The sequence below is a fragment of the Hyla sarda genome, chromosome 1 (genome assembly GCF_029499605.1).
Source record: "Hyla sarda isolate aHylSar1 chromosome 1, aHylSar1.hap1, whole genome shotgun sequence".
NCBI lineage: Eukaryota > Metazoa > Chordata > Amphibia > Anura > Hylidae > Hyla > Hyla sarda.
In genome coordinates, this window is record NC_079189.1 from 506,905,897 (window position 1) to 507,050,075 (window position 144,179).

A 144,179-nucleotide genomic window follows, 5' to 3' on the forward strand; every position below is an offset into this window, starting at 1 on the left:
TGGCTACATCTGGTATAAAATTAACACTAGATTCTCAATTATGGACATTTATCAACGGATTTAGTCAGGTTTTCTTTACTATAATTGTCGCAAAATTGTCGCAACTGCGACTACTCAATTTTTCGTGCAACATTTTGACTGGAAAGCGAGAAAAGCAAGTTTTCCAAAAATTAACTACGTAGTAATAATTTTAAAATGGACTAAGGGTAGTCAGGTATTTATTAACTGCGACAGTCGCAACTGCGCAAAAAAAAGTCGCAACAGGGTTAAAAATTGACTAAATTTACTCCTGCTCAAACATGGAGCAGAAAAAGCTACTACCAAAGTAAAAAAGGAAAAATTGCTTACGTGAAAGAAAATTATCAACAGGCTGAAACCAGTTGATAAATAAGTCACACATAAGCAAAACAAAAGTAGGGAAAAAATTACTAAAAAAAAAGAATACATGAGCAAACATTGATAAATGTCCCTCAATATGAACATCGTACCAGCAGTCAGACACGGTAGTAGTGTGATGGTTTGGAGCAGCTTTGTTTTTGCAGAACCTGGACAACTTGTCATAACTGGTAGAACCATGAATTCTGCTCTAGATCAATAAATCCTGAAGAATGTCTGTCTGTCAGTTTATGACCTAAAACACAGTTATGCACCAGGACAATGGGTTGAAGGAAACAAAAGTAAGTCTATCCCTAAAGGGCTCAGAAGAAGCAAAATTAAAGGGGTACTCCGGCGCTTAGACATCTTATGCCCTATCCAAAGGATAGGGGATAAGATGCCTGATCGCGGGGGTCCCGCCGCTGGGGACCTCCGTGATCTTGCACACCGCACCCCATTAAAATCAGTCCCAGGAGCGTGTTCGCTCTGGGTCTGATTACTGTCGATCACGGGGACGGAGCATTGTGACATCACGGCTCTGCCCCCATGTGATGTCATGCTCCGCCCCCTCAACGCAAGCCTTTGGGGGGGGGGGCGTGAAAGCGTTTTTGCCTTTGTGTGGAAATTGCATTTTTGGCCCCTTTGGCGTTTTTTTTTTTAGGAATTTAGTTGGGTACCACAAAAAAAACAAACAAAAAAAAGGATGCAGTAGGGATGGAAAAAATTGTATTTCGTGAAATTTTTATTATTTTACAATGACATTTTTATAAATTTTTAAACGGGGACTAATTAATGTGGGCGGGCAGGGACCTAAAAATGTAGCGGGCAATATAAAAAATTTATAAAAGGGCCATTTAATTGTAAAAATAATATATTTTTTTATAATAGATTTTGTGAAACTTTTTATTAATAATGTATTTTAATAAAGTGTTTAATAAAGTGTGTGTTTTTTTTACTTTATTTTTTACATTTTTAAGGTAGTACTACTACTCTCAGCATGGAACAGATTGCAGTACCTGTACTAATAGACAGATCTCCCTGGGTGTCACACCAATCACCACTCTCGGCGGGAAATATAATCAGTGATGTGAATTTCTATTCACATCATTGGCCGGCCATGTAGTGCAGAGATGCGGAGCGCAGAAGAAAGCCGCTCCGCATCTCAGATGGATGAAGGACGATCGCAGCGGGTGTCAGGAGTGGCACGCTTTGCGATCTGTCTATTAATGCAGGTACTACAGCTCCCAGCATGGAGCAGAGTGTCCATGATGGGAGCAGTAGTACCGGCAGTTAAGGACAGATCACAGCTGGTGTCCTGACTCCTGACACCCTCTGCGAACGTCTTGTAAAAGCTATAGAAGCACTTCTCTGGTCCCCTGCCCACACTGTACTCTGTGATGTTATCTTCACACCACAAATTGGTAAATGCAACTGAGAGTTGTGATTGGCTGAAACTATCTGGCCAATCACAGCTCTCAGCGGGAAATACTGAGAGAACTTCACATCACAGAGTACAGTGCAGGGGAGTGGAGAAATGCGGCCATGCCACTCGCTTCTATAGATTATATAGGAGGATAGTAACGGGTGTCAGAAGTGACAACCGGGGCGATCTGTCCATACGACTCCCAGCATGGACCAGTCTGTTCTATGCTGGAAGTAGTAATAGTAATTAAAAAATTTAAAAAGTAAAGAATTAAAGTAAAGAAAAAAAACACACACTTTATTAAACACATAATTAACCTCTTCAGGACATAGGGCGTATGGATACGCCATGCATTCTGAGTCCTTAAGGACCGAGGGCGTATCCATACGCCCGTGGGAAAACCGGTCCCCACCGCTAGCCGGTTGGGGACCGGAGCCGGATGCCTGCTGAAATCGTTCAGCAGGCATTCCGGCATATCGCCCAAGGGGTTCATTATGCCCCCCCATGTCGGCGATGGCCGCAGATCGCTGTACAATTCAGTCCAGCGATCTGCGGCGATTCCGGGTCAATCGGGTCTCAAGTGACCAGGTGACCCAGAATTACTGGCTGATCAGGGCCGTCTCTGACGGCCCCGAACAGCCAGAGCCTGCAGGGGTGAGGTGGCACTGGTGCCACCTCACGATCGCCCTGATTCGTCGGCCGTATTACCGGCCTACCAATCAGGGCGCCTGCTGCGGGTGTCACTCCCGCAACCCGCTCCGCCGCTCTTCCGGAGGACGTGAGCGGGTGCGGGACGTGCACCCCGGGTGCTGGGGACCCCGATCCCCAGCGTTAATGTTGGGATCGGGGGCCCTAGGAGCAGCGGCGGTGGCGGCGACGACGAGGGACTGACCTGCGCGGCGTGGATCTTTGGAGGTGAGTGACAGCCTCCTGCTGTTGCTTAGCAACAGCTCCCAGCATGCAAAAAGGGCATGCTGGGAGCTGTAGTTATGCAACAGCAGTAGGCAGACCACCACAACTCCCAGCATTCCCTTATGGGCATGCTGGGACTTATGGTTTTGCAACAGCTGGAGGTAAATTTTTTCTATAGAAAAGTGTACCTTCAGCTGTTGTATAACTACAACTCCCAGCTTGCACAAACAGCTAAAGTGCATGCTGGGAGTTGTAGTGGTGCATCTGCTGGTAGCATAACTACAACTCCCAGCATGCCCGTTGGCTGTCGGTGACTGCTGAGAGTTGTAGTTTTGCAACAGCTGAAGGCACACTGGTTGTGAAACTCAGAGTTTTTTTTACCTAACTCAGTGTTTCACGACCGGTGTGCCTCTAGCTGTTGCAAACTCCAACTCCCAGCAGTCACCTTACACCATAAACCGTACATGCTGGGAGTTGTAGTTTTGCAACAGCTGGAGGCACACTGGTTTTGAAACACTGAGTAAGGTCACAAACTCAGTGATACATAACCAGTGTGCCTACAGCTGTTGCAAAACTAAAACTCTCAGCATGTACAGTCTGTCAGCACATGCTGGGAGTTGTAGTTTTGCAACAGCTGGATGTCCCCCCCCCCCCCATGTGAATGTACAGGGTACACTCACATGGGTGGAGGTTTACAGCAAGTATCTGGCTGCAAGTTTGAGCTGCGGCAAATTTTCTGCCGCAGCTCAAACTGCCAGCGAGAAACTACTGTGAACCCCCGCCCGTGCGACTGTACCCTAAAAACACTACACTACACTACACTAACAAAAAATTAAATAAAAAGTAAAAAACACTACATATACACATACCCCTACACAGCCCCCCTCCCCAATAAAAATGAAAGCGTCTGGTACGCCACTGTTTCCAAAACGGAGCCTCCAGCTGTTGCAAAACAACAACTCCCAGTGTTGTCGGACAGCCGTTGACTGTCCAGGCATGCTGAGAGTTTTGCAACAGCTGGAGGCACCCTGTTTGGGAATCACTGGCGTAGAATACCCCCATGTCCACCCCTATGCAATCCCTAATTTAGGCCTCAAATGCGCATGGCGCTCTTACTTTGGAGCCCTGTCGTATTTCAAGGCAACAGTTAAGGGTCACATATGGGGTATCGCCGTACTCGGGAGAAATTGTGTTACAAATTTTGGGGAGTATTTTCTGCTTTTCCCCTTTTTAAAAATGTAAAATTTTTGGGAAAACAAGCATTTTAGGTAAAAGTTTTTTTTTTTTTTTTTTACATATGCAAAAGTCGTGAAACACCTGTGGGGTATAAAGGTTCACTTAACCCCTTGTTACGTTCCCCGAGGGGTCTAGTTTCCAAAATGGCATGCCATGTGGGTTTTTTTTTTGCTGTCCTGGCTCCATAGGGGCTTCCTAAATGCGGCATGCCCCCAGAGCAAAATTTGCTTTCAAAAAGCCAAATGTGACTACTCCTCTTCTGAGACCTTTAGTGCGCCAGCAGAGCACTTTTCACCTCCATATGGGGTGTTTTCTGAATCGGGAGAAATTGGGCTTCAAATTTTTAGGGGTATTTTCTGCTATTACCCTTTTTAAAAATGTTAAATTTTTGGGAAAACAAGCATTTTAGGTAAAAATTATTTTTTTTTTAAACATTTGCAAAAGTCGTGAAACACCTGTGGGGTATAAAGGCTCACTTTATCGCATGTTACATTCCCCAAGGGGTCTAGTTTCCAAAATGGTATGCCATGTGGGGGGTTTAGCTGTTCTGGTACCATAAGGGCTTCCTAAATGCAACATGCCCCCCAAAAACCATTTCAGAAAAACGTACTCTCCAAAATCCCCATGTCGCTCCTTCCATTCTGAGCCCTCTATTGCGCCCGCCGAACACTTATCATAGACATATGAGGTATGTGCTTACTCGAGAGGGCTACAAATACAAGTAAAAATTTTCTCCTTTTACCCCTTGTAAAAATTAAAAAATTGGGTCTACAAGAAAATGCGAGTGTAAAAAATGAAGATTGTGAATTTTCTCCTTCACTTTGCTGCTATTCGTGTAAAACACCTAAAGGGTTAAAACGCTGACTGAATGTCATTTTGAATACTTTGGAGGGTGTAGTTTTTATAATGGGGTCATTTATGGGGTATTTCTATTATGAAGACCCTTCAAATCAACTTCAAACCTGAACTGGTCCCTGAAAAATATCGAGTTTGAAAATTTTGTGAAAAATTGGAAAATTGCCGCTGAACTTTGAAGCCCTCTGGTGTCTTACAAAAGTAAAAACTCATCAATTTTATGATGCAAACATAAAGTAGACATATTGTATATGTGAACCAAAAAAAAATGTATTCGGAATATCCATTTTCCTTACAAGCAGAAAGCTTCAAAGTTAGAAAAATGCTACATTTTCAAATTTTTCAGGAAATTTTCGGATTTTTCACCAAGAAAGGATGCAAGTATCGACAAAAATTTACCACTATGTTAAAGAAGAATATGTCACGAAAAAACAATCTCGGAATCAGAATGATAACTAAAAGAATTCCAGAGTTATTAATGTCTAAAGTGACAGTGGTCAGAATTGCAAAAAATGCTTTGGTCCTAAGGCCAAAATGGGCTTGGTCCTGAAGGGATTAAAACACATTACTAATAAAAAGTTTCACAAAATTAATTATAAAAAATATATATTATTTTTAAAATTAAATGGCCCCTTTATAGATTTTTAATATTACCGGCTACAATTTTTAAGTCCCTGCCGTCCCACATAAATTGGTCCCTGTTTAAAAATTAATAAAAATTTGTTCTAAATTATAAATTTCGTTGAATACAATTTTTTCCATCCCCACTGTATCTTTTAATTAAAAAAGGTATCTCCAGTCGAAAAAAGAATAAAAACTGCCTGCACAAACGCCAAAGTTAAAACCCACATGACGGTTGTTTTGGCTTTTTTTCACTCCCATAGACTTCTATGGGAGAAAAACATCACAATTTCAGTGGAAAAAAAAAAAACAGCATAGTCTCAACATGCTGCGATTCTGAAAAACTGCCAAGGAGCAGGAAAATTCCAAAAAGGAGTGAAAAAACACCAAAAGGATAAAAAGAAAACACCAAACTGAAAAACGCCTAGTGGAAAAGGCATTTTGCGTTTTCCTATTGACTTGCACCAAACATTTGGCTGCAGCGTTTTATCACTGAAAAAACGCCATGGGGCTGATTTGGCATTTTTATTGGCATTTTTGCAAAATAAAAAATAAAAAACAAGTGGAAACTTAGCCTTATTGTCTGAGCTTGAAGTGCCTTATCTGAGTAAATCGAGGAAAAAAAAGAAGGGTGTCATCACCTCAGCAAATGCACAGGACAGGTTGACTTATTTGGTGTAACAGAATTGGACAGGACCAGCTTGTGCCTTTCTCAGGTCCATCAGAAATCACATACCGGCATCCTAAACAGCACAGATTTGTATATTTCCATGTACCACAAATGCACGTGTGTTTGTTAAGGACGTCGGTGAGTGATTTCTGGTGGAGCTAATGAAGGTGCAAGCTAGCAGGTTAGTAGACACCAAAGGAGTTGTGACTTGGTATTTTATCGTTTTCGCTACTATCCAAAAATGTGCCCCTGTTTTTCTGTTTTGTCTCCACTATCTGTATCAGGATGTAGGGTTAACTTAAAGGCCACCACACAGGTTTTTATTTTCAGAAGCCAAGTAATGGAGGCCTGCAAATAACAAAAGTGAAATAAATGTACTCAGATTATAGAGAGAGATCCAACTGCAGTGTGCGTTTTACAGCATGTGATTGTCCTCTCTGAATGGACATTCACATATGCTATCATAAAGAACAGCAGGGGGCACCAGTTGGACATAGAGGTAGAATATCTCCAGAGGAAGACATATTTTAAAAGGTTTCGAAGGTGAGACGTATTGATGTTTTATAGTGAAATAAATTAAGGGCACGTATTTCTGGGGCAAGCTGTTTCACTTGGATCAAGCCCTTGGGGTAGCCTCGCACAAGCTTTTCACAAGGCATTATGTGACTTTTTGTCCAATCCTCCGGACAGAAGGGATTCAAGGCTACAATGAATACAGTGGTCCCTCAACAGACCATCGTTTGTTGAAACCATCGCATGTTGAGGGATCCGTGCAATGTAAAGTATAGGACAGTGGTCTACAACCTGCGGACCTTCAGATGTTGAAAAACTACAACACCCAGCATGCCCGGACAGCCGTTGGCTGTCCGGGCATGCTGGGCGTTGCAGTTTTGCAAAATCTGGAGGTCCGCAGGTTGAAGACCACTGTTAGAGGAAGTTGTACAGTACTCACCTGTCCCCGCCGCTCCGGACCTTCAGCGCTCGTCACCGCTGCCCGGGATGTCGCCGTCCATCGCTGTCGCTGCGTCCCCGAGGTGTCCCCGACTCTCCGGCAAGGCCTCTGCTTCCCCGGCATCCGCACGCTCCATCGCCACCATCACGTTGTTTCACACGCCGCTCCTATTGGATGACGGGACGGTGTGCGCAGCGACGTGATGACGTTGATGGAGAGCACCGACAATGCATGGGATCCCGAAGAGGACGCGCCGGAGCCCGGAGGACAGGTAAGAGACATCACCGAAGCTCACGGGGCCCCGTAGACGGCTATCCCGTGGCAGCTGAAGCAGTCTGCGCTGCCGAATAGCCGTTTATGCGGTGGCCCCGACATAAAAAAGCATTGTATGTTGATGCTGCCTTCAATATGCAATGGCCTCTGAGAGGCCATCGCATGTTGAAATGATCGTATGTTGGGGCCATCGTAGGTCGAGGGGTCACTGTACTGTATTCATACAGGTATGCATGGACAACAACATCTTGGTATTCTTGCTTGGTCATGTATTTTTTATTTAGTCCACAAATGTTATATGCTATAGGATTCGGGTCCCTGTTACTGTAATGGCCATGACAATACTTTAACTTTTATTTCATTTTCTAGCTGATGTTTTGAGAGTTGCTTTAGAATTTCTAGCATTTCTTGTTTCCTCATAATGCTCCTATTTTGTGAACTGCACTAGTGCCTTTTCCAGCAAGACAGCCCGAAAACCATTTGGAGTTTTACAAAGAACTTCATAGAACTCTTGACTGGTAGAAGTGTGGGTAAGTATAACTTTTGACTGGGTAAATGTACACTTTAAAGGGGTATTCCGGTGGAAAACAAATGTTTTTTAATCAACTGGGGCCAGAAAGTTAAGCAGATTTGTAAATTACTTCTATTGAAAATTCTTCATCCTTTCAGTACTTATCAGCTGCTTTATACTACAGAGGAAGTTGTATAGTTCTCAGTCTGACCAAAGTGCTCTCTGCTGCCACCTCTGTCCATGTCAGGAACTGTCCAGAGTAGGAGCAAATCCCTATAGCAAATCTCTTCTGCTCTGGACGGTTCCTTACATGGACAGGGGTGGCAGCAAAGAGCACTGTGGTCCGACTGGAAATAACTACACAATTTTCTCTTTAGTATACAGCAACTGAAAAGTACTGGAAGAATTACGATTTTTAAATAGAAGTAATTTACAAATCTGCTTAACTTTCTGGCACCAGTTCATTTGAAATTCACCCCCCACCACCCACCCCCACCCTTTCCTAGAGTACCCCTTTAATTTTAGGCAATTTCACATATGCTCTAAGAAAAACAAGGCAACAGGTTTCCTGTACATACTGGCTGCTTCCTTCCTAAACTTTTAAAGGGGTTTTTCCATGAAGAATATTATTAGTTAGCTAATATTGATACTAATATGTTAAATTATTACTCTCTGGTAAAATAAACCTTTATTTAACATAAGTGTAAACAAAATAGACATTCAGGATTCAAAGCTCAATTTAACCATAAATAAAATAGTATTTTATTTTTTATTGGACAACCCCTTTAAATATATAAGTGGTGTGGCAGGGCTCAGTATACAGAGGGAAGGCATCCTTGCAGTGCCATGGGCAGGACTTTAGGAGTAGCTCAGTGGCATATTATTCTTGCTCTTGACTAATCCAGAGTATGCTAGATTACCTTCCATTTATACAATTGTAAGTTCCCTATTTTTCCAGTAATGTGCACCAAATGAATGCAGAATATTACACAGACAGAGATGTAAGCAGGCTTTCTTCAATCGCCAGTCAGATTTCTCATAAACTCTTTATCATCATAATGTATTCTCCAGTGAATTGCTCCTGATGTGACCTTGTTATTTCACATTACATACAGTGTCATTATCATATTTCTCTTTACAAAAATAATTGGAGACATTGATTTATAATGTGTGCTCCCAGTAAATCCTGAATCTCTAATTAATCAGAATTATTCAATGTAAACTGTTGATAGCAAAGATACATGGTCTATTTATTCTACTGTTTGCTGCTTAGCATTATTATATACCGTATTTATCGGGGTATACCATGCACCGGCCTATAACATGCACCCTGGCTATCGGCGCCGCTGCCCCATTGACTCCCCCATCCCCGGTTTTATAATTACCTGTTGCCGGGGTCGGGTCCGCGCTGCTTCTGGCTCTGGTGTGGCGACTCCTACGTCGTTGCTATGCGCTGCGAGGCGCAATGACGAGTGACGTCTTCAACGCGACGTCACTCGTCATTGCGCAGCGCATAGCAACGACGCAGGAGACGCCACACCGGAGGCAAAAGCAGCGCGGACCCGACCCCAGCAACAGGTAATTATAAAACCGGGGATGGGGGAGTCAATGGGGCAGCGGCGCCGATAGTCAGGGGGAGAGAAGTGGCAGCAGCAGGGCTCTAGACCCCAGGAAAGGCAGGGGGAGAGAAGCGGGCAGTGAAGGCCTCTCTCCCCCTGCCTTTCCTGGGGGCTTCTGCGGGGTCAGCAAAACCGGGGATGGGGGAGGCAATGGGGCAGCGGCGCCGGCAGTCTCTGGACCCCAGGATAGACTGGGGCAGAGAATCGGGCAGCGACGGCAGGTCTCTGGACCTGCAAAAGCCGCTGCAGTTCATTGATTTAAAGCGCCCGCTTTAAATCATTGAACTGCAGCGGCTTATCGGCGTATAACATGCAGATAGACTTTAGGCAAAACATTTTAGTCTAAAAAATGCCTGTTATACGACGATAAATATGGTAGATTTGACCTGCTTCCTATTTTTGTAAAAATAATGATTACAACACATCCCAACAATTTTATGTAGACTGTCTATATATTTGTTATGAACATTATGGTAATAAACATATACATAGATGTACTAATTTGCATATTAATAAGCATGTCCTAGTATTTATCTACTTCATATAATATAAAATTTTACAGAAAATGTCCAAAAGAAAAAAAAAAACAGTCTGCGCTCACCATGTATGGAGTATAAAATTCGGACTTTATTGCAGCAATGTCCATGTACAAATGTATAGATATCTCCCGGGTACAGGGAGGGAAGGCAGCTCACAGCTGGGAGCAGGAGCGCATCAGTAGAACGACAGCACAGTTTTGCCTCAGCAACACATCTTCCGGTTCTTTGGAACCAGAAGATGTGTAGTTGAAGCAAAACCGTGCTGTCGTTCTACTGATACGCTCCTTCTCCCACCTGTGAGCTGCCTTCCCTCCCTGTACCCGGGTGATGCAGTTAATTGTACATGGACATTGCTGAAATAAAGTCAAAATTTTATACTCCATACATGATCAGTGCAGACAGGTTTTCTTCTTCTTTTGTACATTTTCTGTTTAATTGCTGGTTCTACTAGTGTCTGGCACCCCATGTATTTTTTTCACCGGGTTTCTTATGGTCTGTGCTGAATCAAGGCTGCTATACACAGTATTGTAGTGCCCATCCCCCTTTACTCTTTTTCATTTGGACGTAATATATAATTTAGCCTTTACAAAGTAGCTTTTTCCAGAAAGGAAAAGAGCTGGCTCTGTAGGCGCACGCCCCCTCCCATAGACATGAATGGAGGGGACATGGTGTGACGTCATGAGGGGGCATTGTGTGATGTCACGACCCCCGCGCTGCCGGAATAAAATGTCTGCGGGCGGAATACCCCTTTAAAGAGCCTTGAAATTTTTTACCAAACCAGACTCACATCTAAAAGTAAAGGGCATTCTTGCATCTCAATAATACAGAACAAAGTACTGGTTGGCTGGTGGGTCTAACTTGGGGATATGCCTCTTTAGAGAGAGTGTAAAGCTGGCATAGTGAGTCTTATGAGCCATAATAGAAAGCTGTAGAAAGCTGTTTCCTGGTTCATGCCCCTCGCTGACTCTTTTCCTTATGGAGAATAACTATGGGATGCCATATTATGGTGCTAGGGGGATTGAGTGCCAATAGCACTGTAGTGCAGAAAGAAATAGATTTTGTGTGCTGCTTTACAAGCTCTGTATATGTCTCTACAGTGTACATGGGGCCATATCATATAATATATATATAAGGACATGTAGCATTGCACTCCACCCTACACCCTAGGATCTGGGATCTAGTCAATGACAGTACGTTAAGGTCCAAATCTCAAAGGCTGAAATCTTATCTGAGTTACAAGCAGTGAGAAGTACAGCAATACTATATGCAGAAGAAACGGGGTTTGAGGCACAAAAAACAGTAACAGGGGACTATCGCTGGCAGCCACCTGTTTAATTCTGACACCATCAGGCAGCCTGGAACGCCAGCACAGCAGCAGATATTAGCACAAGCGGAAGGGGGTGTCATGGAGGGATTAAAAGAGGATGCTATTGTATTTAATTTATCAGCAGTCCCTCTCCCTACTAATGTTGTTGCTGTCTAAAGGACTCCATTTTGGTGGAGGAATTTGATTTCACCTCTCTTCAAGTAGATTTATTTAAAGCCATCCAAAAAATAAATTTACACAGGTTTTTTTTTTCTGTTAACCCCAGTCGGGCAGAGGATGTTGCTGAGTATGATACACCATGCACTACAGGACCCATGGGGTTCTGTCCAGTTAAGAATCTGATGGAGAGAGATAGAGAATGTATCTTTACCTTAGCAGATCTCCCAGCAGAAGAACCTGGAATTATTGCTGAAACTCCTAGCAACAAGTTTACTGGTGGGAGACCTTCTACCTTCAATCCACCTTTGTTGGTAGGAAGCCCCCTGGATCTTTTTCACAAAACAATGGTAGTAATTTGTCCTGTCACAACAAGGAGGTAATAGAGTGGCTAGCAAACCATGATGATTTAGTTGTATGAAGAGCTGATAAGGGGTATTGTAGTGGTGTGGTCGAAAGAACAATATATGACTGAAGATTATCGTAATTTCCATGATACTGTAACGTATGCATTGTTAAAGAAGGATTCTACCTTTAAGATCATGGACCAATTATGGACTTTCTTGAGAAGAAATGTGGAGTCTGGTGCAATCAATATGACGCTGGCTAAACGCCTAATGCCTCTCCATCCCACAAAGCCTAAATTATATTTATTTTCTAAAGTCCATAAGGCCGTGGCACCCCCTCCCGGCCGCCCTATTGTGGCCGAGAGGGGTAGTGTCACAGAATTTTTGTCCAAATATGTAGACTGGTCCCTTAGGCCCTTGCTCCTAGCAATGCTTTTCTATTTGAAGGATACCAGGGATATATTACTCTTTCTCCAATGGGAGGAGTTTTATTCCCTCACTTCAGTAGACTTCGAGAGCCTGTACATCCCACATGATGGGGGTGTGCAGGCTCTCCGGTCAGTCCTTCAATCCCCTGGCAAAACATTGATCTTTGTGGAATTTACATGTGATGCCCTTCTATTCATTCTGACACATGACACCTCTTGTTTTGAATCGCAAAACATATGACTGGTATTGACGGGCCGAGTGGGTGGTAAACTCTGTGCTGAGGCTATTTCCAGAGCTTCTGTGCGGAAGCCTATGGCTTGAACTTCAGTTTGGATTTCAGCGAGGTCCGCTCAAATTGGTTTCAGCGCCTGAGTAAGGGCTTTCTTCATGAATGTTTTCAGAAAAGCAGGGGTGAGAGCCAAGGCTGCCGCACCCTCAGACTCGCTGTCTTGGCCTTCTTCTTCCTCAGAGTTATAGTGCAAAGCTGGGTCAGGCACCATCTTGGATGAGCTGGCCGGTAGTCACCAGGTTGGTAGCGACCGATTTTGTCTATTACCAGTGAAATGTAGCACTACAGGGGTGCGTGGCAGGAGAGCTCAGTCTCGCAAAGCCATTCCAGTCCGTGGCCAGGCTCTGCCCCCGAAGCTGCATTATTTATGCATTTATTTATGCACAGGATTACTAATATGGTGTTAGAATTATGGCACCTAGTAAAAAAAACAAAAAAAGCTGTAACATGAATCTATGTCAGCAGGCCATGTAGGTAAATAGTTTTTTGTTGTTTAAAACACATTCCATAAAAAAAAGTGCTGTTGCTATTAAAGCAATCTTTTTTCCGAACACCATAAAAATATGATTCTTGTAGGATTTTGTGCTATCTCCTTAGAAATAGAATATTAATTCATAATTTAACTGCTCACTTTTGGAAAGCATGTGTCCTGTATTATCTATGGGCATGAAATCTTAAGAAAGATTACAATTATTTGTTTGTGACATTTTCCCCACACTATTAATGAGCCAAAGAAATTGAAATGCAAGGCCTGTTATATTGCTTTAAAAGGTTTAAGGTGAGGATGAAGCTTAAGTAATTGACTGTGTAGACACAGATAAAATGTGCGCACATTTCAGAATGAAACGGTATCCATGGCAACTAGTTTTCACATTTTCTTTAACAAAAGACAAAGCGGAAATGTAGAATTGTATTTCTGATAACCATGACTTTCAGAGAAAAAAGTCTATCTCCGTTATCCTTTAGCTACCAAACATATGTAGAAAAGCAGATTATTACTTCATTGAGCTGTAAAATATAATGGAATATTATTTCACTATGGCATTGATTATCCATAGCTGTTAGCAGTAAAAATAGTCCCTGATTTGCCTCATGATAACAACACTGTCTCTTCTTCTGTACATTATGTATATACTAGGGCTGCATTGATACAATCAGCGGCATGTATATAAACCACGATTGTATGAATTATTGTTGGTTTTATGATAATAAAAAAACCTACAGCTCTCCACAGGTAATATACAACATGACGAGCTGCATGGTAAAAGGTGTAGTCTGTCTTAGCTAAGACCAGTCCAAATGTCCAAGGGTGTAGCTGTAGGTTATGTAGAGAGAGAAGTGCTAAACCAATTTGTGAAAATACCAGTATTATAAATACCACGTGGTAGATTGGGACTCTATTACAATGTTTATACACCTTTGGCATATATCTAATGTAAATAAGGGGTCCTTACTAAAAGCTCTTTTTTTGGCCAAAGCAGAGACATGCTATGAAAAGCAACTATGTCTCTTAAAGGGGTACTCAAAGGATAGGGAATAAAATTTCTAATCGCAGGAGTCCTGCCGCTGGGGACCCCCGCAATCTGTCTTGCCGCACCTACCTGTCTTAGTTGCACGAAGCGATGATCGCTCCTTGTCTGAAGCCTTACGACCACGGAGTCAGAGTATTATGATTTCACAACCCCGCCCCCTTGTGATTTCATGCCCCGCCCCCTCAATGCAAACCTATGGGAGGGCAAAGTTTTTTTTTTTTTCCACAGGAGTGCCCCTTTAAAAAGGAAATGATCTCCCAGACATGAACATTGTGTATGAGTCTGCATACATATAGTCACTGCTATTTTCTTTATGCTCCTCCTTCTAGACCTGTCCTCATACCTCATCAACCAATCATCATGTTTCTCCTACTCACTTCTCAACTCCTTGCCTCACCATATTTTTGTTTGTATGCCTTAGGGCACTGTCCTGGGATCCATACTGTTTCCAGCTATTCTTTAGGCCCATGGCTTTCACTACACTTTTGCAATGATGACACTCATATTTACCCCTCTGATGTTTCCTTTGCAGAATTGCATACTGTCTGTTAGCTAAATCCTCCTTCTCCTCCCAATTTTTAAAACTCAACATGGAGAAAAGCATAATTCCCTTTGGCCTTTAAAACTACCTAAATAACCAGTGGCAACTACACTGTTACACTCCGCGCTCCGGCCTCAAGCACCGGCTGGGAGCGCAGAGTCCCTGTATCCCCCGTCTTTTACCACGTCCTGCTGCCGTATCCTCTCCTGTCTCTCAGTTCCGGTGCGTGCATCCCCATCTCCTAGGGCGAGCGCGCATCGGAGCTCTGAAATTTAAAGGGCCAGTACTCACATAATTAATGTTGCACCTGATACCATATTATAAAGTCCCTGCACCTCCCACACTTCCCTGCCGGATCTTCAGTGCCTATTGCCTGAGAGAAAGCGTTCCCTATTGCCTGTTTTGCCATACCCATGTACCCAGACCTTCCCGCTACGTTTCTTGACTACGAACCTTTGCCACCTGCCTTGACCTTCTGCTACGTTGACTATGCTACAGCCTCCTCCTTCGGTACCTCGTCTTGCCCAGTTACCTGTGTGGTCGAGCCGTGTCGGTCGTAGCGACCTGGGTGTTGCCTGTCGCAGCAAGCCCCTCCTGCCTTGCGGTGGGCTCGGGTGAAGACCAGCAGCACCTTAGACTCCGCTCCCTGATATGGTCCGTGTCATCAGCCACACAGGTGGAGGATCCACTTCCAAGCTTCGTGACAGCCTACATCCCGGTACGTGACATACTGCTTAATAAGAGGCTGTCTCCTTCCCTTTCTACTGTAGATTTTAACTTATAAGCCCTTTTGAGCCCTTGTTTTATATTAAATACTTACACCCCTTTTCACATGTACAGCACCCTGGAGTTAATGGTGTTTAATTAATTATTTTAATTCTTTATTCATTTCCTATAATACCGCCAGCATATAGAACTGTACAAAGCTTGTCACTACTCATATCCCCAATGGGGCTCACAGTCTTAATTACAAATTTACCTATCAGCATAAGGAAACTTGAGTAACTGGAAGAAACTCATGCAACATGAGGAGAACATACAAACTCCTTGCAACTGTGATAAGCAGTAAGCATTAAATTCTCAATTGATTATTTACTTCTCAAGCAATACATATTCATTTAGCCTGATATTATTTATGCAAAGTTTATGTGGCAGCTAAATAATAAAAAGCCTGCCGTGTGTGTTCATATTATGCCAAGACAAACAGATTATTGTCAATATTGCCAAGAACTGTGCTTTGAACATATGATCCTGTGAACATATTTGATCAAAGACTGGTTTAAGTGCATTCTTATATTAAATCACTGTATGACAAAAAGATATAAAGTCTCTCACATAAGTGGGTACACTCCTTAAATTTTTTATATATATTTTATATATCTTTTTTGTGACAACACTAAAGAAATGACACTCTGCTACAATGTAAAGTAGTGAGTGCACAGACTGTATAACATATGTAAAATTTATAATATTGTGTCCCCTCAAAATAACTCCACACACAGCCACTAATGTCTAAACCTTGACAAATAAAGTAAGTAAACCCTCGCTTGTGTTAAAAGTGTTACAAGGTGTCAGGTGTGAATGGGGAGGAGGTGTCTTATATTTGGTGTTATGGCTCTCATACTCTCTAATACTGGTCACTGAGGAAAAAATAAATAAATAAAGAATTTTTGCTCTACATAAAGATAACCTAAAGAAGATTGTCAAGACCCTGAAGCTAAGCTTTAGCATGTTGGGCAAAACCATTTAGCAGTTTCACAGGACAAGTTCCACTCAGAACAGGTCTCGCCATGCTCGACCAAAGAAGTTGGGTGTACGTGCTCAGCATCATATTCAGAGTTTGTTTTAGGAAATACATGTATCAGTGCTTCCAGCATTGCTGCAGAGGTTTGGGGTCAGCCTGTCAGTGCTCAGACCATACGCCGCACACTGCATCAAATTGTTATGCATGGCTGCCACCCCAGAAGGAAGCCTCTTCTAAAGATAAGCCCCCAAACAGATTCCTAAAGACAAGCAGACTAAGGGCATTGATTACTGGAACCATGTGGTCTGGTCCAATTAAACTAAGATAAACTTATTTGGTTCAGATGGTGTCAAGCGTGTAGGGTGGCAACCAGGTGAGAAGTACATAGACAAGTGTGTTTTGCCTACATTCAAGAATGGTGGTGGGAGTGTCATGGTCTGGGGCTGCATGAGTGTAGCTGGCACTGTGGAGCTACAGTTCAAAGGAAACCATGAATGCCAACATGTACTGTGACAAACTGAAGCAGAACATGATCCCCCTTCCTTTGGAGACTGGGCTGCCAGACAATGTTAGCATGATAATGACCCCAAACACACCTCCAAGTTGACCATCGCCATGTTAAGAAGCTGAGGGTAAAGATGCTGGACCATCCAAAATGTTTCAAAACCTAAACCCTATTAACCCCTTAAGGACATGGCACATTTTGACCTTAACCTCTTAAGGACTCAGCCCATTTTGGCCTTAAGGACTCAGACAATTAAATTTTTACGTTTTCATTTTTTCCTCCTCGCCTTCTAAAAATCATAACTCTTTTATATTTTCATCCACAGACTATTATGAGGGCTTGTTTTTTGCGCGACCAGTTGTCCTTTGTAATGACATAACTCATTATATCATAAAATGTATGGCGCAACCAAAAAACACTATTTTTGTGGGGAAATTAAAACGAAAAACGCAATTTAGCTAATTTTGGAAGGTTTCGTTTTCACGCCGTACAATTTATGGTAAAAATGACGTGTGTTATTTATTATGAGGGTCAATACAATTAAAATGATACCCAATATTACATACTTTTCTATTATTGTTGCGCTTAAAAAAAATCACAAACTTTTTAACCAAATTAGTATGTTTATAATCCCTTTATTTTGATGACCTCTAACTTTTTTATTTTTCCGTATAAGCGGCGGTATGGGGGCTAATTTTTTGCGCCATGATCTTTACTTTTTTTTGATACCACATTTGCATATAAAAAACTTTTAATTAATTTTTTATAATTTTTTTTTAATAAAATGTATTAAAAAAGTAGGAATTTTGGACTTTTTTTTTTTCGTTCACGCCGTTCACCGTACAGGATCATTAACATTTTATTTTAATAGTTCGGACATTTACGCATGTGGCGATACCAAATATGTCTATAAAAAAAAATGTTTTACGCTTTTTGGGGGTAAAATAGGAAAAAATGGACGTTTTACTTTTTTATTGGGGGAGGGGATTTTTCACTTTTTTTTTACTTTTACTTTTACATTTTTTTAATTTTTTTTTTACATTTGAATAGTCCCCATAGGGGACTATTCATAGCAATACCATGATTGCTAATACTGATCTGTTCTATGTATAGGACATAGAACAGATCAGTGTTTTCGGTCATCTTCTGCTCTGGTCTGCTCGATCACAGACCAGAGCAGGAGACGCCGGGAGCCGGACGGAGGAAGGAGAGGGGACCTCCGTGCGGCATTCTGAATGATCAGATCCCTGCAGCAGCGCTGCGGGCGATCCGATCATTCATTCAAATCACGCACTGCCGCAGATGCCGGGATCTGTATTGATCCCGGCACCTGAGGGGTTAATGGCGGACGCCCGCGAGATCGCGGGCGTTGGCCATTGCCGGTGGGTCCCTGGCTGCGATCAGCAGCTGGGATCAGCCGCGCATGACACGGGCATCGCTCCGATGCCCGCGGTTATGCACAGGACGTAAATGTACGTCCTGGTGCGTTAAGTACCACCGCACCAGGACGTACATTTACGTCCTGCGTCCTTAAGGGGTTAAAGGGGTACTCCGGTGGAATTTTAGGGGATAAAATTTTAGGGGATAAAATTAGGGGATAAAATGTCTGATCATGGGGGAACCTCCGCTGGGACCCCCCTCAATCTCCCTGCAGCACCCACATTGTATGTGGGGCTGCGTCTCCAGTGTCGGAAACTTCCGGGTTTCTGAGACTGAAGATGTGACGTAACGTCATTCCCCCTCTATGACATCATGCCTCCTACATTCATGTCTATTGGAGGGGGTGTAATGGCCGTCACGCCCCTTCCCATAGACATGAATGGAGGGGGCATGGCGTGATATCATGTAGGGGGTGTGACGTTACATCACGTCTCCAGTCTTGGAAACCCGAAAGTTTTCGACAGTGGAGACGAAGCCCAGCATACAATGCGGGTACTACATGGAGATTGCAGGGGATCCCAGCGGAGGGCCCCCCGCGATCAGAAATTTTATCCCCTATCCTCTGGATAGTGGATAAAAGCTTAGATCCTGGAATACCCCTTTAAACAGATTTGTTAATTACGTCTGTTAAAAAAAAATCTTAATCCTTCCAGAACTTCTGTATACTACATAGGAAGTTGAGTAGTTATTTTCTGTCTGACCACAGTGCTCTTTGCTGACACCTTTATCTGTATCAGGAACTGTTCAGAGTATGAGAAAATCCCCATAGCATACCTCTCCTGTCCTGGACAGTAACTGACATGGACAGAGGTGTCAGCAGAGAGCACTGTGGTCAGACAGAACAGAACTAAACTGGAGCATTTAGCAGTTGATAAGCACTGAAAGGATTAAGATTTTTTTTTTATAGAGCTAATTTATTAAAATCAACTTTCTGTCACCAGTTGATTTAAAAAAATAAATAAAAATAATTGTTGTAAGAATCAGGCCAATTTTTATTTTTACTTTTTTGTTTTTACCTCCTCTCCTTTTAAAATCCATAGCTTACCGTATTTATCGGGGTATACCACGCACCGGCCTATAACACGCACATATTTTTTTTCATTTATTATACATCTTATGGTAAGATGAAAGATGTCATTACAAAGGACAATTGGTCACACAAAACACATGCCCTCATATGGGTCTGTAGGGTAAAAAAATATACCGTATTTATCGGCGCATAACACGCACTTTTTAGGCTAAAATTTTTAGCCTAAAGTCTATGTGCGTGTTATACACCGATATACCCCCAGGAAAGGCAGGGGGAGAGAGGCCGTCGCTGCCCGCTTCTCTCCCCCTGCCTTTCCTGGGTCTGCTATGCTGCTATGCGCTGCACGGCGCGGCACATGACGTCAGTGCGCCTCGCCGTGCATAGCAACGACGCAGGGGACACACGCCGGAGGCCTGCAGCAGCGCGGACCCGACCCCGGCAACAGGTAATTACGCCACCGGGGATGGGGGAGGCAACGGGGCAGCGGCGCTGGCAATGGGTGCCGCTGCCCCTTCTCTCCCCCTGGCTGTCGGCGCCGCTTCTCTCCCCCTGACTATCGGCGCCGGCAATGGGGCGCTGGCACCGATAGTCAGGGGGACACATCGGGCAGCGGCGCCGACAGCCAGGGGGAGAGAAGGTCCTGCAGCAGGGCTCTAGACCCCAGGAAAGGCAGGGGGAGAGAAGCGGGCAGCGACGGCCTCTCTCCTCCTGCCTTTCCTGGGGGTGTATCGGGGTATACACGCGCACACACACGCACCCTCATTTTACCATGGATATTTGGGTAAAAAACTTTTTTTACCCAAATATCCTTGGTAAAATGAGGGTGCGTGTGTGTGTGCGCGTGTATACCCCGATACACCCCCAGGAAAGGCCAGAGGAGAGAGGCCGTCGCTGCCCGCTTCTCTCCCCCTGCCTTTCCTGGGGTCTAGAGCCCTGCTGCCGGCCCTTCTCTCCCCCTGGCTGTCGGCGCCGCTGCCCGATCTGTCCCCCTGACTATCGGTGCCGACACCCCATTGCCGGCGCCGATAGCCAGGGGGAGAGAAGGGGCAGCGGCACCCATTGCCGGCGCCGCTGCCCCGTTGCCTCCCCCCATCCCCGGTGGCATAATTACCTGTTGCCGGGGTTGGGTCCGCGCTGCTGCAGGCCTCCGGCGTGTGTCCCCTGCGTCGTTGCTATGCACGGCGAGGCGCACTGACGTCACGTGCCGCGCCGTGCAGCGCATAGCAGCATAGCAGACCACAGGAAAGGCAGGGGGAGAGAAGCGGGCAGCGACGGCCTCTCTCCCCCTGCCTTTCCTGGGGGTGTATCGGCGTATAACACGCACATAGACTTTAGGCTAAAAATTTTAGCCTAAAAAGTGCGTGTTATACGCCGATAAATACGGTATATTTTTTTACCCTACAGACCCATATGAGGGCATGTGTTTTGTGTGACCAATTGTCCTTTGTAATGACATCTTTCATCTTACCATAAGATGTATAATAAATGAAAAAAAATAATGTTTATGGGTGAAAATGTTTAAGTAAACTGCAATTTTTTTTTACTTTTGGGGAGTTTGGTTTCTACGCAGTGCACTTTATGGTAAAAATGATACATTATCTGTATCCTGTAGGTCAATGCAATTTAAATGATACCCAATTTATATAGATTTTCTACTAACTTTTTTTTTAAACAAAATTTATATGCATAAAATTGTCCTTTTCTGACCCCTATAATTTTTTTATTTTTCCATATTCAGGGATAATTTTTTGCACCCTAATCTGTAGATTTTATCCGTACCATTTCTGTTTTGATGGGACTTTATGATCACATTTTTATAATTTTTTCTTTCTGATATATGATTAAAAATTTATATTTTTGGTGTTTGATTTTTTTTTTACATTTACATTGTTTACCGTGCAGGATCATAAACATAATATTTTAATCGTTTGGACGTTTGCACAAGTGGCAATACCAAATATGTTCATTTTTTTATTTTCTTTTTTTTGTACAATAGGAAAGGAAGAGTGATTTGATTTTTATTAGGGGCAAGGCTTTATATAATGTTGGAAACTTTTTTTTTTTTTTTACACTTTTTAAATTCCCAAAGGGGACTTTGATTTGCAATCATTAGATTGTATTTACCGCCTATGGCGTAGCATTATACAATATAATCGGCTATCCACTGATCTAAGCCAGGCTACATCAGTTAGATCAGTAATCAGTGCAGGAGGCAGGTAAGGAGACCCTCCTCCACCATGTTAGCTCACGTAACTCACGCAATCACGTCACGGGGGGTTCCATGAGCCACTCTGAGTTACCGATGATCCTTCACTTTAGACAACGTGATCGGCATTGATTATTCACAGCATTTAAAGGGTTAATGAATGGCAGCGGTGGGATCACCGCTGCTTGTCATTAGCAGTGAGTGTCCGGCTACTGATAGTAGACGACACTCACTGTTCTGAAGTGAGCGCACCTCCTGTGCTCGCTTCGAAGCGGCTTAAGGATTCAGGGCGTACAGGTACACCCTTATTCCTAAAGTACCAGGATGCAAGGGTTTACCTCTACGCCCTGCATCCTTAACAGGTCGAGTAACTGTGGGGCATCCTCGAATGGAAGCTGGGGAAGCACAATGTCTCTAACATCCACCAGCTCCATGAAGCTCTAGTGAACTCCATGCAAAATATTGACACTTTGGGCCCGATTTGGACATTTCCACTTAGGGGGTGTACTTTCTTTTATTGCCAAGGTTTACACATTTATGGCTGTGTGTTGAGTTATTTTGAGGGGGGATAAAATAAATTATTGAAAAAATGTAAGGGGTGACTCCTATACCACTTTGTATCTTAATACATTATTTACAGTAACATTGATGTATGTGAATAGTAGCATTGTTGTTTTTCACTTAGTCTTTCAAGTAAATTCGTCACAAATCACAGGCGTGTCATTACTTCATGCATGTCTGTGTAAACAAAACATTGCCCTGATTGTTGTTTCCATGTTATCTAGATTAATGCTGATATGTCAGATCCCACAAAAGAAAAAAAAACTGCTATATGTTGAACTATTTAGTATATATAATCTGCTACTTATCTCCCAGCATGCCCTGATATAGCCTATGGATCTGCAGCTAACCCAAAACTATAACTCCCCCTGTGCTTTTTCAACACAGAGACACAGACTGTAAGTGTATTCTGTTGCTGATCTTGGATACAGCATGCATGGTACTCTCACTGTTCTCACATTTAAAGAGGTACTCCGGTGGAAAACAAATGTCTTTCTGGCCACAGTGCTCTCTATTGACACCTCTGTCCATGTCAGGAACTGTCCAAAGCAGAAGAGATTTGTTATGGGGATTTGCTTTTACTCGGATGAGTTTCTCACACGGACACACACGTCGCTGCCTGCTTCTCTCCCCCTGCCTTTCCTGGGGTCTAGAGCCCTGCTGCCGGCCCTTCTCTCCCCCTGGCTGTCGGCGCCGCTGCCCGATCTGTCCCCCTGACTATCGGTGCCGACACCCCATTGCCGGCGCCGATAGCCAGGGGGAGAGAAGGGGCAGCGGCACCCATTGCCGGCGCCGCTGCCCCGTTGCCTCCCCCCATCCCCGGTGGCATAATTACCTGTTGCCGGGGTTGGGTCCGCGCTGCTGCAGGCCTCCGGCGTGTGTCCCCTGCGTCGTTGCTATGCACGGCGAGGCGCACTGACGTCATGTGCCGCGCCGTGCAGCGCATAGCAGCATAGCAGACCACAGGAAAGGCAGGATATGCATAAAATTGTCCTTTTCTGACCCCTATAATTTTTTTATTTTTCCATATTCAGGGATAATTTTTTGCACCCTAATCTGTAGATTTTATCCGTACCATTTCTGTTTTGATGGGACTTTATGATCACATTTTTATAATTTTTTCTTTCTGATATATGATTAAAAATTTATATTTTTGGTGTTTGATTTTTTTTTTACATTTACATTGTTTACTGTGCAGGATCATAAACATAATATTTTAATCGTTTGGACGTTTGCACAAGTGGCAATACCAAATATGTTCATTTTTTTCATTTCTTTTTTTTGTACAATAGGAAAGGAAGAGTGATTTGATTTTTATTAGGGGCAAGGCTTTATATAATGTTGGAAACTTTTTTTTTTTTTTTACACTTTTTAAATTCCCAAAGGGGACTTTGATTTGCAATCATTAGATTGTATTTACCGCCTATGGCGTAGCATTATACAATATAATCGGCTATCCACTGATCTAAGCCAGGCTACATCAGTTAGATCAGTAATCAGTGCAGGAGGCAGGTAAGGAGACCCTCCTCCACCATGTTAGCTCACGTAACTCACGCAATCACGTCACGGGGGGTTCCATGAGCCACTCTGAGTTACCGATGATCCTTCACTTTAGACAACGTGATCGGCATTGATTATTCACAGCATTTAAAGGGTTAATGAATGGCAGCGGTGGGATCACCGCTGCTTGTCATTAGCAGTGAGTGTCCGGCTACTGATAGTAGACGACACTCACTGTTCTGAAGTGAGCGCACCTCCTGTGCTCGCTTCGAAGCGGCTTAAGGATTCAGGGCGTACAGGTACACCCTTATTCCTAAAGTACCAGGATGCAAGGGTTTACCTCTACGCCCTGCATCCTTAACAGGTCGAGTAACTGTGGGGCATCCTCGAATGGAAGCTGGGGAAGCACAATGTCTCTAACATCCACCAGCTCCATGAAGCTCTAGTGAACTCCATGCAAAATATTGACACTTTGGGCCCGATTTGGACATTTCCACTTAGGGGGTGTACTTTCTTTTATTGCCAAGGTTTACACATTTATGGCTGTGTGTTGAGTTATTTTGAGGGGGGATAAAATAAATTATTGAAAAAATGTAAGGGGTGACTCCTATACCACTTTGTATCTTAATACATTATTTACAGTAACATTGATGTATGTGAATAATAGCATTGTTGTTTTTCACTTAGTCTTTCAAGTAAATTCGTCACAAATCACAGGCGTGTCATTACTTCATGCATGTCTGTGTAAACAAAACATTGCCCTGATTGTTGTTTCCATGTTATCTAGATTAATGCTGATATGTCAGATCCCACAAAAGAAAAAAAAACTGCTATATGTTGAACTATTTAGTATATATAATCTGCTACTTATCTCCCAGCATGCCCTGATATAGCCTATGGATCTGCAGCTAACCCAAAACTATAACTCCCCCTGTGCTTTTTCAACACAGAGACACAGACTGTAAGTGTATTCTGTTGCTGATCTTGGATACAGCATGCATGGTACTCTCACTGTTCTCACATTTAAAGAGGTACTCCGGTGGAAAACAAATGTCTTTCTGGCCACAGTGCTCTCTATTGACACCTCTGTCCATGTCAGGAACTGTCCAAAGCAGAAGAGATTTGTTATGGGGATTTGCTTTTACTCGGATGAGTTTCTCACACGGACACACACGTCGCTGCCCGCTTCTCTCCCCCTGCCTTTCCTGGGGTCTAGAGCCCTGCTGCCGGCCCTTCTCTCCCCCTGGCTGTCGGCGCCGCTGCCCGATCTGTCCCCCTGACTATCGGTGCCGACACCCCATTGCCGGCGCCGATAGCCAGGGGGAGAGAAGGGGCAGCGGCACCCATTGCCGGCGCCGCTGCCCCGTTGCCTCCCCCCATCCCCGGTGGCATAATTACCTGTTGCCGGGGTTGGGTCCGCGCTGCTGCAGGCCTCCGGCGTGTGTCCCCTGCGTCGTTGCTATGCACGGCGAGGCGCACTGACGTCATGTGCCGCGCCGTGCAGCGCATAGCAGCATAGCAGACCACAGGAAAGGCAGGGGGAGAGAAGCGGGCAGCGACGGCCTCTCTCCCCCTGCCTTTCCTGGGGGTGTATCGGCGTATAACACGCACATAGACTTTAGGCTAAAAATTTTAGCCTAAAAAGTGCGTGTTATACGCCGATAAATACGGTATATTTTTTTACCCTACAGACCCATATGAGGGCATGTGTTTTGTGTGACCAATTGTCCTTTGTAATGACATCTTTCATCTTACCATAAGATGTATAATAAATGAAAAAAAATAATGTTTATGGGTGAAAATGTTTAAGTAAACTGCAATTTTTTTTTACTTTTGGGGAGTTTGGTTTCTACGCAGTGCACTTTATGGTAAAAATGATACATTATCTGTATCCTGTAGGTCAATGCAATTTAAATGATACCCAATTTATATAGATTTTCTACTAACTTTTTTTTTAAACAAAATTTATATGCATAAAATTGTCCTTTTCTGACCCCTATAATTTTTTTATTTTTCCATATTCAGGGATAATTTTTTGCACCCTAATCTGTAGATTTTATCCGTACCATTTCTGTTTTGATGGGACTTTATGATCACATTTTTATAATTTTTTCTTTCTGATATATGATTAAAAATTTATATTTTTGGTGTTTGATTTTTTTTTTACATTTACATTGTTTACCGTGCAGGATCATAAACATAATATTTTAATCGTTTGGACGTTTGCACAAGTGGCAATACCAAATATGTTCATTTTTTTCTTTTCTTTTTTTTGTACAATAGGAAAGGAAGAGTGATTTGATTTTTATTAGGGGCAAGGCTTTATATAATGTTGGAAACTTTTTTTTTTTTTTTACACTTTTTAAATTCCCAAAGGGGACTTTGATTTGCAATCATTAGATTGTATTTACCGCCTATGGCGTAGCATTATACAATATAATCGGCTATCCACTGATCTAAGCCAGGCTACATCAGTTAGATCAGTAATCAGTGCAGGAGGCAGGTAAGGAGACCCTCCTCCACCATGTTAGCTCACGTAACTCACGCAATCACGTCACGGGGGGTTCCATGAGCCACTCTGAGTTACCGATGATCCTTCACTTTAGACAACGTGATCGGCATTGATTATTCACAGCATTTAAAGGGTTAATGAATGGCAGCGGTGGGATCACCGCTGCTTGTCATTAGCAGTGAGTGTCCGGCTACTGATAGTAGACGACACTCACTGTTCTGAAGTGAGCGCACCTCCTGTGCTCGCTTCGAAGCGGCTTAAGGATTCAGGGCGTACAGGTACACCCTTATTCCTAAAGTACCAGGATGCAAGGGTTTACCTCTACGCCCTGCATCCTTAACAGGTCGAGTAACTGTGGGGCATCCTCGAATGGAAGCTGGGGAAGGACAATGTCTCTAACATCCACCAGCTCCATGAAGCTCTAGTGAACTCCATGCAAAATATTGACACTTTGGGCCCGATTTGGACATTTCCACTTAGGGGGTGTACTTTCTTTTATTGCCAAGGTTTACACATTTATGGCTGTGTGTTGAGTTATTTTGAGGGGGGATAAAATAAATTATTGAAAAAATGTAAGGGGTGACTCCTATACCACTTTGTATCTTAATACATTATTTACAGTAACATTGATGTATGTGAATAGTAGCATTGTTGTTTTTCACTTAGTCTTTCAAGTAAATTCGTCACAAATCACAGGCGTGTCATTACTTCATGCATGTCTGTGTAAACAAAACATTGCCCTGATTGTTGTTTCCATGTTATCTAGATTAATGCTGATATGTCAGATCCCACAAAAGAAAAAAAAACTGCTATATGTTGAACTATTTAGTATATATAATCTGCTACTTATCTCCCAGCATGCCCTGATATAGCCTATGGATCTGCAGCTAACCCAAAACTATAACTCCCCCTGTGCTTTTTCAACACAGAGACACAGACTGTAAGTGTATTCTGTTGCTGATCTTGGATACAGCATGCATGGTACTCTCACTGTTCTCACATTTAAAGAGGTACTCCGGTGGAAAACAAATGTCTTTCTGGCCACAGTGCTCTCTATTGACACCTCTGTCCATGTCAGGAACTGTCCAAAGCAGAAGAGATTTGTTATGGGGATTTGCTTTTACTCGGATGAGTTTCTCACACGGACACAGGTGGCAGCAGAGAGCACTGTGGTCAGAAAAAAATAACTACACAACATCCTCTGTAGTATAAAGCAGCTGATAAGTACTGGAAGACTTAAGATTTTCAAAAAGAAGTAATTTACAAACTTGTTTAACTTTCTGGCACCTGTTGATTTGAAAAAATTTGTTTTCCACCGGACTACCCCATTAAAGGCAGCATTTTGGGTAATATCAGTATAATATGAATTACTATATAGGTTATTAATTTTTTTATTAAATGCTCATCAAATGTAAACACTAACTTTGATCTAGTAAATAAATAGAGAGTTGGTAAACAAAGTTTTGGACGTGATTATTCCCATCAAATAAACTATTTCTATATGCAACGTGAGAGAGACAAAGAACCTTGGCACCACTGGAGTTCCTTTGTGTGAATGCCCACTGCGGCAGCCGCAATTGTCCTGAACTCCTGATGTAAAGCTATGGGTGGTGCTGCACGGACAGATATGGAACATAGGCAATAGCGTGTATGGAAGAATAAATCGGAGCACTCACCCAGTAGAAGCTTGCAAAATCTTCAGGCTTTATTCAATATTGGAGCAGGTTACAGAAGCAGTGCGGGAGAGAGGATTGGCGTGGGGGGTTGGGCAAACGGACTGTGTTCGCGCGAGATCGCGCTTCGTCAGGCCACTAGTGTGCTTCCGTATGCTAGGTGTTATATAACACCTGAAGCCCGTTACCATGGTGAGGGGTGTAAACAAACCAAACAAGGGGAAAAAAATTCTGCCAGATATGAATGAAGACAGGGAAGAATTTGGAGGGGGTAACCCCTCCAGGTTCAATCCCCAGATAGTTCCTGGAAGTAGTCCTGATCTGTTCCAAAAAGCTGTATGCAGAGATGTCAAAGCAATTTTTTACCCCAAAGCTAAATTAAATATTACAATGGAGGAGAAAAAAGCCCTTGACTGGCTTGGAGCCCGCAATGATATTGTGGTCTCCAAAGCTGATAAGGGCGGTGCAATTGTTATATGGAACAGATCACACTACGAAAATGAGGCACTTGCTCAATTAAATGACTCCAGAATTTATGAAAAGCTTTCATATGATCCAATGACTAAAGTAATGGATAAATTAAGAGTTTTTTTGTGCAGGTCAACTGAGAAAGATATTCTAACAACCAAGTTAGCAGAAAAATTACTTCCAACTGATCCAATAAAACCTCATTGGTATATTCTCCCAATACTCCAGAGAAACCCACCACCAGGACGCCCCATAGTAGAGGGTATAGGGGCCCCTACAGAATACTTATGAAGTTACATTGAGTGGTTGGTTTCTCCCCTTCTGTAATTTATTACCACATACCTCCGAGATACTGGAAATTTAATCTCAGCATTGAACCAATTTGAATGGCATGATGATTATAAACTTGCCTCCATTGATGTGGAAAGTTTGTTCACTCAAATTCCATGGTCTGCCGGTACTCAAGCTATGTGAGAATTTATATCAAGTACAAACAAATCATCAGAATTCATAGAATTTGTCACAGAAGCCGTCCATCTAATTTTATCGAACAATGTATTCCAGTATAATGATCAATGGTATAGACAAATTAGCGGAACTGCGATGGGGACACCCATCTCATGCAGTTTCGCTAATATATTTCTTGCCATATTTGAAAGAAATTACATATTTTCCCCTGACAACCCCTATATTGCACACGTCAAGGTGATCTGGAGATTCGTTGACCACGTGTTTGTAATATGGAGTGGTGATGAAAATGAATTCCAATGTTTTGTTGAATATCTCAACCAAGCCAACACAGTTAATATAGCTTTTGCATTTCAGTTTGGTAACAAAACATTGGAATTCTTGGATGTCCAATTGAACATTGTCGACAACAAAATTATTACATCTGGCTACAGAAAATCTATATCCAGAAACTCCCTATTACATTACAAGTCATCACATCCTCCGCAAGCTAGAGATAGTATACCCTATAGTCAAATAATTAGATTATAACGCATTAATAATGACTATAACATTTACCAAAAACAGGTAGAGGATTTATGTGGAAGACTGAGAGTGAGGGGATATCCTCAACATATTCTTGAGGAAGCCAAACAGAGAGCTGAGTTGGTCTCCCGTGTCGACCTGCTCAAACCAAAAGTCAAAATGAAAAATAAAAGACAAAATCATGACCGATTCATATTTGCATTCAACAATACCCCTATGAATTCAGCCGTTAGACGAGCAATACACCAAAATTGGTGTATACTCCAACATGATAACGAATTAAAAGATTCCACAAAAAGCAAACCTATAATTACCTATAAAAGAAATAAAACAATTCATGACTATTTAAAGATGAAAAACAACAAAAAAAAGTCAGATAAAGAAAAATTGGTTATCTGCATCCATCCCAGTAGGTAATTATTCATGTGGCAACTGTCCATTTTGTCCTTTAAATAGCAAATCAAAAGAAATAAAATTGGGAGGTGAAACAGTTAATATTAAACAATTCCTTACATGTCGATCGAATTTCGTGGTATATACTATATTTTGCGAGTTTGGCCTATTTTACATAGGCAAAACTATTCGCCCCCTATACTACCGCATTCGCGAACATGTTAAATCTATAACCAGTGGTATAGGAGCCACGAGATTAATCGACCATGTAAGGACTGTTCACACTGGCAATCTGAAAGCATTGCGTTTTGCAGCTCTTAAATGAGTTAATCAGCCCAGAAGGGGAGGTAATAGACACCGACAGCTTCTCATTAGGGAAGCAAGGTGGATAGCTAAATTAAATGCTACGGGCCCGATTGAGTTAAATGACAGATCGGAAGTTGTTCTGTAAATGTTACAAAAAAGCATGTTATATACATATTTATTGCTATCATACCTATCCCGGTTATATCTGATTCACATGTATGTTTTAGAGTTGTTTTTAATCTACCTTATGCTTTGTTACCTTGTTTTTTCCCTTCTTTGGTTTGTTTACACCCCTCACCATGGTAACGGGCTTCAGGTGTTATATAACACCTAGCATACGGAAGCACACTAGTGGCCTGACGAAGCGCGATCTCGCGCGAACACGGTCCATTTGCCCAACCCCCCACGCCAATCCTCTCTCCCGCACTGCTTCTGTAACCTGCTCCAATATTGAATAAAGCCTGAAGATTTTGCAAGCTTCTACTGGGTGAGTGCTCCGATTTATTCTTCCATACACGCTAAACTATTTCTATATTTGTTGGCCTTAACAATAATGTAATAAAGTGACAATGCTAATAATTAAGAGGCAACATGTGGTTATACCGTAGATTTAATGATCAACTAGCCTTATTATAGTAACAAAACCTTCTCATTTGACATACTGATTTATCATTAGTTTGCTAAATTGGGCACTTAAAGAATGAAATACAGCTGTGGCATTGGCACAATGCCTACCAAAGCAGTGGCATTATAAAACAACTTGTCACGCTTGAATCCCTTGATACAAAGTATGGGACTTGAAAGGTGTTTTTGTTTTTTTTTCCTATCGTAACTCTGGAAACCCTGGAGCGTACTGTTCTTATTAACTTGATGGCACCTCCCTTGAAGGAACACGTACTGTTTACTCTTGTCATGGGTGTATGTGCGTGATTTCACAAATGTGTAAAAAAAAAAAAAAAAAAAAAAAAAGATGAAGAGTTTAGTTTGGAACAGCAACCTGAAGCAAGCAATCTAAAGGTATGAATCCATCTTTTATTGGATGTTGCCTGCAAAAATATATGTATCAATATATATTCATGTAAGATGATTTTGCTGGAAGCAAGGACCAGGTGCTGTAGCACAAGGACATTTCAATTGCTTTTGTTATCTTTTGGAATCGATCAAGCTCAGTTTTAAGAGAGTTGGCTTTGAAATAGAAGGAATCAATGATACATGTGACATACACTGATTATATGCAACAGCATTATAGGAAACATGATACACAGCATAGACACAACGGACCATAGCAAAAAAAAGTACACAACAAGTTATTACTAGTGGAAAAACTGCACCTTATAGCATTTTTATAGCAACAATGGAGAGGGCAGAGTTTTTATTCCTTACATGAAACCCACTTAAGCCTAGAAAGTTAGTCATCCACTATAGAGAATGTGCTATGAAGAATTAAAGGGGTTTTCCAGGAAAAAACTTTTTTTTATATATCAACTGGCTCCAGAAAGTTAAACAGATTTGTAAATTACTTCTATTAAAAAAATCTTAATCCTTTCAGTACTTATGAGCTTCTGAAGTTAAGGTTGTTCTTTTCTGTCTAAGTGCTCTCTGATGACACGTGTCTCGGGAACCGCCCAGTTTAGAAGAGATTTGCTATGGGGATTTGCTTCTAAACTGGGTAGTTCCCGAGACACATGTCATCAGAGAGCACCTAGACAGAAAAGAACAACCTTAACTTCAGAAGCTCATAAGTACTGAAAGGATTAAGATTTTTTAATAGAAGTAATTTACAAATCTGTTTAACTTTCTGGAGCCAGTTGATATATAAAAAAAAGTTTTTTCCTGGATAACCATTAACCCCTGGTGAGGTGGTACTTAACGCACCAGGACGTACATTTACGTCCTAAGCATAACCGCGGGCATCGGAGCGATGCCCGTGTCATGCGCGGCTGATCCCGGCTGCTGATCGCAGCCAGGGACCCGCCGGCAATGGCCGACGCCCGCGATCTCGCGGGCGTCCGCCATTAACCCCTCAGGTGCCGGGATCAATACAGATCCCGGCATCTGCGGCAGTTCGCGATTTAAATGAACGATCGGATCGCCCGCAGCGCTGCTGCGGGGATCCGATCATTCATAACGCCGCACGGAGGTCCCCTCTCCTTCCTCCGTGCGGCTCCCGGCGTCTCCTGCTCTGGTCTGTGATCGAGCAGACCAGAGCAGGAGATGACCGATAATACTGATCTGTTCTATGTCCTATACATAGAACAGATCAGTATTAGCAATCATGGTATTGCTATGAATAGTCCCCTATGGGGACTATTCAAGTGTAAAAAAAAATGTAAAAAAATGTAAAAGTAAAAGTAAAAAAAAAGTGAAAAATCCCCTCCCCCAATAAAAAAGTAAAACGTCCGTTTTTTCCTATTTTACCCCAAAAAAGCGTAAAAAACATTTTTATAGACATATTTGGTATCAACGCGTGCGTAAATGTCCGAACTATTAAAATAAAATGTTAATGATCCCGTACGGTGAACGGCGTGAACGAAAAAAAATAAAAAAAGTCCAAAATTCCTACTTTTTTAATACATTTTATTAAAAAAATATATATTAAAAGTTTTTTATATGCAAATGTGGTATCAAAAAAAAGTACAGATCATGGCACAAAAAATGAGCCCCCATACCGCCACTTATACAGAAAAATAAAAAAGTTATAGGTCATCAAAATAAAGGGATTATAAACGTACTAATTTGGTTAAAAAGTTTGTGATTTTTTTTAAGCACAACAATAATATAAAAGTATATAATAATGGGTATCATTTTAATCGTATTGACCCTCAAAATAAAGAACACATGTCATTTTTACCATAAATTGTACGGCGTTAAAACAAAACCTTCCAAAATTAGCAAAATTGCGTTTTTCGTTTTAATTTCCCCACAAAAATAGTGTTTTTTGGTTGCGCCATACATTTTATGATATAATGAGTAATTTCATTACAAAGGACAACTGGTCGCGCAAAAAACAAGCCCTCATACTAGTCTGTGGATGAAAATATAAAAGAGTTATGATTTTTAGAAGGCGAGGAGGAAAAAATGAAAACGTAAAAATTAAATTGTCTGAGTCCTTAAGGCCAAAATGGGCTGAGTCCTTAAGGGGTTAACGACGCAGGATCGCGGCAATGTGCGGTATTAACCCTTTAGAAGCAGCGGTCAAAGCTGACCGCCGCTTCTAAAGCGAAAGTGAAGTGAAGGCGGAGCTACTGAATGGGTTCTTTAGTTCTGTATATACTATGGAAGAAGGAGCTGACATTGGCCAGGTCAGTGCTGGTAACACATCATGTAATGTACTGAACTGGCTTAATGTAGAGATGGTACAAGGTAAGTTAAGTGATATAAATGTAAGCAAATCCCCAGGACCGGATGGACTACACCCAAGAGTTCTTAGAGAGGTAAGTTCAGTAATATCTGTACCCCTGTTCATGATATTTAGAGATTCTCTGGTGTCTGGTATTGTGCCAAGGGACTGGCGCAAGGCGAATATGGTGCCAATCTTCAAAAAGGGCTCTAGGTCTTCCCCAGGAAACTATAGACCGGTAAGTTTAACGTGCATTGTGGGTAAATTGTTTGAAGGACTTATAAGGAATTACATACAGGAATACATAGGGGATAATTGTATTATAAGTGATAGCCAGCATGGGTTTACTAAGGATAGAAGTTGTCAAACCAATCTAATTTGCTTTTATGAAGAGGTGAGTAGAAGCCTTGACAGAGGAATGGCTGTGGATATAGTGTTTCTGGATTTTGCTAAAGCATTTGATACTGTCCCTCATAGACGTCTGACAGGTAAGTTAAGGTCTTTGGGTTTGGAAATTTTAGTTTGTAACTGGATTGAACACTGGCTCATGGATCGTACCCAGAGAGTGGTGGTCAATGATTCGTACTCTGATTGGTCCCCGGTTATTAGTGGTGTACCCCAAGGTTCAGTACTGGGACCGCTGTTGTTTAATTTATTTATCAATGATATAGAGGATGGTATTAACAGCTCTGTTTCTATCTTTACAGATGACACCAAGCTTTGTAGCACAGTACAGTCTATAGAGGATGTGCATAAGTTACAAGATGACTTGGATAGACTAAGTGTCTGGGCATCCACTTGGCAAATGAGGTTCAATGTGGATAAATGTAAAGTTATGCATCTGGGTACTAATAACCTGCATGCATCGTATGTCTTAGGGGGGATTAAACTGGCAGAGTCACTGGTAGAGAAGGATCTGGGTGTACTTGTAGATCACAGACTACAGAATAGCATGCAATGTCAGGCTGCTGCTACCAAGGATGGCAGGATATTGTCATGTATCAAAAGAGGCATGGACTCGAGGGACCGGGACATAGTACTCTCCCTTTATAAAGCATTGGTACGTCCTCACCTGGAATATGCTGTTCAGTTTTGGTCACCTGTCCATAAAAGGGACACTGCGGAGTTGGAAAGGGTGCAGAGACGCGCAACTAAACTAATATGGGGCATGGAACATCTTAGCTATGAGGAGCGATTAAAGGAGTTACAATTGTTTAGTCTTGAGAAGAGACGTTTAAGGGGGGATATGATAAACGTATATAAGTATATTAATGGCCCATACAAAAAATATGGAGAAAAACTGTTCCAGGTTAAACCCCCCCAAAGGACGAGGGGGCACTGCCTCCGTCTGGAGAAGAAAAAGTTTAGTCTCAAGGGGCGACACGCCTTCTTTACCGTGAGGACTGTGAATTTATGGAACGGTCTACCTCAGGAACTGGTCACAGCAGGAACAATTAACAGCTTTAAAACAGGATTAGATACATTCCTGGAACAAAATAAGATTAATGCTTATGAAGAAATATAAAATCTCATCCCTTCCCCAATATCGCGCCACACCCCTACCCCTTAATTCCCTGGTTGAACTTGATGGACATATGTCTTTTTTCGACCGTACTAACTATGTAACTATGTATCCCGGCTAGTCAGTCGGGCTGTTCGGGACCGCCGCGGTGAAATCGCGGCATCCCGAACAGCTTACAGGACACCGGGAGGGCCCTTACCTGCCTCCTCTGTGTCCGATCGACGAATGACTGCTCCGTGCCTGAGATCCAGGCAGGAGCAGTCAAGCGCCGATAACACTGATCACAGGCGTGTTAATACACGCCAGTGATCAGCATAGGAGATCAGTGTGTGCAGTGTTACAGGTCCCTATGGGACCTATAACACTGCAAAAAAAATATAAAAAAAAAGTGTTAATAAAGGTCATTTAACCCCTTCCTTAATAAAAGTTTGAATCACCCCCCTTTTCCCATAAAAAAATAAAACAGTGTAAATAAAAAAAAAATAAACATATGTGCTATCGCCGCGTGTGGAAATGTCCGAACTATAAAAATATATCATTAATTAAACCGCACGGTCAATGGCGTACGCGCAAAAAAATTCCAAAATCCAAAAAGCGTATTTTGGTCACTTTTTATACCATTAAAAAATGAATAAAAAGTGATCAAAAAGTCCGATCAAAACAAAAATCATACCGATAAAAACTTCAGATCACGGCGTAAAAAATGAGTCCTCATACCGCCCTGTACGTGGAAAATAAAAAAGTTATAGGGGTCAGAAGGTGACAATTTTAAACGTATACATTTTTCTGCATGTAGTTATGATTTTTTCTAGAAGTATGACAAAATCAAACCTATATAAGTAGGGTATCATTTTAACCGTATGGACCTACAGAATAATGATAAGGTGTAATTTTTACCGAAATATGCACTGCGTAGAAACGGAAGCCCCCAAAAGTTACAAAATTGGCGTTTTTTCTTCGATTTTGTCGAACAATGATTTTTTTTTCCGTTTCGCCGTGAATTTTTGGGTAAAGTGACTAATGTCACTGGAAAGTAGAATGGGTGATGCAAAAAATAAGCCATAATATGGATTTTTAGGTGGAAAATTGAGAGGGTTAAGGTTTTTTGAAAGGTAAGGAGGAAAAAACGAAAGTGCAAAAATCTGCTTTAAAGGGGTACTCCGGTGGAAAGGGTACGTGACCTCCAGCTCCAGTTACCGACAGTTCCCCTGCTCTGCCCGGACAACAGTGGGTGGGCAGAGCAGGAGAACCGAACATTAACCGTCCTGCCCCCGATCTGCTATTGGTCGATCGCTTCTGATCGACCAATAGCAGGGATAGGAGGGGTGGCACCCCTGCCACCTCACTCCTATCCCTTCAGGGGGATCGTGGGTGTCTTGGACAACCCCGATCTCCCTTATTTTCCAGGTCACCGGAGACCCATATGACCCGGGATCGCAGCAAATCGCCAGTGTGAAGTCACCGGCGATTTGCGGCGATCACCGACATGGGGGGGTCTCAGGACCCCCCTGGGCATATGCACGGGAGGCCTGCTGATAGATATCAGCAGTCATCCCGGTCCGATCCCTGCCCGACACACAGCGGGGACCGAAATTCCCACAGGCGTACGCCCTTGGTCCTTAAGGGGTTAAAGGGGTACTCCGGTGGAAAACTTTTTTTTTTAAATCAACTGGTGGCAGAAAGTTAAACAGATGTGTAAATTACTTCTATTAAAAAGTCTTAATCCTTCCAGTACTTATTAGCTGCTGAATACTACAGAGGAAATTCTTTTCTTTTTGGAACACAGAGCTCTCTGCTGACATCACGAGCACAATGCTCTCTGCTGACATCTCTGTCCATTTTAAGAACTGTCCAGAGTAGGAGAAAATCCCCATAGCAAACATATGCTATTCTGGACAATTCCTAAAATGGACAGAGATGTCATAGAAGTAATTTACAAATCTGTTTAACTTTCTAACACCAGTTGATTTAAAAAAAAAAAAAAAGTTTTCCACCGGAGTACCCCTTTAAGGATTGACATGTCTATGGGCACAGCATAGTGTACATCAGAACCCTAATGTGAATATAGCTTGTGTCCACATTATATAGCTAATCCTTGAAAAATGACTTCTATAGAGGCTGACTCACGAGCACTACAGAACTCGTATTAGTCCCTACAGAGGCCACATCATTGGGAGTTGCAATAGGAGCTAAAATAACCTCTCCCCCCAAAATGCTAAATTATTTGGGGTCTGATCTAGGGCCGGAATTTGATTTTGTTGCTATAGAGCAGTGTTTCCCAACCAGGGTGCCTCCAGCTGCTGCAAAACTATAACTCCCAGCATGCCCGGACAGCCTTTGGCTGTCCGGGTATGTTGGGAGTTGTAGTTTTGCAACAGCTGGAGGCACCCTGGTTGGGAAACACTGCTATAGAGGCAGAGATGGCTGCAGACGTGAGAAGCTAAAATAGCCATAGAAGAAAACTACATATGATGTTGTCATATTTCTGGGTTAGATTAAGAAGAATGGAGAAGAGAATGTGTACAATTAGAAAATACGTCACTGGAAGATGAACTGTCACCTCTTCTGACCTGTCTGTTGCAGTAAATCCTTGTAATTTTCATGAGATACCAATTCTCCATTATCTTTACTTAGAACTTTGTGTTATTTTGTTCTTACAAGGCCTTGCAAAAGTGATTGTAAGTGATTTTTAAAGGGATTATCAAGGAATAGAGAAACAGATCTAATTTCTTAAAAAAAAAATAACGCTTCCCATCTGTCTCTGAATGGAGCCAAGTTGTAATACCACACCCAACCTGGGTACAGACATGGAGCTGTTTTTGAAAAAAATTTGCTCTGTTTTTCTATTCCTGGATAACGCCTTAAAGGGGTACTCTGGTGAAAAACTTTTTTTTTTATTTTTTAAATCAACTGGTTAGAGATGAGCGAACTTACAGTAAATTCGATTCGTCACGAACTTCTCGGCTCGGCGGTTGCTGACTTTTCCTGCATAAATTAGTTCAGCTTTCAGGTGCTCCCGTGGGCTGGAAAAGGTGGATACAGTCCTAGGAGACTCTTTCCTAGGACTGTATCCACCTTTTCCAGCCCAGCGTAGCACTGGAAAGCTGAACTATATTTATGCAGGAAAAGTCAGCAACCGCCGAGCTGAGAAGTTCGTGACGAATCGAATTTACTGTAAGTTTGCTCCTCTCTACAACTGGTGCCAGAAAGTTAAACAGATTTGTTAATTACTTTATTTAAAAATCTTAATCCTTCCTGTACTTATTAGCTGCTGAATACTACAGTGGAAATTCTTTTCCGTTTGAAACACAGAGCTGTCTGCTGACATCACGAGCACAGTGCTCTCTGCTGACATTTCTTTCCATTTTAGGAACTGTCCAGAACAGCATATGTTTGCTATGGGGATTTCCTTTTATGCTGGCAGTTCCTAAAATGGACAGAGATGTCAGCAGAGAGCACTGTGCTCATAATGTCAGCAGACAGCTCTGTGTTTCAAACGGAAAAGAATTTCCACTGTAGTATTCAGCAGCTAATAAGTACAGGAAGGATTAAGATTTTTTAATAGAAGTAATTTACAAATCTGTTTAACTTTCTGGCACCAGTTACATAGTTAGTATGGTTGAAAAAAGACATACGTCCATCAAGTCAGTTGATTAAAAAAAAATGTATATATATATATATATATATATATATATATATATATTTCACCAGAGTACCCCTTTAAATCCCAGTCTGGTCCTGGTGGCTGTGAAGAGAATTTGCCCTGAGGCCTATGAGCCTTTAGCTACACAACTGTTTAATCGCATCTGCAAGACTTATTTGACCTAACAAAAAAAAAAAAAAAATGGTTTAATTTCAAATAGCTACTTCAACCTCCTAATGGTGCAGGTTATGCATGTACGGCATTAGAACGCATAGAGTCAGAAACTCCTTGCTTGTGACCTCTCAAATAGATAGACAGGAAAACCACTAGCCAGATTGATAGTGACAATGTATTACATAGTTGCCTATTCCAAGAATTATTGCCCAGTTAAGACAACCCCTACATATTGCACAAAAATAAGATCATGCTACAGTTTTAGTAGTGTGCATTACTAGATACAGTATATTCCTTTCAATTGCACCGTTTGTATGCTCACTGGTCTCCTTTCTCTGTTCCTTGATCTAATCATCTATTCTTCTACTTTAAAGGGGTACTCTGGTGGAAAACTTTATTATTATTATTATTTTTTTTTATCAACTGGTGCCATAAAGTTAAACAGATTTATAAATTACTTCTATTAAAAAAATCATAATCCTTCCAGTACTTATTAGCTGCTGAATACTACAGAGGAAATTCTTTTCTTTTTGGAACACAGAGCTCTCTGCTGACATCATGACCACAGTGCTCTCTGCAGACATCTCTGTCCATTTTAGGAACTGTCCAGAGCAGCATATGTTTTCCATGGGGATTTTCTCCTACTCTGGACAGTTCTTAAAATGGACAGAGGTGTCAGCAGAGAGCACTGTGGTTATGATGTCAGCAGAGAGCTCTGTGTTCCAAAAAGAAAATCATTTCCACTGTAGTATTCAGCAGCTAATAAGTACTGGAAGGATTAATATTTTTAATAGAAGTAATTTACAAATCTGTTTCACTTTCTGGCACCAGTTGATTTATAAAAAAATAATAAAAAAAAGAGTACCCCTTTAAGGGTATGTTCACACCATGAATTCTCCACCCTAAGTTATTCTGGGTTGAAATTCTGGGAGCCGTGTGAATCAGTCAGCGCTAGGACTACTTGGGCCTACACTATCTCCATAGATGGCAATGCATATCCATATTGTTACTTCATCTACATACTATGTGGCATAATGTTCTAGAGTTATATGTGAATTAAGGTAACATTTAAGATATAGTACGGATGTATCCGTCTCAGTGTCATTCTGGCTTGTTAAGGGAAACAAACAGTTCATCTGATCCCATGTGTCTGAATGGGATCATTCATGCTCTCTGGCTCTTCAAATGCGGCCCTGGATGGCATCACAAGCCAGATCGGAAGATGTTTCCAGCACAGTTTCTTGATCTGGCAGTGAAAGCCATCTGGTGCTGTTCCTCATAGAAGTCTATGGACTGTGTGGTAACGGGGGTGAGATGAGGGCAGATGTGATTAACTTTGACTTTACCCTAGGGGCAGATGGCATTAACCCCTTGTATTCGTGATGCCAGTGCATAGTTTATCCTCGATACCACCTGAAGGTATACTGTTAGATCCTGGGCTAGGCATGGGGGCAATAATGACTCCAAGTTACCGATAATGGTAGCTTTACTGAGGGTAGACAGATGGTAAAGTCTATACAGTTCAGCCAGGGCCAACGGAGGTGACCAGTGACTCGGTAGTAGATATGGTCACTTTAATGCAGGCCAGGTTGACTTGACAAATGATGACTGTGATTGACTTGACTTGATTGATGACTTACAATACTGAGACTGTGGCTTACTTGTAGCTGCAGACTGGACTTGAGGCCTTCCATGACTCTGGACACTCTCTAGGACTCGACTTGACATCAGCAAAGACTTGTAAAGAAAGAGAGAGAGAGCTGGCTCCACCCAGGACTTATATGGGGGAGACTGGTAGGGAGCCCATTGGCCACCCCTGGGATCACCTGGTCACTTGCAACCTCCTGGGTAACAATCACATGACATGTCAAATGGTAAACAGTCTTAAAGTGAAAATGCTTTCTATAATACATTAGAAACATATTTACATGGGGGGACAGATGCAAGGGGGCCCAGGGGACACTGTAGGGAGGCGGCCTGATAAGGCAGCAGGAGTACAGAATAACACCTCCTGTACTGGGCCACCACAACTGGCTATAGACTCTGTCTTGATACGTGTGTATATGAGTGTGTGGAGGCGGATCAGGTAGTAGAAATATACAATGCATTTGGGAAGTTTTTAGATTTTGTTTTGTTTACCCAATCATTTTGCACTCAATACCTTATAATGACAAAGTGAAAACAGAATTTTAGAAATGTTAACAAATATATTCAAAAGGGAAAGCTACAATTTAGCATGGATATACATTTTCACACCCTTTGCTATGATGCTTTTAGCTATAAAGGCCTTCCATTTCTTGTGATAACCTCTGAGATGTTTCTATACCTTCATTGGAGCTACTTGTGGTAAATTCAGCTAATAGGACATTATTTGGAAAGACAAAGCCCAGTCTATCTATGGTCTCACAGCTGACAATACATATCAGATCAAAACCAAGCCATGAGGAGGAATAGGCAGCCAACAGAGCTCATAAACAGGATTGTCTGAGTTACAGATCTAGAGAAGGTGTTGGAAAAAAAAACTTTAATACAATATTCAGGTTTGGCATAGTGGTAGGGCTTCCAATTGTTTCTTTATGTACAGTCATGGCCGTAAATGTTGGCACCCCTGAAATTTTTCAAGAAAATTAAGTATTTCTCACAGAAAAGGATTGCAGTAACACATGTTTTGCTATACACATGTTTATTCCCTTTGTGTTTATTGTAACTAAACCAGAAATGCTAATTGGACATAATGTCACACCAAACTCCAAAAATGGGCAGGACAAAATTTTTGGCACCCTTTCAAAATTGTGGATAAATAAAATAGTTTCAAGCATGTGATGCTCCTTTAAACTCCCCTGGGGCAAGTAACAGGTGTGGGCAATATACAAATCACACCTAAAAGCAGATAAAACCCTCCCCACTTGACCGTTGGACTGAGGGTGGTAGGCTGAGGAGAAGTCCAGATTGATGTCCAGACAGTTAGTAGGGAGCGGAGTCTAATGGTGCCACTGGTTTTCACCAGAGCACGCCGAAAAGCGGGATGGACTTGCTGCAGCAGGCGGCACCCAGGTAGCTAGCCCTGGCACGGCTCGACCACACAGGCGGCTGAGGAGATTCGAGGCACAGGTGGGATAAGGCAACTCGTGGTCTGGATAGCAGAAGGTCAGGGCAGGCGGCACAGTAGCCTGCAATGCAAATGCACGTCCTACAATGCAAATCCCAGCCCCGCCGGCAGCAGCAGGTAACAGGACCATGCGCTCACGGCCAGCGTGTGTGGCCGGAGCGCATAATGTAACAACACGCATAGGGAGTGTATTGTGTTAGTGAAATAATACTGTTATTCAGTATGACATGCAGATTACAGGCATCGCTATTAGAATCACTGCCACATAGCGTCTGTATGTGGCAGCAGGGAGACCATATGGTGTCAAAATTGAAGAGAATAAAGAGATTTTTTATGTCATTTTTATTTAATTTAAATTTATTTACATTTTTTGAGTACCCATTCTGGTGCGCATCGAGCTGGCGGTCATCCTCCAGGCGAGATACCACCTGTTCCAGCCCCTGACTCTCAGCGCCCCCCTGACTGTTAAAATGTGAATGTTTCATTTAATCAGTTATGTTTCATTGAATTCTTGAGGTAATTCCACAGGTAATATATGAAGTTGACGACCATAGGGCCTCAGTCTTGAAAAGATTACACCGATTTTTTTTTAATTTAAATTTAAGATTTATTTTAGATTCCCAAGTTTAATATCCTGGCATTTACTTTGAACTAATACTGTATCACCACAAAACCCAAACTAACAAGGAGTCACATGGTGGCACAATAACAGAGAATAGAGGTGGCAGCAGCCCAACTAGACCATAGGGCCTCACAATAGAAAAGATTAAAGATATTTTGTAAAATTTAAATTGAAGATTTTAGATGCATGAACATTTTTAAAGTTTAATCTAAGGTGCCAACAGCATAAGGAGACCATATGGTGGCACAATGACAAAGCCTGGAGGTGGCAGCAGCATGAGGAGACCATAGGGCCTCACAATTCCAAATATTAAAAGATACATCTTCAAATTGTAATTGAAGATTTTTGGTAGCTAGTGCTACCATAAATTTTTTTAGGTAATGTCCCAGCAGCATGACAAAACCATCGGACCTCACAATTGCTAAGATTAAAAGATACATTTTCAAATTTTTAGGGTACGTTCGCACAGGCGGATTTTTTTGTGGGTTTTCCGCTGCGTATTTGAAAGTGGGTGGGCTCTTCTCGGCTGTCCGCAGCAGATTTTCCACGGCGTAATTTACACTGCAGAAAATCCGCTGCAGTCCCTACTGACTTCAATGGGGCTTGCAGCGGATTTTCCACAGTGTAAATTCCGCCGCGGAAAAGAAGAGGCCGTCCACTTTCAAATACGCAGCGGAAAACCCACAAAAAAATCCGCCCGTGTGAACGTACTCTAAAAATGTGAACATTTCTCTTTTAATCTTAGCAATTGTGAGGTCCTATGGTTTTATCATGCTGCTGGGCCATTACCTAAAAAATGTTATGGTAGCACTAGCTACCAAAAATCTTCAATTAAAATTTGAACATAGGGCCTCACAATCCCTAAGATTAAAAGATACATTTTCTAATTTTAATTTAAGATTCATGGTAGCTAGTGCTACTATAAAATTCTTTGGCCAATGTCCCAGCAGCATGAGGAGACTATATAGTGGCTGAATGACACAGCGTGGAGGTGGCGGCAGCATGAGGAGACCATATAGTGCCTGAATGACACAGCGGGGAGTTAACGGCAGCACATATTGGCTGAATGACACAGCCAGGAGTTGGCGGCAACATGAAGAGAACGTATAGTGGCTGAATGACACAGTGTGGAGGTGGCAGCAGCATGAGCAGACCATATAGTGCCTGAATGACACAGTGTGGAGTTGGCGGCAGTATATAGTGGCTGAATGAAACAACCTGGAGTTGGTGGCAGCATGAGGAGACCATATAGTGGCTTAATGACACAGCCTGGCATCAGCATGAGGAGAACATATGGTGGCAGAATGACACAGCCTGGAGGTGGCATCAGCATGAGGAGATGAGGAAAACATATGGTTGCAGAATGAGACAGCCTGGAGTAGGCAGCAGCATCAGGAGTCCTGAAAGTGACCAGGTGACAGAGTGGTGCAGTGGGTGGCAATACCAGTACCCGGTGGATAAAGTTTTTATCCTTACCAGTTACAATGGACCATACATGGTTCCCTTCCACCTTTTAGAGGTCTTTGCATCACATCAATACTTGGTGGTATAGGTGGCACATGGTGTTTTTGCACACCTTTCTTCTTGATTTAAAAAAAAAAAAAAAAGAGTACATATATTTTATATTTACTAAACATGTATTTAAAACCGTGAGGCCACGCCCCTGGGGCGGAGCTACAGACCTGACATCAGTTTAATGTTAGATGACTAAACACGCATTTAAAATCACTAGACCACGCCCCCTGGGAGGGTGGCTACAGACCTGACATCAGTTTAATGTTAGATGACTAAACACGCATTTAAAATAAACTTAAAATAGCATAATGAAGTCCAGTGGTTTTGGCATACAGATACAACAGTATAAAAACAGGTTTTCTTAGTGACAATAAACACATGTTTATTTTTCCCCTTGTAATGCTCTCCTGTGTTGAGGAGCCGGTCCTGTTAGTTTGCTGGGTACCAGCATGAGAAGCGCTAGCTGGAGCTCCTGCGTATGCGCCTACTGTGAAAAATACTAATGATAACGATTCTTGTGTTACGGCGATCAGTGCTGGAACTGAAGACATGCTGGGTGCTAGTGCGCAGGCGCCAGCTGCACAAGATACTAGTGATGACAGTTTAGATGTTGCGGGGATGATGCAAGCCTTTGGAGAAGCCATTGCTTGCGCTGTAGAGCGAATCTGTATGTGTGAAATGGGTGGAAAGCTGCTCAATAAGTTGAGATGGATTAGTGGGATAGATCATGATGATGGATGGGATAGGATTATATAATTTTTTTAATATATTTTCAGTTCATTCATTTATTTCATTATACAAACTGTTGCAGGTGGGCACACTAGCCCCCTCCCCCCACTTTACCCCTCCCCCCTGAGGCGCAGCCTATATTCTTTGACACCATACCCATCCTAGAACCATCCAAATACCCATGCAGGACCATCCATCACCATATGTACCATACCCCAAACCTCTTCCCCCCCCAAGTCTATCTGTGCAACACCGCAGATAACCTCTGTAGCCACCTGATGATGCCATATGCACCACACCCATCATTCATATCCCATCCATCATCATGTACTATGCCACTTATCCATCCCAACTTATTTGACAGCTTTACACCCATTTCACACATACAGATTCGCTCTACAGCGCAAGCTATGGCTACTTCAAAGGCTTTCACCATCCCCGCAACATCTAAACTGTCTTCACTAGTATCTTGTGCAGCTGGCACCTGCACACTAGCGCCCAGCATGTCTTCGGTTCCAGCTCCGATCGCCGCAACACAAGAATCGTCATCATTAGTATTTTTCACAGTAGGCCCATACGCAGGAGCGCCAGCTAGCGCTTCTCATGCTGGTACCCAGCAAACTAACAGGACCGGCTCCTCAACACAGGAGCACATTACAAGGGGGGGGGGGGGGGGGGAAACGTGTTTATTGTCACTAAGAAAACCTGTTTTTATACTGTTCTATCTGTATGCCAAAACCACTTGGCTTCATTATGCTATTTTAAGTTTCTTTTAAATGCGTGTTTGGTCATCTAACATTAAACTGATGTCAGGTCCGTAGCCAAGCTCCCAGGGGTGTGGTCTCGTGATTTTAAATGCGTGTTTAGTCATCTAACATTAGACTGATGTCAGGTCCATAGCCCCGCCCCCAGGGGGCAAGGCCTCGCGATTTTTGGCACCAAGAGAATCCTTTTAAACAGACACTTTTACTTTGCATGTATGTAAGCCTGTTTTTACCTGAGGAAGAGGCATGTGCAAGCTTTGAAACGCGTTGTGATTTGGCTTTAATAAAGAAGATTATTATTTAAACCAGCATCTGTGTGGACTGCACTATGATTCCGTTTTTTTTCCTGAATCTCTTTCCATTATAACTATCAACCTGGAATCTCTCCACACGACTCCTGAAAAGTGGCACCACTTCCTGGGATACCTACAGACACAGTAGTTGTGGCTCATACACCAACTACCAAAGGTGAGCAGTTTTGCTAGTTTTTGTTCCTACACGAACCCACCTAGAATCCAGCAATACCATCCCATGGGAAGCTCTGCCTCTTTCTGTTTTACAGTATATTCATCCTTCTCTTCTGAGCATTGTAGTGCGCCCGTGGTGCACTTGATGTCCACATATGATGTATTTCCATACTCAGAAGAGATGGGGTTACAAATTTTGGGGGGCATTTTCTCCTTCTACTCTTTCTAAAAATGTTAAATTTGGGGGAAAAGCAGCATTTTAGTGAAAAAAATCATTCACACATCCAACTTTAACGAAAAGTCGTCAAACACCTGTGGGGTGTTAAGGCTTACTGTACCCCTTGTTACGTTCCTTGAGGGGCTTAGTTTCCAAAATAGTATGCCATGTTTTATTTTTTTATTTTTTTTGCTGTTCTGGCACCATAGAGGCTTCCTAAATGTGACATGTCCCTCAGAAACCATTTCAGCAAAACTCACTCTCCAAAATACCATTGTTGCTCCTTCCCTTCTGAGCCCTCTACTGAGCCCGCCGAACACTTTACATACACATATGAGGAGTTTCCTTACTTGAGAGAAATTGGGTTACAAATTCTGTGGGGATTTCTCTCCTTTTACCCCTTGTAAAAATTCAAAAACTGAATATCATTTTGAATACTTTGAGGGGTGCAGTTTTTATAATGGGGTCACTTGTGAGATATTTCTAATATGAAGGCCCTTCAAATCCACTTCAAAACTGAACTGGTCCCTGAAAAATTCCAATTTTGAAAATTTTGTGAAAAATTGGAAAATTGCTGCTGTACTTTGAAGCCCTCTGATGTCTTCCAAAAGTAAAATCATGTCAACTTTATGATGCAATCAAGCAGACATATTACATACGTCAATCAATATATAATTTATTTGGAATTTCTATTTTCCTTACAATCAGAGCTTCAAAGTTAGAAAAATTCTAAATTTTCAAATTTTTCATGACATTTTTTAATTTTTCACCAAGAAATGATGCAACTATTGGCAAAAATTATCACTATGTTAAAGTAGAATGTGTCACGAAAAACTATCACGGAATCAATTCATAAGTAAAAGCATCCCAGAGTTATTAATGCTTAAAGTGACAGTGGTCAGATGTGCAAAAAATGCTCTGGTCCTTAAAGGGGTACTCCGGAGCTTAGACATCTTATTCTCTATCCAAGGGATAGGGGATAAGATGCCTGATCGCGGGAGTCTTGCCGCTCCCACAATGCAAGCCTACGGGAGGGGGCGTGATAGCTGTCACGCCCCCTCCCATAGGCTTGCATTGAGGGGTGGAGTGTGATGGGGTGCCGCGTGCAAGATCCCGGGGGTCCCCAGCGGCGGGACTCCTGCGATCAGGCATCTTATCCCCTATCCTCTGGATAGGGGATAAGATGTCTAAGCATCGGAGTACCCTTTTAAGCCGAAAATGGGCTTGGGGTTAAAGGTCAGAATTAGAAGAGGAAGAAAAAGGGGAAGGATAAGAAAAAGAACAACAACTGCAAAACACCTCTTTCAGTTATCTAATGGCTGGAGAAATGATCAGGCATGTTAATCATAAGTACACTGAAGGGTAAAGTAAAGCCCCCAATGCACCTAGAAACTTCATTTTCATATTCATAATCATAAACCCCCTGTTTTCACAAAAATGATGCAGGGACAGACATACCATTGGTACAATTTTTATCAGTGTATCATGTCCTATTAGCCCCAATGAGCAGGATAGCACAGTCTAAGCTACTGAGTCTCCCTTTAAGCTAAAGTTATATGGGGATGCAATGTTATCCGTGAATACAATTATAATTGGATTACACTTTCATTTACTCTGCTTACTTTGCCTATTCTGAATAGTGAAAATTCAGTTTGGTTTGGATTATCTACCATAATAACCTTTTGGGAGAATGTCATGGAATTTTAGGAGCCCAGTGTTAGAACTGGGACACAGCCAGTGAAAACTCTGCTTATTTGATCTCATAAGTGCAACTTAAAGGGGTACTCTGCCCCTACACATCTTATCCCCTATCTAAAGGATAGGGGATAAGGTGTCTGATTGTGGGGGGTCCTGCCGCTGGGACCTCCGCAATCTCCCTGCAGCGCCCGTGTTCGCTTAGAACACCGGCTGTGGTGCCAGAGGCACATGACATCACAGCCATGCCCCCTTGTGACCTCACACCAAGTCTATGGGAGGGTGGTGTGGCTGTGATGTCGCGAGCCTCTGGCACCACATTGCTAGTCATCCAGCATCGATGACTGGGGTGCCACAGCAGAGATCGCAGGGGGTCCCAGCGGCAGAACCCCACAATCAGACATCTTATCCCCTATCCTTTGGATAGGGGCTAAGATGTCTAGGGGTGGAGTACCCCTTTAAGCAATAAGTGTATTTTTAAGCCTATGTATCTTGGGTTGTAGTAAAAAACAAAATAGGAGATGCAAGTTGGCTCAACAGGAACATAAGCTATTGTAGATCTTGGTTTTGATCTATTATTTATTTGGATTCCTAATTCCATACAATAGCTTCTTTCTCTTTTTCCCATTTTCAGACATCATCAGTTTCATCTCCTGATAAATCTATAGTAGTGTTATGGGATTTTTTTTTTTTTCTTACGAATGCAGCCAGGCTGAATCTTGTATAATAAATTATTATGGGCTGATTGGAAAAAAAACTCACAACACAAATAGGAAAGTGTTTTGTTTCAGCAGAGAAAATATTTATGTGAATTGATTTAATTCTGCCATAAAATGCCGACTGTGTTTCTCTAGCAATATACTGTATGCAAAACAGAATATGTCTAAAGATTTATGCCTATTATCCAAATGTACAGGGCACCCTCTACTGGCAGAAACGATTTGTCACAATCAATATGTCAACCACTAGCACCATTTTTTTCCTTAGCTGTTTCAGAACTACAGTTCTCACCATGCTCTCACTATGCAACCCTATCAGGGCATGGTGAGAGTTGGTGTTATGCAACTGCTCGAGAGTCACAGGTTGGGGAACAATCCTCTAGCACAGTATTTGCCAACCAGGGTGCCTCCAGCTGTTGCAAATCTACAACTGTCATCCTGCTCGGAAAGTCAAAGTTGGCAAAGTTGGGAAACACTGCTCTAGCATAGGGGAGATATGATTTGGGGGGCACTATACCTGGCACTGTTTGGGATACTGGCTAGCTCTGTGCATTTCTGGGGGCATTGTGACTGGCACAGTTTAAGAGATGTTATGGCACTATAAAAATAACAGTTGTACCGTTACACCATCACAGAATTTATTATTGAATTTTTCTTTTTCTGTACTTAAGCCTGTAATATATTAGGGTATTAAAGGCGTAGTTCGGTGCATAGTGTACCAATTGTTTTCCGCTGGACGACCCCATTAAGTTCACACTGGCAACACGGCACCACGGTTCTGAACACAGACTAGCTGGTTTATAGGCTCAAGTTACTGAGCACTGCAAGCTCACTCACTAGGGAATGAAGAAAAGGGACCTCACACTTAAAAACAAGGCATCCGGGGACTTGTAGTTGGTGGGAGGTAGATCCAACAAGAAATAACCATTTCACAAAAAAAACACAAAAAAAACAGCATTGTGGACTCACAACACAGCCATTTAGCCCCTAGACAAGCACAGATCCTTCTTAAGTATGCCATTACTGTCTGGCAGGTAAGTATTAAAGTGGGATAACCCCTTGAATGAAGTATGAACCCAGCATAGCATTCATATGGCCAGTGAAATATATTTCCCTAAGCTTAAATCCATCTATTTTAGGCCATAGAGAAGTGTTTCCCAACCAGCACTAGTCTGTCCGGGCATGCTGGGAGTTGTATTTTTCCAACAGCTGGAGGCACCCTGGTTGGGAAATACTGCCATAGACATTGTTGCCTCAACAATCCTCTCTTCCCCTCAGATTATTCACTTCCGCTATGTCGGCCTGTAGATAAAAAGTTGCTGTCGTATGTGCATTAATCTGCATGTAATTATTTTCCTCTGCAAAGGGACATCAGGTCTCATTATACAGAAACCGAAAGTGTAATAGTTCATTATAATACCCACGCTAAAGTGCTCCACTCCAGTGACATAGCTGTGCTACTGGATGTTTAAATTTTTCAGTCTGTTGCTATGACAACTAGACCTGACTACGATACCCCACTGTGTTAAACATGAATTATTCCAAGTCACAGCATACAGAAGGATGATCCTACATTTAAGAGAGAAACTCAGTCTTTTCCAAAATGCATGACAACAACATTTATGCCGTTCCCATTGAAATGAAAGCAAAACTTAATTATATTTTCACTGGAGAGAATGAGAATGCTCGCGGCTCCAAACTTCGCGTTTTGATTTCTTGTGTCACAATGTTATTAAATGAATGCATTATTTCATTGTTATTATTTTTTTTTAGTAGATTTTTATTAAGATTGTGCCTTAGACAACATCTGGAACAAGTAACAGACCCTATGTGAGCATTTGTGAGCATTAAAAAATCACATTCACTCAGGGTAGATTCATATAACAAATTTTTTCATCATAGGATCTATTGCAAAAATCTAAGGATAAGAACCCGCGTCCAGGATACCCTATGTAAAATGTGTGTGTGTTTTTTTTTGTGCCACAACACATTTCAAATCGGCAAAAGAAAAAAATACAGTATTACTGTACCCTTGTTCATGATATTTAGAGATTCTCTGGTGTCTGGTATTGTGCCAAGGGACTGGCGCAAGGCTAATGTGGTACCAATCTTCAAGAAGGGCTCTAGGTCTTCGCCAGGCAATTATAGACCGGTAAGTCTAACGTGCATTGTGGGTAAATTGTTTGAAGGACTTATAAGGGATTACATACAGGAATACATAGGGGATAATAGTATTATAAGTGATAGCCAGCATGGGTTTACTAAGGATAGAAGTTGTCAAACCAATCTAATTTGCTTTTATGAAGAGGTGAGTAGAAGCCTTGACAGAGGAATGGCTGTGGATATAGTGTTTCTGGATTTTGCCAAAGCATTTGATACTGTCCCTCACAGACATCTGACAGGTAAGTTAAGGTCCTTGGGCTTGGAAACTTTAGTTTGTAACTGGATTGAACACTGGCTCATAGATCGTACCCAGAGAGTGGTGGTAAATGATTCGTACTCTGATTGGTCCCCGGTTATTAGTGGTGTACCCCAAGGTTCAGTACTGGGCCCGCTGCTGTTTAATTTATTTATCAATGATATAGAGGATGGTATTAACAGCTCTGTTTCTATCTTTGCAGATGACACCAAGCTTTGTAGCACGGTACAGTCTATAGAGGAGGTGTATAGGTTACAAGATGACTTGGATAGACTAAGTGTCTGGGCATCCACTTGGCAAATGAGGTTCAATGTGGATAAATGTAAAGTTATGCATCTGGGTACTAATAACCTGCATGCGTCGTATGTCTTAGGGGGGATTAAACTGGCAGAGTCACTGGTAGAGAAGGATCTGGGTGTACTTGTAGATCACAGACTACAAAATAGCATGCAATGTCAGGCTGCTGCTTCCAAAGCCGGCAGGATATTGTCATGTATAAAAAGAGGCATGGACTCGAGGGGCAGGGACATAATACTCCCCCTTTATAAAGCATTGGTACGGCCTCACCTGGAATATGCTGTTCAGTTTTGGTCGCCTGTTCATAAAAGGGACACTGCGGAGTTGGAAAGGGTGCAGAGACGCGCGACTAAACTAATATGGGGCATGGAACATCTTAGCTATGAGGAGCGATTAAAGGAGTTACAATTGTTTAGTCTTGAGAAGAGACGTTTAAGGGGGGATATGATAAACGTATATAAGTATATAAATGGCCCATACAAAAAATATGGAGAAAAACTGTTCCAGGTTAAACCCCCCCAAAGGACGAGGGGGCACTCCCTCCGTCTGGAGAAGAAAAGGTTTAGTCTAAAGGGGCGGCACGCCTTCTTTACCGTGAGGACTGTGAATTTATGGAACGGTCTACCTCAGGAACTGGTCACAGCAGGAACAATTAACAGCTTTAAAGCAGGGTTAGATACATTCCTGGAACAAAATAACATTAATGCTTATGCAGAATTATAAAACTACATCCCTTTCCCTTATCCCCTTACATCCTTCCCTTCAATCCCCTGGTTGGACTTGATGGACGTATGTCTTTTTTCAACCATACTAACTATGTAACTATGTAACTATGAACTATACCACTGAATCCCATTGGACTCCATGGAAAGCAGAATTGCACACGATTTTGCCATTCTGAAAAAAAATCTACGGGCACAAGGCCTTATGTATGTATATATATATATATATATATATATATATATATATATATAAAAAAATATGGGGGAGACCACATGGGACTTTAAACTAGGATCAATCAGCATAGGTACAGCATCCAGAGGAAACGCACCAACTTACCAGTTGCGAAACACTTGTCAGATGCTGCACACACAGGAGACGACCTCAGATTTACCCTTGTGGACCATATTCCTCCACTGAAACATGGAGGCGATTGTACCGGTATGTTAAAACGTAGAGAGTTGAAGTGGTTATACGATTTACAATCCCTCAGACCAAATGGTCTTAACATTGACTTCCCCGTAACCTCTAAAATTTATAATGCTTAACTCATATACTATTCTGCCACTCAGCCGTTTTTTTTAAGTTTTATGTAATGTGATCTGCACATACAGTATTTACGATACTTATTCTCTGTTTCTCTTCTAATTTTTTGTAGGGCAATAAAGGAACCAATGGTGGGACTGAACAGCCTGAATATCATATTGTCATCTTTCTAGATTTCCTTACAATATGATTTATGTTGAATACCCCCCTTTTTTCCATGCTTGCTAGGTGGGCCAATTATTTCACTTTTATATTGAAACACACATATGCTTTTTTTTAACCCATTCGGTTCATATCGCTTTTTCTACCTTTAAAGATTTCTCATTATTTATTATTTGTGATCGGGGCTCCATACGTGTACTAGTGACAGGAAAGATTGCCTACATACCTATACAAGATCTTACCCTAGCATAGCGGTCTGAGTTGTGCCATAACCGCGCAATGAGGGCACGCCTATAGAGGGCATGCACTATAGTGAAGGAATAAGATAAGGGAGGGTTGGGAGGGTTCCACAAACGACACGTGCTCCGCCCCTGTAGGAGAGAGGGAAGTTATATACACACGCCCCCACCTGTTCCCAATGAGCCCCACCTGGAAGTGCAGGGAGCGATAATTACTTCCGCCCCTCGCACAAACACAGCCCATCAGGCTTTATACTTGTGATCGGGGCTCCATACGTGTACTAGTGACAGGAAAGATTGCCTACATACCTATACAAGATCTTACCCTAGCATAGCGGTCTGAGTTGTGCCATAACCGCGCAATGAGGGCACGCCTATAGAGGGCAAAAAGCAACCATGCTAGGATGAATACAATTCCTGAAATAAAACATCCTACATCCAGCATCAATCTTCACATACCCGAAGTAGACTATACCTAGTGTGCTGAAAGAGTAGCCCTGACCAACTAGTGACTACTAGAGTTGGTAACCATACCTTTGAAACCGTGGTAGTAACGTCCATCTGTAAAGAATCAACCTGAGAATAACCTTCCCTGCCAAATACTAACTGAACAATACCTATCACCATCCCTACTTGTGACATTACTTCAAATGGACACGGAAAGGCTAACTTCATGGCAGGTCTGACAAGCACCAATCCCCTGCTATTTAAGAGGCAAAAACTAAACTGACAGGTAAATGACAAGAAATACCTATCTACCTGATAGACCGTGTGGGTCATGTCGCATGACAAGGTTCACGAAGGCACCTTACCTGATTGAGACTGTAACAGACATACCTAACTAGCCACTGTACTGACCCAACTGGACTTGGAAGTGATGACCCATTGCAGATGACAGCTCCCTGCGAGAGCAACGTATCTGTAGACGTGACCAGTGTTTAGATGAACCATCATGTCTGTAGACCTGACAGGTCTTTGTGACACCGTCGTGCCTGAACCCGTCACAGGTCCCCGCGGAACCATCGAGCCTGTAGACATGACAGGTCTTTGAGAAATCATTGTGCCTGTAAACGTCACAGGTCTTTGTAAACCACTTTTTTTTTTCTTAAATACGTAAGTGTGAAATGCCATATTGAGATTGTATACGATCTGAAACGTGTCAGATTACCTACATAACCATGTCAAATCAATTGCTCTGAAATGAGACAGCAGCAACCACGATTCAATCCCCGATCCTAAAGAAATGAGTCCTGAAACTGTGTATTAAATGCAGAATATATCTGCAACTAAATGCTGGCCCTCCTTAAAAGAGAATGTGCAATTATGCCGGATAGTTGAATCTGTGTACTATAACGAAATTATAACGTCATCGAGAAATACAACAGAGGAGGTTGTATCTGACCTGAAAACGTGTCAGGTCATAACAAATATAACACACGACAAAATTGCTCTGAAAACGAGTCAGTAGCAACTGGCATTACCCCTTTTAACCTGAAGAGGAGTCAGGCAACAGGGTAACATCATGAGTATTCATGACAAGATACCTGTATGAAGCTGGCGTGTTGTTCTGAAGGCGTGTCAGTAACAAAAATGACCAATTGTGTCCAATACCCTAAGCAAAGGATCTACCTCCCCTGTGTGCACTGCATGAAACATGTTAACCGTATGTACGGCATAACCTGCTAACAGTATACCCAACTACAAGTCGCTACTCAATATGTTATTGCTCTGAGACATGTCTAACAATAACCTATGTGGTGCATCCCCCCCTGCAGACGTAGGAGGTTTATGAATATGTGCTCGATATATCTGCAATAAATGTAAGCACCATATGAATACTGTAATCGTGTCTTGTAAATATATGTACAGCCAGAGGTGCAACTGCTATTCAACACTAGAAACGAATGCACATAACCTACCCGCATACAACTATGGTAGTATGCAACCAAATGCTGTGTACTGGTGCATGTATCATACACAAGCTGGGAGCGTAAGTACCGTGAAAACGTAAGGAACGTTATGAATTTATGCTCTAACATCATTATGAGTACCTCATACATGCCTAGAAAATAAAGTGTAAACATATATCTAAAAAGATAGACAACGTGCAACTATGCCGGATAGTTGAATATGTCTACTATAAGTAACTGATAACGTGGTCATGAAATACCACGGAGGAGGCTGTATCTGACCTGAGAACGTCTCAGGTCGTGACAATGAACCACAATGTAATTGCTCTGAAAATTTGTCGGTAGCAACCGACATTAACTCCTTAAGCTGAAGGAGTCAGGCAAATAGGGCAACGTCTAACAAAGCTGTATAAGCTTTCCGTGTAAACATTATGCACGAATATGCAGTATGAAAGCTATGAGCATGAGTACAGTAAAGCTACGCGAGCATATGTGTAGTGTAGACTCTAAGGATGGAAATGCAGAAAAACTATTACCCATGTGCAGTACAACAAAATAAAGCTATGAACGTAACCAGACTATGAGCGTAACGTGCAACTATGCCAGAGAGTTGAATCTGTGTACTATAACGAAATAACATAATCGAGAAATACAACAGACGAGGTTGTATCTGACCTGAAAACGTGTCAGGTCATAACAAATACACCAACGACAAAATTGCTCTGAATACGAGTCAGTAGCAACCGACATTACCCCTTAACCTGAAGAGGAGTCAGGCAACAGGTTAACATTGTGAGTATTCCTGAAATTGGTTGCTCTGAATGTGAGTCAGTAACAACCGCGATTCAACCCCTGAAGGAACGAGTCAGGTGACCGGGTATTGAACAGCCGATTAGTGCCACTAAAATGATGACCACCCTTGAACGAGTACCTGTGCCGGATAGTTGAATATGTGTTCTATAACTAACTGATAACGTAGTCGTGAAATACAACAGAGGAGGTTGTATCTGACCTGAGAACTTGTCAGGTCATGACAATAAACAACAATGCGATTGCTCTGAACGAGTCAGTAGCAACCGACATTGACCCCTTAACCTGAAGAGGAGTCAGGCAATATGGCTACATCCTGACAAACCTGAGTGAACTTTCCGTATAAAAGACTATGCACGAATACACAGAATGAATGCTATGAACATACGTACAGTAAAAGCTACGGGAGCATGTGTGTAGTGTAGACGCTATGGATGAACATGCAGAATAAATACCATTACCCATGTACAGTAAACGCTATGGATGTTAGTGCAGATAACATAACAGAATGAATGCTACATGTACGCAGAATAAGTACAACAACGTGTCAGCATAATAATTACTACCATCGTATGTACAGAATGAATGCTACGAATGTCCGTGTAGTGTATTGCTACAATTCTATGTGCAATATACATGACGTGAACATGTCTGTGGTATGAATACAACGAGCGTGTATGTGGTATAAATGCTATGAGCGTATAGTGGAATGATACTATGAGCAGTATAATGCTATGAGTATACTTGCGGTATCAATGCTAAGAGTGTATGTGCCTGATGTAGGCCATGTGTATGTGCAGTATAAATGCTACAAGTACATGTGCAGTATAAGCGTCGAGCATATGTGCTACGAATTAATATGTGGTATGACGCTATGAGGTATGAGTACTATGAGCAGTATAATGCTGTGAACATGCTATGAGCGCGTGGCCACAACTGCACGAAACAGCATGTCACTATGTGTGAGAACCATAGGAAACCTGCGTGTATGAATGCGGCGAACATGTGAACAACAAAACCATGACCGTGTAACCAATATAACTGCCATGAGTGTATGAACCCTGCATGTATGAATGCGGTGAACATGTGAACAACAAAACAATGACCATGTAACCAATATAACTGCCATGAGCGTATGAACTAGGCATGTATGAATGCGATGAACGTGTGGACAACAAAACAATGACCGTGTAACCAATATAACTGCCATGAGCGTATGAACCCGGCATGTATGAATGCGATGAACGTGTGAACAACAAAACCATAACCGTGTGACCGATGTAACTGCCATGAGCGTATGAAACCTGCGTGTATGAATGCGGTGAACGCGTGAACAACAAAACCATGACCGTGTAACCCATATAACTGCCATGAGGGTATGAACCCTGCGTGTATGAATGCGATGAACGTGTGAACAACAAAACCATAACCGTGTGACCAATGTAACTGCCATGAGCGTATAAAACCTGCGTGTATGAATGCGGTGAACGCGTGAACAGCAAAACCATGACCGTGCAACCAATACAACCGCCATGAGCGTATGAACCGTATGAACCCTGCGGTGAACATGTGAACAACTTAAGAACCGTGAGAGTGTGACCACTATAACTGCCATGAGTGTATGAACCGTATAATTGCTATAGGCATTATACTGCCGTAACCAGTATGAATTACCATTAACATATGAACCGAATGATACTTTGAGCGTATGAACCACTGATAATTACGAGGTGTTTGATTGCCATGAACGTAACATGGTAGAAAGAACGTAAGACCGTGAACATGCCAAGAATATGTGAACAGCATAAATGCCAAGTTTGTGGACCGTGTAAAACACCAGTGAGTGAGAGAATAACCATGAGGTGAACAGCATAAACGAGTTTGCCCAGTATAAATGCTGTGAATGTATCGTCAGTGAGTATATGTACCGTATATAATGATATTAGCACATGAAACTGTATACATACTATGCGCGTCAGAGCAGTGTGCCATAAGCGTATGAATTAACCATGAATGCTATGAACATACGTACAGTAAAAGCTACGGGAGCATGTGTGTAGTGTAGACGCTATGGATGAACATGCAGAATAAATACCATTACCCATGTACAGTAAACGCTATGGATGTTAGTGCAGATAACATAACAGAATGAATGCTACATGTACGCAGAATAAGTACAACAACGTGTCAGCATAATAATTACTACCATCGTATGTACAGAATGAATGCTACGAATGTCCGTGTAGTGTATTGCTACAATTCTATGTGCAATATACATGACGTGAACATGTCTGTGGTATGAATACAACGAGCGTGTATGTGGTATAAATGCTATGAGCGTATAGTGGAATGATACTATGAGCAGTATAATGCTATGAGTATACTTGCGGTATCAATGCTAAGAGTGTATGTGCCTGATGTAGGCCATGTGTATGTGCAGTATAAATGCTACAAGTACATGTGCAGTATAAGCGTCGAGCATATGTGCTACGAATTAATATGTGGTATGACGCTATGAGGTATGAGTACTATGAGCAGTATAATGCTGTGAACATGCTATGAGCGCGTGGCCACAACTGCACGAAACAGCATGTCACTATGTGTGAGAACCATAGGAAACCTGCGTGTATGAATGCGGCGAACATGTGAACAACAAAACCATGACCGTGTAACCAATATAACTGCCATGAGTGTATGAACCCTGCATGTATGAATGCGGTGAACATGTGAACAACAAAACAATGACCATGTAACCAATATAACTGCCATGAGCGTATGAACTAGGCATGTATGAATGCGATGAACGTGTGGACAACAAAACAATGACCGTGTAACCAATATAACTGCCATGAGCGTATGAACCCGGCATGTATGAATGCGATGAACGTGTGAACAACAAAACCATAACCGTGTGACCGATGTAACTGCCATGAGCGTATGAAACCTGCGTGTATGAATGTGGTGAACGCGTGAACAACAAAACCATGACCGTGTAACCCATATAACTGCCATGAGGGTATGAACCCTGCGTGTATGAATGCGATGAACGTGTGAACAACAAAACCATAACCGTGTGACCAATGTAACTGCCATGAGCGTATAAAACCTGCGTGTATGAATGCGGTGAACGCGTGAACAGCAAAACCATGACCGTGCAACCAATACAACCGCCATGAGCGTATGAACCGTATGAACCCTGCGGTGAACATGTAAACAACTTAAGAACCGTGAGAGTGTGACCACTATAACTGCCATGAGTGTATGAACCGTATAATTGCTATAGGCATTATACTGCCGTAACCAGTATGAATTACCATTAACATATGAACCAAATGATACTTTGAGCGTATGAACCACTGATAATTACGAGGTGTTTGATTGCCATGAACGTAACATGGTAGAAAGAACGTAAGACCGTGAACATGCCAAGAATATGTGAACAGCATAAATGCCAAGTTTGTGGACCGTGTAAAACACCAGTGAGTGAGAGAATAACCATGAGGTGAACAGCATAAACGAGTTTGCCCAGTATAAATGCTGTGAATGTATCGTCAGTGAGTATATGTACCGTATATAATGATATTAGCACATGAAACTGTATACATACTATGCGCGTCAGAGCAGTGTGCCATAAGCGTATGAATTAACCATGAATGCTATGAACATACGTACAGTAAAAGCTACGGGAGCATGTGTGTAGTGTAGACGCTATGGATGAACATGCAGAATAAATACCATTACCCATGTACAGTAAACGCTATGGATGTTAGTGCAGATAACATAACAGAATGAATGCTACATGTACGCAGAATAAGTACAACAACGTGTCAGCATAATAATTACTACCATCGTATGTACAGAATGAATGCTACGAATGTCCGTGTAGTGTATTGCTACAATTCTATGTGCAATATACATGACGTGAACATGTCTGTGGTATGAATACAACGAGCGTGTATGTGGTATAAATGCTATGAGCGTATAGTGGAATGATACTATGAGCAGTATAATGCTATGAGTATACTTGCGGTATCAATGCTAAGAGTGTATGTGCCTGATGTAGGCCATGTGTATGTGCAGTATAAATGCTACAAGTACATGTGCAGTATAAGCGTCGAGCATATGTGCTACGAATTAATATGTGGTATGACGCTATGAGGTATGAGTACTATGAGCAGTATAATGCTGTGAACATGCTATGAGCGCGTGGCCACAACTGCACGAAACAGCATGTCACTATGTGTGAGAACCATAGGAAACCTGCGTGTATGAATGCGGCGAACATGTGAACAACAAAACCATGACCGTGTAACCAATATAACTGCCATGAGTGTATGAACCCTGCATGTATGAATGCGGTGAACATGTGAACAACAAAACAATGACCATGTAACCAATATAACTGCCATGAGCGTATGAACTAGGCATGTATGAATGCGATGAACGTGTGGACAACAAAACAATGACCGTGTAACCAATATAACTGCCATGAGCGTATGAACCCGGCATGTATGAATGCGATGAACGTGTGAACAACAAAACCATAACCGTGTGACCGATGTAACTGCCATGAGCGTATGAAACCTGCGTGTATGAATGTGGTGAACGCGTGAACAACAAAACCATGACCGTGTAACCCATATAACTGCCATGAGGGTATGAACCCTGCGTGTATGAATGCGATGAACGTGTGAACAACAAAACCATAACCGTGTGACCAATGTAACTGCCATGAGCGTATAAAACCTGCGTGTATGAATGCGGTGAACGCGTGAACAGCAAAACCATGACCGTGCAACCAATACAACCGCCATGAGCGTATGAACCGTATGAACCCTGCGGTGAACATGTGAACAACTTAAGAACCGTGAGAGTGTGACCACTATAACTGCCATGAGTGTATGAACCGTATAATTGCTATAGGCATTATACTGCCGTAACCAGTATGAATTACCATTAACATATGAACCGAATGATACTTTGAGCGTATGAACCACTGATAATTACGAGGTGTTTGATTGCCATGAACGTAACATGGTAGAAAGAACGTAAGACCGTGAACATGCCAAGAATATGTGAACAGCATAAATGCCAAGTTTGTGGACCGTGTAAAACACCAGTGAGTGAGAGAATAACCATGAGGTGAACAGCATAAACGAGTTTGCCCAGTATAAATGCTGTGAATGTATCGTCAGTGAGTATATGTACCGTATATAATGATATTAGCACATGAAACTGTATACATACTATGCGCGTCAGAGCAGTGTGCCATAAGCGTATGAATTAACCATGAGAGTACGGACAATAAGAAACTCCTGGAGTTATCAAACCGTGAAGATGCTCTACTCGTGTGCACCTTGTACCAGTAATGCGTGTATGCCCAAAATAAACCAAGCGTATGAACCGTATGGACACCATGATCGTGCAAATAACACTGTGTATACTATGATTTATTTGGATGTAGCCTATGTTATATCTCTACAGAGCATTGCACCCTACTATATACTATATTGAAACAAGACAGTCTACAGAGCACTGCATCACCACACACAGCATATGCTACCCTGCAACGTGATCCTCTGCAGAGTATTGCGCCACACCAAACAGTAAATGCCACCCTGTGTTGCAACGAGACCCTTCGCAGAGCACTGCACCACACTGGACATGCTAACTGTAACGACCCTCTGCAGAGCATTGCACTATGCCCTATATAATATGTTGTATTGAAACCATCCCATCTGCAGAGCATTGCACTAACTGCATAAAGTTTGTTTATAATGAGACCATCTGCAGAGTATAGCACTATACTGTATAGTATATATTATATTGTAACAAGACCATCTGCAGAGCATAGCACCATAGCTGTATATCATGTATACTATATTGTAATGAGACCATCTGCAGAGCATTGCACCTTAACTATATATCATGTATACTATATTGTAACAAGACCATCTGCAGATTATTGCACCATAACTGTATATCATGTATACTATATTGTAACGAGACCATCTGCAGATTATTGCACCATAACTGTATATCATGTATACTATATTGTAACGAGACCATCTGCAGAGCACTGCACTATACCGTTATACAGTACATGTTATATTGTAACGAGACCCTTTGCAGAGCATTACACTGTACCGTATACTGCAAGGGCACCGTATACCCCGCAGAGCACCGCACCACACAGCAAAAGTTATATTGAAACGACTCTTTGCAGAGCATTGCACCACACTGTATACAGCAAACTTTATATTGAAACAACCCTCCGCAGAGCATTACACTATACTTTAGATTAACGATAGCAGACAAGCTGACAGGACCGCATAACGAGGACTGGGCAGCTGCCGCAACCTGTCCCAAGGGCATAGACAATTGTAGCTGTGCGGGTGGCGGGCAGTCCACATGTCGCCATGAGGCAGCTAGCGGGCTGCGCGAAATGCTGAGGCCGTGCCACCCCCAGCACCGGTTTTAACTCACCTGCTTGCCGCTCCTGGCCCCCACTACCGCTGCGGGCAGAGCCAGCCAGCACCATACCTGCCCAATATTACCTTATAATCAGAGTGAGACAGCATCCCCAGATAAGACAGCCAGCGGAGCTGCCAGGAATGCCGCGCCTGCACCCCCAGACTCATGATCAGCGAGGCCTCCGCACCGTGAGCAGCAGCTCTGAAGATTTTTGTGGGAGATTCAAACACCAGCCTGCCACAGGAAGCAGAGATTCCACAAACGACACGTGCCCTGACTACGATACCCCACTGTGTTAAACATGAATTATTCCAAGTCACAGCATACAGAAGGATGATCCTACATTTAAGAGAGAAACTCGGTCTTTTCCAAAATGCATGACAACAACATTTATGCCGTTCCCATTGAAATGAAAGCAAAACTTAATTAGATTTTCACTGGAGAGAATGAGAATGCTCGCGGCTCCAAACTTCGCGTTTTGATTTCTTGTGTCACAATGTTATTAAATGAATGCATTATTTCATTGTTATTATTTTTTTTTAGTAGATTTTTGTTAAGATTGTGCCTTAGACAACATCTGGAACAAGTAACAGACCCTATGTGAGCATTTGTGAGCATTAAAAAATCACATTCACTCAGGGTAGATTCATATAACAAATTTTTTCATCATAGGATCTATTGCAAAAATCTAAGGATAAGAACCCGCGTCCAGGATACCCTATGTAAAATGTGTGTGTGTTTTTTTTTGTGCCACAACACATTTCAAATCGGCAAAAGAAAAAAATACAGTATGAACTATACCACTGAATCCCATTGGACTCCATGGAAAGCAGAATTGCACACGATTTTGCCATTCTGAAAAAAAATCTACGGGCACAAGGCCTTATGTATATATATATATATATATATATATATATATATATATATATAAATATGGGGGAGACCACATGGGACTTTAAACTAGGATCAATCAGCATAGGTACAGCATCCAGAGGAAACGCACCGACTTACCAGTTGCGAAACACTTGTCAGATGCTGCACACACAGAAGACGACCTCAGATTTACCCTTGTGGACCATATTCCTCCACTGAAACATGGAGGCGATTGTACCGGTATGTTAAAACGTAGAGAGTTGAAGTGGTTATACGATTTACAATCCCTCAGACCAAATGGTCTTAACATTGACTTCCCCGTAACCTCTAAAATTTATAATGCTGAACTCATATACTATTCTGCCACTCAGCCGTTTTTTTAAGTTTTATGTAATGTGATCTGCACATACAGTATTTACGATACTTATTCTCTGTTTCTCTTCTAATTTTTTGTAGGGCAATAAAGGAACCAATGGTGGGACTGAACAGCCTGAATATCATATTGTCATCTTTCTAGATTTCCTTACAATATGATTTATGTTGAATACCCCCCTTTTTTCCATGCTTGCTAGGTGGGCCAATTATTTCACTTTTATATTGAAACACACATATGCTTTTTTTTTAACCCATTCGGTTCATATCGCTTTTTCTCCCTTTAAAGATTTCTCATTATTTATTATTTACATTATCTAAACTCAACCTATTACATCCAGGTACGATCCCAACAGGATGAATGTGCATATGTAAGAGGTGGCACTCCATAACCCCAAATTGGGGGTGACCTATACACCCTTGGATTACCCCGAAACAGACCACATCCAATTTTGGAGGTGTCTGCAGAAGGCTTCTTCCAAGCCCCTAATATATAGGTCCTTGGTTGATAATCTTCTTGGGGAGGTCAGAATATACAGTGCCGCGCATGTGTCATTGTCTGTTTGAGTTGGGGCTTTGCACCTAATATTTTTGTACAAAATGGCCATTATATATGTGGCAGTATATATATATATATATTTATATGTGGAAACAATCTTTGATATTTTTTACCTTATTTCATTTTTACACTTTTTTTTAATTTATTATTTACCCCGCAATACTTCTATTTTCTTTTGCCTACAATTTTTTTTGTGTTTCTTTTCAATATTTGCCCCTTTTTTATTCATTTTCTTTTGCCCTTCCTCCTCACATTAAAAGTTATTGAGCATGCCTGAAAACTTCCCTTGTCTCCCACTATACTTTTGCCTACACAACACATGGCTCTGAATTACTGCGCTCGCGCACACACCCACACACTTTGCATCATCATACTGTGTGCAGTCTCGAGCGCGCGGCCCTAGATCACGTGCCCCGATGACGATACTCACGGATCACACGGAAGTGCGATCTTACACGCCATGTGTAGTGCATGGCATGGACTCCTCTTGTTTACAAACACAAGGTTGGTAAGTCCATATGCCACGATTCCTTCCTGCCCTTCAGTATGATCTTTAGATTATTGTCAGCTGATGTAATTGTGGTGCCGGGGTGTTGCAATGGTGTAGCAGGGTCTGGTGGTATTAACCCTGTGGGGTAAGGTGTTATTAACCCCTGATTATTCGTGACGCCAGGGTGTAGTTGTTTCGGTATAAGGCCCTGCCAACAACCAACCCAGAAACAGCAGGCAATAAAGTAATGTCCACAGCAGGAATTGTGAAAATTACTGGAACTTTTACTTGGAATTCCTATTTAACAGTCTTTACAAATATGCAGTTTCTCTAGAGGCAATCGGGATGCAGGATACCCCACAGGCTTTCTGTGACTTACAGTATTGAGATGATTTATGCAGGCCACTGTGCTACTAATATTATTCTTGCGTTGAGTAATAATCACTAGAATTGTAGATAGAGCTTGATAACTCACGTTTTGAAGTGGCTGCAGGTTCTTTAGGCTTTGGCCTAGATGAGATGAATTTAGTAGATGCAGAGATTGTTCTTGCTTTGTAGCCAGGAACAAAGAGAGCAAGAGAGCTAACTGAGAGACTACAGCCCCTTATATACTAAGGGGGCTGGACTAAAGCCCATTGGTTGCAAAGCCTGTGGTTCCTGTGCCCATGGCACTCTGGGTAGTGTCACATGACGGCGGCTCACATGACTAACCTCTATACATTTGTACAACTTTATGTATAATGAACAATATGTACACAACACATTTACAATGCATTAACAGAAGGTGAGCAAAGGGTGAGTCCTGCAGGAGAGCCCCACTCTTCCGGAAGGGACCTAGAGATGGTACAGGACCCCCTGCTACCCCCCTGTGCCATTTCATTACCCCCTGTGCCACATCTTTCCCCCCTTAATCCTCCCCAGTGCCATTTAATCCACCTTTTGATCCCCATGTGCCATTATATGCCAGGCTCTGATCCCCCTGTTCCATTATGTGCCAGCCATTGATCCCCTATGCCATTAAGTGGCAGCCTCTGACCCCCCTGTGCTTTTATGTGCCAGCCTCTGATCCCCCTGTTCCATTATGTGCCAGCCATTGATCCCCCTATGCCATTAATTGCCAGCCTCTGATCCCCCTGTTCCATTATGTGCCAGCCACTGATCCCCCGTGCCATTAAATGCCAGCCTATGATCCCCCTGTGCCATTATATGCCAGCCTCTCATCCCCCTGTGCCATTATATTCCAGCCCCTCCCCCCCATTTCTTATCACCTCTTGTGCCACATCATCTGAACCCCTGCTATTTTTTCCCCCGGTGCACTCCGGGGCTTTGCATTTTGGTGGGCCCGGCGATGGCTGCTGTTGCTGGACAGCATCTTTAGTCCTGACAAGGATGCGCGCAAGTGATGTCATCACACGCACCCACACCGAGATGCGGACGTCTTGCATGGCTCTCTATAGGCTGCAGCATACAGCTGCATTCTACAAGAGTTTAGTGACAGGGCAAGACTGCCCTGTCATTTGTGATTTCTTCAGGCATTTAGCCCTGCTTGCCCAAAGCAGGGCTAGATTTGTTCAAATCAAACAATTTACACAAGTATGAAAAACGGTATGAACAACAGTCTGTCTTTTGGTATTATTTAGCAGAATTAATTTCTTAATGACCACAATACATCTTTTGTCAGCAATACAGAAGTAGCCTGGCCCAGGGCCTGACTGGAACACCGGGGAAATGCCCAGTAGGCCTACTGTCCAGTGGGCCGGCTCATGTGCTGCCACCCGGCAGCCGCTTACTCTAGCACACTAGCACACAAGGTATTGACTTTAGTGTCAGGACCTTGTGTGCAGTGGCCACAGAGTGGTGGCGCTAACAGTAACTGCCCACCCGGATGCCACTCAAAATGTCTGTCATTTCGCCAGCGACAAGATGATTAGTGATGAGCGGCATTGGCCATATTCAAATTCGCAATAATTCGTGAATATATAGACAAATATTTGTCCTATATTCGCAAATTTTGCATATTCGTTATATTCGCATATTCGAGGAAGAAAAATAGTGAGAACGTGGGCAACTTTACTATTGGTTGCTAGGGATGTTGTTGTTGCGTCATTCTAATTGTCCCACAAGTGAAAAAGAGGAATACGCGAATATTCACATATGTGCAAATGCGGAAAAAAAGAATATTCACAATTTCGAATATATAGCAAATATATTCGCAATATTCGTGAATTTGCGATATTCGCAATAAAAATTTTAAATGAGAATATTCACGCCCAACATTAGTGATGATGTCATATCATTGTGTCGCCGGCGCCATGACAGACGTTCTGTGCGGCCTGGATGCAGACAGAACATCTCTGTGTGGGCAAGGTAGGAAGGTGCATTTTCTTTTTTTTTTTTTTACATGAAACCTATTAAGCTAATAGATAGGAGAGGTTAGGTAAAAGGAGGACGAAGACTGCCTGTTTATCTACCTGGGGAGGGGGGAGAGAAGGGAAGGGGCTGCTACTACAACTACAGCAGCTATTACTACTTACTAAAGGGGACTGCTACTGTTACCACATGGCAGGCAACCAGGCTCTATTGACTCCTGCAATGCGAGATCTAAGTGACAAGGTCCTGTCGGGGCTGGCTCTTCCATATGCCAGCTGAGGCAGCTGCCTTAGGGCGCTGGCGGTGGGGCGGAAAAATCTGAATCTCCAGCTACTGGCAGGGGGATTCGAATCAGAGTACAGTTTGGCTTCTGAAAACAGCCTCCAAATGCCTTTGCTGACCCAGGATGTACCCATACATCCTGGCGCGAGTAAGGTTTAAAGGGGTACTCCGCCTCTAGACATCTTATTCCCTATCCTTTGGATAGGGGGTAAGATGTCTAGGGGCGGAGTACCCCTTTAAGCTTCGTGCCCTTGTGCATTTGGCTGTCTGGAAATTATTGGAGTTGTAGTTTTAATGGGTATTTCCATCACGCAAAGTAATACATTGCCATACTCAATCAGGATCGACTGCCAGAACCACTGATGATCCTGAGAGTCAATTTGCTTAAAGGGGTACTCCGCCCCCACGATCTCCCTGCAGCACCCATCATTCATTTAGAATGCCAGCTGCCGCACCAGAGGCTTGTGACGTCACTGCCACGCCCTCGTGACATCATGGCCATGCCCCATTAATTCAAGTCTATGCCGTCATGAAGGGGGTGTGGTTGTGACATCAGCACTGCTCGCCAGTCATCAGGCAAGGAGCGAAGTTCGCTCTGAGCACCGGATGACTGCAGTGTCGCAAAAGGGATCGCAGGGGGTCCCAGTGGCGGGACCCCCACGATCAAACTTTGGATAGGGGATAAGATGTCTAGGGGTGGAGTACCCCTTTAAGCTTGCTTTAACCTACTCTTCAGGAATTGCAGCATAGCTTCACACATGTATTTTACTCAGTCAGTCTTAAAATGGATTAAATATAATAGAATTGGGTTTTTCCTTTTTTGCACACTCTGTTCACACAGCAGTTTAAACCTGGTGGAATAGAGATGATCCCAAATAAGGACATCAGTGAGACAGGGCAAGGACCTGCTAATGACTAAAAAGATCAGTGACCACTGGCAAGTGTTGGTTTCTTTTTTCTTGCCTTGGACAATCAGTTTCACCTTGCAACCCATGACACCATACTGAGAAACCACTTTTAGCAGTTTATATTGATTGTTTACGGAATTTAGGGTATAAATATTGATATTGATCCATATCTATACCATCAAATCTTTCTGCAAAAACAACAACCTATCACGTCTTCACCTTTTTATGTCTTTCCTTTCTCTGTTCTCATGCGACTATGATGGATGTTCTATGAATCATCAGCTAATAGATGTCTTACTTATGAAGCAAATGCAGCCGAGCTAAGAGTTAGTGGATGCGATCAATCAGTTTTATAGAATTTCTCTCATTCTTTTGCTAAATGACACAAGTGGTGACAGAATCCGCTATCTTTCTAGGCTGGCAGATAATCCACTTATTGGCAGAGAAAGCTCTGAGGCGTAAACCTAGGTAATTGATACATATGTTACAACTAACCTTTGGTTTGATACATTTCTAATGACATATAATAATGACCCCTTATAAATAAATTGCACCACATAATGAAGACAGTATTAATACATAATGGAGAATTATCACTACTTTTTTTTCTCAATTATATTTTATCACTTGTAACTTATAACTTGCGTTGAGATAGAAACAAAATGAAGAAGCATTTATAATCCTCTCACAGTCTACTCTTCATGCAATTTTACCGAATATTTTATTATTAAGAATATATTCAGGACTGGTTTACATTTTGTTAAGTTGTTAATACTTTTATATATTCCTCAAGATATAACTGTTTCTAAAATAGCTGCTTGTTGACAAGTCAATGTGACCACAACCATACCTTTCTTAAAGCGCATGTTCACCATTTGATATGTTTTTTGTTCCATACACCATCCAGGCATAGATGCACCTACATTACACACCTGTCTCCCTCTGTTCCATTTTTGGTTGCTTAGCAGAAGGAAATTTAGTGTCACCCCCCCCCCCCCCCCATTACATGTCCTGCCATTGACATCCAGCCACTGTCACCTAAATTTGCAGTAAGGTTGTGAACGGGAAAACCTTGACTGGAACTGTATTGACTAGTGATGAAATCAGGTTCTGTTTGGTATCCAACAATGGTAAGGTTAGTATATAGAGGCCTCATAGTGACTGCTTTATCCCTGACTCTGCTATTGATTGACACACTGACCCAACTGCTGGTGGGATGATCTGAGGAACCATAGCATATATAAATTGGTCGGCCCTAGTTGTGATATAAGGGACACAAACAGCTAAGAGATATGTGCAGGACATTTTGCGACCACATGTGTTGCCAGCTTCAGCAACCTATAAGTATGCAAGATCTACAAGCCCTGCTGTAACATCTGTGGGCAAATATGCAGCAGGATGCGGCCCCTCCAGGCCCAACCATTTCTCATTGTGTATCATGGCTAGAGGCCCTAAAGGGCACCAGGGCCCCATTTCAGTTACACAGTTTTCCCAATAAACTTATCATTTTACTCTAATATTTTAATCCCTCACATGTAAACATATTTTTTTTGTTAATACGTGTATTTTAATATAAGGGACCCTTTGTCCCATTTCTACTCTATAGGTAAATGAATATCTGATGCCTTCAGTCGATATTAGCTGCTTATATGCCACTGTATCATCAGTATTCTTATTTTAACCCCTTAACGACGAGCGCTGTAAATGTACGGCGCTGCAAATGTACGGCGCTGCAAAGTGTCACTTCGGGCACAGCGCCGTACAATTACGGCGCTGGGTTCCTTGATCACCGCGTCTCCGGACACGATGATCAGAACGGAAGGACTGCTGATATCTCTCAGCAGCCACCCTGACATATCGCCCAGGGCAGTCCTTGTCAATTCTGACCGGCAAATGACAGCTTTTCCGGGCTGATTGGGTCTCTAGTGACCCGATAGCCTGGAAAATAGAGACAGCCCCAATCATCCTAAAGGATAGGAGTGAGGTGGCAGGGGTGACACCTCCTCCTATCCCCTGCGATTGGCCGGTCAGGACTGACCGGCGAATCGCAGGGCAGGGGGTCAAAGTTGAGATCCCCGCTCTGCCTGCTCTGGAAGCCCGGGCCACAAGGTTAAGATGGCAGCGGTTACTGGCAGCAGACAGCGGGGGACCAGCGGCGGGGAGGACCAGTGGCAGCAGAATGCAGGTGGCAGTGGCGGAGACAGAGGCGGCAGTGAAGTTCTGGTAAGTGATCTTCACTACTGCCTTGTAGTTTCACAACTCCAACTCCCATATAGCCAAAGGCCGCTGTCTGAGCATGCTGGGACTTGTAGTTTTGCAACATCTGGAGGGCTACAGTTTGGAGACCACTGTATAGTGGTCTCCAAACTGTGGACTTCCAGATGTTGCAAAACTACAACTTCCAGCATGACAAGACTGTCCAGGCATGCTGAGTGTTGTAGTTCGGCAACATCTGAAGGCCAGATGTTGCAAAACCACAACTCTCAGCATGCCCTTAGGCACTTCAGACATTCTGGAAGTTGTGAGGCACACTGGTTGGGAAACACTGTCTGTTTCCTAACTCAATGTTTCCCAACCCATGTGCATCCAGCTGTTGCAAAACTACAACTCCCAGCATGCATTGACAGACCATGCATGCTGGGAGTTGTAGTTTTGCAACAGCTGGAGGTACACTGGTGCGGAAACACTGAGTCAGTTACCAAACTTAGTGTTTCCCAACCAGTGTGCCTCCAGCTGTTGCATAACTACAACTCCCAGCATGCAAGGTCTGTTAGTGCGTGCTGGGAGTTGCAGTTTTGCAACAGTTGAAGGATAGCCCCCCGCCTATGTGAATGTACAGGGTACATTAACACAGACGGGGGTTTACAGCGAGTTTCCCGCTTTAAGTTTGAACTGCAGCAAATTTTCCGCCGCAGCTCAAACTCCCAGTGGGAAACTCACTGTGAACCCCGCCGTGTGAATGTACCCTGAAAACATTGCACTACACTTACACAAAATAAAGGGTAAAACACTACATAAAACACCCCCTTACACTGCCTCCCCCTCCCCCCCAATAAAAATTTAAAAAGTCTCATACGGCAGTGTTTCCAAAACGGAGGCTCCAGCTGTTGCAAAAAAAAAAAACTCCCAGTGTTGCCGGACAGCCATTGACTGTCCAGCCATGCTGGGAGTTTTGCAACAGCTGGAAGCACCCTGCTTGGGGAACACTGCCAAGTCCATCCCTATGCAAATCCCTAATTAGGCCTCAAATGTGCATGGCGCTCTTTCACTTCTGAGTGCTGTCGTATTTCAAGGCAACAGTTTAGGGCCACATATGGGATATTTCCGTACTCAGGAGAAATTGCCTAGCACATTTTGGGGGTCTGTTTCTCCATTTACCCTGTATGAAAAGGTAAAGTTGGGGTCTACACCAGCATGTTAGTGTTAAAAAGTACACATTTTTACACTAACATGCTTGTGTTGCCCCATACTCTTCATTTTTACAAGAAGCAAAACGAAAAAAAGACCCCCAAAATTTGTAATGCAATTTCTCCTGAGTATGGAAATACCCATATGTGGGTGCAAAGTGATCTGTGGGCGCACAACATGGCTGAGAAATGAGAGCGAACTATGTACATTTGAGGTCTAAATTGGTGATTTGCACAGGGGTGGCTGATTTGACAGCGGTTCTGACATAAACGCAAAAAAATAAATAAAAATAAAATCCTCCACATGTGACCCCATTTTTTAAACTTCACCCCTCACGGAACGAAACAAGGGGTATAGTGCGCCTTAACACCCCACAGGTGTTTGAAAAATTTCCGTTAAAGTTGGACGTGAAAATGAAAAATCTGATTTTTTTCACTAAAATGCTGGTGTTACCCCAAAGTTTTTATTTTCACAAGGGGTAACAGAAAAAATAGTGTTACAAATATGGGGGGGGGGGTTTTCTCCTGAGTATGGAAATACCCCATGTATGGATATAAAGTGCTCTGCGGGCGAATTATAATGCTCAGAAAAGATGGAGCACCATTGGGCTTTTGGAGAGAGAATTTGGCTGGAATTGAAGGCCATGTGCGTTATCAAAGCCCCTTGCTGCCAGAACAGTGGACTCCCCCCCCCCCCACACACACACACGTGACCCTATTTTGGAAACTACACCCCTCAGGTGTCTGACATTTTTTGAACAGTGGTCCGTGAAAATGAAAAATTATATTTTTGATTTGCACAGCCCACTGTTCAAAAAAATCTGGCAAACACCAGTGGGGTGTAAATGCTCACTGCACCCCTTATTAAATTATGTGAGGGGTGTAGTTTCCAAAATGGGGTTACATGTCGGGGGGGGGGGGTCCACTCTTCTGGTAGCACGGGGGCTTTGTAAACGCACATGGCTCCCGACTTCTATTCCAACCAAATTCTCTCTCCAAAAGCCCAATGGCACTCCTTCTCTTCTGAGCATTGTACAGGGTGGGCCATTTATTTGGATACACCTTAATAAAATGGGAATGGTTGGTGATATAAACTTCCTGTTTGTGGCACATTGGTATATGTGAGGGGGGAACTTTTCAAGATGTGTGGTGACCATGGCGGCCATTTTGAAGTCGGCCATTTTGAATCCAACTTTTGTTTTTTCAATAGGAAGAGGGTCATGTGACACATCAAACTTATTGGGAATTTCACAAGAAAAATAATGATGTGCTTGGTTTTAACATAACTTTATTCTTTCATGAGTTATTTACAAGTTTCTGACCACTTATAAAATGTGTTCAATGTGCTGCCCATTGTGTTGGATTGTCAATGCAACCCTCTTCTCCCACTCTTTACACACTGATAGCAACACCGCAGGAGAAATGCTAGCACAGGCTTCCAGTATCCGTAGTTTCAGGTGCTGTACATCTAGAATCTTCACAGCATAGGCAATTACCTTCAGATGACCCCAAAGATAAAAGTCTAAAGGGGTCAGATCGGGAGACCTTGGGGGCCATTCAACTGGCCCACGACGACGAATCCACTTTCCAGGAAACTGTTAATCTAGGAATACCGCAGGGATCTGATCATCCAGCATGGCAGCCGGAGGTCCCCTCACCTAGCTCCGGCTGTCTCCCGGGTCTTCTACTCTGGTCTGAGACAGAGCAGACCAGACCAGAAGATCACCGATAATATTGATCAGTGCTACGTCCTATACATAGCACTGCACAGTATTAGCAATCAAATGATTGCTATAAAAATAGTCCCCTATTGGGGCTATTAAAGTGAAAAAAAAAAAAAAAGTAAAAGAATTTAAAAATCCCGTCCCCATCCGACCCTGAACACACCTTGCCAAGGACATTGGAATTGTCGTCTTCATTTGGGGAATTGTCCTATTACAAACTGAATTTGTCTAATTCTCAAGCCCTCCCCTTCCACATTCCAATAGATCTCAGCCAGCAACTAGCTCAAAAGTATAACTTAGATTGGCAAAAAGAAGCTATTTCCTACTTAGGGATCAAATTGACTTGCTCCTTTAAACTGCTATATAAATATAACTACATCACTTTCTTGCAGTCTCTTCGCACTGAGTTAGATAGGCTAGGTAGGTTCGAAGTCTCTTGGCTAGGAAAGATAGCCGCATTCAAAATGCTAGTGTTACCAAAACTTATTTTTCTCTTCCGTTCGCTATCACTGAGTCTACCATCTAGTTTCTTTACTAAGGCCCGATCAATAGTATCAAGGTTTGTGTGGAGCTTAAGGAGACCAAGGATTTCCATGGCCCTCATGACTATGGATAAACTGAACAGTGGTTTGGATCTTCCTGACCTACATACATATCACTCTGCCACTTTAATTACACAAATGAAAACGTTCTGGTCAGATAGTGCCACGATGCCATGGGTACGAATTGAATGTTTTTTTGTGTCGTATTGCAAATCCTAAGGCTCTATTACTGCTTCCTATTTGGGATTTAAATCACTCCAATGAGATATCTACTCTTACCAAAGCAGGCTTGGATTGCTGGGCACATTTCCATAATCTCAACGTACATGCTCATGATTCTTCCCCGTCTTGCACCCCCCTAGATGTTCTATCTCATGCGATACCTGATATACAAAACATGGATGGAGAGTGGTATACATACTGTCTTGCAATTATACGATAATACCCACTTGCACCAATTTTCACATTTCAATGCAACCTATAATTTGGATCACTCGGAATTTTATAAATACCTACAAATACGGCATTTTCTGACCTCAAGGGGTGGTAAACAGTGGTGTTATTCAACTACACTACTTAAAGTTTTTCATATGAACATTAAGGGATTGAAAGTGGTGTACCGAATGTTAGACATGAATCCTTTACCATACAATAAAACTCCTTATAACAGATGGTCGAAAGAATTATCAGTAGACATTACACCAATAGATTGGCAACTTTCTTCTAGATGGCTATATGGATCACTTAGAAGTGTTTCTCACATCGAAATGGCCATCAAAACTAGACTTTGTTGGTATTACCCACCCACGAGACAACATACTATGTTCCCTTCCTCCTCCCCTTTATGTTGGAGAAATTGCACACATAGAGGTTTCGATTTCGTATGTTTTGTGGTCCTGTAAGAAATTGTTCTCCTATTGGAAAGATGTTGAACTTCTATTGCGCTCCATTTACCCCTCTATGCCGGTGCTGACACCTCAATTGGCATTATTGTTAATAGGTATTCAGGATTTCATGGCGGAATATAGGCCATTAATATGCAAAATTTTAGTCATCTCTAAATTAGTAGTAGTCCGCCATTGGAAGTCGGAGGCTCCCCCTCAGATAGGAGAAACTATTACCTAAATCAATATGGCTTACAAATGTGAAAAACTAATTGCACTTAATGAGGGCACGTTTCCCTCCAAGGTAGCCCAGATATGGAGTGGATGGAGCAAATACTCACATATTTGAACAATGTCCCATGAACATCATGCTAGCCTCGCATATTTTGAAGCCAAGGTTGCAGTCTAATAGACATGAAAAGTGCCACTGAATTGAGGGTTTCCCACCTAGATATTTTGCTTCTATGTGTCTTCACCTTTAATTGACTAATGTATACCAATTTTATTGACCAATGTATACCAATATTGTTGTGCAAGTGGTTTTCTGTTATTCATTGTTACTTGTTCTTTTACTACTGGTCCCTTGTTTGTTGGACCTATTGTATGTTCTCATGCTAGTTCTGAAAAATCCCTTTCTCTCAATAAAAAGATTGAAACGAAAAATCACCTCCCCCAATAAAAAAGTAAAACGTCCGTTTTTCCCATTTTACCACCCAAAAATCGTAAAAACAATATTAATACACACATTTGGTATCGCTGCGTGCGTAAAAGTCTGAACTATTAAAATTGTTAATTATCCCGTATGGTGAACGGCGTAAATGTAAAAAAATTAAAAAAAAAATTTTTTTAAAGTCCAAAATTGCTGCTTTTTTATCACATTTTATTCCCCAAAAACTTATAAAATTTTTTATAAAAAGTAAAACCTAAGCAAAAGTGGTACTGATAACAACTACAGATCAGGGCACAAAAAATGAGCCCTCATACCGCCCCATATATGGAAAAATGAGAAAGTTATAGGTGGTCAAAATAGTACCAGAGTAATTATCTGACTCCGATCAGCTCATTTAAGTGAATGAGATCCAGCTGGGATACGGGAGAGCCCGGGTTTTGAAATTTCCCAGCCATAGGGATAAAACATTATGTGAATGCATCCTTACAGTTAATTATTGCTTAATGTCAAGGTCTCCCTGACCCAAGTGGCAAATCACATTCAGTGTCATGTATCCCCAAACACACCCATTTTATTTATGCCATAATTTGTTGTTTTTTATTGCTGCAAAAGACAAAACTTTACAACACAAGATTTGTGTTTTTATTCCACTCTTTGGGGGAGATTTATCATGACTAGGGGAGATACTAGCTGCTTGGTCCTCACCAACCTTACCCCCAAAACCCTGACCCATTAATGACAGACACACTGTTTTGGTCCAAAGGCCACAGCACCACAATTTTAACAACAGAACAACTAAAAAACATTGTAACCACAACGTTGTATGAACATCATACATTAATATTAACAAACAATTCCTTTCATGAACAATAATGTACGTAGCAGGAGAAGAACCCAAAGACACCGTCCACCTTTTTTCTCCCCCTAACAGTAAGTACAGGGCCTCCTACTTTACTGCCAGCCGCACGTCACCTAGCCTAGGAGCACCAACTTTAGAGCCCTGAATCCCTCCCTGGGGCCCATGGCTGCAGAGACTTTACCACCGGGCTGTGTACCATCCATGCCCACTTTTACGCTCCAAACTCCATCAAATCCCCTAATGCCTCCAGATCTCTCTCCTGCCCTGCCACAACGATGGCGAGTGACCGCTTACTCGCCGACGTTCAGCTACACAGCAAAGCACGCTCATCAACCTCCTTAATCTCCAGAAGCCAAAGATCCATGCCCAGATCAGGCAACAGATCATGCCACCACATGCCCCCTTTTTCCAGCCAACGGAAGTCTGCCTGCGAATGAGGGAATCCCAATTGTTGACCAGCCGGTCAAACTTCTGATCTCACCCCCCCCCCCCTCTGGTCACATAGGAGTGACCAATGATTCACACCAGGCACCTGGAACCTAAAAGAAAAAGAAAAAATGCCAGCCAACACAGCATCATAACAAATTAAGCCGCAGATAAATCTTAAAACTAACTGACTCCCACCTACCAATGCGTTGATCAAATCAGGACCCAGCCCCCACCGGAGATGCCTCAGTCGCCGTGCCAATGCGAAAGGAGTGCGAACTGTGCTCCTCTGCATGATAGCCAGTCTCCCACCAGCACTTGTGGAACACCACCGTAAATGTAAAGCGGGACAAAAAAACAACAACCCCATGCACCAACAGGGGTCCCAAACTGCAAACCCCCTGCCCTCTGCTTACAAGGAGCAACCAGCTCCAATATATAGAAAGCTCCCAAAAGAGCCAAAGCAAACACCAGATGGAACAAAAGAACTTCAAAATCGGAAACACAAATCCCCGGCAACAATGCCCACAGCAGCTGAAAGGACACCAACCGTCATACGTCCCTCCAAACCACCCCTTTCTGAAAACCCTGCACCGCCTGCCGAACCAGAAAAAAATTCATAACATCCGGCAGCCCCCTAGCCTTAAACCAAAAGGCAAGTGGCGCCAAAAACAGCGACCCAATGCAGGAGAAACACCAACACAAAAAGTCCTTCCAACATAGAACAGAAGAGCCGCCTCACACTCAGAACCCCTCTCCCCCAACTCAAAACTCAACCCAAACCCCGCAACACCAATCTGTGCAGTAAACTGACTACCGGTGAGGAATTCGCCATCTGCCTATTAATGGCTCGTACAACGCCAAGGTTATCACAATGGAAGCAAACTTTACAATTGCGAAAAGATTCCCCCAAATCTTCACTGCAACAATGATGGGGAACAACTCCAACAGTGCCAAGTTCTTAGTGAGCCCTGCCATCCGCCAAGCATCAGGCCACCGCCCCGTGCACCACTGTCCCTGCAGATAAGCCCCAAAGCCACAGCTCCCAGCCGCATCCGTAAACAGACTCAAATCCCCGCTAGACACAGGATGGTCCATGACCAGTGACTGACCATTGTAGTGGCTCAGAAAGTCTCTCCAAACCCCCAGATCAGCTCACAGATCAGTGGACAGCCAAACAAAATGGTGTGCACGTACAACACCAGCAGACGCCGCAGCCAAACACCGGCCCATGGGCAAAGTTAAGCCGACCCAAAAATGCCTGCACCTCCCTCAAATGCAACTTGCGGACCAGACACCCCTGCTCCACCTCCCAGCCATCCAACTTAACTCAACTTCCTTCATCCTTCCTTCTCCGCAACCAAATCAGGGCGGAGCAAAACCGAGACCAAGTTTCACACCGCCCCCACTGAACCAGCAGCCGAACTTAGAATTCTAAACCCCTCCGTAAAAACCCTACGCAACAACTCCACGACTCCCTATTTGGATACAGGTCTAAGAAGGGCTCCATCCTTCTCACCATCACTGGAGTTGCCCCTCTTGAAATCAGAATCCTCGCCTTTCCCCTTGCCTTTCCTAAAGCAGCGGGACACTGTGATTGCCCCCGCACCCCAAGCACTCATGCCGAAAGCGGCACTACGCTCCAAATTTTCAGTTACCTTCATTGAACTGCCGACACCCTTTGCCATGCTAGCCATCCGGGCGGCACCAGAGCCGCTGTCGCTGTCCTGAAAGGACTGCAGCCCACCCCACGGTGCGGCCATGAGACACATCCACAAGCCTATATCCTTGTGGTCCCAAGGCCGCACAGCCATCTGCTGTCTAAACTGCTCAACATATCGCAACCACGCCGTCCCCCCACAAAATGTGATATGCCTCACCTATAGAATCCATATAACAAAAAAGCCCCAAACAGTGCTCCGGCGCCCCACCACACTAGCCAAGATTGCAAAGGCCTGCAGCCAATTCGCAAATGACCACTGTATCAAGCGATACTGCCGCCGCTCCTCTTTTTACCCTCATTTGGCTTAACCCTGTCCAGATTAAACTTTTCCATGGGCAGTAGAGAGAATATCTCCACATATTCGTCCTTCCAGATTTTTCCCCTATCTCTGCCCCAGGGGGCCCTCGAAGCAGACATACACTTCCCCCGCGCAGTATCCGCTAAATACACGTCCCCCCAGCCCCCGAGGCCCAGAAACCTGGCCATCTGAGAGTCTCCCAGCACCACTCCAAGAGGACGCGGCACCCCCCTCGCCATGCCAGCAGGCGCTGCTGTCACCCCAACCTGTGTATCTAGAGGACCCACCGCAGCACCACTTGAGGGCCGGCACACCCCCACCACCCCCGCAGGCCCACCGCCCGCACCCCACACAGCAACCGGGGAGCCCCCTCCCCCGTCCCCAGCCTGCCGCCATGCAACATGGCCTGCAAACCAGTAAGCAAAAATTGCCAACCCGCCACCCATTGACTCACCAGACCCCACTGGCGAAGGGCCAGCGGCCGCATCTCCCGTCACAGCGTGAATCCTAGATTTACTCTTGTCACCTGTAAAATTAGAGGCCCCGAAGCCCGCAGCAGCCACAGAACCTGGAGAGAACCCACAGCCTGGGGTGCAGCATAATCACTTGAATCCCTAGAAGGAGGGCGCACCTGCCTACCCCTCCGATCCTCCAACCCTGGTGAGTCTCGGACCGCAGGTGAAGAGGGGGAAGCCTCTTCCTGGTCCAGCAGCAGCTCATCTTCACGGATGTCACTAGGGGCGGGGCCAGCACCCCCCCCCCCCGGACAGCACTCATTCCTCCTCCAGCAGTCTCCCCTCCTCACTGGAGCCGACAGGTTCAGGCACAGCAGCAGCCTGGGTCACAGCCAGGCCAGCAGGGGATGGCCTCCCCTCCTGGGGAGCGGATGCAGTCACAGCACGCTGCACCAGTCTCCGCCGAGCCCCCCCCCCCCCCCCCCCCCGCTCCGCTCCGGTGAATGCTGCACCACTAGACTGGGCCCCCAACACCACGGCCGGCTGCAGCACATCCTGGGACAGCGAAAACCCCTTCTATGGATGCCATCACCAGCTAGAAACGCATTGCAAATCTTCTTCTCTTGCCAAGTGCGGACTGACTTCTCCCCCTCCTTCTTGCTCTTAAATACCCTCCTGACTCCTCCAACCCCCCTTACTCCTTACTACATGACAACCCCCATTAACCTTTTACTACCAAGAGCATTATCCCCCTGTAATGTGCCCCTCCAGTCCAGAATTCTCCCCTCCAGGGCTTTGTAAACTTGTGCAGAGGAAATGCTGCTCAGTTTCCCATAGCAACCAATCAGCTCGCTTTTTTCATTTTTAACAAGGCCTCTGAAAGAAGCGATCTGATTGTTTGCTATGGGCAAACTTTTCCTCTGCACAGGTTTTGATAAATTTCTCCCAAAGTTTATCTCCTGCGGATTTTGAAGTGGTTTTGCATGTGATTTATCCCCATTCAATGGATCTGATACGCATCCTGGCTACCTTACACATTTTACACATAGCATACAAGTAGAAAACACATTAATAAGTAGTCAGACAATTTTTTTATTTCAATGCTATTCTACGCTACCTAATTCCTTTATAACAATAGTCAAAAAACACATGCAGGGTTTCACAACCCCTGTTTTTAGAGGAAGTTCTTGGTGGAACATTAAACAGTAATTTAATATCGCCATCTTGTGGTCATCTAATACTGTTACAATGACAGAAAAAGATTGAATTCCTAGGTTAGCAGAACAGCCAAATAGGTCTGGGCACAACTAACACAAAACAACAAAAAACCACAGTAACCTCATGTTACATATAAGTGAGCTGAAACCGGGAATTTACTTCCAAAAACAGGAATAGTGTACTGTGGCGGTTTTAGAGTCTAGTGTATTTATTCTGTAATGTAATATAACAACTGTAGTACAATGCGACAATGGAGGAGATTTATCAAATCCTGTCCAGAGGAAAAGTTGCTCAGTTGCCCATAGCAACCAATCAGATTGCTTCTTTCATTTTTAACATGGCCTCTGCAAAATGAAAGAAGTGATCTGATTGTTTGCTATGGGCAACTTTTCCTTTGCACAGGTTTTGATAAATCTCCCCCCAATATGCGTAATTTATAATATGTATGAAACATTTTTACATAGTAATTGTTTCTTTTGTCAACGACGTCTACATTCTGAGAATAACTAGTTACGCAGTTACAAATTACATTAAAGAGGCTTAAAGGGGTACTCCACCTGCCAGCCTTCCGGCTGCGTTTGGAACATTTAGTTCCGAACACTGTGGGTGCACTGCGTGGGCCGGCCACGCCTCCTTGTGGTGTCAGGCCATGCCCCTCAATACAAGTCTATTAAAGGGGGTTGCTTACCCTCTGCTGACCCTCTATAACTTCTCATTTTTCCATAAACGGTGCTGTATGAGGGTTCATTTTTATTTGCACCATGATCTGTAGCTTTTAACAGCACCACTTTTATGTATATGTTTTGGTCACTTTTTTTGCATGTTTTGGAGATGTGATTGCATGCAACTTTTTTATGCCAAACCTCAGCAAAAAAAAAAATCCCTTAATAAATTCCCCCAATATGTATATAGGGAAATTGTTGTGCAGTTCACAAAATATTGGTGATGCTTTACCTCAATAAGAACCTTTGATAAAATATAAGATAATGTAGTATGGGAATTAGCTGCACAAGTGGTAGGCAAACAAGCGGAATGTTGGTGCAAAACAAAAACAAGCAGTTCTGCAGAAGGCTTTACAGCAGCCTTTAAAATCAGCACAAAACAAAACGTGACTCCAACATAACCGTGTGGTGGTGATTAGTCCTGTTTCCCAGGGCACCTTTGTGCTTGCTCCAGCCTGTAGCACAATGTGGAGGACATCGCAAACAAATCCTCAGGTTCACACTCTTCTCACCTGAGGTCTAGAAGCAGCAGACTTTAAAGGGTTATTCCAGGAATTTTTTTTATTTGACTCTGCTACAGGGGCTGTAAAGTTAGTGTAGTTCATAATATAGTGTCTGTACCTGTGTATGACGGTGGTCTCACAATTCTTTGATTATTGCCCGAATATTTATTTTTAACAGCATACAAAATTACTCATGTCTTGGGATTTCCCAGGCTGCAGTGCATCAAGACCTGACATCACTAGTCAGGTGATCAGAGGGAGCCTTTCCTGATTTAATTTAGCAACAGCTGTAGGCCCCCTGGTTAGAAAACACTGTTTCAATGGGTGGGGTGGCTGATGTCTGGGAGGAAGGAAAGTGACCTCAAACTTTCAATCATGGAACTATGGGATGTGTAGTTTAAGAGAAAAAAAATCCAACAGGAAATACCCAGTTCTGGCAGGTAACTACTAAAATCCCCTTATGGTGGATAACCCCCTTAAGGACCCAGGGAGTACAGGTACGCCCTGGTACTTAAAGGGATACTCTGGTGGAAAACTTTTTTTTAAAGAACTGGAGCCAGAAAGTTAAACAGATTTGTAAATTACAAATTAAAGAAATTGGGGCTCAGAGTCTTGAATGTTGGATTAAATTAAAATGTTTATTAAATATGATATAAAATTGTACATATAGGTATAATATACTGTGGATCACAGGGTCCTTGTGATCCCACAGTAAAATTAGTAAATATTTAATCCTTGGCAATTTAATATATAATGTTAAAATACAATAATTATAATAAACAAATAAAAATGTACAATAAATTAGTGTCCACATATCTATAAGGATGATCGCAATTCCTGATTTGTGAATAGCGGTAATATAACAGTTTGAGTTGCTATTTTCACAAATATTTGTATCCAGTTGGTAGAGAAACAGAGCTGAAGCACAAGAAATACATAAAACACCAATATTCACACTTTTTGCATATTTCCACAACAATGAAAAATAAAAAAATAAAATGCTTTTTTCTATTGATTTTAGTAATTTTTATAATACATATTTTTTACATATTTTACATAATATTTTAGAGACATTTTTACTTTTCATATTTATTTATATATACATCTTTATCCCATAATTTTAATCACCATATCACAAATATTAGTAAATTTAAATGTCATATTCTTACCACATATCACATTATGAAATTTAGGCAATAACACATAGCACTCAAGCCCTTATTAATTTAACCCCTTAAGGACTCAGCCCATTTTGGCCTTAAGTACTCAGACAATTTAATTTTTACGTTTTAATTTTTTCCTCCTCGCCTTCTAAAAATCATAACTCTTTTATATTTTCATCCACAGACTAGTATGAGGGCTTGTTTTTTGCGCGATCAGTTGTCCTTTGTAATGACATCACTCATTATATCATAAAATGTATGGCGCAACCAAAAAACACTATTTTTGTGGGGAAATTAAAACGAAAAACGCAATTTTGCTAATTTTGAAAGGTTTCGTTTTCACGCCGTACAATTTATGGTAAAAATGACATGTGTTCTTTATTCTGAGGGTCAATACGATTAAAATGATACCCATTATTACATACTTTTATATTATTGTTGCGCTTAAAAAAAATCACAAACTTTTTAACCAAATTAGTACGTTTATAATCCCTTTATTTTGATGACCTCTAACTTTTTTTATTTTTCCGTATAAGCGGCGGTATGGTGGCTAATTTTTTGCGCCATGATCTGTACTTTTTTTTGATACTGCATTTGCATATAAAAAACTTTTAATTAATTTTTTATAATTTTTTTTTTAATAAAATGTTTTAAAAAAGTAGGAATTTTGGACATTTTTTTTTTCGTTCACGCCGTTCACCGTACGGGATCATTAACATTTTATTTTAATAGTTCGGACATTTACACACGCGGCGATACCAAATATGTCTATAAAAAAATTTTTTTTACGCTTTTTGGGGGTAAAATAGGAAAAAACGGACGTTTTACTTTTTTATTGGGGGAGGGGATTTTTCACTTTTTTTTACTTTTACTTTTAAATTTTTTTACTTTTTTTTTTACACTTGAATAGTCCCCATAGGGGACTATTCATAGCAATACCATGATTGCTAATACTGATCTGTTCTATGTATAGGACATAGAACAGATCAGTGTTTTCGGTCATCTTCTGCTCTGGTCTGCTCGATCACAGACCAGAGCAGGAGACGCCGGGAGCCGGACGGAGGAAGGAGAGGGGACCTCCGTGCGGCGCTATGAATGATCGGATCCCCGCAGCAGCGCTGCGGGCGATCCGTTCATTCATTCAAATCGCGCACTGCCGCAGATGCCGGGATCTGTATTGATCCCGGCACCTGAGGGGTTAATGGCGGACACCCGCGAGATCGCGGGCGTCGGCCATTGCCGGCGGGTCCCTGGCTGCGATCAGCAGCCGGGATCAGCCGCGCATGACACGGGCATCGCTCCGATGCCCGCGGTTATGCACAGGACGTAAATGTACGTCCTGGTGCGTTAAGTACCACCTCACCAGGACGTACATTTACGTCCTGCGTCCTTAAGGGGTTAAACCAATCCGGAACATGCAATCCTGTTTCATTTACCAAAGACACCTAAAATATATACACAGATATCAATACACTGACACTTTCTGTCACAGCGAGCGCTCCGGTCTTCAACTCCGGACCGGAGCGCCCGCTGCCTCTGTCCTCTGCTCCGGGGCCTGACGTACTGACCGGGAGCGCGGGTCTCACAGTGGCTGGTCCCCGCTCACGCGCCGTGTCCCTGTTCGACCTACCTGCTCCCCGCGCGGCGCTCTGCTCTCCTGGAACCCCGGCGCGCGCGGCCCAGCTCTCCAGGGTGCGCGCGCCGGCTTCAGTAAATTTAAAGGGCCAGCGCACCGGTAATTGGTGCGCTGGTTCCTCACCTCCCACTGGCCCTTCCAAATAAAAGGCACCTGCCCCTTCCTGCCCTTGCCGGATCTTTGTGCCTAGTGCCTTTGAGAAAGCGTTCCCTACTGTGATCTTGCCTTGCCAGTTGCCGAACCCATTGCTACCGTATACTCGCCTGTGAACCCTTGCTTCCTGCCCTGACCTCTGCTACGTCCGACTTCACTCTTGCCAGCTCCCTGTGTACCACGCTATATCAGCTGCCAGAGAGGTTGAGTTGTTACTGGGGATACGACCTGGTAGTTACCGCCGCAGCAAGTCCATCCCGCCTTGCGGCGGGCTCTGGTGAAGACCAGTAACTGCTTAGAACTGGTCCTCCAGTACAACCCGTGCCATCGCCTCTCTGGTCCAGAGGATCCACTACCTATCCTGCCGGTACGTGACAGTAAGATCCGGCCATGGATCCCGCTGATGTTCCCCTGCCAAGTCTAGCGGACCTCACCTCCATTGTGGCCCAGCAAGGTCAGCAGCTGGCCCAGTTGACCGCCATGATGCAACAGCTCCTGGATGCTCAGCAACAGCCTGCACCACCGCCTGCACCTGCTGCATCACCTCCGCCCGCAGTTACCACTGGAGCAAGAATCCGTTTGTCCCTACCAGACAAATACGACGGAGATCCTAAACTATGCCGTGGGTTCCTGTCTCAGTGCTCTCTTCATCTCGAGCTACTATCAGACCAGTTTCCGTCCGAGTGAGCCAAGGTAGCCTTCATCCTCAGTCTGCTCTCCGGGAGGGCCCTGACCTGGGCTACACCGCTTTGGGACCGCGTTGATCCAGCCACCGCTTCTGTCCAGAGTTTTTGTCAGGAGTTTCGTAGTGTTTTTGAGGAACCTGCCCGGGTTACCTCTGCAGAGACTGCTTTGCTAAACCTGTCCCAAGGAAATTCTACCGTGGGTGACTATGCCGTCCAGTTCCGCACCCTTGCTTCCGAGCTGAACTAGAATAATGAAGCTCTTTGTGCCACCTTTAAGAAGGGACTAAATTGTGACATTAAAGATGTCCATGCTGCACTTGACCTGCCTAACACCCTGAGTGACCTCATCTTGCTAGCCACCAGGATTGACAAACGTTTCTCCAAGAGACAAGAGGAACTCCATCTTGAAAAGGAAAAAGCGTGTTCCAAACGCTGCTCTCGTCTAACTCCAGTGTTCCAGCGTCCACCTCTACCTGTCTCTGGGTCTTCCGCTGTGGAGGCCATGCAGGTAGACCGGTCTCGCCTGACCCCTCAATAACGGAGTCGCCGTAGAGACGAGAACCTATGTTTGTACTGCGCAAGTACTGAGCACTTCCTTAAGGACTGTCCTCTTCGTCCTCCAAGTTCGGGAAACGCTCGCACCTAGTGGATGTGGGAGAGGCATTACTAGGTGTGGATTCTTCCTCTCCACGCCTCATTATATCCGTGCAGTTGTTCCTTTCGGCCAAGTCCTTCTTCTCTGCTGCTGCTTTCTTGGATTCCGGCTCTGCCGGCAACTTCATCCACGCCTCCTTGGTCGACAAGTATCAAATTCCTATAACCCGTCTGACCAAGCCGTTCCTTATTTCTACGGTCAACGGGGAGAAACTCTCTGCTACGGTACAATACCGCACCCAGCCCCTGCGGATGGACATTGGGATATTCCATACCAAGACTCTGGAATTTCTTGTTCTTCCCTTCTGCTCCTCTGAACTCCTGCTGGGTTTACCGTGGTTGCAACGCCACTCCCCTGTATTGAATTGGTCCACCGGTGAGATTCTGCGTTGGGGTTCCTCCTGCCCTGACCGGTGCTTCAAGCCTTCTCCTATCAAACGGGTCCCGCCAGTTCCTCCGCCACCAGGTCTCCCCAAGCCTTACCATCAATTTGCGGACGTCTTCTGTAAAAAACAAGCGGAGACTCTTCCTCCTCACAGGCCTTATGATTGTCCCATTGACCTGTTACCGGGCTCTACTCCTCCTCGGGGCAGAATTTATCTTCTCTCCCCTCTAGAGACTCAGGCCATGTCGGACTATGTACGTGAGAATTTACAGAGAGGCTTTATTAGGAAGTCTTCGTCTCCTGCTGGAGCCGGGTTTTTCTTTGTGTCTAAAAAGGATGGTTCTCTCCGACCCTGCATCGATTATAGAGGACTCAATAAAATTACCATTAAAAACCGTTACCCTCTGCCTCTAATCTCTGAGCTGTGTTACAGTGAGCGCGCCGGTCCCCTCCTCTGGATCGGAGCGCTCTCTGCCTCTGCCCCAGTCTGCGGCTTCCCTGCGTGTCCCGGTTAGACACGCTGACTGGGAGTGCAGGGTTTCCTCCGTCGGGGATGCGGTTAGCGTGGCGGCCGGTCCCTGCACACACACCGCATTCCGAGTCCACTTACCCGCGGTCCCGTCCCCTTGCGCTGCCTCTTCCTCCCGGCACGCGCTGCCCCGCTCCTTAGGGCGCGCGCGTGCCGGCTTCATGAAATTTAAAGGGCCAGCGCACCATTGATTGGTGCCTGGCCCTTACTGTCTATAAAAGTCTCCAGCTCCTTCCTGCCGTCGCCGGATCTTTGTGCCTCATGCCTCAGAGAAAGTGTTCCCATTATTAAAGTGTTCCTTGCCTGTTGCCGACCCTTGCTCGTGACCACCGCCTCTGAACCTTTGCTGCCTGCCTAGACCTGTTGCTAGTGACTACCGCTTCTGAACCTGTGCCGCCTGCCTTGACCTTTGCTACGTCTGACTATGCTTCTGTCCGTTCCTCCTGTACCGCGCCTATCTCAGCAACCAGAGGGGTTGAGTCGCTATCTGGTGGAACGACCTGGGGGCTACCTGCCGCAGCAAGACCATCCCGCTTTGCGGCGGGCTCTAGTGAAGACCAGTAGCTCCTTAGATTCCGTTCCCTTGGTACGGCCCACGCCATCACTCCTATGGTCCAGTGGATCCACCTCCAGTCACCTGTCCGGACCGTTACAGTAAGAATCGGCAATGGATCCCGCTGAGGTACCTCTTCCTAGCCTTGTGGATCTCACTACCGTAGTGGCTCAGCAGACGCAGCAGATTGCCCAGCAAGGTCAACAGCTGGCCCAGTTGACCGCCATAGTGCAGCAGCTATTTGACTCACTCCAATTTTTCACTACACATTCCCCACATCTATATTTTTTCCTATCCCATATTTCATGCTATTATCCCTATTTCTCTCAGATAAATTGAAACAAACAATGGAAGGTATAGATATATATCCCTCCAAATCATTCATACATTCACACTAGGAACAATCCTTCAATATAACAGACATGTATAACTATAAAATCATAGAATTAATTACATAAGTCTCACCGTAATGACACTTTCAATTATATTTATACTGTTATGTAGGCATGTATTCTATTCACCTGTAGTGTTAATTACCTACCCTTTACATGTCTTCCATGAATTCCATTTGGTTATTTGGATGTGACATCACAAAAAGGAGGAGCAATGGATATATAATCCAGCCAAATGATCTCTAGGAACATCACATTTATCTTTGCTGCTGAAGAAAGGTCCTACAGAGGACATGAAACGCGTCCAGCTTTAACCACTTATTCTAAGTGCCACATCATCTTTATCAAAGAATACAGCTTTTTCAAAGGATTCACCATATCTGTCAATCAACCTCTGACAGTACATGCTACTTCCCACCACGAGGAGACCACCGGCCCAGCATTATTGCCAGCAGGAAAACTGCTGCAATACCCATAAACGGAGCTCACCTCTGCCGCTGCATACCTGAGGCTGCCGAGCCTCTAGCAGCGCACCCTCTATTCAGGAACCAGGACCCGTCTGACGACCAGCGCTAACCACATAAGGTACCCACTTTGATTATAAGACATAAGCATTGTACCTTACATCATACTGCCGCTGCATACTAGGAGACAGCAGTGTCTCCAGCTGCGAGCCCTCTGCATAGAGGATCGGAACTTATCTCATAAGCGCTGTTTTACGTTCAAAATTGCCACTGTATATATAGGAGACGGCAGTGTCTCCAGCAGCGAATCCTCAGCACAGAGGATTAGAACTTATTACAAAACACTGCGATTTTATTATTCATTTGTCATATTGCAGCTGCATAAATCAGGAGACGGCAGTGTCTCCAGCTGCGAGCAATCTGCACAGAGGATTGGAACCTGATACAAAAGTATATACAAATTGATACAATTACCATTCATTTTTGCTGTATTCTATTAAAGATTTTAACCACTTTCTCTTCCAACTGGATACAAATATTTGTGAAAATAGCAACTCAAACTGTTATATTACCGCTATTCACAAATCACCAATTCCGATCATCCTTATAGATAAGTGGACACTTATTCATTGTTGTACACTTTTATTTCTTTATTATAATTATTGTATTTTAACATTATATATTAAATTGCCAAGGATGAAATATTTACTAATTTTACTGCGGGATCACCAGGGCCCTGTGATCCGCAGTATATTATACCTATATGTACAATTTTATATCATATTTAATAAACATTTTCATTTAATCCAATATTCAAGACTCTGAGCCCCAATTTCTTTAATTTGTATCAACCCCTTTTTCCCTTACGTCCTAACCAGTAGCACAGATGGGGTATTCCACCCCCCGCGAACTGGTAGGACAGATGGAAGTTTTATTGAACCTAATTAAACAATCAGTAAAGACACACCCACAACCCCCTGTATAAGTAAGAGGGTCATCCTCTGCCTCATTGTGTTTTTTTCTGTCCTCCCAGACAGTGGGACAGATGGTGACCCCCTTACTCCTGTTATATGAGTAGGAGGGGGGGGGGGGGGTTTCTTACTTGCAAATTTGGGCTTAGTTTGCGCCCATCTGCTTCTATTCCTCGGAGCCGCGACTCCAATCGCGGCCCCGGCCGGAAGTGCGTCAGCGGCGTCTGACGTCACTTCCTGTTTCTCTCTTCGCTCCCGGCTCGGTTTTTTGCGCCGTTTTTGCTAATAATGCGGCGAAACCGAGCGAGGAGCCTCTTCCATAACCCTCTAACTAATAGGGTTCCTTTTTTTCCTGTTTTTTCTCCTGTTTTTTTAAGACAGGATTTCTTTATCTGTAACTCCGCCTTGTGGGCGGAGTCTTGTTTTGGTGCCAGCCAGGAGGATATTTAAACTCCCCCTAGGCTGTCATTCAGCCTCCTAGAGCGCAGAGCTGTTGGTACTTCCACAGTCCTGTCTTTTTGAGTCTAGTAGTGCATCCTTGCGGATACTACTGTTTTCCTATCTCTCTATCTTACCTGGTCTCTTGCTGAGAACTTTGGGTATTTTAATTATATTTTAGCTAGCCGCAATTTTTTCTTGCCGCTACATTATCTAATCCTCCTCTCATATTTACCTAGATATGTCGACCGAGGGCTCAGGGGATCGTGAAGGCTTGGCAAAAAGATCCGCCAAGCGCAAGCACCTCTCTTGCCATGACTGCAATACTCCCCTTGAGGATAATTATGAATTTTCCAGGTGCCCTCCTTGTAGGGCTAAGTCTCTACCTTCCCATCAGACTGAACCTACAGTCCAAGATATGTATGTGTGGGTCTCCTCTAACATGTCGGCTATGCAAGCCTCTATTGAGGAGCTGAAACACGTTGTCTCTCAGAAACGCGCCAGACCTTCTTCACCTCCCAGAATGGAGACGTCTGTGGATCAGGAGAGAAAAGATTCCAAGTCCTCCTCTTCGGATGAGGAGGTCACTGCATCCTATTTTTTTCCGCTGGAAAAGACCCAGCGTCTTCTGAGATCCATCCGGTCGGGGGACCAGGATGTTGATCCCGGGGAAGCCTCTACCTCCGCCTCTAAGGGACCTAGGGTCTTTAAAGCGGATGATACCCTTCTGTCCGTGCTTAGAACGGAATGGAAAAAAACAGAAAAGAGTCCGGTCTTAACTAAAAGATTTAAGACCATGTTTCCTATACAGGAATCTCAGCTTTCCTCCTGGGGCCCTGTCCCTAAGGTTGACATGGCAGTTGCCAAACTGTCCAAGAGGACAGTGGTCCCTGCTGAGGATGGGTCTTTCTTGCAGGATCCAATGGATCGGAAGGCTGACTGTGCCATGAGGCGCTCCTACTCCACTGCTTCTGCGTCTGCATCAGTGGCGATAGCTTGCTCTGAGGTAGCAAACTTTTTGAAGACCCGTCTTTCTAACATCCAGTCGGATTTGGACCAGGGGGTTCCTAGAGATGAAATTCTTTCATCCTTCAAGACGTCCAATCTGGCCGTTGATTTTTTGTGCGATGCTTCCACCCAGCATCTTAAATTGGCCTCCAAGTCTATGGCCCTGGCTTCCGCTGGACGACGTCCTCTATGGTTAAAACCTTGGAAGGTTGACAACTCTTCCAAGAACACCTTATGTGCTATGCCTTACGAACCCGGCATTCTTTTCGGAGCTGAGCTGGACCGCATTATGGAGGGACTTTCTGACAAGAAAGGCAAGTCCCTTCCTTATTCCTCCTTTCGTGGTCGAGGGCGGCGTTCTGGGGGCGGATCAGCCCCCCAGCCTAAGCCTCAGAGAGACTGGGGTAATCAACGCCGGGGCGGAAAACGCTCCCGTGGCCCCAAAGACAACAGAAAGCTCTGACTGCGGGCTTCTACGAAGCTCTGGGTTCCTTGCCGAGGTGACCTTTCCAGTTTCCCATCCTGCCCCCCAGATTCCAGTTGGTGGTCGTCTTCACCACTTTTCAAGCGCCTGGTCCCTCCACATTCAGGATCCTTGGGTCCTGAGATTAATCTCGGATGGTTATTCGATAGACCTCGAATCAATTCCCCCATCCAATTATGTGGAGACAAGAGTTTTTTCACCAATCAAACAGGGGGCGCTAGAAACCTACATTCTGGAATACATCCAGAAGAATGCCTTAGAGGAAGTTCCTCTTGCAGAGCGGGGGTCAGGAATTTATTCTCCAGTCTTCCTAGTTCCCAAGGTAACAGGAGACTGGCGGATGATTATAGATCTGAGATATCTCAATCAGTATGTAAAGCACAAACGCTTTCGTATGGAAACTATTCAATCTGTGGTCAACCTCATCTCGCCAGGGGATTACCTGGCTACTCTGGATCTAAAGGATGCTTACCTTCATATTCCTATTCATCCGGTATCCAGAAAGTATCTAAGGATCGCAGTTCAGGTAGGGGGAGTTCTAAAACACCTCCAGTTTGTAGCCCTCCCGTTTGGAATTTCTTCGGCCCCACACACATTTACCAAAGTGGTGGTAGCGGTAGTTGCTGCTCTAAGGCTCCAGGGGCTCAGCATCGTTCCCTACCTAGACGATTGGCTCCTCAGAGCTCCTTCTTCTGCGATCCTGTCCCAACATCTGCAACTAGCAGTATCCTTCCTTCACCAGTTAGGGTGGATAGTCAATTGGGCCAAATCCAATTTCCTCCCAACGACCTCAGTGAGGTTCCTCGGCTTCATAGTCGACTCAATCTCCATGACACTTTACCTCTCTCCCGAGAGGAAATCTCGGGTGCAGGAATCGGCCCTTTTTCTCTCTGTACCCCGGAGAGTTTCCATTCGCACTCTCATGCGGATGTTGGGACTTATGTCCGCTACCGTGGATGCGGTTCCTTGGGCTCTTTGGCATCTACGCCCTCTTCAATCAGAGGTGCTCGCCACTTGGAATCTCAGGCCCTCGGGCCTAAACAAGTGCCACTCCCTGTCTTATCGAGTCAGGTCCTCTCTCAGATGGTGGTCTCACCTCGAGGACGGCAAGTCAATGATCCAACCCCCTTGGATCATACTTACTACCGACGCGTCCCTTGTAGGTTGGGGAGCGCATCTCTTGGATCTGTTAGTGCGGGGATCTTGGTCTCCTCAGGAGAGAGGGTTAACCTCCAATCTCCTCGAGATTCGAGCCATCAGATTAGCACTCCTCCACTTTGCTTCTCTTCTTCAAGGGAAAGCAGTAAAGATCCAATCCGACAGCATGACGGCTGTATTGTACATCAACAAGCAGGGAGGCACTCGATCACAAAGCCTCCTCAGAGAGGTGGGTCTGATCTTGGATTGGGCAGAGAGGAACCTAACCCACCTGTCGGCAGTTCACATTCGGGGATCTCTCAATGTGATCGCCGACCGCCTGAGCAGAGGACTTTCAACTGGAGAATGGTCTCTCCATCCAGAGATGTTCAAACAAATAATACTCAGGTGGGGTATGCCAGAAATAGATCTTATGGCAACAAGGTTCAACACCAAAGTGGTGAGATTTTGTTCCCTGTACAGGGAAGACAACCCAGTAGCAATCGATGCTCTCTCAATCCCATGGAGGTTCAGGCTGGCCTACATCTTCCCTCCAATTTCCTTGATCCCAAGGGTATTGATGAAAATCAGGCAGGACCAAGCCTCTGTCATAGCCATAATTCCATTTTGGCCCAAGAGAGCTTGGTTTACCCAACTCTTGCAAATGAGTCGGAGACAATTCTGGAGGCTTCCCCCAGAGCAAGCACTAGTGTCGGGGGACACTCACAGCTGCTCAAATCTTCAAATGTTCAACCTGACAGCCTGGAGGTCCCTTCCACATCTAGAAGGGCTTTCTAGTGCGGTCTTGAATACCCTCTCGCATTCCAGAGCGGAGTCCACTAACAGAGCCTATAAAAGAATTTGGACAACTTTTCAGTCTTGGTGCTCCAAGAAACAACTACCTGGACAGAATCCAGCTGTTGCCACAATCCTCAACTTTCTCCAGGAGGGATTAGACAAGAATCTATCTCCTTCCACACTCAGAGTTCAGGTATCAGCCATCTCTGCCTTTCTCAATAAACCATTGTCTCAAGACCCACTAGTCAAAATATTCTTGAGGGGATCCTCAAGGTTAAAACCTACAATTATACAACCTGTCCCAGCATGGGACTTATCGATGGTGCTCAAGGGGTTAGCATCTCCCCCCTTTGAGCCCTTGGAGGAGGTGGACATGAAGTTTGTTACCATTAAAATAACTTTTTTACTGGCAATCACTTCAGCCAAAAGGATTGGGGAACTTCAAGCGCTCTCGGCACTTGAACCATATACTAAATTTTTGCCGGATCGAGTGTTACTCAGATTCATGCCATCCTTTATACCTAAAGTTCCATCATTCCAAAATATAAATCAAGTTATATCCCTGCCAGTATTTTCTCCTCCTCCATCCTCCAATGAAGATAGGGCTCTTCATTGCCTAGATATCTCGAGATGTCTCCAGATCTATATAAGAAGATCTTTGGAGTTTCGGAAGGATGAAAATCTGCTAATTCTCTTTTCAGGACCCAAGAGAGGTCTTAAAGCTTCAAAGCCCTCCATCAGTAGATGGGTAAAAGATGCCATTCGTATTTCCATGGTATCCCAAGGTAAGGAGCCTCCTGAGTTTGTAAAAGCTCATTCCACCAGGTCTGTATCTACCTCCTTTGCGGAAAGGAGTCTTGTTCCCTTGGAACATATATGCAAAGCTGCTTCCTGGAGTTCACTCTCCACATTTATCACCCACTACAGACTTGACAGTAGATTGGCCGATTTTTCCTCATTTGGACGGACAGTATTATCTGCCGTCAGGCATGAGAGCCCTCCCTCATAGGGTTTCTGCTTGCCATTTCCCCATCTGTGCTACTGGTTAGGACGTAAGGGAATCGTTAATTTCTAACGATAATTTGTTTTCCCTTAGTCCTAACAGTAGCACAACTTTCCCTCCCTAGTTAAGTTATTTTCTTCTATTATTTGCCTTTAGTTCTTCTTGTTACTACACAATGAGGCAGAGGATGACCCTCTTACTTATACAGGGGGTTGTGGGTGTGTCTTTACTGATTGTTTAATTAGGTTCAATAAAACTTCCATCTGTCCTACCAGTTCGCGGGGGGTGGAATACCCCATCTGTGCTACTGTTAGGACTAAGGGAAAACAAATTATCGTTAGAAATTAACGATCGGCACCGTAAGTATAGGTGCTATTTGGGTAGCTCGAGCCATTGGTCACTAGGTTAATACGAGCCTCTCTACCATTTTTTTTCACCTCCAGATTTGTAAATTACTTCTATTAAAAAATGTTTATCCTTCCAGTGCATATTAGCAGCTGTATGCTACAGAGGAAATTCTTTGCTTTTTGAATTTCTTTTTTGTCTTGTCCACAGCGCTCTCTGCTGACACCTCTGTCTGTGTCAGGAACTGTCCAGAGTAGCACAGGTTTGCTATGAGGATTTTCTCCTGCTCTGGACAGTTCCTGATACGGGCATTAGGTGTCAGCAGAGAGCACTGTGGACAAGACAAAAAAGATATTCAAAAAGAAAAGAATTTTCTCTGTAGCATACAGCTGCTAAAAAATACTGGAAGGATAAAGATATTTTAATATAAGTAATTTACAAATCTGTTTAACTTTCTGATTAAAAAAAAAAAAATGTTTTTCCACCGGAGTACCCCTTTAAGGACCCAGGGCGTATCTGTACGCCCGTGGGAATTCCGGTCCCCGCCGCCCACCAAAATCGTTCAGCAGGCAGCCCATGCAAACCCTTGCGGGGGATCTCATGTCGACGATCGCTGCAAATTCAGATCAATTCAGATCGGAGATTTGCGGTGATTCCGGGCTGATCGGTTCTCTGGTGACCTGATAACCCAAAAAATAGGGATGATCGGAGCTGTCTGAGACAGCCCCGATCATCCTAAAGGATAGGAGCAAGGTGGCAGGAGTGCCACCTCCTCCTATCCCCTGCGATTGGCCGGTCAGGACTGACCATCAAATCGCAGGGCAGGTGTGTGGGTTGAAAGTTCATTTTCCCCGCACTGCCCATCCCTAAAAGTCTGTGCAGAGTGGGGGAAGATGGCAGCAACAGCTGCGGATGCCGCTGATGCCGGGGGGTGGGGGGAACAGCGGCAGACACCTGGAGGGCATGCGGGGACCGGCAGCAAAAAGGAGGCGCAGGCAAGTGGATGCTTCCAGAAGTTTCAAAACTACAACTCCCAGCATGCAAAGATGGCCTTTGGCTGTCTGGGCATGCTGGGAGTTGTAGTTTTGCAACATTCCGAGGGCCACAGTTTCGAGACTACTATACAGCGGTGTCCAAACTGTAGCCCTCCAGATGTTGCAAAACTTCAACTCCAAGCATGGCGAGACTTGTCCAGGCATGCTGAGAGTTGTAGTTTGGCAACATCTGGCCCTTCAGATGTTGCCAAACTACAACTCCCAGCATGCCCGGGCAGTCTGGACATGCTTGGAGTTGAAGTTTTGCAACATCTGGAGGGCTACAGTTTGGACACCACTACACAGTTGTCTCCAAACTGTTCTCCTCCAGTTGTTGCATAACTACAACTCCCAACATGCACTTCAGTTTTCAGTGCATGCTGGGAGTTGTAGTTTTGAAACAACTGGAGGCACACTGGTTGGGAAACTTTGTCTGTTTCCTAACTCAGTGTTTCCCAACCTGTGTGCCTCCAGCTGTGCCTTACAAAACTATGACTCCTAGCATGTACTGACAGACCATGCATGCTGGGAGTTATAGTTTTGCAACAGCTAGAGGCACACAGGTTGGCTCATCTGTTGCATAACTACAACCCACATCTGTTGCATAACTACAACCTCCAGCATGCACGGACAGCCAATGAACATGCTGGAAGTTGTATTAATTTGCCTCCAGCTGTTGCATAACTACAAGTCCCAGCATGCCCTTCTGCTGTCACACCATTCTGAGAGTTTGTTACCTAACTCACTGTTTCACAACCAGTGTGCTTCCAGCTGTTGCACACTACAACTCCCAGCATGCAATGATAGACCGTGCATGCTGGGAGTTGTAGTTTTGCAACAGCTGGAGGCACACATTCTGTGTTTTGCAACCAGTGTTCTTCCAGCGGTTGCATAATTACAACCCCCAGCATGCACGGACAGCCAAAGGGCTGTAAACCCCTGCCCGTGTGAGTGTACTATGAAAACACTACACTACACTTACACAAAATAAAGGGTAAAACACTACAAATACACATACCACTACAAAGTTGGGGTCTACTCCAGCATGTTATTGTACAAAATGTTTCTTTTTTACACTAACATGCTGGTGCTGCCCTATACTTCTAATTTTCACAAGAGGTAAAAGGAAAAAAGACCCCAAAAATTTGTAACGCAATTTCTCCTGAGTACGGAAATACCCCAAATGTGGACGTAAAGTGCTCTGTGGGTGCACAACAAGGCTCAGGAGTGAGAGCACCATGTACATTTGAGGTGATTTGCCAAAGGGTGGCTGATCCTTACAGTGGTTCTGACATAAACGCAAAAAAAAAATATATATATAAAAAATAAAACACTTGTGACCCCATCTTGAAAACGACACCCCTCACGGAATGTAACAAGGGTATAGTGAGCTTAACACACTGTGAAACACCTAAAGGGGTAACACTTTCTAAATGTAATTTTGAATACTTTGAGGAGTGCTGTTTTTTATAATGGGGCCATTTATGGGGTATTTCTAATAAGAAGGCCCTTCAAATCCACTTCAAAACTGAACTGGTCCCTTAAAAATTCCGATTTTGAAAATGTTGTGATAAACTGGAAAATTGCTGCTGAACTTTGAAGCCCTCTGATGTCTTCCAAAAGTAAAAACATGTCAATTTTATGATGCAAATATAAGTAAGACATATTGTATATGTGAATTAATATATAATTTATTTGGGATGTCCATTTTTCTTACAACCAGAGAGCTTCAAAGTTTAAAAAATGAAACATTTTCAAATTTTGGAATTTCTTTTACCAAGAAATGATGCAAATATCAACAAAACTTTACCACTAACATAAAGTAGAATATGTCACGAAAAAACAAATCTCGGAATCAGAATGAAAAGTAAAAGCATTCCAGAGTTATTAATGCTTAAATTGACAATGGTCAGATGTGCAAAAAATGGCCGGGTCCTTAAGGAGAAAATGAGCTGGGTCCTTAAGGGGTTAGAGGCTTTACAGGTCAAGTAAAGCCCAGACCGGACTGTGGAAACGGCCTCCCACCCACACTACAGCCGTTCCAGAAAAAGAGCCCATTAAAGTTGCATGACAGCTATCCTAAGGTTACTAACGCACAGGTCAGTAACCTACTGCCAATGATTAAAAATGCTCTCCCCCCCCCACTGAACCCCGGGACTTTGTTTGCACATATATTGCAGTTTCTTTGCTGCAACTTAGCTGTATGGAAATGCTGAAACGTATTGCCGGATCGGCCTCCTTGACAACCCTGGAAGATTACTAGTTGATACAGCAACCTACTTCCACCTATCTACCTTCCACCACTTTACCTGCTGGCCGCCTACATATCCCCCCCCCCCCCCCCCGCCTCTGCCCAAGGTAAGGAGACTGGGCACTTGAACCCATTAGACAGTGGATGCTTGACAGAGCATCTGCATTTGTATAATTTTTTCCCCGTCCTGTGCTCCACTGCAAACTTAAAATCCTGTAATGCGAGGAACCACCTTGTCACTCTTGCATTCTTACCTTTATTCCTGTACATCCACTGTAGGGGGGCATGGTCAGATTCCAGCCAGGTAGTATCATAAGGATTCCAGAACCCATTTTATGGCCAGACAGACAATCTCTTTCGACAATAGAATAATTCCTTAGGCAGGACGTGAGCTTCCTGCTTAAATATGTAATGGGGTGCTCTTCCCCATTCACCTCCTGCGACATTACTGCCCCTAAACCAACCTCTGAGGCATCAGTCTGTACAATTAATTATTTTGAAAAGTCGGGCACCACTAACACGGGCTGACTACATAGGGCTTTTTTAGGGCCTGAAATGATTATTCTGTCTTCTCGGACCACTGAACCGTAACCGTTTTTTTCCCTTTTGTTAGGTCAGTCAATGGCGCAGCTCTGGAAGCAAAGTTTGGCACGAACCTGTGGTAATAGCCCACAATCCACAGGAATGCTTTACTTGCTTTTTTGTAAGAGGTTATGGCCACCACTGAATCACCTCCCCCTTAGTTATCTGAGGTCTTATTGTGCCCTTACCCACAATGTACCCCAAATATCAAGCCTCCTCTAACCCAATGGCACATTTCTCAGGGTCAGCAGTAAACCCAGCTTCCCCAAGTGAATCATGTACCGTTTGTACTTTACTCAGATGGGACTCCCAGTCTGTACTAAATACCACAATATCATCTAAGTAGGCAGCTGCATATCTTATATGGCTTTAAAACCCTATCCATGGCCTATCCATGGCCTTCAGGAATGTGGCTCATGCCCCTTGTAACCCAAAAGGCATCCTGGTGTAATGAAAGAGTCCATCTGGGGTGGAGAAGGCAGTTTTCTCCTTTGCCTCTTCTGACAGGGGAATCTGACAGTAACCTTTGGTAAGATCCAGGGTAGTACAGTACCTGGCAGGTCCTAATCTCTAACCTTTCAATTAGTTCATCTACCCTGGGCATTGGGTAGAAATCCCACTTAGACACTTCATTCAGTCCGCGGAAATCGTTACAGAACTTCCAGGAATCATTTGGCTTAGGGACCAATACAATGGGGCTAGACCAAGTGCTTTTAGACTTCTCTATAACCCCTAGGGCTAACATACGACTGACCTTCTCATAGACCACCTGTCTCAGAGCCTCCGGAATTCTATATGGCCTCACAAGGATTTTAACCCCAGGTTCAGTAACTATCTCATGTTGGACAACATCTGTAGTGCCAGGGAGGTCAGTGAAGATATCTCTATTCCTTTGTAAAAAATCCCAGGTTGCCTGTGTTTGGGGTTGGACATTGAGTCACCTATGGTAACCTTTCTGAGGGGGCTTGGGTGGTCAGAGTTACTACTAGAGATTCTCTATCTTGCCAAGGCTAAATTAAGTTTACATGGTAGAGTTGGATCGTTTTTCTTTTCCATGGCTGATAGATCTTATAATTAACCTCTCCAACCTTCTCTATCACTTTATAAGGACCTTACCACTTCGCCAGGAATTTACTCTCTACAGTGGGTACAAGTACCAGTACACTGTCACCAGGGTTAAACTGCCCCACCCTAGCTGACCCATTGTATACACGACTCTGGGACTCTTGAGCCCTCTGCATATGTTCCTTTACAATGGGCATAATGCTACTGAAACAATCTTGCATTTGGACCACATACTCTATTAAACTTTTGTAAGAGGTGGCTGCCACATAGCAACTTGAATTGGGAGAAGCCTGTAGAAGACTGAGGGACCTCTCGGTTGGAGAACAGGAGGTATGGCAGAAGACAATCCCAGTCCCTCCCATCCTTTTCTACCACCTTCCTCAACATTCCCTTTAGGATTCTATTGAACCTCTCCACTTTGCCGTCTGTTTGGGGATGATACACAGAGGTTCTGAGCTGTTTGATTTTCAGCAGCTTACACAAATCCCGCATTACCCTGAATATAAAAAGGTGTACCCTGGTCTGTGAGTATTTCCTTGGGTAGACCTATTCTAGAAAAAATGTGAAAACTCTGGGGCAAAATATTCTGATGAGGTATTTCGCAGGGGAACAGCTTCAGGGTACCTTGTGGCATAGTCAAGTACTATCAGAATATATTGATGGCCTTTGGCAGACTTTAACCAACGGGCCTACCAGATCTATAGCTATCCTTTCGAATGGCACCTCAATTGCTGGTAGGGGAACTAGGGGGCTCCTAAAATGGGACATAGGAGCTGTAAACTGACAAGTTGGACAGGACTTACAATAATTCAAGGGGGGGAGATTTATCGAAACCGGTGCAAAGGAAATGTTGCCCATAGCAACCAATCAGATCGCTTCTTTCATTTTGCAGAGGCCTTGTTAAAAATGGAAGAAGCGATCTGATTGGTTGCTATGGACAACTCAGCAACTTTTCCTCTGAACAGGTTTTGATTAATCTCCCCCAAGATCTCCTTATAACAGCCTGGCCAATAATACTTTTGCAGGACTCGCTCTTGCGTTTTTTCTGCCCCCAAGTGACCCCCTAGCACATGGCTGTGGGCCATATCAAGCACCACTTTCCTATATGGTACTGACACCAGAAGCTGTTCCACGATATCATCCCGCACCTTATTAACACAATACAATAACTTATATACAGCAAAGTGAAGATATCTTTTCTCAGCACCAAGCTCCTGCAGAACCTTGTGTAGCACTGTTACACTTTCCCATGCATGATCTCGCGGGGCAGTAACACGGGCATAATTAACCCCCTCTGACATGAAAGTAAGTCAGTTACAATGTCTAATGAATAGACTATAAATAAGTTTGGCTTCATATAGCAGCAGCCTAAAAATACACCTTGGAACAACAGATTAGAGCAGGAGGAAGCCTAGAGTGTATATATATATATGTCTGGTTAGGCCTCCTACTGCTCTAATCTGTTGTTCCAAGGTGTATTTTTAGGCTGCTGGGTAGTAGTAAACTGGTCCACTAGTGCCTCCAGCTGGTCCAGTGTTTTGGGGTCACCCTGGGCAACCCCGCGTTGAATATGCTGTGGAAGTCCACTCACATAGCGGTCCATGACGATACGGTCAACAATGGTAGACGGACTCAGAGTCTCTAAGTGTAGCCACTTGTGCACCAGATGTAGCAGGTCAAACAGCCGGGAGCATGGCAGCTTCTGCTTTTCAAAGCGCCAGTCATGGACTCTGCGAACCTGCACCGCTAAGGTGACTCCCTGGTGGGCCAAAATCTCAGCCTTGAAGAGGTCATAGGGGGACATTTATCAAAGCATTTTGTAGTTTTTTTTTTGCTTAAAATTGTCACAAAAAAGTTGCATGTATGACTACTCTGTTATTTGTGCAACTTTTTCCCAATAGCAGGGGACTGGCTTGGCAAGGATGTAGCAGCCTTTACCCAGGACATATGCAGGTTAAACATTAATTTATGCAGCCGTAACCCTTAGTAACCAACTGCCCACATTCTCCGCCATATGTGGGAATGAGCTGCACAAATGGAAGGCAAAAAAGCGGAATGTTAGTGCAAAACAAAAGGGTTTATTTAAAATAAAAAAAACAAGCAGGAACATAACAGTTCAACAGAAGGCTTTACAGCAGCCTCTAAACATACAAAATTTTTATGATTATGCTTATGACAGAGATCGGAAGATTCGGATGATCACAGTGGATACAATATATTATTTTTGTAATACTGAATATTTATTATGCACTTGCACATTGTATTTATAGCACCTTTTTATTGTATGTTTTGACATATTGTTCACACCCTCTGTCATTCGGGGTCACACCCCTTACACTGGAGGGTGACTCCCCCATATGATGCCATCTATTGGTGACCCTATAAAACACATGGTTGTCACTTTATGCATGGTTGCCCTGTTTTTCCTACCTAATCCTTGTGGGGGAGGGGAAGCAAGATAGGAGGAAGTACTTGACCTCATATCCCTTTCCTCATATCCTGTCCTCCCGGGTGCCTCCAGCTGTTGCTAAACTACAACTCCCATCATGGGCATTGTAATTTTGCAACAGCTGGATGCACCCCGATCCTAACCTACAACTCCAATGATGGGAGTTGTAGTTTAGGAATGGGTGCCTCCAGCTGTTGCTAAACTATAACTACCATGATGGGAGGAAGCTTGGGGTCAGTATTGGGGGGGGGGATGTGCAAGATTAGCAGCGCCAGGGTAGGAGTTTAATTAGCGGCACTAGAGAGGGGAGGGGTTGGCAGACTCCTTTGTCAGGCTGTAATTTCAGATTTCCCTCCGTAGCTGTGATCACGGCTCCTGGCGGGAAATATGAAATACCGCTCTCCAAAGCAAGTTTTGTAAGCCAGGTGTAGGCTGGCTTACATTTACGCTGCTTTGGAGGCGGTTGCGACTTTTTCAGCGACTTTCGCACTTTATAAATCCCTGACCACTGCAAAGTGAAGACTTAAATTCACTTTAGTAAGCTCTTTTGTAGCTTTTTGCTTACTGCTTACAGCTCGCAAAAAACTTTCTTAGGTGCTTGTAAGCAAAAAAGCATTGTATGAAGGCACTGAATGGAGCTCGCAAGTGTATACTTGTTTGACTGGCCTGGGTCCAGTGCCTACGTACTGTCAGTAGTCATAATAAGGGATCTAATGTTTGCAATGATGCCTTACAGAGTAAATAGACATATATGAGAAATGTAAATGTAGTGACATAAACAAAGGAGGAAAATTTACAAACAGATCATGGGAGTACTACGTGAGATAGGAGATCATGGGGGAGATAAGGACAGGCTGTAGGATTTCAACATGAGATAGAAAAGAAAAGAAAGAAAAAAAATGATATATATATATATATATATAGAGAGAGAGAGAGAGAGAGAGAGAGAGAGAGAGAGAGAGAGAGAGAGAGAGAGAGAGAGAGAGAAAGTATAAAAGGAGAAAGATTGAGAAAATAAGCAAAGAGTGAAGGAAAGATGAGAGAAAGAAAGTTGTCATGAATATTATCTCACAACATGAATTGATAAGTCACCTCCAGGATGTGGTATATTCGGTATTGCAACACAACTTTTCTTTCTTCATGCGCTAACATGAGCTGCACAACTTCCAACTTAGTTTAATTATAATTATTATTATAATTGACAGAAACTACCTTCTCTCTCAACCAATTTTAAAGTAAGTTTCAGGCACTTCGGAGAACTGGCTAAACTGGCTAAAGGATTATGCCTGGGGGCAATTGTTTATGTATGCCTATATACATGCGCAACCTCTTATTGCAGGGCATATTCATATAAGGCTATGTTCACACACAGTATTTTGGGCTGATTTTTTTTTAGCCAGTTTTGAATTGTTATAGACTAAGTAAACCCTTAAAATTCTGCCCAGACTTCATCCAGAGTTATAAATTGTGGGGAAATGTATCAACATGTTCAGATAAAAAAAAAAAAACTGTCTCTTGATCCACAATGTCTTAGATTAAGTAATACTGTCAAATTCCTAGTGCAACCTAAATAAGTAGACTATAATTCTGTCATCAGACTGTCTGATACATCTTGTGTAGAGTTGAGTGAACTTTTGAAAAGTTTGGTTCGCCGGACATCCCAAACTTTTTGGAAATCGTGAGTTCAGTTTGGCTTGATTCGACTCAAACCGGCAATGAAAAAAGCCCCTAAACCATTTATAACACTGCCTATCACCTCTAAACCCCTGTCTAACACTATTAGGATGGTATTTAGGTAGTTTTCAAGTGTTTTAAGGCTCAGTTATGGCAACATGAGGTAACCCATAGTAACTATTACAGCTTGCCCATTTTTAGACCTATTCACATAAGGTCTATTCAAGTCATTTGACAGAAATATTCCAGTAAAGTCTAATCATCCTGTGAAATCCCATAACCTCTCTTGGGATGGCTGATGTGGCTGCCACTACTACCACATGACACCTGGCTGCTGTCCTGTACTAGTATTGCCACAAAAATTCTTACTGGCAGAGAACATGTCGGGGGTCTTCTGCCCTCTACCCTGTCCACCAACTCTTTTTCCACACATGTTTTGTATGGTTACTTTCATCCTTTTTGGGTGATTTTTCACCAACCCACTTGTCAAATCTAAGTTTCAACATGACAGCGGTGTTCTTGGAACAATATTAAATGCACCAGAACTGTATAACACTATAGGCTAGATACATGTAACTTCAAAATGTTTGTGGAACAATATTAAATGCACCAGAACTGTATAACACTATAGGCTAGATACATGTAACTTCAACATGTTTTTTGCATGGCAGAGATGAAAGCACAATGAGTACTGAAGGTGTTTGCGGAACCATATTAAATGTACCAGAACCGGATAACACTGCAGGCTAGATACGTGTAACTTAAACATGCTTTTTTTCGTGACAGGGATAACAGCACAATGAGTACTAAAGGTGTTTCTGCAACAATACTAAATGCACCAGAATGGTATAACACTACAGGCTAGATATGTGTAACTTTAACACACTGTCAGAACCCGTAAGGTTAATCTGCATTGAGAGTCTTTTGTTTTTCTGGTCACTGTGGTTATGCCTAGCTCTCTGGAATGGTCATCTGACCTCATTGGCTTTTCACCTGTGTAGCTGTCTATTTAAACCTGTAATGAGCTTTCAGACCTCTCCTGCTAAAGAGGTTCCTTCAGTAGCTAGTGTTATTTCTTGTATTTCTGATCATCTGGTATTTCTGACTTTTTGGCTTGCCATTCTGACCTTTCTCCTGTATTTGCGACTTGGCACCTTTTGACATCTCCTGGTATAGACTTGGCAAGTGGACTTTGACTTATTGTGTGTGTTTGTTTAGTATTATTTCTGTTAGTTTGGGTGCTTCTTGACTGTATCCTGACCTGTGTCTATTTTGTAGTTTATTTTGCTGACAGTGACTTCCATCACTTATTTAGGAAAGGACCGCCACCGTGGCTGTCGTTTCGCTGTTTAGGGCAGATAGGCAAGTAGGCAAGGTAAGAGGGAGTGGGTGAGATCAGGGCTGCACTCCTTCCCTGCCCATACGAGACACGCTTTTTGTGCGGCAGGGATGAGAGCACAATGAGTACTGAAGGTGTTTGAAAATAATATAAAATGCACCAGAATCGTAAAACACTACAGGCTAGATACATGTTACTTCAACACACTTTTTGCCTGCCAGGGATAATAACACAATATGTACTGAAGATTTTTGCGGAACAATATTAAATGCATCAGAACCGTATAACACTACAGGCTAGATATGTGTAACTTCAACACACTTTTGCGTGGCAGAGATGACAGCAAAATGCATACTGAAGGTGTTTGTGGAAATCTATTATATTCACTACTGTGTTGACAGTAGGTATATAGGTGCCACTTGAATATGCCTTTTGGGTGGGTGGCAAAGATATACCGTATTTATCGGGGTATACCACGCACTGGCCTATAACACGCACCCTCATTTTACCAAGGATATATGGGTAAAAAATTAGGGTGCGTGTGTATGCATGCGTATACCCCAATACACCCCCAGGAAAGGCAGAGGGAGAGAGGCCGTCTCTGCACCCCTTCTCTCCCCCTGCCTTTCCTCGGGTCTAGAGCCCTGCTGCTGCCGCTTCTCTCCCACTGGCTATCTGCGCCGCTGCCCGTTCTCTCCCCCTGACTATTGGTGCAATGGGGCAGCGGCACCGACAGACAGGGGGAGAGAAGGGGCAGCGGGGATGGCGGAGGCAATGGGGCAGTGGCGCCAGCAATGGGTGCCGTTGCCCCTTCTCTCCCCCTGTCTCTCCCGGGCAATGGGGCAGCAGCACCGATAGCAAGGGGGAGAGAACGGGCAGCGGCACCGATAGCCAGGGGGAGAGAGGGGCCAGAAGCAGGGCTCTAGACCCCAGGACAGGCAGGGGTAGAGAAGCCGGCAGCGACGGCAGGTCTCTGCACCTGCAAAGCCGCTGCAGTTCATTGATTTAAAGAGCCCGCTTTAAATCATTGGACTGCAGCGGCTTATCGGCGTATAACACGCAGATAGACTTTAGGCTAAAAATTTTAGCCTAAAAAGTGCGTGTTATATGCCGATACATACGGTATGCACCTCACTGGCCACTGTAGCTGGTTCAGGAACACAATTCAGTTCAGGTATATGCATGTATGTATGAGCCTTGAAAAAGGCTTTGGATTTGTGTTAGCATAAGATGAGCCCATCAGAGGCTGTTATTAAGATGTCCCCTTATATGCTGTTTTGGTGTATAGGAGCCCCTATAGGATTCTTTTTATATGGGGATTGAAACCTGTTCTCACACACACACACACACACACACACACAAGGTCTGTTTTTCTAATCTTTATCTCTCTTTTTCTAATTACTAACTATCCTTATTGTTTCTCTCTCCAACTTTCTAACCACTAACTGTCCCTATGTCTGTCTCTCTCCCTCTCTCTACCTCCTCTGTGCAAAGGTTCCAGCACTCTGAACGCTGTGGGTAACAACAGTGCCTTTTTTCTGTGTCTCATGCTGTGTCCCATTGGCCTTTGTGCTGATTGACACTGAAAGCAACAAATCACGATAGACCTGGGTTATCATGTGATCTGCTGATTTCCCTACGTCATTTCACCACTCCCTGCCCGCCATTCTTCTTCTGTCTGCTAAAAAACCGTGCCAAAAAACCGAGCTTGTATATCTTGTGTATCTGTTGACTGGTTCATGATTAGACCAACTATTGTCTTACTTCACTTCAAACTATCACACTGCAAACTTGGCACAATTTTTGGTGCACAGAGTTGCACATGAACCATGCTCCCTTCCTCTTGAAGCCACATCCTTTTCTGTTAAACCTCACATTTTTCATTTAAAAACATCTAAAAATCATAATAAACCTGGTGAAAGTCATGTAAACTAGTTTTCTGTTACAAATTATGGCAAAATTCTGGCTCATTTGCAATAGTAAATCTGTCCCATTGTACAAAAATGATTTTATAAACAGACTTATTTAACACCATAATGACCGTGGATGTGTATACACGTCCAGGAGGATGCACGTTCCCGCTCTTGGACGGGTATACAGATCCATGTATCTCGCAGGTACTGCGCAGTGTACCCAGGAGATTGTGGCAGGAACTCAGCTGTAACGCACAGCCGGGACCCTGCCGCACTGCCGGGACCGATGTAAACTTCTGTCCCGGCAGTTTTAACCCTTACAGCCACGGTCCCTCTGCTGCTTACCTGGGCAGACGGGGTCTGACAAAGACCCTAAGGTCTGCGTCAGGTAAATGTTTGGCACGTCCTCATATGCTGCCTGCCAGTGTATAAAAAAATAAAAAAGTATATAAAAAAAAGTGTAAAAAACAATAAATTTATTAAATAAATAAAAATAATAAAAAGTAAAAGTACATAAAGTGTAAGATCACACGGAGCTCATCCGCAGCAGTCACAATAGTGAGCACCCTGCTGCGGCACCTTGCTGTGGCTGGGTAGTTTGTGTGTCCACTTAATAGCGGCGGATTTCTCGCCGGCAGTCACGCCTGGACACACTAAGCTACTCAGCTGCAGCAGTAAGGTTGCACTTGTGACTGCCGTGGGCATCGCAGTGTGAAATACGCTGCGAATGTGCTCTATGTGACCCTACTCTCATGAAATATTTTTTTTACTAAGGCTCCGTTCATACTGCGTTTCTGCAGCATGTTAGAGGTATCGGTCAGCAGCACATTAAAAAAGTGATGCCGTCCGAATGAGACTGCTACAGTATACATTGTCATGCCTTTTTTGACATGAAACCAATGGACACCTCTAACATACTGCAGAAATGCAGTATGAATGATGACTATCACCCCCCCCCGCCAACAAAATAAACAAATCAATATATATTTGCCATGAGCGGGTGCCTATTCCCACAACATAATAGAAAAAAGTCCCAGCAATCACCAAATACCAAAGCAATGGTAGCGTTATTCCATATCGAAAATAACAGGACACGTTTCGGCCTCAAGCCTTCCTCTGCTGTTAACGTGACTGCATGCAGGTTTCAGTTAAATGCACCAGGAGGCGATGACGTCAAACTCTGGCCCGCACGCCGGGTGTGACGTCTGGTAGTCATAGAAACATAACAACAAAGTATACAGGGGAAGTCACATGTTGATCATGTGGGTAAACACAAAGTGACACTTGTAAATAAACACTGGCAAGCAGAGTTAGCGCAGCACGCTGGGACCCGTGCGCGGCAGAGCCTCTGGTCGCAGGCTGTTATTGTTGCGGTGTATAGTCCATCTGAAGACTTCATCACATAAGTAGATGCAGGGTTCTTGCTTTTCAGGGTCTGCTTGAGAGTGACGACAGGTACAGTGTCCGACACATAAGTGGAGATGCCGGAGGGATGCAGCTACATAGAGCTGGCCACTCGTGGGGGTACACAGACAAGGCATCCCAAGAAAACATAGGAGATAATAGGCATTAATGTGGTATGCTCTGGGTGCATGACATTAAAGGGGTACTCCCGTGGAAAACTTTTTTTTTCTAAATCAACTGGTGCTAGAAAGTTAAACAGATTTGTAAATTAGAAAAAATATATAGGGGATCTCAGCTCACCTGGGACTTGCGCGGCTACCTCCAGACAAGTAGAAAAAAAGCCATCAAGTAGAAGTAAAACGTCTGTCTTTATTCAGGGTTCTTCTTTAAAAGCCTTCACGGTGGCAGACAAACAGTGGTCATATCAAAAATGTAAAATATTGCACAAAAAGAGAGGGGTCCCAAGCATGGCTGACGCGTTTCCGATCTATTGATCCTTACTCATAGCCTATAGATCCTCAAATGAGGCACCCTTATATACTCCAGGGCATATTCCCCATTCCCACAAGAAGGGGAGAGACAGGTCCACATCACATGTGCACGTGATTAAAACCAAAACAAAAACATGGGGCCAATCACAGATAAATTATTCGGAGACATATCAGTAATGTAATATTAAATCCGTTTTGCTATTTAAACCATGGGGTTGAATGCAATTCAAAAGATAAATCCACATAATTTCCCTATTGTGGAGGGATCGAATATGGTCACCTCCCCTTTTGCTTAACTTCCCCTTCTCAATGCCTGAAAACCTGAGGAAAGGAGTGTCTGAATTGTGACATATTAGAAAATATTCGAGCTTAAAGGGCCAGAAGCATGTCTAATGTGCTCTTGCATGTGTTTTTTAAAGGAGTAGTCCAGTGGTGACTCAGTGGTGAGCAACTTATCCCCTATCCTAAGGATAGGGGATAAGTTGCAGATCGCGGGGGGTCCGACCGCTGAGGCCCCCTGCGATCTCCTGTACGGAGCCCCGACAGCCCGCGGGAAGGGGGCGTGTCGACCTCCGCACGAGGCGGCGGCCGACACGCCCCCTCAATACAACTCTATGGCAGAGCCGAAGCGCTGCCTTCGGCAATCTCCGGCTCTGCCATTGAGATGTATTGAGGGGGCGTGTCGGCCGCCGCCTCGTGCGGGGGTCGACACCCGCTATCTCGGCGGAGAGCCGGGGCCCCGTACAGAGAGATCGCAGGGGGCCCCAGCGGTTGGACCCCCCGCGATCTCAAACTTATCCCCTATCCTTAGGATAGGGGATAAGTTTTTCACCACTGGACTACCCCTTTAAGGGACCTTTTGCTTTTTTTCTACTTGTCTGGAGGTAGCCGCGCAAGTCCCAGGTGAGCTGAGATCCCCTATATATTTTTTCTACTTTTATATTGTGCACACCTCAGCACCTCGTGCTCCCTGGGTGAAGTTTGGACATTAATTTTGTCATTACAAGAGGCAGCACCTGATGATTTAACACTATCCACACAAGCTTTAAGAAATATAGATGACTGCACTGAAATAATTCATGCAGCTAAGGATTTTTTCAATGGAGATACTGTTAAAATGGACATTAATATAAATTGTTTGATGCACAACTTAGAAAAATTACAGATAAAGGAGACAAAACTTTGGTGGGATATTACGGCCTTAAAAACATACCTGGAAAAGGAACTTGTACCACGGGGTTTGCGTTTAAAAAAGATTCCCACATCCGTTTTTACTGAGGATTTTCAGTCTAGATGGAACCTGATACTAACAGACAGCTTACTTAACCCCTTAAGGACCAAGGACGTACCGGTACGTCCTTGGTCCTGCTCTTCTGATATAACGCGGGGTTACACAGTAACCCCGCGTCATATCACGGCGGGCCCAGCGTCATAGTGAAGCCGGGACCCGCCTCTAATAGCGCGCAGCGCCGATCGCGGCGCCACGCGCTATTAACCCTTTAGCCGCGCGCTCAGAGCTGAGCCGTGCGGCTAAAAGTGAAAGTGAAAGTTCCCGGCTAGCTCAGTCGGGCTGTTCGGGATAGCCGTGGCTAATCGCGGCATCCCGAACAGCTGACAGGACAGCGGGAGGGCCCCTTCCTCCCTCCTCGCTGTCCGATCGCCGAATGACTGCTCAGTGCCTGAGATCCAGGAATGAGCAGTCATGCGGCAGAATCGTTGATCACTGGTTTCTTATGAGAAACCAGTGATCAACATAGAAGATCAGTGTGTGCAGTGTTATAGGTCCCTATGGGACCTATAACACTGCAAAAAAAAAGTGAAAAAAAAAAAGTGAATAAAGATCATTTAACTCCTCCTCTATTAAAAGTTTGAATCACCCCCCTTTTCCAATAAAAAAAAACACAGTGTAAATAAAAATAAAAATAAACATATATGGTATCACCGCGTGCGTAAATGTCCGAATTATAAAAATATATCATTAATTAAACCGCTCGGTCAATGGCGTGTGCGCAAAAAAATTCAAAAATCCAAAATAGTGCATTTTTGGTCACTTTTTATATCATTTAAAAATGAATAACAAGCGATCAATAAGTCCTATCAATGCAAAAATGGTACCGTTAAAAACTTCAGATCACGGCGCAAAAAATGAGCCCTCATACCGCCCCATACACGGAAAAATAAAAAAGTTATAGGGGTCAGAAGATGACAATTTTAAACGTATTAATTTTCCTGCATGTAGTTATGATTTTTTCCAGAAGTCCGACAAAATCAAACCTATATAAGTAGGGTATCATTTTAATAGTACGGACCTACAGAATGAAGATAGGGTGTCATTTTTACCAAAACATTTACTACGTAGAAACGGAAGCCCCCAAAAGTTACAAAACAGCGTTTTTTTTTTCAATTTTGTCGCACAATGATTTTTTTTCCCACTTCACCGTAGATTTTTGGGCAAAATGACTGATGTCATTACAAAGTAGAATTGGTGGCACAAAAAATAAGCCATCATATGGATTTTTAGTTGCAAATTTGAAAGAGTTATGATTTTTTAAAGGCAAGAAGCAAAAAACGAAAATGCAAAAACGGAAAAAACCCCGGTCCTTAAGGGGTTAAACTCAATGATCTGATTGTGGAATTTGAGGAAATGGAACTCACACAAGTTAAAACAAATATAAAATCGACCCAGGAAAAACTGCAACCTTATGCCAATACTGTACAATTTGGAGACTTTGATAAAAAATTTTAATAAAAAAATTGGAGGACATTATAAAACAAACAAAAAAAGTGAAATTCCAACGAGATATGCATGATTTTGAAACTAACAACCAATACAACTGGGGACACTGGGAAAATGTATTGAAAACCCCGAGATCCATTCTTAAAAAACATAACAAATACAATAAAAACCGCAAACATCAAAATGAATCACAACATGTTACCTTTAGTTCCTCTGACCAGGAATTTACTGAAAATTCAGACTGTTCAGATACCACGGACAATAGCGGGGACTCAGAACCGCAATATGTGAACACTCACAAAAATCGCAATGCGAGAAGACCATCAAAAAACGAGGAAGGTGCAGTGGCAGAAAACATAGGAAGAAGAGCTTCGGAGCGCAACAAGGACAAACGGAAAAAGTAATAAAAGAGGATTTTCAAATTATTAATATTTCTGCACAAATCATTACAGACGAAGAAATCTCGGTCCTGCGGAAAGGACTGGGTTTCTCTCCCACACATCATTTTGATGTTTATCGGACAATTTTGGATATAAATACATTTGTGAGAACTTTAACAGTCAAGAAACACTTTTTTGTGGAAAATATTGATGAACCATCGGATCCACCTCAATTTCCCATAAACTCTGATTTACCACTAATGCATACATTAGCAGAGCAAATTGCTTTCAGAGATCTCTGTCTTCTTGAAAATAGTGGGACATCAAGCTGTGATGACGTGAATACTGCATATACCTTCTCCACTAAAAACCATAATTTTTACCCCATACAGACCAGACCACCTATTTTTGATCGGTTCCAGGACCATATCATGAAAGATTTGGTTAATCTACAATCAAAAGTAATATCCAATCCAACTCGTCCTAATTTGAACAAAAAGGAGGCTGCTGCCATAAATAAATTAATGAAAAACAAAAACTTGACGATCCGATCCGCCGATAAAGGCGGCTCGGTAGTATGTATGGACACTGGACTGTACATTAACTTAAATGAAAGCCTACTATCTGATGATAAAACTTACCTCAAACTTCGTGGGGACCCCACTGAATCTTTTAAAAAAGAGCTTCTGGTTCTGTTGGAAGAGGGGAAAGCCAGATCTATTTTGACCCAAAAAGAAGTGGATTATATTTTCGTGCCTGCTCCTATCATTCCCATCTTCCACTCGCTACCTAAGCTGCATAAGGACCGATTCCCGCCGCCGATGCGTCCCATCGTGGCGGGGATCGGATCCCTTAACGAGCACCTATGCGAGTGGTTGGACTCAGTTCTGCAACCTCTGGTTATGCAGTGCCCAAGTTATATCAAGGACACTAAGCATTTGCTAAAAATCATGGACAAATTCACATGGAGCGATTCTCTGTCGTGGCTTACTTGCGACATTGAATCGCTCTATTTCAGTATTCCGCATAACCTCGCTTTGACAGCTATCTCGGACATATTGATGAGATTTTCTAAATATTCTGTGGATTTGAGACAGTATATTGTTGAGGTGGTAGATTTTGTGTTAAAACACAATTATTTTATGTTTGGTAACAATTTTTATTTGCAGCGCACGGCTGCTTCAATGTGCGCAAAATCATCACCAGCTCTGGCCAACCTTTTAGTTTTTTGGTGGGAGGAGCAGTTTATTTTTTCTGACACAAATCCATTTTCCACATGCCTTGCATGATATGGGAGGTATGTGGACGATGTGATCATCATTTGGTCGTCCGACCATCTGACCATTGATGCATTTATGACATACATCAATACGAATCGGTTCAATCTTAAGTTTACTCACACATGGTCTAAAAGTGAAACCCCCTTTTTGGATGTAATATTGCGTGGCAATCCTGATACTAATAGAATTGAGGTTGATCCTTACAGAAAAAAGATATCAGACAATACCATCCTAAGGGCGAATTCATGCCATTCCAGACAAACGGTAAGAGTCATACCAGTAGGTGAGCTCATACGAATTAAGCAGAACAGTTCTTCCGCTGAGGTGTACCGCAGGGAAGCTGATGCAGCATGCACACACCTGGCGACTCAAGGTTACCCTGGATGTCTTCTGAAAAAAGCTCGGTTAAGAGTGGATCCTATGGATCGAAAATCCCTTCTAACAAGTAAGCAACCAACTGAATCACAAAATTGTCCTACATTTGTCACCACGTACAGTCCAGAATTTAATGACATCAAACGCATTGTAATCAAACACTTACCTTTGCTATCAACAGATCCTACGGTAGGGGAGATTATAAAGTCAGGTGTGAGATTTGCAGCGAGGCGGGCACCTACTCTATCTAGTCTCCTTGTTCCAAGTATGGTGGACACAACTTGTGTCACCACTCAGTGGCTTAACACTAAGGGCTTCCACAAGTGCGGAAAATCGCGGTGTGTGGTATGTCCCTTTGCCGAAAAATGTCAGAAAATAGAAGGTACGGTAGATGGCAAACGCCATGTCATTCACGACTTTATAAACTGTGACAGCACTTTCGTGGTATATAAAATCATGTACGTAGGTTCCACCAAAAGGTCCCTTAAAAAACGCATGCAAGAGCACATTAGACATGCTGCTGGCCCTTTAAGCTCGAATATTTCTAATGTATCTAAACATTTTCTAATATGTCACAATTCAGACACTACTTTCCTCAGGTTTTCAGTCATTGAGAAGGTGAAGTTAAGCAAAAGGGGAGGTGACCATATTCGATCCCTCCACAATCGGGAAAATATGTGGCATTATCTTTTGAATTGCATTCAACCCCATGGTTTAAATAGCAAAACGGATTTAATATTACATTACTGATATGTCTCCGAATAATTTATCTGTGATTGGCCCCATGTTTTTGTTTTGATTTTAATCACGTGCACATGTGATGTGGACCTGTCTCTCCCCTTCCTGTGGGAATGGGGAATATGCCCTGGAGTATGTAAGGGTGCCTCATTTGAGGATCTATAGGCTATGAGTAAGGATCAATAGATCGGAAACGCGTCAGCCATGCTTGGGACCCCTCTCTTTTTGTGCAATATTTTTAATTTTTGATATGTCCACTGTTTTTCTGCCACCGTGAAAGCTTTTAAAGAAGAACCCTGAATAAAGACGGATGTTTTACTTCTACTTGCTGGCTTGTTTTTTGCTTTTTTTTAGATTTGTAAATTACTTCTATTAAAAAATCTTAATTTTTCCAGTACTTTTTAGGGTCCGTTGAGGTGTGCTAGGAAAGACAGGATGGTGTCTTGTGGCCCCTCCCATATGCAGAATATGTCATCGATATATCAGCGCCAAATTTTGGCATGTAACAGAAAAGCAGGATCGTTGTACACATAAGATATTTCAAAATAGGCCATATAGGCATTTGCATATGGGGGGGGGGGGGGCACGTTCGCACCTTTTCTAAAGTGATGGATAGGGGTTGAGATCAGAGTCTATGATGCCACTATGAGGCGACCCGGAGGATTAGTCAGTGTCTTGTGAACCTTGGGTAGAATATATATCACGGGTGTGTTGGGGAAATCCTTCTCCAGAAAAGTACCCATTTTAGTATCTATGGTACCTATGTTCAGGTGATGTGTCATTAACTCATGGATTTCTTTTTGTATATTAAGGAGTGGATTATCTGGGAGAAGTTCATATGTAGAACTATCTGAGAGTTGCTGTAAAATTTCATTGTCATAGGCTGGGGTGTCCATAATGACAAGGGATCCCCCTTTATCTGCCGGTTTGATAGTAAGATCGCCATCACTCATTAAGTCCCACAATGCTCGCCTCTCTTGTTATGTTGTTTCTGGCCTCCAAATTCTGGTGAGTCTGCAGGGTAGTCAGATTAGTAACTTCTTGTTGGACTTGTTGAACAAAAGGTTCTGTGGGATGGAAGAAATGTGGGGGGTTGTACTTGCTTTTGGTTCTTAGGCCAAACTTCTGGAGTGTGAGTGTGTCTCCTTCCTGCGTAGTTGGTGTGATATTAGTGGGGACTGTAGAAAATGTGTTTTGAGACGGACATTTCGGTAGAGTCTGTGTAAGTCTAAGTCTAATTGGAAAGTGTTAAACCTGCCCAATGGGCAGAAAGATAAGCCCTTCTGTAAAAGGTTGAGTTGTGTCTTGAGGACTATGGATTTTTCCCTTCCTGAGACCGTGTCTTGATTTGGGACCCTAGTGCGTCTGTGGTGGCGGCCAGCCCTCCTCATCTTCTTGGTGGTATGCATCTGCCCCGAGCCCTGGGAAAAGGGTAACAGGGTTGTTGAACGCCTGATTGGTCGCTGCTGGAAGTGGTGGAATGGTAGCCACCACCTGCCTGCCTCCCGAGGGGGCATGCATTTCCTTGTGAGTCCTGCCATTTGTAGACGGTCTGTTTAGATAGTACCCTTTATCTCTCAAAATTTTTTGGAGTTTGGTTCAATGTCCTTCTTGTAGGTCTCAAGTTGGCTGTCTAAATTCTCTTTAAGGGTTTTGAAGTCCTCTTTGTTCAAACAGTCCTGTAACTGTTGTTGCACACTTTCAATCTTGCTTCTGGAATCGTTGATGGCTGTGTGTAGTTTATCCACTGTCAGGAGAATAATGTCAAGGGAACACTTGTTGAAAATTCTTTGAATGTAGCTGGATGTGCATGACACGCATCACTCTGGCATCTACACTTATACGTCGCTCTCAAGCAGACCCAGAAAAGCAAGAACCCTGCATCTACTTACCTGATGGAGTCTTCAGATGGACTATATACCGCTACGATCACAGCCTGCGATAAGAGGCTCTGCAGTGCACGGGTCCCGACGTACTGCGCTAACTCCCCTTACCGGGGGAGCGCGATCAGCTCACTGTTTATTTACAAGTGTCACATTGTGTTTACCCACATGATTAACATGTGACTTCCCCTGTATACTTTGTTGTTATGTTTCTATGACTACCTGACTTCACAACCGGCGTGCCGGCCAAGTGCGACGCCATCTATGGGTGCCTCCTCATGCATTTAACTGATGCCTGCGTGCAGTCACGTTAACAGCAGAGGAAGTCTGGAGGCAGAAAAGCATCCTTTTCTTTTGGATATGGAATAAAACTACCATTGCTTGATATTTGGTGAGTGCTGGGACTTTTTTTTACTATGCATTGATTACTCCTCGTGCACCACCTACCACAGAAGTGCCGTCCTTCACCTACTCCATATTCCCTCAACATGATGGATACCGTATTTATCGGCGTATAACACGCACTTTTTTGGCTAAAATTTTTAGCCTAAAGTCTGTGTGCGTGTTATACGCCGATACACCCCCAGGAAAGGCAGGGGGAGAGAGGCCGTCGCTGCCCGCTTCTCTCCCCCTGCCTTTCCTGGGGTCTAGAGCGCTGTTTTTGGCTCTTTTCATCCCCTGGTTATCGGTGCCGCTGCCCGTTCTGTCCCCCTGACTATCGGTGCCGGCGCCGATAGCCAGGGGGAGAGAAGCGGCGCCGACAGCCAGGGGGAGAGAAGGGGCAGCGGCACCCATTGCCGGCGCCGCTGCCCCGTTGCCTCCCCCCATCCCCGGTGGCAAAATTACCTGAGTCGGGTCCGCGCTGCTCCAAGCCTCCGTCGTGCGTCCCCGGCGCATGACGTCAGAGCGCCGCGCCGTGCATAGCAACGACGCTGGGGACGCACGACGGAGGCCTGGAGCAGCGCGGACCCAACTCAGGTAATTATGCCACCGGGGATGGGGGGGAGGCAACGGGGCAGCGGTGCCAGCAATGGGTGCCGCTGCCCCTTCTCTCCCCCTGGCTGTCGGCGCCGCTTCTCTCCCCCTGGCTATCGGCGCCGGCACCGATAGTCGGGGGGACAGAACGGGCAGCGGCGCCGATAACCAGGGGGTGAAAAGGGCTGACAGCAGCGCTCTAGACCCCAGGAAAGGCAGGAGGAGAGAAGCGGGCAGCGACGGCCTCTCTCCCCCTGCCTTTCCTGGGGGTATATGGGGGTATACACGCGCACACACGCACTCTCATTTTATCATGGATATTTGGGTTAAAAACTTTTTTTACCCAAATATCCTTGGTAAAGTGAGAGTGCGTGTTATAGGCCGGTGCGTGGTATAACCCGATAAATACGGTATATCTAACAGGAATTTCAGCTGTTGGCTGACAGCTGTGCGTCCCTGCTAGTCCCTGGTCCAGCTGATACTAATTCTTTCTGAGACAAAAATCATGCAGTCCACATGGGGTCACTTGTGTGTGTATGGTATCATTCTGCCAGCTCTGATGCTTTGCAGGCATAGATTGGGTATATAATTCATATAATGATGCCCTAAAAGCCAAAGAGATGTGGTGATCATGGAGTGTTGCAATGGATGTAGCAGGGTCGGGTGGTATTAACCCTGGGGGAAAGATGTTGTTAACCCCTTAGAGTTCATGACACCAAAAATGGCATGCAATGAAGGAATGTCCACAGCAAGGGTTTTGAAGTAACTGGAACTTTTTACTTAAAATACTCAGTAAACAGTCTTTACAATAATGCAGTTTCCTCAGAGGCAGCTGGGACACAGGATACCGCGCAGGCTTGCTTGGACTTGTAGTTATGAGAATATATAGGTAGACCACTGAGCTACTAATATATTCCTTTATCTGAGTAGTAGTCACTTGATTTGTGGAGATATTTGCAACTCATGTTTTAGAAGTGGCTGCTGGAATTTAGGCTTTGGCCTAGATGAGATGAATTTGCAGTATACAGAACTTTGTGCTTTCTAAGAGAATGCAGGAACAAGAGAGCAAAAATAGAGACTACAGCCCCATATATACTAGGGGGCTGGACTAAAGCCCATTGGTTGCTAGTGCCTGGGGTTCCTGTGCCCATGGAACTCTGGATAGATCACATGACAGTAGTTCACATGATCAACACTTTATACACTTTTGTTCAACTTTATACATGTGAACAATAGATACACATAACGAATATACATTGCATTTGTATCAGGCAATAAGGGGGGGATCCCTGCGGGAGAGCAATATGGACCTAAGGGACTCTTCCTGAGGGGACTTAAGGAAAGTTGCCCTCGACGTCGATCCCCTTAGGGAGAGGAACGAAGTGGCCATAAGGCCGGATGCAGTCCTGAAACATTTATTAATAACGTCCAATTTCAGGCTGATGAATGAGAAAACAATGTGAAGAGTCTCTGTACACATGAAAATGTCCATACATGCTCTATATCTTTACAACCAGGATGATATGGGATAATTTTAGGACTTGCTGAATAATAGGAACTATATATGGTACACATTATGACTGCAATGCTTATACATAATCTTGACAATATGTGGTATCTCACCCTTGACACCACTCACGACTAGCTATTTCTGCTGTTATACACTGGTTGTGGATTGGGTTGCCTGAGGCTTTCTGCCCAATGCCTTGGCTACTAGGGTCTATTGGTACTAGAATACTTTATTCTAGATAACATTTGACATACTGTTACCTTACTTTTATACGTGAGTTTGGTTAGCTACAGGAAAACCTTCTGGCTACAAAAGTACCCTGGGCACGCAAAGACAAGAAGAAATAGCATTAATTACATGACATTTAGTGCATAACAGTGGTGTGGACTGGCATAGAAAGGTTACAGTACCTGAAGTACTGTAACCTTATGTGTGTGAGATGGGTGCGTGAATTCTTGTGATTTATGTGTACTAGACTTGTGGATATACACTAATAAAGTTTTATGTGTACTGAATTTATGTGTACACTAATGGAGTAAGTCTTGGTATCTGATTTGTTAGGCATTAGTGGAAAGGTGGTTTTTTTGTTTCTCCCAGTGGAGCTGGGACAGCACCTACCGTAAGTAGAATCACTACAACACCTTTAAACAACGTTGTACTTATGTACAGTAAACCATTTCCACTTTATTACATTTTATGTAAACATAACTTTTATTGCTTGGAGACACAAGGGTTGAGCACCAGCAGCAAAATAACTGAGATGGTAAGGTTAGGTTCACCTGATATTCCTGAGTGCAGAATAGTGCACAAGATGTATGTTACTTTTATCATGTAAGGCTCAGTAGGAGTCTTTGGTTAGAATCACGGCTGTAGCCGGGCACAAGACTTATTAAAATCTTCTAAGGCAAGGAGTCTCTCGGCCGGAGCCGGGCACAAACTTACAAAAATGGTTGCATTACAAACGGTGGAACTTCTTGACAAAGTCTTGTCAGGCACTTGACTTGAACCGTTGCTGATGACAATAACCTGAAACAATAAAGAAGGTACTTGTGTACCACACAGTTAGCAGCATACAAAATTTCAGATGTTTGCTCTTCTTGGTTCGCAACCTCGCCGGTCGGTGTGCTTCCTGCTTTGAGACATATATCTGGGAGCACGAGTTTGGGTTTCCCTCATGGGATTGACATAGGTGTCCCAGGCTACATTGGTCAGCCGGGACTGTGCGATGGTTGGATTAACATTGACCACCACAATGACTTCAGCGGCTGATGCCACTGGAACAACTGTAGGTGCTGGCTGGTTCGGCCAAACCTCCTTAGGTGGAGTAGTCCGCGGCATATTGGTCGGTGCCTGATGATTAGGCCACACCTCCGAGCCTGGAGAAGGCCTAGGCACATAAGTTAGGGCCCGCTGATTAGGCCTGGGCACATTTTCTGTAAGAGGCGATGCAGAGCTGGACTTCTTCATGAATTTAGGAGCCATGATTGGTGCCTTGAACAAATAGATGTCTTCCTCAGGGGTGATATCTGTAAGCCTCTTCGGCCTAATTCCATGGGGATCTGCTTTCCAGTTGTCCGATGGGAAACACGTGAAGGGTATTTGAGTGGAATTCTTGGGCCTGGTTATGGCTGCTGCCCATTCTCCCCGTAGACTTTTCATCGGGGTGTATTCCACTATCTCCCCTGCTTCTAAGGAGTGGAGCGGTGGAGGCAGGTAGTCCTGCTGAACGGCTCTCCTGTTTACCAGTATGGTACCTCCATGCTGGCAGTCTTGGAGGGTGCCAAAGCTCCGCAGGTAAGGGCCCTCCCGGTGTCTGGTCAGCTGTTCGGGATGCCGCGATTTCACCGCGGCGGTCCCGAACAGCCCGACTGAGCAGCCGGGTCACTTTCACTTTAGAAGCGGTGGTCAGCTTTGACCGCCGCTTCTAAAGGGTTAATACCGCACATCGCCGCGATCGGCGATGTGTGGTATTAGCCGCGGGTCCCGGCCGTTGATGAGCGCCGGGACCGACACGATATGATGCGGGATCGCGGCGCGATAAATATACGTCCTGCGTCGTTAAGGGGTTAAGGGCATTTTGGCCTTAAAGGGGTACTCCCCTGGAAAACATTTTTTTTAATCAACTAGTGCCAGAAAGTTTTGTAAATTACTTCTATTAGAAAAATCTTAATCCTTCCTGTACTTATCAGCTGTTGTATGCTCCAGAGGAAGTTCTTTCATTGTTAAATTTCCTTTCTGTCTGACTACAGTGCTCTCTGCTAAAACCTCTGTCCATTTTAGAAACTGTCCAGCGCAGGAGAGGTTTGCTATGGGCATTTGCTTCTGCTCTGGACAGTTCCTCAAATAGGCAGAGGTGTCAGCAGAGAGCACTGTGGTCGGAAAGAAAGGAAATTCAAAAATAAGTAATTTACAAATCTGTACAAAGTTTTTCTGGCACTAGTTGATTTAAATTTTTTTTTCCAGGGAGTACCCTTTTAAGGACTTAGCCAATTTTCATTTTTTCCTCCTCCCTTTTAAAATCCATGACTCTTTTATTTTTCCACCTACAGACCCATAGGGCTTGTAACAATTGTACTTTGTTAAAGGATCTTTCATTTTACCAAAAAATTTACAGCAAAACCAAAACATTATTATTTATGAGAAGATATTTCTAAGAACTTTTTATTACATAGTGCACTTTATGGCAAACAAACATGATACATACAAAAGATGACCCTTTGTGGTGGCTACTAAAAGCTATAGGCCCAGATTTATCAATCTGCGTGTAGCCAAAACTGTCTGGTGTTGCCCATAGCAATCAATCGCTGCTCAGGTTATACTCTACCAAAGCTCGTTGAGATTAAAAAGCTAAGCTGTGATTGGTCATTATGGGCAAAGCCTGAAAACTCTAGTGACAGGCAGATTGATATATCTTTGGGCCATAGTTTTTAACAAAAATAATGACTTTTGCTTAATGAAGCATATTAAAAAGATTGCTAGCTTTTACTACTCAGGTCGTTAGCAAAAGTTTTACCACACGACAGTGCCCATTTAAGGTGGCCATACAACTTCACTAACTGTTGATCACATACACCAAATGTTTAAATAATCTTAAAAGGGTACTCTGGCCCTAAGACATCTTATCCCCTTATCCAGATCTTTGTGCTGACATCATGACCACAGTGCTCTCTGCTGACATCTCTGTCCATTTTAGGAACTGTCCAGAGCAGTATATGTTTGCTATGGGGATTTCTCCTACTCTGGACAGTTCTTAAAATGGACAGAGATGTCAGCAGAGAGCACTGTGGTCATGATGTCAGCACAGAGCTCTGTGTTCCAAAAAGAAAATAATTTCCTCTGTAGTATTCAGCAGCTAATAAGTACTGGAAGGATTAAGATTTTTTAATAGAAGTAATTTAAAAATCTGTTTAACTTTCTGGCACCAGTGATTAAAAAAAAAAAGTTTTCCACTGGAGAACCCCTTTAACTAAACTAAAGGGAGTTCTACAAAAAAAAAGTGAATTAATGCATCACAACATGACTAAGCAGCTTATGTAGATTAATTCAAACTATAGAGAAGACAGATGATCAAGGGTGGATCGAATATATATATATATATATATATATATATATATATATATATAGCATAAAACAAAAGGGATGACCGCGGCACTCCATAGATTGAAAAAGAAAATTGTCTTTATTCCATGAACAAAACTTGGTGCGACGTTTCGGTGTCCTCACAACACCATTCTCAAGCAAACAATAGTGATCACTACAGGGTATATATAGGGTGGAGCATGTCAAAATCAATTACAAACAATTTAAGAAGTGCATTCAAAATTTTATACAAAAACTGTGTTAAAGTGCGCATAGTGCATATATTATATATAATAAGGGATGTAATATATATCATCCAAGTGTAGGTGCACAGTTAAAAACAGATCCACGTATGGATCGCATAGAGAATAGTGATGTTACCTACATACAATCAATAACTCAGCATAATTAAATAATAGGGAGGTGGGTCTGTGGTGTAACTCACCGGGGGGGAACGATCTCCATTTATGTAGCGCAATGGCGCCGGACGTCAACCATACTCTATGCATTGCAATGTTATTGGACCAATCGCATTTGTCCAAACCACATCATGTGACTTCTGACATCACCCCTGATGACGTCGGCCGGCTCCGTCTTTTGGCGCAGGTGCACCAACGATCCGGGCCGTTCCGGCAGCCATCTTGATTGTGGGCAATGGTAATCTTCTGTATTGTATCCCCGGTTGTCATGGTGATGGACGCCACTTCTCCCGGCCGAGCCTGTGCAACTCAGCTCTGCCTACATCAGCGGCAAATCAGCACCACGACCTCCGGTTACCATTAAATAAGTCTGAAACTGAATGAGCTTCAGAAAAAGGAAAAATTTTATGAAATGAAAAAATAAAAAAATATGTATTAAAATAATAAGATTTCTTAATTAAAATAAATAAGTGCTGTTATCGGAGTGTTGTATTTGTGCATGTTATTGGTGTTTCGGCAAAGGGATCAACCCCTGTAGGCATCTACTTTAGTACATATGATACATTTACCCCACCCACTGGGGTATCCCTTGCCCCTCTCTAAAACCCATTTATGGGTCGAGATTGGGCTACTCACCTGTGTGCCCTGAGGCCAATGAAGGTCCCCGGCACCATCGTCGAGGGGAATCCCCAGGCTTTTGGGTTTCAGGGGTTGCCTTGCGCATGTCAGCTGTACATTTATGTCGGGGCCCCCATGCCATTAACACCACATGCCAATCAACTCCACAGCTACAAATCAAAAAAATATAAAGAGTAAGAAATAGAAACTAAAATAAAGTTAAAGTCAAAAAAATAAAATAAAAAATAGAAAAATTAAAAAATTAAAAAATTAAAAATAATAAAATGAAAAATAAAAAAAAATAAAAAAAATAAATAAAAAAATAAAAAAATAAATAAGTGTATTGTCTGTTATGAAAAATCAATTATAGTTTTATTTATGCGATTGGTCCAATGCATCTATTGGAGATGTTACTTGGTAATGTTTTACATAAAGGGTTCCTTAAAATTTTTTTTTTATAAATAGACTTCTATTGAAAGAAATTTCACTGAATAATATATAATAACATGGAAGACCGTTCACTCTCCGGATCTTATGTTCAACCACCGGCCCCACTGTATCCCTAAGAGAAAAAGAGAAAACAATGTAAGTACTCAATTGAACGTATATGTATAATCTACATTGTTGTATAGTTAGATCACTACTATTCTCCTATCCTGTTTTGGACATCGTTTTGGACCAAGGGGCAAAAGGGCAACGGGCAGTTCATCAAACACACCAAACTATCGTGCATTATATATTTTGTGTGTCACTGCAAAGTCTACATTAAGGCCTTTCAGTCGAAGGCTTTGTAAATCATGTATCCATCTCAATTCTCGTCTTTTCAACTGGCTAATCCGTTCACCCCCTCTCTTGGAGGGTGGTATGTGATCGATTAATGTGAATCTTAGATCTTTTTCTGTATGTTTAGCTTCTGTAAAATGTTTCGAGACTGGAAGATCCAGTCTCGACTTTCTGATACAATAACGGTGTTGATTTAATCTTCTCTTGAAGTCCCATGTGGTCTCCCCCACATAGAGGAGACCACATGGGCACTTGATATATACATCATAAAAGTTATCAGCAGTGTTTGGGACCTATGTGGAGTAAAGCAGGAAACAACAGATACACTTTCAGTATATTGGAGCAAGAGTTATGAAATGAGCTCTGTAGTGAAATATAAATTATCCTTTGGATAGGGGATAAGTTATATATTGGGGGGTCCGACCGCTGGGACCCCCTGCAATCTCCTGAAGGGGGCCCGGATGGTCTGCAGGAATAGAGATACATGGAGGGGGCATGTCAGCCACCACCTCCTGCGAGGTCAGAACAGCCGCTCCCGGCAGACTGCCGGGGCCCCATTTAGGAGATCGCGGAGGAGTCCCAGCGATTTGAATTCCCCCCCCCGCAACCTATAATTTATCCCCTTTGGGTAGGGGATAAGTTATATTTCACTGCACTACTACAGTAAAGATTTATAAGTAACCAGTCACTACACATCATTTAACAACATTTGTTAATGAACTTTGTCCATTTATTGATGTGATAAGATTAACATTGATTATGAATTCTAATCATTATTCTTATATGTTGTCTGATACTAGAAATTTGATAAGATACTCTATTTCATCTCTGTGAGAGAGGTGAAAACTCTATGAGGTTAATAGTGTAATTTTATCTTTTTTTTTATGTCTGTGGTCACTTACATGTGGCAGTGTTTAGGTCATGTGCATCAATATTTTGAAGGCAAAAAATAGAAGTTGATCCAAAGTGATAATCTTTTCATTGAAGGATGTCCAGTGCTAAGAAATGTATCCCCTATCCAAAATGAATGGGTCCCAGCAGTTGGACCCCCAGCGATCAGACATTTTTCCTTTTTCCTGCGAACAAGGATAAGTTTCTTAGCACTGGAAATCTTAGCTATCACGCCCCCTCCCGTAGGCTTGCATTGAGGGGCGGACCGTGAGGTCACACGGGGGTGGGGGCGTGACGTCACACGCCGCCGGCTCTGCGGTCGACCATAATCAGACCTGGAGCAAACACGCTCCAGGGACTGATTACTAATGGGGTGCCGCGTGCATGATCGCGGGCGTCCCCAGCTGCGGGACTCCCGCGATCAAGCATCTTATCCTCTATCCTTTAAATAGGGGATAAGATGTGTAAGCACCGGAGTACCCCTTTAAGCTTGTCTTTATGCAAGTGTGGTTGCCCAGCATGAGCTGTACCAGCTTCTAGCCCACAACTAGTTATGTGGCTGAGGTATTAGAAAATTGGAAGGTGAGGTAGGGGACAAAAATCTTGCTAGCTGCATAGAATTTGTATTATTACAGATTCTGGTGGTTACCTTTATGTTTGTTTATTTATTTATCTAACTTATGAATTCATGAATTTGTAGAGGGCTGTGCAATATTGACTGCAAAACATACTGTGGAGCTATTAGCACTATGCCACATATACTAGCAGATATTTGTGCTCAGGCAAACAGAACTTAGTCCCCCCCCCCCCCCTTTATTTTACGTTGTTAACCTCACATCTCACTGTCACAAGGTTGGTGCAATATAGCATGTGTTTACCATCATAGGGATAAATGCAATCATTTGTTTTGGTTCATCTAGTGATTATGTTTACATATTATACATATCTTTCTGCATATGCATATATATATATATATATATATATATATATGTATATATATATATATATATACATATACAGTAGAATCTCCTAATAGCGGACACTCACAGGGAATAAAAAGTGTCCGCTATTGAGAGATGTCCCCTATTGGGAAAAAGGCTCAAAACTTTTTTTTAAAGGGCAACTGTAGTGGAACACTGCTATATATTCCCGTGCCCGGGCCTCAAAAATAAACAAAATTAACTTATACATACCTTCCTATGAGCCCCCGCTGGCCCGGCACAGGCCTCGCGGTCCGGCAGTGCTGACCTCATTCCACTTCCTGGGGACGGGGACGCCGCAGAGCCGTCAGCTTATCACCGGCCGCAGCGATGTCCCACCCCGGTCAGTGATAGGCTGAGCCCACTGTCATGTAAGAAGCCGGCCAGAGCTCCTTACATGACAGTGGGCTCAGCCTATCACCGACCGGGGCGGGACATCGCTGCGGCCGGTGATACGCCGACGGCTCTGCGTCGTCCCCGTCCCCAGGAAGTGGAATGAGGTTAGCACTGCCGGACTGTGAGGCCTGTGCCGGACCAACAGGAGCTCGTAGGAAGGTATGTATAAGTTTATTTTGTTTTATTTTTTGAGGCACGGGAATATATAAAAGTGTTCCACTAAAGTTGTCCTTTAAATGACCGAATACTATACTGTACTCACTCCAGAGTGTAATTACCTATAAAACATGATAAAAAACAATATTACAGTATAATCTCACAGTGCTGTTTAATCACCCCTTATCCCTCCCCTGTATCATTTCATCCCACTTTATACCCTGTGTCACCTTATTCCCTCTGTGCATTGTGCCAAATTCATCACCCTCTCTTTATAAAGTGGCACAAGCGGATGAAGGAAGAATGAAAGGGCACAGGGGGGAAGGCAGGGCCAGATTGAGAGCATCATGGGCCATGTGCTGAAGATTGTGATGGGCCTTTTTTTTATCAAAGTATATATATATATGTTCCCCTCACATATAATGCCCCATGTCCTGCCCCCTCAGGGGCACAGGACAGGGGGGCATTATAAGTAAGGGGCAAATGTCGGGGGCATTATAGGTGCATTATATGGGCACATGACAGGGGGGGGCCCTGTCATGTGCCCCTCACATATAATGCCCCCTGACATGTGGCCCTCACAAGTAATGCCCCGCTGTCCTGTGCCCCTCACATATAATGCCCCATGTCCTGTGCCCCTCATATATAATACCCCCTGTCCTGTGCCCCTCACTTATAATTTGCCCTTTTCTGTGCATGCACACCGCCCCCCTCCCCTCAAGTTTTAATAATTCCCCTGTACCATACGGCACCTCTCTCCAGCTGTCACATTTCTCACACGCTGCTCCATTCTTGCAGTGTGAAGCTGCGGGGAGGTGATCTCCGGGCGACAGCGTGATGATGTGACGTCATCGCGCCGGCCTGCCATGGAAGGCGTCCCCGCGGCTCACACTGCAAGAATGCAGCAACATGTGAGAAATGTGAGGGAATGGTGGAGTGGGACAGCTGACAGCTCCCGCTCCACCATGCTATAGTACATGAGGGGCAACAATCTCAGGGGCAATTGCCCCCCCTCCTTGGATCTGCCACTGGCAGCACGGAGGTGATAGAGCAGGGGTCTCAAACTCAAATTATCTGGGGGCCACTGCAGGTAGTAGCTGGGCGAGGCTGGGTCGCATGCGCCCCTTACATATAATGCCCCCATCATGCGCCCCTTACATATAATGCCTCCATCATGTGCCCCTCATCATCCACCAGCAACACCCCCCACTAGAAGTAGCACCACCATCATCTACCAGCAACCCCCCCCCCCCCATTCCCCCTACCCCTGTGTGGTAATAGCATGAGCTCATGGATGATGGGGGTGCTACTTCTGGGGGGAGCATTAGGCAGGCAGCAGTTTCCCCACATTAGGAAGGTAGCAGTTTTTTCCTTTACATGGATCAGTCGTCCTGGTCCCTTAGTAGAAAAACTGCCCCAAAGCATGATGTTTCAACCCCCATGATTCACAGTAGGTATGGTGTTCTTTGGATGCAATTCAGCATTCTTTCTTCTCCAAACACAACGAGTTGAGTTTTTACCAAAAAGTTCTACTTTGGTTTCATCTGACCATATGACATTCTCCCAATACACTTCTGGATCATCCAAATGCTCTCTAGTAATCTTCAGATGGGCCCGGACATGTACTGGCTTAACATCTTAAGGACCCTTGACGTACACGTACATCATGACACCCTGGTACTTAAGGACCCATGACGTACGCGTACGTCGTGGAGAATTCCGGCCCCCGCCGTGCGACGGCATTCAGCATGCATCCCGTGCAAACGCCCAGACACCTACGATCCCCCTGAAGGGATAGGAGTGAGGTGGCAGGGGTGCCACCCCTCCCATCCCTGCTATTGGTCGCCAGAAGCAACGACCAATAGCAGATCGGGGGCGGGGGGGTTTACTTTTGTTTTCCCCTTCCTGCCCACCCACAATAGGCGGGGAAGGACGGGGAACCGAAGGGGACCGGGCGCCGAAGATCCACTTACCCATTACGGAGGTAACGGGCGTCGGAGATCGGCGAGCGGCGATGTCGTGCGTCTGGATCCTACGGAAGCTGGTAAGTTGCCTAGCAACATCTGGAGGGTACAGTTTGAGACCACTATACAGTGGTCTCTAACTGTAGCCCTCCAGATGTTGCAAAATTACAACTCCCAGCATGCCCAGACAGCTGTTTGGGCATGCTGGAATATGTAGTTTTGCAAGAGCTGGAAGACTACAGTTTGGAGATCACTTTGCAGTGTTCTCTAAAACTGTAGCCCTCCAAATGTTGCAAAACTGCAAATCCCAGCATGCCCAAACAGCAAACAGCTGTCTCGGCATGCTGGGAGTTGTAGTTGCGTAACTCCAGCTGTTGCATAACTACATCTCCCAGCATGCCCTTCAGTGATCAGTACATTCTGGGAGTTGTACTTTTGCAACAGCTGGAGGCACACTGATTGGAAAATACTGAGTTAGGTACCAGAACCGAACCGAAGGATTTCCAACCAGTGTGCCTCCAGCTGTGGCAAAACTACAACTCCAAGCATGCATGGTCTGTCAGTACATGCTGGGAGTTGTAGTTTTGAAACAGCTGGAGGTTTGACCCCCCCATGTGAGCGTACAGGGTACCTTCACACAAACAGTTTTACAGTAAGTTTCCTGCTTAAAGTTTGGTGGCCGCAGCGCAAACTCCTAGCGGGAAACTCACCGTAACACGCCAGTGCGAATGTACCCTGAAAACACTACACTAACATAAAATAAAAGGTAAAACACTACATATACACCCCTTACACTGTTCCCCCCCCCCCCCAATAAAAATGAAAAACGTATTGTATGGCAGTGTTTCCAAAACGGAGCTTCCAGCTGTTGCAAAACAACTTTTAGCATTTCCAGAAGACAGCAACTGACTGTCCAGGCATGCTGGGACTTTAGCAACAGCTGGAGGCACTGGCTTAGAATCGCTGGCTTAGAATACCCCTATGTCCACCCCTATGCAGTCCCTAATTTAGTCCTCAAATGCGCATGGAGCTCTCTCACTTCGGAGCCCTGTCGTATTTCAAGGAAACAGTTTTGGGCCACATATGGGGTATTTCCATACTCGGGAGAAATTGCACTACAAATTTTGGGGGGATTTTTCTCCTTTTACCCTTTATGAAAAGGAAAAGTTGGGGGCTACACCAGCTTGTTAGTGCAAAAAAATAAAAAAATTTACACTAACATGCTGGTGTTGCCCCATACTTTTTATTTTCACAAGCGTTAAAAGGAAAAAATGACCCCCAAAATTTGTAACGCAATTTCTCCTGAGTACAAAAATACCCCATATGTGGGCGTAAAATGCTCGGCGGGTGCACAACAAGGTTCAGGAGTGAGAGTGCACTATGTACATTTGAGGCCTAAATTGGTGATTTGCACAGGGGTGGCTGATTTTACGGCGGTTCTGATATAAACGCAAAAAAAGAAATACCCAGATATGACCCCATTTTGGAAAGTAAACACCTCACGGAATGTAACAAGGGGTATAGTGAGCCTTAACACCCCACAGGTGTTTAATGAAAATTCTTCAAAGTTGGATGGAAAAATGAAAAAAAATAATAATAATTCACTAAAATGCTGATGTTAGCCAAAATTTTTCATTTTCACAAGGGAAAATAGGAAAAAAAGCCCCCAAAAATTTGTAACCACATTTCTTCTGAGTAAGAACATACCCCATATGTGGATGTAAAGTGCTCTGCTGGCAAACTACAATGCTCAGAAGAGAAGGAGCGCCATTGGGCTTTTGAAGAGAAAATTTGTCCAGAATTGAAGGCCATGAGTGTTTACAAAGCCCCCATAGTGCCAGAACAATGAACCCCCCCACATGTGACCCCATTTTGGAAACTACCCCCTCACGTAATTAAATAAGGGGTGCAGTGAGCATTTATGCCCCACAGATGTCTGACAGATTTTTGGAACAGTGGTCCGTGAAAATGAAAAATGTAATTTTTCATTTGCACAGCCCACTGTTCCAAAGATCTGTCAAATGCCAGTGGGGTGTAAATACTCACTGCACCCCTTATTAAATTCTGTGAGGGGTGTAGTTTTCAAAATAGGGTCACATGTGGGGGGGTCCACTGTTCTGGCAGCACATGAGACTTTGTAAACGCACATGGCCCCTGACTTCCATTCGAAACAATTTTTTTCCAAAAGCTCAATGGCGCTCCTTCTCTTCTGAGCATTGTAATGTGCCAGCAGAGCACTTGACGTCCACACATGGGGTATTTTCATACTCAGAAGACATGGGGTTACAAATTTTGAGGGGCATTTTGTCCTATTATCCCTTGTAAAAAATTTAAATTTGGGGGAAAACTAGCATTTTAGTGGAAAAAAAATCATTTACACATCCAACTTTAACGAAAGTCGTCAAACACCTGTGGGGTGTTAAGGCTCACTGGACCCCTTGTTGCATGCCTTGATGGGTGTAGTTTCCAAAATAGTATGCCATGTGTGTGTGTGTGGGGTGGGGGGGTTGCTGTCCTGGCACCATAGTGGCTTCCTAAATGGAACATGCCCCCCAAAAACCATTTCAGCAAAATTTGCATTTCAAAAGCCAAATGGGACTCCTTCTCTTCTGAGCATTGTAGTTCGCCCGCAAAGCATTTTACGTCCTAACATGGGGTATTTCCATACTCAGAAGAGATGGGGTTACAAATTTTGGGGGGCATTTTGTGCTATTATCCCTTGTTTAAATTTGAGGGAAAAGTAGCATTTTAGTGAAAAAAATACATACAACTTTAACGAAAAGTCGTCAAACACCTGTGGGGTGTTAAGGCCCACTGGGCCCCTTGTTACCTGCCTTGAGGGGTATTTTTTCCAAAATAGTATGCCGTGTGTTTTTATTTTGCTGTTCTGGCACCATAGGGGCTTCCTAAATGTGACATGCCCCCCAAAAACCATTTCAGAAAAACTCACTCTCCAAAATCCCACTGTCACTTCTTCCCTTCTGAGCCCTCTACTGCGCCCGCTGAACACTTGACATACACATTTGAGGTATTTTCTTACTCAAGAGAAATTGGGTTACACATTTTAGGAAGATTTCTCTGCTTTTACCACTTGTAAAAATGCAATAACTGGGTCTACAAGAACATGCCAGTGTAAAAAATGAAGATTTTGAATTTTCTCCTTCAATTTGCTGCTATTCCTGTGAAACACCTAAAGGGTTAACAAACCTTTTGAATGTCATTTTAAATACTTTGAGGGGTGCAGTTTTATAATGGGGTCATTTGTGGGGTATTTCTAATATGAAGGCCCTTCAAATCCACTTCAAAACAGAACTGGTCCCTGAAAAATTTCGATTTTGAAAATTCTGTGAAAAATTTGAAAATTGCTGGTATACTTTGAAGCCCTCTAATGTCTTCCAAAAGTAAAAACATGTCAACTTTATGATGGAAACATAAAGTAGACATATTGTTTATGTGAATCAATATATATAATTTATTTGGAATATTCATTTTCCTTATAAGCAGAGAGCTTCAAAGTTATAAAAATTCAACATTTTCAATTTTTTAATCAAATTTTTGAATTTTTCACCAAGAAATTATGCAAGTATTGACAAAATTTTGCCACTAACATAAAGTAGAATATGTCACGAAAAAACATTCTCGGAATCAGATTGAAAGGTAAAAGCATACCACAGTTATTAATGTTTAAAGTGACAATGGTCATATGTGCAAAAACTGGCCAGGTCCTACAGTGAAAATTGGCTGGGTCCTTGAGGGGTTAAGCAGGGGGAAAAGTTTGGCACCGCATCATATGAGTCCCTGGCGGTGTAGTGTGTTCCTGATGGTAGCCTTTGTTACTTTGGTCTCAGCTCTCTGCAGGTCTTCACTAAGTCCCCCCGCATGGGTCTGGGATTTTTGCTTACCGTTCTTATGATCATTTTGACACCACGGGGTAAGATCTTGCGTGGAGCCCCAGATCGAGGGAGAGTATCAGTGGTCTTGAATGTCTTCCATTTTCTAATAATTGCTCCCACAGTTGATTTCTTCACACCAAGCTTCTTGCCTATTGCAGATTCAGTCTTCCCAGCCTGGTGTAGGTCTACAATTTTGCTTCTGGTGTCCTTCGACTGCTCTTTGGTCTTGACCATAGTAGAGTTTGGAGTGTGACTGTTTGAGGTTGTGGACAGGTGTCTTTTATACTGATAACAAGATAAAACAGGTGCCATTAATACAGGTAATGAGTGGAGGATAGAGGAGACTCTTAAAGAAGAAGTAATAGGTCTGTGACAGCCAGAAATCTTGCCTGCTTGTAGGTGACCAAATACTTATTTTCCACCATAATTTGCTGATAAATTCTTTAAAAATCAGACAATGTGATTTTATGGATTTTTTTTTTCTCATTATGTCTCCCATACTTGAGGTATACCTATGATGAAAATTACAGACCTCTCTCATCTTTTTAAGTGGGAAAACCTGCATAATTTGTGGCAGACTTAATACTTTTTTTGCCCCACTGTATGTGTCTAGCACCTATCTGTTCATTTGGTTTGTCATTCTGTGGTTCAGAGGTGACATACCCTAACTTTATGTGACTCATCTTCCTTCCAGAGTCTGCTGTGCTGTGCTTGGTCTCTTAATCCAATCACTGCAGGTTGCCCTGTAACCCCCTCCTCTCTGACTTCCCACAGGAGTCTGATAGGACAGGTTTGAGCACAGAGAAGTGCTAGTCCCACTCTCAATTACTAGACTTTTCCCCTGCCTGTGTTAATAAGCCATGAATTCTATGAAAAGGAATTAACATTTTCTTATAAAGTATATTAAAAACAATAATGTTTGTCAAGATGTACAACACATAAAAGTTTTTGAATCTGACAGTGCATATATAAAGTAAGGTACAGTAGTTGTAAGTAAATATTACAATGTTATACAGTAAAGTATGTATTTCAGGTGTTAAAGGCTTAAGTAGCTGTGTTTTCTATATTTCATTTATGTCTTTCTAGATCTTTTTGGATCTTTATACATTTTTCTGTGTATATATAACATGTATACTCTGAGTTATGCAGGTTAATTCTTGCTAAAACTTGTCTTACATTGCATTTCATTTCTCCACAGGTTAAACCAGAATCTAGTCATATGTAGGGCTCCTAGCAATTTATTGCAGGAGTTATCCCCACTCCACCCCTAGCCTGGGAAAATAGGTGGTTCCTGTTCTGTGTAGGTCAGTTGGGCCTTGGCCTACCCAAGAGCACATGTAAGTTCCTAAGTTCTGGTAACACTTCACAGACCAGTCGGACCTGTGCCTTACACTTAATTCAGGGGATATTTACCTGCATATAGTTCTTAAAATTTGATATGTGGAGTGGAGTTCTACAGTTTTCCCATGGTTCACCTCTAGTGAGAATCCTTGTCATTTAGCTCAAGAAATTAGGGCATTAAGCTAGGGCATCAGAGAGTTGTATTCAGTACACTTGTCTATAGCTACAGTAGATAAGACACATTCAAGTTCATGTACAAAAGTTCCAAAGACATATGTCTGCTAAAAGCATAGTGTTTGAAAGACACATTGCCTTGATGGGGTATTCCAGTGGGGAAAAAGTTAAACAGATTTGTAAATTACTTCTATATAAAAAGCTTAATCATTCCAGTACTTATCATCTTCTGTATGCTGCAGAGGAAGTTGTATAGTTCTTTTCTGTCTGAACACAGTGCTCTCTTCTGACACCTCTGTCCATGTCAGGAACTGTCCAGAGAAGAAGAGGTTTGCTATGGGGATTTGTTCCTGTTCTGGACAATTCCTGACACAGACAGAGGTGTCAACACAGAACACCGTGGTCAAACAGAAAAGAACTATACAACCTCCTCTGCAGGATACAGCAGCTGATAAGTACTGGAAGTAATTAACAAATCTGTTAAACTTTTTTGGCACCAATTGATTTAAAAAATTTGTTTTCCTCCGGAGTACCCCTTAAAAGGGACAGGGTCATAATTACACCCAATCGGTCCAGCGGAGACTCCGCTAACGGGGGTATAAACAAAAAAGGAATTACATATGAATATTGGCGCATGAAAGTCCTTGTGAGAGATCTTTGATCCGTTGGTAAAAAGAGATCTCCTTCAGCTGTTTTCAAGAAGTAACTAAATTTGTAACAAAGAAATCCCCTCAGCACCTACATTATAAAGCTGAATCCAGAAGGTCAAACCACCTCTCCATATATCTGGGTTGATCACCCCTGAACAACCCAGGGATATGGGGAAGAGGTTTGACCTTCTGGACCATCAAATGTTCTTCAGGTCTATGTGACTGGCCTTGGCTCAAAAGGTTACAAAACTGTCCCCTAGAAAAGTGTACAATACACAAATACACATATAAAATATAGCTGCAAGCAGCAATACAGGTGGCCAAGCTGTACAGCTGGGTTATAGGACACGATTGCTGTGACCCATGATGGTGGAGAAGGTGATCATGGACATGTGTGCAAATTTTTACATTGTTCGGACCAGCATTTTCAGAGAATATTGCACAATTCAATATGGCGGGCAAATCTTGTGACCATGTGTGGTACAGAAAGTGGTCACGAACATGTGTGCTAATTTTCACATTGTTCTGACCATTAGTTTTAGAAAAAAACTATGTTTGCATAATATTGCGCAATCCAAAATGGCTGCCAAACCATGTGATCTAATGTGTTACAGAAAGTGATCACAAACATGTGTGCTAATTTTCGCATTGTTTTGACCTGAAATTTTTATGAAAACTATGTTTGCAGAATATCGCACAATCCAATATGGCCGCCAAATCTGATGATCAATTGTGGTACAGAAAGTGATGACGAACATGTGTGCTAATTTTTGCACGGTTCTGAACAGTAATTTTTGAGAAAACTATGTATGCATAATATTGCGCAATCCAATATGGCCACCAAATCTGGTGATCACCTGTGGTACAGAAAGTGAGTAATCTACTATTGTGCAAAGAAACATAACTTTTAGATTAATAGTCTACATATTACACACATTTAACAAAATTGCATATTATTATTTTTAATGCTATCTAAATGTTATTGGCAAACGGTGGCCATATTGATTATGCAAATGAACTGTCTTTAACAACCTTGGTACAGGAGGTAACCATGAACATGTCTGCCAAATATAAATTATTCTAACAAATGGATTTAAAGAAGATGTTTGTCGAATATTGCGTAATTCAGCATGGCGGCTAAACCATGTGATCAAGTCTTGTAATGAACAAGTCATAATTGTGATCACAGTGTAATCAAATATAACAATTCTGAAATTGGTATCTTTAGTGATTGTGGAAATGTAGAGGTTTCAATATTATGCAAAAACATGCAACAGAAACCAATATGGCTGCCTGAACATGTGACCTATGACATTTAAACTACAAAAGATCATGCATAGTACTGGACTCTACTTTTTGGTAAAATTTCATGAGTTTTGAAGTAACATTGAGGCAATTACAGACATATTACAAAAAGCCCCATAAAAATAATAAGAATAATTGTTGATATTTACATTATTCAATATGGCCGCCGAACCATATGGTTAAATGACGTCTAAAAAACATGTATGAGTCTAGGTCACAGTGTAACCATACATGGCTATCTGTACATCTGTATCTTTATTGGTTTCAGAAAGACATGTCTTTGCATATAGCATTGAATATTGTCACCTAAAACAAGATGGCTGCTAACTCATGTGACCTATGACCTTTGTGTTATAAAAATCTTAAAGGGGTACTCCAGTGGAAAACATTTTTATTTATTTTTTTATCAACTGGTGCCAGAAAGTTAAACAGATTTATAAATTACTTCTATTAAAAAAATGTTAATCCTTCCAGTACTTATTAGCTGCTGAATACTACAGAGGAAATTATTTTCTTTTTGGAACACAGAGCTCTCTGCTGAATCTCAAGCACAGTGCTCTCTGCTGACATCTCTGTCCATTTTAAGAACTGTCCAGAGTAGGAGAAAATCCCCATAGCAAACATATGCTGCTCTGGATAGTTCCTAAAATGGACAGAGATGTCAGCAGAGAGCACTGTGCTCATGATGTCAGCAGAAAGCACTGTGTTCCAAAAAAATAATAATTTCCTCTGTAGTATTAAGCAGCTACCATATTTATCGGTGTATAACACGCACTTTTAAAACTTAAATTTAAGGCAAAAAGCCTGCCTGCGTGTTATATGCCGATAAATCTTCTGGTCACTGATTTAAAGCGGCTTGTTAAGCATTAGCAGCACGGCCGCAGCCACTTTAAATCAGTGACCAGCGGCGTCTCCTCCGCGCTCTGGAAAACTGTCACATATTTTCTCCTGCACTATCCACAGGTACTGGTGGATAGTGCAGGAGACGCTGATTAAAGTGAGCCCTACCTTGGTCGGATCTGCACTACCTTTTAAGCAGCGTCTCCCGCACTATCCACCAGTACCTGTGGATAGTGCGGGAGAGCCTCCTCCCTCCCTCATCATTCCCCCTTTCCTGCTTTTTATAGTTTTGTTTATTTTCCTTACCTGGCTGCGCTTCGGCAGGTCAGGTCAGGCGGCGAGTCTTGCAGGGTCAGTGAAGCAGATGAGTGACGTCCTCTGCCGGCTTCTCTTCGCGGCATTAGGACGTCACTTTTCATTTCCTGTAGTCGCCCCCGAAAAAAGTGAGATCCCTGATGCCGCACAAGGAGCTGGGAGAGGACGTCACTCATCTGCTTCACTGACCCCACAAGACAGCCGAAGCACAGCCAGGTAAGGAAAGGGGAAGAGTGGTCTTCAACCTGTGGACCTCCAGATGTTGCAAAACTACAACTCCCAGCATGCCCGGGCAGCATACTGCTGTCCGGGCATACTGGGAGTTGTAGTTTTGCAACATCTGGAGGTCCGCAGGTTGAAGACCACTCTTCCCCTTTCCTTACCTGGCTGTGCTTCGGTGGGGACATGATGAGACAGGGTGGGGGGGGGATGATGAGGGGGGAATGAAGGGGGGCATGAGACAGTGTGGGGGGATGATGAGGGGGGAATGATGGGGGACATGAGACAGGGTGGGGGGATGATGAGGGGGGAATGATGGGGGACATGATGATACAGGGTGGGGGATGATGAGAGGGAATGATGGGGGACATGATGAGACAGGGTGGGGGGATGATGAGACAGGGGGAAATGATGGTGGGGGAGGCACTACATGCTTAAAGTATGTATGGCTAGTGGTGGTCTATGACAGGGGGAAATGATGAGACATGGGGGGGATGATGAGTCAAGGGGGGTGGCGATGAGAGGGGTAAATGTGGCACAGAGACTGATAAAAGGGAAGGAATGATGTGGCACTGGAGGGGACAGGACCAAACTAAGGTGCAGAAGAAAACAAAGTTGGGATTATGTGGCATTTAGTCCAAGTCATTTATTTTACATTTTATTTTTTTAACTTAAATTTCCCTGTTAAAATGGGAGATGCGTGTTATATGCCGATAAATACGGTAATAAATACTAGAAGGATTAATATTTGTTAATAGAAGTAATTTACAAATCTGAATTTGGGTAGAAAACAGACATGGTGCACATCTACAATCTTGTATAATGATCTGGTTGCTTCTCAGCATAATATCAAAAACTAACAGGTTGTTAGTATACATTTTTGATCAAAAAGTACAAGCCCACTCACCACGTCAAGGCCACCTATCCAGAGTGGGTCCCTAACGACCCTAGCATAAAATGGCGTAGCACTGGGCGGCGACCACCACCGCCGCGACCCCAGTGCCCACGGGGGAAACCACCCACTGGCAGAGCGGCCCCAATGCCACTCAAACCAGTCTGTGGGTCGCACCTCCCCACAGACACGGCGCCACGGCGCCACGGCAGCAACAGACTCCGCACAGCACCACACCAATGTGAACAAGGTGTAATAGCTCACTTACCATGCTCTCCCAGTCAGACTGGGAAGCTGCTAGGAAATAAATGGCCCTTATGTAGCTAACTACTACTTATATAGGGTTACACCTTGTTCACACTGGTGTGGTGCTGTGCGGCATCCGTTGCTGCCGTGGCGCCGTGTCTGTGGGGAGGTGCGACCCATAGACTGGTTTGAGTGCCATTGGGGCCGCTCTGCCAGTGGGTCGTTTCCCCCGTGGGCACTGGTGTCGCGGCGGTGGTGGTTACCGCCCAGTGCTACGTCCTTTTATGCTAGGGTCGTTAGGGACCCACTCTAAATAGGTGGCCTTGACGTGGCGAGTGTGCTTGTACTTTTTGATCAAAAACATATACTAACAACCTGTTAGTTTTTGATATTATGCTGAGAAGCAATCAGATCATTATACAAGATTGTAGATGTGCACCATGTCTGTTTTCTACCCGAATTCACACTGTGTTTTCTATCCCCCCCTTTTTTTTCCGTTTGAACATGTGCTGCACTCTTCCCCACCCCCTCATCCCAACCCTATATAAGTAGTAGTTAGCTACACAAGGGCCATTTCTTTCCTAGCAGCCTCCCAGTCTGACTGGGAGAGCATGGCAAGTGTGCTATTACACCTTGTTCACACTGGTGTGGTGCTGTGCGGCGTCCTTGCTGCCGTGTCTGCGACCCATAGACTGGTTTGAGTGGCATTGGGACCGCTCTGCCATTGGGTTGTTTCCCCCCCGTGGGCACTGGTGTCGCGGCGGTGGTGGTTGCCGCCCAGTGCTATGCCATTTTATGCTAGGGACGTTAGGGACCCACTCTAAATAGGTGGCCTTGACGTGGTGAGTGGGCTTGTACTTTTTGATCAAAAATGTAAACTAACAACCTGTTAGTTTTTGATATTATGCTGAGAAGCAATCAGATCATTATACAAGATTGTAGATGTGCACCATGTCTGTTTTCTACCTGAATTCACACTGTGTTTTCTATCCCCTCCTTTTTTTTTTTCTTTGAACATGTGCTGCGCTCTTCCCCACCCCCTCAGCCCAACCCTATATAAGTACTAGTTAGCTACACAAGGGCCATTCCTTTCCTAGCAGCCTCCCAGTCTGACTGGGAGAGCATGGTAAGTGTGCTACTACACCTTGTTCACACTGGTGTGGTGCTGTGCGGCGTCCGTTTCTGCCGTGGCGCCGTGTCTGCGGGGAGGTGCGACCCATAGACTGGTTTGAGTGGCATTGGGGCCGCTCTACCAGTGGGTCGTTTCCCCCCCTTGGGCACTGGTGTCGCGGCGGTGGTGGTCGCCGCCCAGTGCTACGCCATTTTATGCTAGGGACGTTAGGGACCCACTCTAAATAGGTGGCCTTGACGTAGCTAGTGGGCTTGTACTTTTTGATCAAAAATGTATACTAACAACCTGCTAGTTTTTGATATTATGCTGAGAAGCAATCAGATCATTATACAAGATTGTAGATGTGCACCATGTCTGTTTTCTACCCTAATTTACAAATCTGTTTAACTATCTGGCACCAGTTGATAAACAAAAAAAAAATAAAGTTTTCCACCGGAGTACCCCTTTAACCTCTTAGGGACTTAGCCCATTTTTTCCTCATCACCTTCTAAAAATCATAACGCTTTCAATTTTGCATATAAAATGTCATATTATGGCTTATTTCTTGCGTCACCAATTCTACTTTGCAGTGACATAAGTCATTTCACCCAAAAATCCACGGCGAAACGGAAAAAAAATTTATTGTGCGACAAAATAGAATAAAAAATTTCATTTTGTAACTTTTGGGGGCTTCCGTTTCTATGCAGTTCATTTTTCGGTAAAAATAACACCTTATCTTTATTCTGTAGATCCATACGATTAAAATTATACCCTAATTATATAGATTTTATTTTGTCGTACTTCGGAGAAAAATCATAACTACATGCAGGAAAATGTATATGTTAAAAATTCTCATCTTCTAACCCCTATAACTTTTTTATTTTTCTGTGTACGGGCCGGTATGAGGGCTCATTTTTTGCGCAGTGTTCTGAAGTTTTTGTATTGATTGGACTTTTTTTTTATCACTTTTTATAATTTTTTTCATTATATAAAAAGTGACCAAAAATACACTATTTTGGACATTGGAATTTTTTCGCATTCACGCCATTGACCGTGCGATTTAATTAACGATATATTTTTATAGTTCGGACATTTCCACACGTGGCGATACCACATATGTTTATTTTTATTTAGTTTTTTTTATGGGAAAAGGGGGGTGATTCAAACTTTTATTAGGGAAGGGGTTAAATGACCTTTGTTAACATTTTTTTTTCACTCTATTTTGCAGTGTTATAGCTCCCATAGGGACCTATAACACTGCACACACTGATCTCCGATGCTGATCTCTGCAATAGCTTTGCACAGATCAGTCAGATAGGGGCTCGATTGCTCAAGCCTGTAGCTCAGGCTTTGAGCAATCAATCGACGATCGGACACTGCGGAGTCAGGTAGGTAGACCTCCGCCTGCGACCCAGCTGATCGGAACATCGCGATTTTATTGTGCTGTCCCGATCAGACCGACTGAGCTGCCGGGAAGCGTTTACTTTCGTTTTCAGACGCGGCGGTCAACTTTGATCCCCGCATCTGAAGGGTTAACAGTGAGCGGCACAATGATCGATGCCGCGCGCTGTTAGCCCAGGGTCCCGACTATGATTAGCAGCCGGGACCGACCCGGTGTGATGCGGGGTCACAGCGTGACCCCGTTTGAAACACCGGGACCGGGCATAGGGTGTACAGGTACGCCCTACTTCCTTAAGGAGTTAAGGAAGCAGCCCTTTTTTGCAATTCTGACCACTGTCACTTTATGCATTAATAACTCTGAGATGCTTTTAACTTTTATTCTGATTCTGAAATAGTTTTTTCGTGACATATTCTACTTTAACATAGTGGTTATTTTTGTCGTTACTTGCATCCTTTCTTGGTGAAAAATCACAAAATTTCATAAAATCGGCATTTTTCTAATTTTGAAACTCTCTGCTTGGAAGGAAAATGGATATTCCAAATAAATATTATACTGATTCACAAATACAATATGTCTACTTAATATTTGCATCATAAAGTTGGCATAAAGTTTACTTTTTGAAGACCTCAGAGGGCTTCAAAGTATAGCAGCAATTTTCAACATTTTCACGAAAATTTCAAAATCAGAATTTTGCAGGGACCAGTTAAGTTTGAAGTGGATTTGAGGGGCCTTACTGTGAGAAGTACCCCATAAATTACCCCATTATAGAAACTACATCCCTCAAAGTATACAAAATGACATTCAGAAAGTTTGTTAACCCCTTAGGTATTTCACAAGAATAGCAGCAATGTGGAAGAGAAAAATCAAAATGCATTTTTTACATTAACATTTTCTTGTAGCCCCATTTTTTTTTTCATTTTTAAACGTGGTATAAGGAGAAAAAGCCCCCCAAAATCTGTAGCCCAATTTCTCTCGTATGTTGACATAAAGTGCTCTGCAGGCTCACAACATGACTCAAGAGGGAAAGAGGAACTGTGGTATTTTTTAAAACAAATTTTGCTGTCATGGTTTTTGGGGGCCATGTTGCATTTAGGAAGCCCCCATGGTGCTAGAAAAACAATATAACCCCAACATGGCATGCTATTTTGGAAACTACACCCCTCAAGAAAAGTAACAAGGGATACAGTGAGCCTTAACACCTCACAGGTGTTTTACAACTTTGTGTTGAAGTTGGACGTGAAAATGGAAAATTTGATTTTCAACACTAAAATGATGGTGTTACCCCAAATGTTTCTTTTTAAAAAGGGGTAATAGGAGAAAATGGACCCCAAAATTTGAAGCTCAATTTCTCCTGATTAAGAAAGTGCCCCATATGTGGACGTTAAGTGCTCTGCTGGCGCACTTCAATGCTCAGAAGAGAAGAAGCAAAATTTGGCTTTGTGAAAGAGAATTTTGCTGAAATGATTTTTGGGGGGCATGTTGCATTTAGAAAGTCCCCAGGGTGCCAGAACAGCAAAAAAAACACATGGCATATTATTTTGGAAACTACACCCCTCAAGGAACATGACAAGGGGTACAGTGAGCCTTAACACGCCACAGGTGTTTGACAACTTTGTGTTGAAGTTGGACGTGAAAATGGAAAATTCGATTTTTAACACTAAAATGATGGTATTGCCCCAAATTTTTCTTTTCACAAGAGGTATTAGAAGAAAATGGACCCCAAAATGTCAAGCCCATTTTCTCCCGATTAAGAAAATGCCCCATATGTGGACGTTAAGTGCTCTGCTGGCGCTCTACAAGTTTTCATTTTCATGGACCACTGTTCAAAAAATCTTTCAGACACCTGTGGGGTGAAAATGCTCACTGCACCCCTTATTACATTCATTGAGGGGTGTAGTTTCTAAAATGGGGTCACATGGGGCCACTGTTCTGGCACCACGGGGGCTTTGTAAACACACATGGCCTTCAATTCCAGACATATTCTCTCTCCAAAAGCCCAATGGCGCTCCTTCTCTTCTGAGCACTGTAGTTCGCCCCCGCAGAGCACTTTACATCCACATATGGGGTATGTTCTTACTCAGAAAAAATAGGGTTACACATTTTGGGGGGCTTTTTTCCTATTACACCTTGTGAAAATGAAAAATGTGGGATAACAACAGCAGCAGTTTAGTGAAAAACATTTTTTCACTGAGCAGTGGTCTCAAATCCCAGCATGCAAATCCCAGCATGCCCAAACAGCAAACAGCTGTCTCGGCATGTTGGGAGTTGTAGTTGCGTACCTCCAGCTGTTGCATAACTACATCTCCCAGCATGCCCTTCGGCGATCAGTACATGCTGGGAGTTGTAGTTTTGCAACAGCTGGAGGCACGCTGGTTGGAAAATACTGAGTTAGGTAACAGAACCTAACTGAAGTGCATGCTTGGAGTTGTAGTTTTGCAACAGCTGGAGGTTTTCCCCCCCATGTGAATATAGAGGGTACATTCACGTGGGCGGGTTTACAGTAAGTTTCCTGCTTCAAGTTTGAGCTGCGGCGCAAACTCCTAGTGGGAAACTCACCAAAAACCTCCGCCAGTGTGAATGTACCATAAAAACACTACATTAACACAAAATAAAGGGTAAAACACTATAAATACACCCCTTACACTGTCCCCCTCAATAAAAATGAAAAACATATTGTACAGCAGTGTTTCCAAAATGGAGCCTCCGGCTGTTGCAAAACAACAACTCCCAGCATTTCCGGGCAGCCACTGGCTGTCCGGGCATGCTGGGAGATTAGCAACAGCTAGAGGCACCCTGTTTGGGAATCACTGGCGTAGAATACCACTATTTCCACCTCTATGATATCACTAATATAGTCCTCAAATGCGCATGGCACTCTCTCACTTCGGAGCCCTGTCGTATTTCAAGGCAACAGTTTAGGGCCACATATGGGGTATTTCCGTACTCGGGAGAAATTGCGTTACAAATTTTGTGTGTCTTTTTCTCCTTTTTCCCCTTATGAAAAGGAAAAGTTGGGGTCTACACCAGCCTGTTAGTGTAAGAAAAAAAAAAAAAATTGTGTAAAAAAAAAAAAAAAATGTACACTAACATGCTGGTGTTGCCTCATACTTTTTATTTTCCCAAGTGAGAGAAGGAAAAACATACCCCCAAGATTTGTAACACAATTTCTTCTGAGTATGGAAATACCCCATATGTGGGCGTAAAATGCTCTGCGGGTGTACAACAAGGCTCAGGAGTGAGAGCACACTATGTACATTTGAGGCCTATCTTGGTGATTTGCACAGGGGTGGCTGATTTTACAGCGGTTCTGACATGAACGCAAAAAAAATAAATACCCATGTGTGAACCCATTTTGGAAACTTCACCCCTCAAGGAACATAACAAGGGGTATAGTGAGACGTAACACCCCACAGGTGTTTTGACGAATTTTCAGTTGGATGGGAAAATGAAAAAAAAAATATTTTTCACTAAAATGCTGGTGTTAACCTAAATTTTTCATTTTCACAAGTGAAAATAGGAAAAAAGCCCCCCAAGATTTGTATCCCCATTTCTTCTGAGTAAGAACCTACCCCATATGTGAATGTAAAGTGCTCTGCGGGCAAACTACAATGCTCAGAAGAGAAGGAGCGCCATTGGGCTTTTGGATAGAAAGTTTGTCCGGAATTGAAGTGTGATTACAAAGCCCCCATAGTGCCAGAACAATCGACTCCCCCCCCCCCCCAAATGTGACCCCATTTTGGAAACTACACCCCTCACAGAATTTAATAAGGGGTGCAGTGAGCATTTAGACCCCACAGGTGTCTGACAGAT